Source organism: Olea europaea, chromosome 13 (genome assembly GCF_002742605.1).
Source record: "Olea europaea var. sylvestris chromosome 13, O_europaea_v1, whole genome shotgun sequence".
Lineage (NCBI taxonomy): Eukaryota > Viridiplantae > Streptophyta > Magnoliopsida > Lamiales > Oleaceae > Olea > Olea europaea.
This window is the reverse complement of record NC_036249.1, coordinates 12400800-12544978: the sequence shown is the minus strand read 5'-3', so window position 1 is coordinate 12544978 and position 144179 is coordinate 12400800. Positions and strand designations below refer to the sequence as shown.

The 144179-nt window shown below is 34.9% G+C and overlaps 8 protein-coding genes, 1 long non-coding RNA gene and 2 pseudogenes across 14 annotated transcripts in view; 4 read left to right on the top strand and 7 right to left on the bottom strand.

Annotated features, from left to right (window-relative positions):
• Nucleotides 1-3182, bottom strand: part of LOC111407641 — a 3788-nt gene extending 606 nt beyond the window's left edge. Inside the window, exons 1-2 of the long non-coding RNA XR_002705146.1 lie at nucleotides 3043-3182; nucleotides 1-1668 (exon numbers count right to left, since the gene is read on the bottom strand). The exon at nucleotides 1-1668 is cut by the window's left edge and continues 606 nt beyond it. This is a non-coding gene — a long non-coding RNA (uncharacterized LOC111407641). The remainder of the gene's footprint in view (nucleotides 1669-3042) is intronic.
• Nucleotides 3183-5983: 2801 nt separating this feature from the next.
• LOC111408219 lies at nucleotides 5984-17433 on the bottom strand (annotated as a pseudogene).
• A 6709-nt stretch (nucleotides 17434-24142) lies between these two features.
• Nucleotides 24143-26926, top strand: LOC111407640 (transcription factor MYB61-like). Of its 3 annotated transcripts, XM_023037255.1 has the most exons (5): nucleotides 24143-24532; nucleotides 24929-25058; nucleotides 25280-25327; nucleotides 25412-26101; nucleotides 26482-26926. In XM_023037255.1, the coding sequence occupies exons 1-4, from the start codon at nucleotides 24400-24402 to the stop codon at nucleotides 26058-26060; spliced, it is 960 nt and encodes a 319-aa protein (XP_022893023.1). In that variant the 5' UTR covers nucleotides 24143-24399; the 3' UTR covers nucleotides 26061-26101; nucleotides 26482-26926. The 3 variants fall into 3 exon arrangements, with proteins under 3 accessions (XP_022893023.1, XP_022893022.1, XP_022893024.1); XM_023037254.1 differs by lacking the exon at nucleotides 26482-26926 and having other exon boundaries at nucleotides 25412-26262; XM_023037256.1 differs by lacking the exons at nucleotides 25280-25327; nucleotides 26482-26926 and having other exon boundaries at nucleotides 25412-26262.
• Nucleotides 26927-41029: 14103 nt separating this feature from the next.
• LOC111408457 lies at nucleotides 41030-42841 on the bottom strand. The gene has a single exon (XM_023038212.1). It carries the CDS (start codon nucleotides 42839-42841, stop codon nucleotides 41030-41032), a length of 1812 nt encoding a protein of 603 aa, XP_022893980.1.
• Nucleotides 42842-44157: 1316 nt separating this feature from the next.
• Nucleotides 44158-67495, bottom strand: LOC111407639 (annotated as a pseudogene).
• A 14046-nt stretch (nucleotides 67496-81541) lies between these two features.
• LOC111407638 (60S ribosomal protein L27a-2-like) lies at nucleotides 81542-82261 on the bottom strand. Its single transcript, XM_023037253.1, has one exon. The coding sequence runs from the start codon at nucleotides 82155-82157 to the stop codon at nucleotides 81711-81713; it is 447 nt and encodes a 148-aa protein (XP_022893021.1). The 5' UTR covers nucleotides 82158-82261; the 3' UTR covers nucleotides 81542-81710.
• Nucleotides 82262-83079: 818 nt separating this feature from the next.
• Nucleotides 83080-89375, bottom strand: LOC111407637 (DEAD-box ATP-dependent RNA helicase 20). 2 transcript variants are annotated; one of them, XR_002705145.1, is made up of 10 exons: nucleotides 89180-89375; nucleotides 87945-88600; nucleotides 87544-87723; nucleotides 87278-87439; nucleotides 86982-87136; nucleotides 85123-85215; nucleotides 84918-85003; nucleotides 84213-84844; nucleotides 83646-83870; nucleotides 83080-83328 (listed from the first exon to the last, which is right to left on the bottom strand). XR_002705145.1 is itself a non-coding variant. In XM_023037252.1 (10 exons), exons 1-10 carry the CDS (start codon nucleotides 89236-89238, stop codon nucleotides 83207-83209), a joined length of 1965 nt encoding a protein of 654 aa, XP_022893020.1. In that variant the 5' UTR covers nucleotides 89239-89375; the 3' UTR covers nucleotides 83082-83206. The 2 variants fall into 2 exon arrangements, 1 of the variants encoding a protein (XP_022893020.1); XM_023037252.1 differs by having other exon boundaries at nucleotides 83082-83328; nucleotides 84618-84844.
• Nucleotides 89376-93910: 4535 nt separating this feature from the next.
• LOC111407635 lies at nucleotides 93911-96360 on the bottom strand. Of its 2 annotated transcripts, none has more exons than XM_023037251.1 (3): nucleotides 95775-96360; nucleotides 94350-94423; nucleotides 93911-94210 (listed from the first exon to the last, which is right to left on the bottom strand). In XM_023037251.1, the coding sequence occupies exons 1-3, from the start codon at nucleotides 96026-96028 to the stop codon at nucleotides 94155-94157; spliced, it is 384 nt and encodes a 127-aa protein (XP_022893019.1). In that variant the 5' UTR covers nucleotides 96029-96360; the 3' UTR covers nucleotides 93911-94154. The 2 variants fall into 2 exon arrangements, with proteins under 2 accessions (XP_022893019.1, XP_022893018.1); XM_023037250.1 differs by having other exon boundaries at nucleotides 93911-94222; nucleotides 95775-96332.
• Nucleotides 96361-99242: 2882 nt separating this feature from the next.
• On the top strand, nucleotides 99243-106023 carry LOC111407634 (ferric reduction oxidase 8, mitochondrial). Of its 2 annotated transcripts, none has more exons than XM_023037249.1 (8): nucleotides 99243-99659; nucleotides 103367-103460; nucleotides 103537-103722; nucleotides 103810-104047; nucleotides 104134-104461; nucleotides 104581-104839; nucleotides 104943-105613; nucleotides 105704-106023. In XM_023037249.1, exons 1-8 carry the CDS (start codon nucleotides 99506-99508, stop codon nucleotides 105856-105858), a joined length of 2085 nt encoding a protein of 694 aa, XP_022893017.1. In that variant the 5' UTR covers nucleotides 99243-99505; the 3' UTR covers nucleotides 105859-106023. The 2 variants fall into 2 exon arrangements, with proteins under 2 accessions (XP_022893017.1, XP_022893016.1); XM_023037248.1 differs by lacking the exon at nucleotides 99243-99659 and adding an exon at nucleotides 102309-102724.
• Nucleotides 106024-124152: 18129 nt separating this feature from the next.
• On the top strand, nucleotides 124153-125786 carry LOC111408456. Its single transcript, XM_023038211.1, has 3 exons — nucleotides 124153-124582; nucleotides 124750-124940; nucleotides 124983-125786. The coding sequence occupies exons 1-3, from the start codon at nucleotides 124153-124155 to the stop codon at nucleotides 125784-125786; spliced, it is 1425 nt and encodes a 474-aa protein (XP_022893979.1).
• A 15242-nt stretch (nucleotides 125787-141028) lies between these two features.
• LOC111407633 lies at nucleotides 141029-142037 on the top strand. The gene is made up of 2 exons (XM_023037247.1): nucleotides 141029-141348; nucleotides 141420-142037. The coding sequence occupies exons 1-2, from the start codon at nucleotides 141195-141197 to the stop codon at nucleotides 141770-141772; spliced, it is 507 nt and encodes a 168-aa protein (XP_022893015.1). The 5' UTR covers nucleotides 141029-141194; the 3' UTR covers nucleotides 141773-142037.
• The last annotated feature ends 2142 nt before the right edge of the window (nucleotides 142038-144179 follow it).

Sequence of the window (144179 nt, the reverse complement as noted above, 5' to 3'; positions counted from 1 at the left end):
GTAACATGCAAAATTGTGGTTGTGACCTTGTGGCATGTAGAAGGGTGATTTTCACCGGAAAACATGTAAAAAAAAGTATGAACTCATGAGCCCCAATATATACTTTCCTTGTTCTGAGAGAAGTTAAAATGGATAATAACTGTGAACAAGTTTTTAGAGAATGAATATGATGAGAGTGAAAAATCAATTTATCCTTTAATAACCACTAATTTAGGTAACATTCCTATGTAAATCAATTATTATCTATTTTTGTATAAAAAAAAATCTTGAATTATGACCTGAATTAAGATTCTCAAACTTTGATAATTCTAAAAAATGTAAGCATAAAGTATGGTAGTTAAAAAAATTTCCTTAAATTAACAAAATTTGACCTCATACAAAATAGAAATTAAATCCAAGGTGTTACATATTGAATCCAAAACAAAAACCCAACTAAAAATTATGAACAAAGTCATTATGTCTTTTTAGCTTTCTAAGCTAATTTCTGTTTATGGATTATAAGGGTTACAATGGATCGGACCAAGTCGAGTTGACCACCTAAGCTCTGCTCGTTGACCAAGGGGCAAGGCTTGGCCCATGGGCCTTTCTTGTGATGAGCCAAGTTGGTCCATCCTGGGAGCTTTTCGTTTTATTAAATAGAATTTAAAGAAAAATTAAATACGGGATAAAAGACAAAGAAATTTAATTAATTAAATAAAAAAAATAACATGGGCTCGTGATGTAATGAGCCAAGCCGCCCATGGACCAAGCTCTCACAAGCATACAAGCCAAGCAAGCAAGCAGTCTGGACCTATTTCCATCCCCAACCCCAAATGGATATGATCATATTCATTGATGTTAAACAAAAATCAGATCTCATATTATTTAGGTATATCCTTTAATAAGTTAACAAATTGAGCTGGCCAACACTTCAAATGCTTATTTGACTAAGAGCATCTCCAAGAGACTCTTTAAACATAATATGCTCTCCATTTTAAAGAGTCAAGCCAAATTCACTTTCTATAATTAAATGCATTCAAAGTATTTCAGTTTTCAATATAGGAAATAATAAAATAATCTAGAGAAAAATAATAAATATTTTTTTGGAGTACTAAAATTAAATATTAAATATAAAGAACTTGTTGGAATATTTCAAAATTTTAACTCTCTAAATTTAAAGATACTCTCAAAATGATAGAATGTACGCTTTAAAAATAGAGTATCTTGGAGATGCTCTAAATATTGAGATGGTCACCCCAGCCATGGATTATAGTTTCCAGGTGCCTTTGCCTTTCTTGTACAAGTTCAATGGTCTAACCCGTCCACGCCCTAGGATTCTCTCCGGGCATGAGGAAGAATGGGAGGGAAGATAGGAATTTACTAAAATACGTGTTAGCAAGGAAATTGGGGATGAAGGATAGGTTATAGAGCTAGTAGACTCGAATGTAATTTTGTACCTGGAGATAAATTTGACGAAAGTTTGAAGTGTTGAATCTTGATTTCATCATGACCTTCAAGAACGAAGGTTGTGGGTTTGGTAGAAGGAGAGCAAGGTGAGTGAGTAGGGTGGAGATGAATCTTTGTGCAGGAATCACCTAGTCTTGGTACTAGAATGCACGAAGCTGCCTCAGTCCATCCCAATCTGTACCCCATGCCTGTAACACCATCATTGACAAACAAAATATTGACCTGTAGGGATTCATGTTGCATAAGTCAAAATAAGCTGCAAATAAAAGAGCCAGAGATCAACGTTGCAAGCAATATATGGTTAAGATGGATATGCACATCCTGAAACAAAACCAAATAAAAGTAAATGCCAAGAAAAATGAAGTAAATGGAGAGAAATAGAAGTGAAACGAAAATTCCTCATTTTCTTCTATATTCTACAATGAATTGCTCAGTAAGGTGAATTGGACAATACAAAAAAGAAAAATTAAAATTTATTCACTATATAGTCTTAATATTGCATACAAAACATCCCATAAAACAAAGGATATTTACAATTTAAAGCTTTTTATGACAACCTGTGAATCCAGGCAATAAAAACCTGACTTACAGAATCAATGTCCTTGTACCAATGATAGTTGCCCTCTCAATTTCTTTTCTAAAGTGACGGAAACCTAGTCATCGATTCAAACTCAGAATGGTTACTGTACAGCTATGATGCATAAACGCTAAAACGTGTGTCCAATACAACATGTGTTGGATACGTCGACATGCAATTTTTCAAAGAGTACGGACACGACGAGTTAATTAAAATCTCTAAAATTATTTCTTTATATAGTATAAATTTAGTTTTTACTTGCTATTAGCGACATCCTTAAAAACATAATTATCCAGCATTTGTGCCCCATGTCATTTATTGTATTTAGCTTCAGGGAAGCTGCTTAATGGTAGAAAACTATGCAATATACAATCAAGTAGAAATATACCTAGAGGATCAAAAATGTCCTAACAGAATCACAACAATGTGAAAAAAAATCAACCAGAAGAAGGAAGCAGAGATCCAACACCAAGAAAACACATGCAGAAACTTCAGATTTTTTCTCACAAAAAGGGAAACATTCAAAATGATGCCAACATTACAAATTGACAGCCCCATATCCATGCATTCACACATACCATACTCATCTCCAAATAAAAGTAATTAGAACAAATTTTAACGCACAAACTCAAACAACATTTCAAGAGAGACGGGTTTTTATGGCATTATTTTACGCAGGGTAGCAAAGCTTTTTTTTAGAACAATCTGCACCATTCAACAGATGCCTCGAGAATCAAAATTACCGCACAAGTCCTACAGAACACAACCATATGGAAAACCAACAAGAACTTTATATATTAAAAATTATACTCCTAAATAAATCGATAAACTAAACAAAAGATGATGTGAAACTTGACCAGAGATAAACATAAAAATTTTCACAGCTTGTTACCCACTGAAAGCATGAATACTCCTCTCATGTAAAATGTAAACTTATTGAATACTCTACTTTATCCAGGACAGAAATCACGCAGGAAATTAATGGAGGGAGAAACATCAGCAAAGAGAGTACAAAGTACCTGGTCTTGTGGGATTTGATAAGAGAAGTTAAATCGCCACTTGACCGGAGACCCCAATTTATGAAGGGGAATTCGTCATTCATTAGCTTTATCTATCATATCGATTACTTGGGAGCGTAACTTTTGAAAACTTTGATGAATTTTTTTCAAGTGATGAATTTTGTGGATGTCGTAGATCGTTTAAAGATTTATATGGAATAAGTAAAAGTCTTTCGAAGACTTTTATGAATTTTTATTTTAAAATTTTATAGACTTTCGTGGAATTCGAATGATTTTTTAAGACTTTCATTTAAAATAGAATTCACATAGATCTTGTGTTAGATTCTCACATACGAGATGTTAGTTCCTATAATTCCTCTTTTCCTTCTCATTCTTCTTCCCATATAATAAAAAAAATTGAAAAAATAAAAATTTAAGACTATAATTAAATAATTAATAATCAAAATTATACATATATATAGGATTCAATATTATTAGTATAGTATACTTTTAAAAATAAATAAAAATTAATATATTTAAATTTAATTATAAAATTTCATAATTTAATAAAAAAAATAGGTATTTTTCACAAAAAATGAATGAAAAAGGGAAAAAAAAAAGTTATAAGAATCCAATTTAATTTTTTCATAGAAATAGTGATAAATAATAAGAGAGAGAAAGAAAAATAAATGGAATATAATAAATAGAAAAAAATAAATTTTAATTATACATGTCCATAGAAGATTAAACGAAAGAAAGATTGAATTTTTTTATTTTTTATTTTTTTGTAAAAGTCTCCCAAAATCTCGTGATTAATGAGAGACAAATTTTAAAATATTATATGAGTACTTTCTGCTTAAAAGTTAGAACGTCAGAGACTTTTATAAAACTCTCTAGAATTCTTTAAAATTTGAATACCCTAAAACTTATAAAAACTTCTAAAAAATTTTAATTGAATACACCGTAACTTTTCGAAACTTTTTAAAAATCTTAATTGAATACACTGTGACTTTTAGAGAGTATCAAAAAGTCTCAATTGAATGCCCCCTAAATTTTTTAAATCCCAAAAAGTTATTAAAAGTTTCAATTGAATACACCCCCTTAGACTTCATTTGAAATATCCCTAAGTCAAAAAATAATGATACTTCAACTTAGAGAAACGGAAATTATCATAATAACCGGATTGCATTTAAAGAATGTTTGGTTATGCTTAAGTAATTCAAACTTACTTTTAAGTAACTCATTTTGCCTGCTAACATTAATAAAAATGTAACTTTTAAGCACGTTGAAAATACTTGATGTTTCCGCCAGCACAATTTTTGCCGATGCAAAGAAATAAATAGCAATTATAAATCTCAATATAGACACACGTATTTAGGAATCCTCTATAGTGTGCGCATAGTGATTATGAACGCGCCCGACCAACATGACTATAGAAATGATTGTAGACGCATCCATTGGCATCTGTATCCAAACACTCCTATAATTTACAAACTATTTAACTTCACCATCTAACCGATGTCAAGGGATTTAAATGTTAAATGAAATAAGCTACAAAACTGTAACTCCAATTTCTCTAGCTACATTACGTAGTATATTACAAACCACCAATAATATAGCAAAAAGGGTTAAAATGCGGCCTCCAACAACAAGAGTCCTCCATTGTGTCTTATTGTCACATGAAGGAAAAAATTTGGCGGCTAATATGTCATCTATAAATGTAAGATGAATTTAGAAAGTAAACCCTGAGGGTAGTTCAGTGGTTAGGTCTTAGGTTTGTTCTTCAATAGTCACCAATTCGAGTCCCTGCAGAGTAGGACCCCGTGGGATTAGTTGAGGTACACGTAAACTAACTCGGACACTAACGATGATACCAAAAAAAAAAAAAAAAAAAAAAGATGAATAAAAAAAAAAAAAAAAAAAAAAAAAAAAAAAAAAAAGGATGAATTTAGAAAGTATATCTTAAGTGTTTAATTTGTGCAACATATATCTAAATAAATTTGAATACATGTTTTGTTGTGATTATATTAGATATCCTTTTACTAGAAGAAAGAAATAAAACGTACTAAAAGGTAAGTTTACATGTTCGACAACTTGTATCCAAAGTGTACAGATATCTAGCACGTAAACACAACCACCCCCATAAGTACCGTTTGGAAATAAATATCTATTATAAAAGGTAAGTTTGGAGAGTGAAACTTTCAAAATTTCCCAAATGTATATATATTTCCAAAAAATAATGTGAATGGGCTATTTCAACATATTTATTTTATGTATGAGACTCTTATAGAGAATTTGCCATTAATTAGTTAGTTGGTTTTTCTAGTTGCCAAAAAAAAAAAAAAAAACACTAAGAATTGTATCATTACGAGACTTAGTAGTATTGGTGTTCAGATGCAGCCCATGAAGTCCTTTGAAATTAACATATGATGATACAGCACAGTTAGATATTCCCGTATAGTTAACAAACAGAAAAAGAATTATTTTCTGAATAACTTTAGGCATTGTTGTCATAACAATTAAGTTTCTGAAAGTCAGTATTACCAATTTTTTATTTTGGAGGGATAATCCAATTGAAATTCCAAAACAATCTCCATATAGTTGCATAGTAATTAAGTTAAGCATGTTGGATAATAATCACCAGCTCATTCAAATTGACATACTTGAATTCAATATAGAGCATGTTAGGTAATTTTTTTTTAAAGAAAATAAAGTAAAATTACTTTTTTACTGAGTATTTGAAATAAAAATCTAAAAATAAAAAATAAATAAAAACTAAAAGGGTTCAAACATGTTTGCCAAAAGAACGAACTTAAAAGGTAACTTCTAAGCTTAGCAAATTATTGCAAATCTCCAAAGAAATCCCAAAGACTTTCAAGTCAAGGACACTCTTTAATCTTTCGAATAGAAGGCAACAATATATCTAATCTTCAATTAGTATGGCATCCTCATCACCGTCATACGCATATTCTTCACCATTCAAAATTCGAGATTTTTCTCTCCTTTCCATGTCTTCTCCTCCCTGGTAATTGAAAGATTTCTAGGGAGATTAGAATATGTTAAAGGAAACGAATGTAAAACATATCCAGAAACACACACCAGGGAGCTAATGGAAGCTACTTAACCCTTCGGGTACTCTTGTAGTTAGAGGCATTGTTTGAAGTGCAACACTTGGTACATGCTGTAGCTTAGAGAGTTGATCGAGCACCATATATCTGCAGTTATGACATTCATTAAAGAACATTCTACATATATTAAGCCTAAAATGGTGAAGACTAAATCCTAATATCAAAATTTTCATAGCTGAACAAAGATGTTAGATAGATGGCAGGAAAGAGCCTGGGGGCGTTTTGTTTATCAGGAATATTCTTGTCCAAATCACACATTCTAATTAGCTTAATTAGGATTTTGTATATAGAAATAATGTATTCTTACTATATTTAGAGGGACACAAATTGATGTAATTACCGACAAATCAGCCATGTATCCAGTCACGGCTCTCTATAAAGGAAAATCCTCCATTGAGGGGCAATTGAAATCAATTTGACATGGTATCAGAGCCTTCCATGATTTTTTTAGAATTATCTCTTGGTTTGATACTCTGGTTCTGGGTCGTCGTTCTCTGGTTCTGAGTTCGGTCGGCAATCTCGGGTGAGTAAAAGTGCAGTCGGTGTCTCTGGTGCACTCTTGGTATTTGGAGTTCTCCGCGGTTCGATTTTCGGTTGTCAGCGTGAAATTTCGGAGCCGTCTCCGCCTTCAGCTCATTTGCTCCAGGCATTGACAGAAATGGGCAATTCTTGGATTAGTTTGGTGCGAATCGCCAAGGCTATTAGTCGACAATTTAAGTTTGGGCTTCTATTGATTTGAGACAAGACTTGATTTGGTTGGGTTTTGGACAGAATTTAATTTTTTTGATTGGGTTTTCTGTTGTTGGACCACATTACTAGGATATTGGATTTTAATCTGTTGGGCTGCTATTATTAAATTCTTGAACTTTAATCCTTTGTTGGGCTATTCTATTGGACTTGGACTATTTTATTTGCATTGCTACTTTGTTTGATTTGAGTAGTAAATTAATTTTTTGCTTCATTATGTCAGGAAAAAATTCTATTATTCGTTTTAATAGAAAAAATTACTCGAGTTGGAAATTTCAATTCCGGATGTTTGTGAAAGGAAAAGAACTGTGGGGTCATTTGGATGGATCTTCTAAGGCAACGACTGATTCTAAAGAACTTAATTCCTGGGAAAGCAAAGATGCTAAGATTGCTTCATGGCTACTGAGTTCTATTGAACCACATATGGTCAATAATCTCCGCTCATTCACTACAGCCAAAGAAATGTGAGATTATCTCAAGCGTATTTACTATCAAGACAACAGTGCTCAAAAGTTTCAATTGGAGTTGGAAATTGCCAACTACAATCAGGGTAATCTTTCTATTGATCAATTTCATGCTGGATTCCTTAATCTGTGGAGTGAATACTCTGGGATAGTTCATTTCAAAGTCTCCAAAGAAGCTTTAGTGGCACTTCAAACTGTTCATGCCGAGAGTCAGAGAAATCAATTTCTGATGAAGCTGAGACCAGAATTTGAGATTGTGCGGGCTAATTTACTGAATCGTACTCCTGTTCCCTCTTTGGATGTATGCCTAGGAGAATTGCTACATAAGGAACAACGTCTTGCCACGCAATTTGGGATAATTTCAGAAACGACTACTGAGATGGTTAATGTAGCATACGCTGCTCAAGGGAAAAGAAAATTCAAGACACAGGTACAGTGCTAAAGTTGTAAAGAGTTTGGGCATATTGCAAAAAAATTGCACTAGGAAATTTTGCAATTACTACAAAAAGGAAGGGCATTTCATTAAAGACTATCGAGTGTTGCCTCAAATTAAACAACGGACGGCTTTTCACACTAATATTCAGCCTAACGCATCCGCTACACCTCCAACTGGTTCTTCCACTACTCTTACACCTAAGATGGTCCAACGGATTATTGTTTCTGCCTTTACTGCTCTTGGTTTTCAAGGTAAGAAAGATCTACTTACCTCTCCTTGGTTAGTTGATTGTGCAGCATCCAACCATATGACTGGTAGTACAAAGGCACTGCATGATATTCATAACTATGAGAGTGATCAACATATTCAAATAGCCAATGGCAATACTCTACCTATCAAAGCAATCAAAAATTTGGGATCTTCTTTTACCAATGTATTTGTGTCACCAGAATTATCTACGAATTTAATTTCTGTTGGACAGTTGGTAGATGATAATTGTGAAATTCGTTTTAATCGTTATAATTGTTGTGTACGGGATCAAGCATTGGGGAAAGTGATTGCGAAGGGGCCTAAAGTGGGACGTTTATTTCTTTTTCAGTTTTCCATTTCTGATTCATTTGCTTCTACTGCTATTACTACTGATCGTAATGTTTGGCATAAGAAATTGGGTCATCTCAATTCTAATGTCTTGACTCATCTAATAAACAATGGTTATTTGGGCAATAAAGATTCATTTTCTCATATGTTTTCCGATTGTAGTTCTTGTAAACTTGGTAAAAGCAAAACTCTACCTTTTCCGTCACATGCTAATTGAGCTTCCACATGTTTTGAGATTATTCATTCTGATGTATGGGGGTGTGAGTCCTATACCTTCTCATGCTCAATATAAGTATTTCGTAACATTCATTGACGACTATAGTCGTTTCACTTGGATATACTTTCTTCGCTCTAAAGCTAATGTGTTTGCCAGGTTTAAAAATTTTGTTGCATTCGTTGAGATCCAATTTTCTGTCTACTCATATTAAGATATTACGTTCTGATTCGGGAGGGGAATACATGTCCAATGAATTTCCAGAATATCTCAAAACAAAAAGAATTCTCTCTCAGCGTTCTTGCCCTTGCACTCCCTAACAGAATTGAGTTGCTGAGCGTAAGAATCGTCATCTTTTAGATATTGTTCGTACCTTGTTGATCGAATCTTCTGTGCCTCCTAGATTTTGGGTAGAGGCTTTATCCACAGCTGTTCATTTGATTAATTGGCTTCCCTCTCAAAATTTGCAATTTGATTCTCCATATTTTCGGTTGTTCGGTATTGTACCTACATATAATTCTCTTAATAACTTTGGCTGCGTTTGCTTTGTCCATTTACCTTCCACTGAACGTCACAAGCTGACTGCATAAGCTGTTCGATGTGCATTCCTTGAGTATAGTAATACACAAAAAGGGTTTGTATGTTATGATGCGGATGCTAACAAGCTACGTATCTCTCGAAATGTGGTTTTCTTTGAAAATATTTCTTCCAATCTCGTGTTGATTTTCCCTCTACTTTTATTCACCTACCTGAAATTGATGATTTGTCATGTACTATTGAATGCTTTAAGCCTGGATTTGTGTACCAAAGACGTCCTTCATTGTCTCCACTGTCCCCTTCTAACACTGAACCGATGCCTGATCCTATGATCACTGCACCTCGACGGTCTTCTCGAATTTCACGACTCCAAATAAGTATGGCTTCTCTCATACTACTCATCAGGCTACTCTTGATACTACTATTGTGCTTAAATCTTACTCTCCGGCTTCTACTCATGCATGTTGGCAACAAGCCATACAAGAACTTCAAGCTCCTCAAGACATACATGGGATATCGTTCCATGTCCTAAAGGAATAAAGTTTATTGGATGCAAAGAGGTATATGCCATCAAACGTCGATCTAATGGTTCTGTGGAAAGATATAAGGCTCGATTGGCGGCTCTTGGGAATCTTCAAGAATATAGCCTTGACTATGATGAAACATTTGCGCCTGTGGCAAAGATGACTACTGTAAGGACTATTTTGGCAATTGCCACATCTAAAGGATGGTCTCTCCGACAAATGGACGTAAATAATGCATTCTTACATGGGGACTTGAAGGAGGAAATTTATATGCGTCCGCCCCTAGCATGTTCACTCACTCTTCCACTGATCTGTTGAAGCGGTCTCTCTATGGATTAAAGCAGGCCCTGCGTGCATGGTTTGAAAAATTTTGCACTACTCTGCTTGATTTTCATTTTACTCAAAGTCAATTTGATTCATCTCTATTTTTTAAGAAAACTGTCACTAGCATTGTTGTGTTGTTAGTGTATGTGAATGATATTGTCATCACCGGGTCTGACACTCAGTTGATTGAGGAACTATAGCAGCATCTCAATACTACCTTTCATATGAAAGATCTTGGTTCTCTTAAGTATTTTCTTGGTCTTGAGGTACATCCTTGTCCAAATGGTCTCCTTCTACATCAGCACAAATATACTCAAGAGATTCTTACCTCTGCCCGTCTTTAGTCGGGAATTCTATTCTTACACCTCTAGAGGTCAATGTAAAGCTTAGTCAGGATGAAGAAGAGCTTTTATCTGGTCCATCTCTATATCTACGGATTGTAGGGAGTTTGAACTATTTGACAATTACTCGACCTGATATTTCATTTTCTGTGCAGCGGGTTAGTCAATTTATGCAGAGTCCTAGTCAGCGCACTTAGCAGCTGTATGACGAATTCTTCGTTGCCTCAAAGGTACCTCTGGCCGTGGATTGTTTTTCTCTACTGCCAACTCTTTCCAGTTAATGGGTTATAACGACGCTGATTAGGTTGGTTGTATGGATACTCGTCGTTCAGTTACTGGTTGGTGCATGTTTCTTGGAGATGCTCTATTTCTTGAAAAAGTAAGAAACATGATAGGGTCTCAAAGTCCTCAACTGAATCTGAGTACCGTGCCATGTCATCTGCTTGTTCAGATATTGTTTGGCTTCGCGGTTTGTTAGGTGAACTTGACATTTCCCAAATTACTACTAATCTTCTCCATGCTGATAATACTAGTGCTATTCAAATTGCTACAAATCTGATATTTCATGAACGCACCAAACTTATTGGAGTAGATTGTCATTATATTCGTGAAGCTCTTGATCAACAGGTGATTACACTTCCTCACATTTCCACCGAACATTAGACTGCTGATATTTTTACCAAAGCCTTGTCTCGCCACCGCCATTAAATGATGATTGACAAATTGATGCTTCTTGATCATCCAGCATCAATTTGAGGGAGGATGTTAAACAAGAATATTATTGTCCAAAACACACATTCTAATTAGCTTAATTAGGATTTTGTATATAGAAATAATGTATTCTTACTATATTTAGAGGGATACAAATTGATGTAATTACCAACAAATTAGCCATGTATCCAGTCACGGCTCTCTATATATTGAAAGGAAAATACTCCATTGAGGGGCAATTGAAATCAATTTGACACGTTTAACAAGATATTAGATTAGTAAAAATAAGAATGGAAAATTTATGGTTTTATGCTATATATTCAAGAAAGAGAAAATTTCACAATGTACAATAATAATATCTTTCCAGCAAGAGCTAACAATAAAAATGATCAAATGATTCAAAATATTGGAAAACCAAGACAAAACCGGGCAAGTTAAAGAACTAAAAGAGATTGGTCAAGGAACAAGAGTCAACAAAGCACCTAACTTGAAGTATGACACAACAAGCATGAACAGGGCATGCGAGATACAACGTTGGAGTTTTGTCTTTAGATTCCAAAGTACTGGACTAGTTACTTCCTATGCTCTTTTCCTTTCACTTGGTTGGAAATCAGGTTATATACTCCCTCTTAACTTTGTATAACTTTGTATTTCGTTTTATTTTTCTATTATTATTAATGAATACCCTATACCTCTGCCCTTGCGGTGGTTTGATTAAAAAAATTGCATTCAGCATACAGTGAAGGAAAGTTTTTGTAGTAATATTAGTATTGCAAATTGGACCTTGAAGATCAAATCTTCAATACAATACAACTAAAAATGGGATAGCAAAGAGACATTTTATCACTACTGATATTCAGAAGCGTCGAAGCTTCTGGCATGAATACAAATTAGATGGGCTCATTGCTATCCAACATATAACTTAGTTTCAAGTGATAAAAAGGTTGAAAAGAAAAGATAAATGAAGAATTTTAGAGAGCATCATTACCGAGTCAATTTAAGTTTTTTATATTATATGTATTCTTTGTGGTTCTTTCGGGGCTCAAATATCATAAGCCTTATCCAAATTTAAAATTGTGAACCAAGTGTAATGATTCCTGAATTAACATAAAATGAAAATGATGAAGGAAGAAGAGTAAAAAAAGTAGCTAATTTGAAGTTATTTTATTAATTTATAATTACATTTATTTAAACATATTAAGCCCCTGTTTGACAACCATTAAAAAGAATTTATTTTTGGAAAAATGAATTTTGAAATAGTGATTTTTTAGAGAATGTGTGATTAAAAAGTATGAAAAAGTTTTGGATTCATGTGCGAAATATTTTCTTGTGAGAATGTTTGGTTGAAAATGAATTTGAAAAAAAAAAAAAAAAAATTTGTTTCAAAGCTTGTCAAACAGGCCAAATATAGAGTGGAGTTTGACTGTATTAATGTATAATTTATTGGCACGGTTTTACATGCATTAAATCATTATCTATTTTTAATAATAAAATTAATGGAATATAAATTTTGCTTGTATTATTTAATCCTAGTTACTATCTATTTCCAATGATAGAAATATATTCGTCAACTATTAATACGATTTCACATGTATTAAAAGATTAAATAATATTTCGTATTTCCAATAAAAAGAGTAGTTGTTAATTAATATAAAACTCTAATTGAGTATTTTCAATGAATATTACTAATATTTAATAAGTTATTAAAATAATTAAAAAATACATATTGAATACGAATCGAAAATAATTTTAAAATATAAAATAATTAAAAATGCGTATTCTATACTTATAGAAAACTAAAAATATATAAAATAATTAAAAAAAGTGTACCCAGTATGAATCAGAGAGTATCCAAGCTTAGATACATATTGGATACAAGTACGTAATAAGTTTACAAGTATTCATGCTTCTTACTCTTGCCCATTGGAACATGAAGATCAAAACTTCAATAGAATAAAACTGAAACTGGCAGAAGAAAGACAGTTTACCTACGCTGATATGGAGAAGCACTGAGGCTTCTAGCACGAGTACAAATTAGATGGGCTCATTAATACCTACATAAAACTTAGTTATGGGTGAAGGCTGAACAGCAGGCATAGAGGAATTCAGAGAGCACCATTATCGAGTCAATTTAAGTTTCGGTGAGCATTCTTTATGTGAAGATTTCTACAGTTGACCCGAGTTCTAGGCAGGGATGGTGTCGATGGGGAAATAAATATCATATGCAAAATTGTCAAACAAGTGTAATGGTCACCTGATTTTCTCCAAGTCTCTGGCTGAATTCAGATTTTGTCTGGGCTTCGGTTTCACATGAAGAGTATAGTTTGGGCCAAAATACTCGTAATATTCATTGTGAGGCAAATTATTAACAAATTCCACACCAACAAATTCCACACCAACTGCAACTGCTCTCTGCAATATAGCAGGGAATTATACATCAGTGCATATCCCAAAACAACCCCGGATGATGGAACTTCAAACATTACATCTTAAGCATGGGAAAACGAAGAAACAAAATGCAAAAAGGCACGCATGCATAGATAAAGCGCATGAAAAGCACACGCAAGAGGGAGAGAGACCTCATAGCACCAGCAACGGGAAACATTCCTCATTGTATAGCCTCCACCACCCAAAACCATAAGGGGAACATTAAAAGATATCAAGAAAAGAAAGCAATCTGCATGACCTTTTACAGACAAGTTGAAGCTCCCTAACTTGTCACTGGCCAATGAATCCGCCCCACACCGAAGAACAAGAGCATGAAGCTGGTAGACATCCATGGCTGGATGGAATAAACTATGGAAACTCTTATCATCCACTCCATCACGTAAAGGGACATTGAGAAAATGGTATTTCTCATCACCTGCCCCATTGGTTTTTATGTGACCAGTTCCCGGAAAAGAGTTGTTCCCAAATTTATGGAAGGACACTGTCATTACTCAATCAGTAACGTAAAAAGCCTCCTCAACACTATCTCCTTGGTGAACATCAATGTCAATGTAAAGTACACGCTGCAGGTAAGAAACAAAGTATTACATAACAGTAAAAATCCACCAAAAACAAGATCAGAAGTATGATATGGTGTTCCTACTATCATGAAAAATAAAATAAAATCAAAATATAATTGAAGAAAAAAAGAAAGCAAAAAAAAAAAAAAAAAGAAAGAAAGAAAGAAAGATTTCTCCTGAAATTTAAGAGGGGAGAAAAGTTTGTTTGTTTGTCAAGGAAAATAACAGTAATAAGTGACGTCAACAACTTCCAATAGGAAAATAAGGCAACAATTATAATGTGCGAGCATAATTTGACTGCACTAAAGGAGTTACTAAGCTTCATATCATAAGAAGTCTAAGCAGTACAAGGGTTCCAATAACTGATCTTACAAAGAAAACTCAATTCATTTTAACAAACGCAGCATCTCAAGCTTTTGAAAGAATAAAAACAGGTTGACGTAACAACATAGTCTACAACTACTAGATTTATCACAAATAGTTGAAGTTGTGCGTGATGCATCTGTTGGAGCTGGACATGTTTTAAGTCAAAAGGACATCATATAGCCCTTTTACTTTAGAAGCTCAATAAATCGCGTCAAAGGTATTCAACCTTTATAAACAGCTGATAGCTCTATACAGTTGTCAAAGCTTTGCACTATTGGCATCATTATCTCCTCTCTAAGGAACTCGTGTTCATTTTTGGTTATGGGGGTATTAATGACAAACTTTAAAGTGATGTGATTGTGTTATGGTGTCAAACCTATCAAATTTTGAAAGGAAGAGAGAAAAATACACATTTGTACATGCCACTTCATGCGCCACATGAAACATGGCAAGACCTAAGCATGGATTGCAAAGAACCATTCCTGGAAACGATTGTATATATGCTGTAATATATCATTTTTCAAAGATGGAACATTTTCTACTATGTTCGAAGGCTTAAGATCCGTCCACATTGCTAAAGTCTTCTTCCAAGAAATAGTTCTTTTACATGGTTTATCCGAAACCATTATTTTGAATCGGGATATAAAGCTTATGAGCCACTTTTGGTGAACTTCATGGAAATATTGAATAGAAAACTGAGGTCTCGTAATTCTTTTCACAGTCAAAGTGATGGCTGGCAGAACAGAGGGTACTGATAGGTGTTTGGCTAACCTATTTCATTGTCTAGGTGTTGAAAACATAAAAACTTGGAATTAGATTCTTCCTATGACAGAACTTATTTATAATAGCTCAGTTAACAGGACAACTCAACACAACCCATTTCAAATTGTTATTGGTATGCTACCAAGAAAGCCAATCAATTTGGTTCCTTTACCGACCAAAGCTCGACCAAGTGCTGAAGCAGAAGATTTTGCTAAATATATACATGATATATACACAAAGATGTTCGAAGGAGAACTTCGACAAATGAAGATTACAAGGCATATGCAGATTTAAAATGAAGATTTGTCAAGTTTAGAGGTGATATGGATATGGTCCCATAACACCAGAAAGGCACCCTAAAGATGCATAAAGCTTCATTGAAGGAAGATTGGTCCTTGCAAAGTGATTAAGAAAATCAACTACGATGTTTATGTACTCAAATTAGTTGGTGTTATGGGCATTAGTAATGTCTTTAACATCAAAGACCTTACTCTGTATCATAATAATGCTACGTCTAGCAACACTCCAAGGGCTTATCTTCCACCACCTTCATATTTAAAAGAAGGAAGTGAACATGTTGCTAATCATCAAATTGCCTCAACTATAGAAAGTGGTGACCAAAATATTTAATCAAATGGAAAGGAGGAACACTTTCAAATTGTTCCCCAATTACATATAAAGAATTTAAACAGTTGAACCATAAACTCTAGGACAGTTCCATGCCTTCAATTACTTGTTGGGACCCAGTTTTCTCAAGCATGGGTGAGTTGATGAAAATCAGTTGTAGACCATTAATTATTTATCGAAGAAATAAAAAAAAGGTAATTGAATTCTAAGAACAAGAATATCAGTGTGTTTCACTCAATGTGCTTTCAGCTTACGATTCTATAAAAGTCCCAGAAGTCGTATAATATTCTTGTGAACTTTATTTCTGGGCAAAAAGAAAGAATCAGATTTCTTAGAATCAAAATTATCTATCAAGTTTGTAGAAACAAACCAGCCTTAGGCGGGATGCCTAAGGTCTCTATGATTCTTAAAATTAGCCAACCCGAAGACTTGAGACCAAGTCTCAAACTCTTTCACCTGCCAGGTGAATATATACAAGTGTGGCCTTGCACGTGAATGGTCATATTGAAGACAATGTTTATATGAGTAAATGTGTCACCTTCTTCATAATCTAAATAATGTGGTTTAACAAACCAGAATTACAGCCAAACAATTGATATCACATACCAACTAAAAGTGATACTACTCATGGAAAATACACAAAGAAATGGATGAAAGACTAGCACCAATCTTTTGCAAACATACATTTCTTAATCAAACATATTGGAAATTAGAAACCATTATCACATACCAATTAAATGTGATTTTAGTCATCGGAATGGAACAAACAAATGGATGAAAAAGACTGCAACCCATTATGGAAAAGACACAATTTTAAGCACCAAACAAATTGGATAGCCAAAATAACGAGGTAGAACTTGGCTTTCCAGCACCAGCAAACACGTGATACCACATATGCAAACATTCACAGACACTTCATGTAGAGAGATACCATCGCCTTGCTGGCAAAATAAGTTTTCTTAAGTTTAAAAAGCAAACATCAACCCGAAGAATTCTGCAATTTCAAAAATTAATGAACGACTAATTAAAACAATCCCATCTTGAATAACAAAATTATAAACCAAATATTTGTCTACTTACCCCATGAATTTTGAGTAGCTCCTAGATTCCAAGAACAATATCATTCACATAACAAAACCCCGAAGCCAAACTTTTCTTTGCATGGTGAAGTCCACCAGCCCAATTGATTGCGATATCCGAGTCCTTGTGGTTCAGTTTGGCAACCGCACCAATCGAACAACCAGCAGAAGCCTGGGAGAACTCGAATAGCCCCTCAAATACAGGACAATCATCACACACATTGAAGCGCTTTAATTTTTGAGGGTTGTTCTCGTTATTGACGGTACCTGGGGTGATCGAAGATAAAAAAATCTACGTACTCGGGAGTGTGAAACCTACTTATATCCACGGCTCCGGCCGAAAATAGGCGGATGATCTCCATTGAAGGTATAGATTGTAGCACACAATCAGGCTGTGAGCCATGCTAACGCGGTGAGGCTTCATCGGATGCCCATGGACGTAATAATAAACACCAACTGCAGGCTCGTAAAAATAGGACACTCGCCGCTTCTGAGCATCGGGGCCAGTAGAGGGCAAAGAAGCCCCTTCGCCGGAGCCAGAATCCATCGCCGGTGAATTAGGTTTAACGTAAAAAAAAAACGGAGATGATGATTCCTGTGTAAGACTGTTAAGACAGTAAGAGCATGAAAATGGTTCGTCTGACGTGGATTTTTGTTTTATAAACATTAAATGGGCCCCTATATGGGCCAAAAATCTTAGTAGATTGGGCTGTTTAGAAACTTAGAAATGTGAAAATTAGACAAAATCATATATTTAAACATCACAATTCAAAAATCGGGGTTGAAGTTTTATTATGCGAAAATCGGGTATTGATTTAATAATTTAAATATTAAATATTTCACCCAATTCTCAATTTCCAAACCCTAATTTTAACCATTCTCTCTCTACCATCTTTCTTATCTTTTTACTCTCTCCTCTCTATTTTTTTTTTTTTTTTATTGTCGAATCACGGTCGCGCGAGTGTTGTCTCCAAAGTCCACCAGCGACTTTTGTTGGTGATGCAGGTAGAGGTGTTGACTAGGGTGGCAATCGACGATGATGATGGTGGTGTAGTCAATCTAGGTAGGTTACAGGCAAAAATGGTGGTGGCTGCGGTGGTGGTGGTCTTCAGCCGTGAATTTGATTTTGTGGTGGTTGTGGAGTAGTTTTAGGATTTGTTTTGCTAGTGGTAGCGGTGTTGCCCGTGGGCGTGACGTTGCAGTGGTGATTGGAGGTGTTGACGGTGGTGGCGGCGGCTGACAATGGTGATGGTGAAGGTTAACTGTGGTGGTGGTGGTGTTGTGGTGGTGATGACTGTCGCAGGGAGATATTAGTCACAATTGTTGGTAGTGTTGGTGGCGGTGATACATGACCAATTACTTAATTGTGACCTAATAATTTGATACTATATGACTGAAAAAAATTTGTGATCAATTGATTTGAAAATTTGTGACCGACAAATGAATTGTGACCTATAATATTTTTTGATTTATGACCAATGAAATAAATTGTAGCTTATAAAATTTTAGATTTGTAACCTTGAAATAATCTATGACTAATTAATTCGATAATATGTGACTAATAAATTAATTGTGATATTTATTTATGTATATGTGACCATTAATTAATAAATATTTTAATTAGTTATATATATACCTGAATTTTGAATTTTTAAACTATCTACCTAAATTTTGAATTAGTATAAATAATACACCTAAAATATGATTTTTTTTTTCCCTCATTGATAACCACTTTGAAGACATGCTGGGCCAGAGCCCAATAGTTATTATTTTTTAATGGGAAATAAAGGCATTAGAGGACCCCCATTCTATAGTTGATATAACAAGTTGGTTTAAAACAATTTTTTTTTTCCCAACACGCATCTCCAACTTTTAATGATTGAGTTCGATTAACCTTTTAAAATATAGTTATAAAACCTAAATTGAATTGTCATGTTCGAGAAGAAAACACACAAACTTGACTAATATTCATTCCAATTGGTTCTTTGGATCAGATGACTAACTAACTAGTAAAAGTCCATTAAAATTAGTTCAAAATTCGATTGAACTATGCCAACTAGATCGATTATAATGGTTGAATCCCTTTTTATGAAAGCATATCGAATGAATCACATGCTTTTACAGCACGTTTAGTACACTAAGCTCAACATAACTTAGAGATAGAAATCACGAGAATTTTTATATTTTTCCTCAAAATTTTTTATTGAGAGTTAAAACGATTGTCCCTTTAAGAAATAAAGTTTTTGATTTGAATATGATTAAGATAGAAAGACCCGTTAACTATTAACAGGATAATAGAATGAATCACACTTTTACCATTAAACCATATCCACTATAACTAACAAATATTTTATATACTATTGTCGTTGTGCTAGATGTACATAATAATTTACCTAATGATTCTTATATAAATTATGTGGTGAAATATGATTAAATCAAAATTTCTTATTAAAAAACAAGAAAAAAAACCTCATTCACTCGCTTTTTTGATACATCATCTATATGTAAATTATCATATAACTCCTTATGTACAAGTAGCATTATTTTACTATTATATAGTGCGACTTACAAAACACGTTTCACAAATTATGCAGAGGAAAATGAAGTTAATGGCTAATAAATGCAAAGTATATGCACTATTTGACTTCTTTTTTCTAACATCTTTTTTTTTTATTTATTTTTAATCATACATTCTTCTAATATAATAATTTTGTGCGCGAATTTCTTACTTTTTTTTAATAATTTTTAATCATATATTCTTAAAAAGAACGATTTTTTATAAAATTTATTTTCAAAAAATCTCCCCAACATGGAACGTATTTTTCATATGAATCAGGTGCTACTGTGCTAGAAAGTACTGCGGCAAATTCCCATAAAAGGAATTGACCTTGACAAAAGGTCTCAATGACCAACAGAAACTGATATTTTTTTTCAATGTGATGATTATCATATAATAATGGCGTATAGGGAAAAATTATTTGGAACCCTTTATCTGATTTTACCTTTTCTTTTTCACCACCTAATGATTAAGTACTTTGACATTGGCCAATATTTTTGCTTGTCTCAAAGAACAAAGGGAAATCTTGGTCTTGAAAAATAAAGGATTTCATGGCCATATATCGAGTGTTATATTTACATGTTATTCGCTTATCAATGTGATTTAGTTTTCAAATTATAATACAAGATAGTCTATAATGTATCCATGTTGAATTCTATTGAAACGTCATGTCTGTTTGGTGAACATAATTTTGTCGAAACTTTTTAAGTTTTTCCATTGAAGTAGGATCAGATCTAGTTTTGTAGTTGCACAACAATATCGATAAGCTAGAGAAAAAAATGTCATTCCTTCTGATGGAATATTATAGAACTATATGGAAAAGCACTTCATCTAAGATTTTATGAGTTCAAATTTTGAGGTTACATGTTGATAAAAACATGCGCAAATTCTAGGCATTTGATTACAAAATAATCTAGCCTTGACGCAAAAAAATATGTTGTAATAACCTAAATTTAAATAGATAATATGTCACGTCTCTAGCGAGCTTAACTTTTAAACATCTCTCAACACATTGGTGGATGCCAAGCTAGTTGGCATGACTAGAGCATAATTATTGTATCCTTGAATCTCTTGAGTCAAGTAAGCATTGTAGAAGTATGCTAATACTTATAGAGCTCGACAGTGCGTGGGTTATGCTAGCATAGACCGTGCTAGCTGTCCAACTTTTAGCGCTTCAATATTAAACTGGTCTTTTCTATGCTTCATGACTTTGTTAGATATTTGGGTAGATCTTTTAATCCTTCCCTAGAGTTGGTTCGTTCATATGAGTCTGACTATAAGCGCTTTAATAATCATCTACCATAATAAAACATGAAATCTATTTGAGCATTTCTTTTTTGAAATTCATGCATCTATGAGTTATCATGGTTGGTTAGTGGGTTTCATCTTGTCAAATAATTGCCTTACTTAACTTCAAATAGAGGTTATTATCTTGATTAAAACTCTTCATATTTGGCTTAGAATTTTCAAGATCCTCTTGTCCTCTCATTTTATTGCTTTAATTTAAGTCAAAAGTTGCCATTAAATGCCTTAAGAAGAAATTTTTTTCCTGTCTAATCATGTCAGGTAATAACACTTATTAAAGTTTCCTATCTGAAATTGATGCCTAAATTTTGATAGATTTGACATAAATTAAGAGCTGCGTCAACAAATTGGCCCTAATCCCCCTCTTTTGGACTTTATTTTTATTCTTGGAATAGTAATTTGACATTATGATTCTGGGGAAGCTTCTTCATTAACATTTACATCTAATTCGTGTAAAAGAGTAATTTGATAGGTGAAAAATTTTAAATATAATTTTCTTAGCATGTCATTACAGGATGGACTGCTTTCCATCAATCACTCAAATTTTAATTTCGACCCCGACATTTTGCAATATATGATACTTTGACTAGAACTTGGAAGGCCTTGCTTAGTTTGCGTGGATTTACTTTACTTTTCGTTTATCCTCCAAATTTTGACGTATCCTTCTCAATAAAATATGAATTTTCGGTATCACCAGACTCGAATTTAATAATGAACACTTCAACTTCCTCATCAACCTAATCATACAATCAACTTTATCGCAAACATTTGAATAAGAATATGATTGCATGATAGCTCCAACTTCAATGCATGCCACTCCTTCATTTGCTTCGATAGGATAAACTCCTCATTCTCCATATTCTCTTCTTTTTTTAGTTGGTATTTTATTGGAAGGAAGACAGATCTATTATTTTGGACAATTTCACAAGGATGTTTTCATGGGAGTTTTCCTCTCATTGTGGTTGTTGGAAGCCCAATAGAGATGATTCTCATAATTCTCTCAAGAGCAACTCATGATTGCTAATGATTAGAAAAAACAATCTCATGGGTGAGTCATCTACATCAATTTTGCAAGCGCATCATGTTCCCTCATATTAAATCGTTGCACGAAGAAGAAATCTCCTTCAATCATGTCACCCTCATCAATCTCGACAAATGCGTCATATTCCCTCATATTAACAAGTTGTATGGTGAAAAAAAAAAAAAAAAAAACCCTTCCATAAGCTTGTCGCCTTCATCAATTTCTGCAAGTGCATCATATCTTGCAATATTAGCTCGTTGTTTGGTGAAGAATTCTCCCACAACAATGTCATTTCATTAATTTAGGCAAGTGCATCATATTCCGCAATATTATCTCGTTGCATGGCAAAAAAAAGCCCACAAGTGCATGTTGCCTTCATCAGTTTTGTGGGTATCTTTCTCATATTATTGCTGGCTTTTTGTTCCTCTTCATTACTAGCTAAAAATTAAACCAAGACAAACTAATAGATCAGTTGAAGAAAAAAATTAAAAATTTAAAAAAAAATTAATTAATATCGAATAAAAAATAGTCCCAACAACGGCACTAAAAAATTATAAGTGTACGATGTCAATTAAAAAAATAGTAAAGATGATCTAAAGATTCCGAAATAACGTTCGCATATAACTATCTATTTAATAATTCTAACTATTCCTACCTCCAATTTGAATATTCATGTCAGGGTTTTGATTATAACTAATGTTAACTAAGAAAGTAAACACGATTATAGAAAATATTTTCTTTTAATTGTGGATAAATTATTCAATCTGATAGTTAAAACGTTGAGACTCATGGTTTCACCATAATTATCACTTTAATCTCACGTCTCAAGTTCAATTCCTAAGATTGTACTCAATCGAATTCACTAATAAAACCAATTTATCTCTATCGGATTGAAATCAATCATATCTTGTTGATTTAACTCACAATATATCTATGTGAATCCAAATAAGCCAAAACTAAACGAATTAAATCACTTAGAAATTTATTATAGACAACAATAATAGTAAAAATGTATATTAACCTTTAATTAAATTGTCGAATATTACCTCATGATCTCAATTTATAACTAACTTTTCGCTTTGTTAAAATTCAAAAATCATGAATAAGTGATAAGCAATTCAAGCATTAAGAACAAGTAAAATCAATACATGAAAAATTAACTCGACAAATCTTGAGAATTGAAATTAGAGGTTTGAATCTAGCTTGTATCATTTGTCATAACTAATGATTTAGTTACACATTATATCAAAAGAAATTTACAAAAGAGTTTTAGATTATGTCATCGGGTTTAAAGGAAAAATAAATAAATAAATTTGAACACCAAGAATCCGCTCTTTTATTTTAACGTAAAGAAACATTATCTTTTCTTCTCTCTATCTGCTTGTGTGCTCTCTTTTTTCCTCTCTCCTATCCCCATATTTTGACCTAAAATAGGTCTAGATATAGTGATTGACCTTTTTTGAAAGTCATGCTTCTAAAAGGATCAAAATACCCTCAAGAATATAACGTCCACACTTCAAAAATCCACGATCAAGTCACACTCTATTTATCAAGAATTGAGCTACATGTAAAGTCTAGCTCGGACTGTATCTGTACAGCCTCCTTACATGTGGGGGGCTTGCGCTCAATAAAAAAATTGTAACCCCCCTCCCCACATGTGAGGGGGTAGTCATCCGAGCTGTGAGCTCGGAGGTACAAGCATTAATTCCCATTTATCAATGTTGAACCACGGCAAAATGGCCGTTAAGATTAGTTGAGGTCTAAGCCCTCCAACATTCTTCTTTCTTGCACTTTGATTCCTACTTTAAGTTTTTTATACGATTTTGGTCCTTTCTGTCCAAATATTTCAATATCCTTGCAACTTGCAAAAGCATCTAAGTTTGTCCCCTAACCTCAATGATCATAAAAAATTGGTCCTCTTATAATTATGTAAATCAGTCCACAAACTTTTAAAAAGTTGAATTTCACTTGTGAATTCCTCAAATTAAGCTCAAAACGTCCAAGTACCTCCAAAGTGTTGATTTTATGTGTGATGATAAATTTTAAATTAACTTAGGTAGACATTAATTCGATAAATTTTATAAGCATAAATAAATATGAAAAATACATTTATCAATAATCATATATGTACTCGTGATAAGACCATCCACTCAAATGATGACACATTGCACCCTGAACCACTCACACCACAAACCTTAGACACTAAGTCCATGAATTTCTCTCTCATTTGAGTTGTCGTGATTTGAGTGGTCTAGAGTAAAGTTTTTCTTGAATAGAATTTATAGACTAGTTCTAATTTTTAATTCCCCTTAATTTTAACCTTTTTATAGAAATACCCGCAAATTCAATACAATATGCAAAAGCATCAATAGATTTGCTTAGAAGCCACTTGATTGCCTCCCCCAACCACCCTCTCTCGCTCTCTTTTTATCTCTCTAATATATACATAAACAATGACTTGAGTTCTAAGTATAATTCCCTCTAAACCATCTTTAAATCATCCGAAACTTTGATACATATTTCTATTTATTGTCAAGTAATTGAGCAATCAAGCTCAGTACTGTCAGTCTATCACTGCTAAGTGTTAACCAGAAGTCAAAATCTCAGTGTCACCAAATAACAGAATCCAAATGGGGCGCCATTCTTGCACTGAAAAAGAGAAGCTAAGAAAAGGGTTATGGTCACCTGATGAAGATGAAAAATTGTCCAATTTTATCACAAGATTTGGTGTTGGCTGCTGGAGTTCTGTGCCCAAATTAGCAGGTTTTTTTTAATTAAATATCTTGTTACATACTTTCTCATAGTAATTCCAACTCTACCTTCACAACATTTTCTGCAGTACGATGATTGGGAACGAAGCCTTAGTCTAAGATCAACACTTATATAATAGACCGTTACCAAATGGAAATGGGCTAGATGGTGATGAATTGCATAGGTTTAAACTTCTGACTACTAACTTATTAACCTTCCTAGATTTCTAGGTGCATTTTTGCTACAAATAGTAATGAAACTGCGAGGTCCGATTTAAGAAATCTGAAAAGTAGTGATTTAATTCTATGAGAAAAAGGCCAAATTCTAAATTTTTTTTCCCTGTTATTTGTTGTAGAAAATTATGAACTGGGAATGAATAAAGTTAGGTTTTTTTTTTTTTTTTTCCAGGTTTGCAGAGGTGTGGAAAGAGTTGCAGGTTAAGATGGGTTAATTATTTGAGGCCTGATCTTAAGAGAGGAATGTTTTCACAAGAAGAAGAGGATTTGATCATTAGTCTTCATGAAGCACTGGGCAACAGGTTAAATTCATATTTCTTTTTTGGCCACTCGTTCGATTTTTTTGATGCGGTCAATAATTTGGGACACTGAACAAAATGTGTATCAAGATTCATTTTGACAACCCTCCTTCTTTACCTGGGCTCTCTATCGACTAAGAAAAACATAGGCGGGTTAAAATGATTATATGTTTCATATATTCATGTTTCTTTTTTCACTACTCAATTCAACTTATCCAATACAGAACTATTACTAATTTGGGAAGGCTAAAAAAATGTGTATTAAGATTCAGGTTGGTAACCTTCTTCTTTGCCCCGTCTCTATATCCACTATGAAAAACATACATGGAGTAAAATGATTATTTCTATTTTTACAGGTGGGCACAAATTGCAGCACAATTACCTGGAAGAACAGACAATGAGATAAAGAACTTTTGGAATTCATATCTGAAGAAGAAGATGATAAAGCAAGGCATTGATCCAACCACTCATAAACCGGTACCCAAAACGGGAGATCATATTCAACAGCCAAATGGGCTTCTAAATTTGGCAACCTCAGATGAAATGGGTCAAGAATTTTGTGTAAACAACATGATTTGTGGACAAAAAGAATATGATCCTCCGTTCTTGTCTGAATATGAAGATAGTTTTGATCCTAATGGACACCATTCAAATTTTGTGACTGAATATGATGATCCGAATAATCAGATTGAGGGAAATCCAAATTCGAATTCGAATTATGGGTTCAAGTTCAACTCTATGCCGGATTTAGCAAATATTGATCCAGGGAATTTTATGGATACAGATTTTTCTGATGGTTCAACTTCAAGAATATTTTCATATTTGAGTTCGAGTAACAGTTCAAATGTGAGCAGCCATACCGGAATTCAGACAAGCAATATGATGCCAAATTCTGAACAATATTTGTGGGATTTCGACAAGAAATTCGAATCAAGGTTTCAATTTCAGATAAAAAATGAAGAGAATTCAAATTCTTGGCAAGAAGGCCCCAGCAGATATATATAAAACAATTTTTCAGAAGATTTCAGTAAATAGCACTGAGTGAGGTAATTAAAACCTAGATGTTTTGAACATAAATAGACTGTAAATTTGTTTTTATTGCACTACAAAAATACACACAAATACAGAAAGATTTCAGGTAAAAATCTTTGGTTCTGGTTCATTTTTTTTGTTTTCAAGTAATATATGAAGTTATTGGATTTTTTTACTCATTGTATGGTTCTGATAGTTTTAAAAAAATAATGTTTTTTAGAGTATTGAAAGTATGAAATAGTTTATTCCATTGAGAATAGACAGCAGTGATCTCATGTAACTCAGTAAATGCAGTACTTAAAAACTTACCTTTTACTCTATAGTGTATCACACAAAATTGGGATCTTTCAAGGTGACATTCTGAATGATAGTATGCTCCCGTACATACATGTAGGGTGATAAGGGGCCAAGTCGCTCAGGGGCTCGACTCGTTTCAACTTGGCTCATGAATCGCTCGGGTTCGTATGCAGACAAGTCATGGATTGAACGGAGCTCAATTCTTTCGCAGGTTGGTCAGGACCCCAAACCAGCTCATCTTTAGCCTTTGGGCTAGGTCCTCTAGCCAGCTTGTGGCTAGTGGGCAACTAGACTAGACCGTTTTGCCCAATGGTTAGATTTTTAAGTTATTTATTTTTATAACTATCCTTTTTTCTATATAAACCCCCCAATTCATTTTTTTTCTTCACACAAGTCTATCTTTTCAATTTATAATTGCTATAAGCTCCATATTAACTCCTTTCTTGTGAAATCTAAAGTTTTATTGTTTCTAAAATTTACTTATTTGAGTTATTTCGGTGTAATTCTACTATAAATTCTATTATTTTACCTCTTTCTTTCATATATAATTTCAAGCGAACTACATCATATTGTTGAAAATTGGTGACTTCAACATGTAAGAATTATTGATAAATAGTAAATGCAATTTTTATCATAATCAACAATAAATGATTCTCGTGTTGTAACAGTGGAATACTTTAATACTCATGTGTTTGCAATGACTTTAATGATTTTGTGTAGTTTCTTGAATTATAGATTTTAAATCTTGACAAGTTAAATGTTCTATTATTGAGGAGTGTCATAATATAAGAAGCAATCACAATGTCAGCATAATTGACAATTGTAATTGTCTCTTTCATTATGAAACTCTTCAATAATAAAACTTTTATATAATCAAGACTCAAAAATCTACGACTCAAGGCACTGAACAAATTCGTTGAAGTCATTTTAAGCATCTTTTTGTATTTTTATATATATATAATACACTACAAATTATTATTAAATTTTTTTAAGACGTTCCAATTTTTTTATACAAGCATTTTCATTTCATTTCTTTCATAAATCTCTACCACATTAGCTCTTTGATTATGCAATCTAAAGTTTTATTGTCTTCAAATTTGTTTCCAATTTTACCATAAATTTGATCATTCTATCTCTTTCTTTTATATATTCTAAATGTGAGTTCAACCTCACCTCTAGAAATGAATTCATATCAAACGTTTCAGAACAATTTGGCTGCATTCATGGCATCCTGAAAAAGTTCTAAAACCATCCTTTATGACTTCATAGAATTAATATCCCCTCTTTCGCGTTACCACTTTTCAGTGATATCAGTACAACTATATGGCTCTTTGTAGAAATATATTGTAAGTGTTATGTTCTAGATCCAGTTGATTTTGGACATAAACATTAATATATAATTGATGCATTTTATTTATGGCAGATTTATTATTTAATTGATTAATATTTCAATAAATGAAATAATAGATTTCATAGATTCAAGTCTTAGTAACCTGTTAATAACAAGGAGCTGTGGTTGGGAGCTATAAATTACATATGATTGAATTTTAAATCATTCACGGTCTTAAATAATAACAAGACATGAATATCGTTATTACGGGATTGAAAACCTACTGAGTCACAAACAAAATGAGAATTAGAAGAATGATATTTATTAATTAATTGTCAAGCATTGGACAAATTATCAATTGGATTGCTTAAGCAATCGTAACACAAAATACAATTATAATTTTGATAGCACAAGAAAAGAAAAACTCTGATTCTCCCATTCTAGTTCTCTGTGTGGATTTTTATTGGAGACTGGACAATTGAAAAATTGTAAATTTCAATCGTAATTGTTTGTTTTCAAGATAAGCAAAGAAGTTTTTAGAATTCAATAAAGTTATAATTCCTATCCCAGTTATTATCCAAATACAAAGTAGTTCATTGGTGGAAATTGAAATTAATTTTATTTACCACTTTGCATGATTACGTAAATTCCAAACATGGATTGCATCTTGCATAGAGAGTTTACTATATTTCGAGAACTATGAAGATCGAAGAAGACATAGGACATCGTGTCCAGGATAAAGTGAACAGATTAATAGTTTAAGATTTTTAGAATCTAACATCATAATTTGTTCTTGTTGTTTATTTTTTAATTTTTTTTCTTCGAAAAAGAAGTGTATAATTAATATTTTATTTGTGTATAATTTTAAAATAGACAGTCCCAAGTTCGAAAAAGAAGGAGGGTCGTAATTTTTTAATTTAAAAAAAAAAGGAGCCGGCTCACGGAGGACTCATCCCTTGACGCCACAAACCAAAGAGCTGAGTCGAGCAAGATTTTTTGGACATAAGCTGTCGGGTTTCTAAGGGCGGCCCATTGCCACCCCCAGTACATGTCTTATTAAACATATATATTAGGACGGTTAATATTGATACGGGTGGATGCAATTTTTATGGAAAGCTTAGGATCAAAAATAAAAAATTGTTTGATATGGGTTTGAAGTGTTCAAATAAAGCATCCGAGTGTTTATATCCAAAATAAAAAAGTGTAACTTCGAGAAGAGTAAAATCTCGAACATGTTTGATAAATAATATTGAATATAAATAAAGATCATATAGTGAGTTATGAGACTTACTAATGTTTGATTAAAGAAGAGTAAAACAATAATTAAAACTTCTTTTTGTGCCTAATTCTGGTTCTATTTTTAGACATCACAGGCATCGCTCAAGTAAGCCATATTTTTAATGAATTTGTGGGAGGTGGCACGTAAGGTCTAAACATAGGAGCTATATTAGGCACAGAGATGTTTTTAGCATTGTTTTACTCATATCTAATCAAGAAATTATATAGTCAATGTCAAAGTCAAATAAGGACTGAAGTTGAATAAATAATTTTTATGATGTCTAATTTGTAATTGGTAATACTGACATGATATAAAAATAAATCTTGGGATTTAGTTTCTAATATGATATGATGATCCATTTTCATCGCATTTTGGAAAATAGAGAGAGAAAGAGAGGTTTATTAGCTAAACTTTCATTCTGTTGACATATAAAAATTCGGTCCAAATCGAACGACCCAACGAATGAAGCCCAATGGGAGGATCCCCAAATCAGATAGCCCAAAGAATGAAACCCAATCAGACAATTCAAAATGAAGGCCCAAATATGGAAGCCCAGGAACACGGTAACACCATCGCCCAAACTTGCAAATCGCCCAGGACTTGAGCGAATGGAGTGCCATGCAGTCGCCTAGAACTGCTACTCTATTCTCGCCCAAACTTTCGAGTCGCCCAAGGTCTTAGCAAACATGAAGTGCTATGGTTATCAAGAAACGCAGTTATCAAAGCAGTTATTAAGCAGCCCTATCACGTTCCACGATTCAATGAATTCAATCGAAAACGGTTGAACGACGAAGAGTAATGACAGCAGTTAAAAAAGGCAGGTCCATGACAATTTAGCCATTACGAGGAAAATGGGCAGTTATAGAACGATCAAGCAATTTTTAGGCGGTTGATCACAAAGAGATCATCCAGGGAGTATAAAAGGAAGAAAAGACATAGAGCAAAAGACCTCGAATCAAAAACTCTCGAACAGAAAACATAAAATTTTAAATTTCTTAATTTAGATTTAAACACTTCTTTCAGTAACTCGTGTGCTTGCGCCCCTTGGAGGCATTCTGTTTTTAGTTTCCGATTGTAAAGTCATAGCCAATAAAGAACACCCCTTTTTGGGACTTTGTCTCAAGAGGTTTGTCCCTTACACAATCGTCTGATCCCTTTTAATTGTTAGCGACGAACCCGCGCGAAACACGTTCCTTAATTCTCCTTATTTTCAAGAGGTAAATAAAAACTATGTTAATTGAATTTTAGGATTTATGGAAAATTGCTCATATTTGAAGTTTAGCAAGAATTAATGATTATTGATATTTAATTGAATTATTAAACAACAAGAGTGAAGTGCAAGACGTGTGAAAAGAGGTTGTAAATTAGAACTTGATTTATGATGTATTACATTGAGCTACGGAGTTGAGGTTGGATTTTGGTATTTTTAATCAATTTTCATGCAAATTTAATGTACAGATGCTAGTTTGAAATTCTTTCCAAAAAGTGCTATTTCTGTCGAAGGGGTTTGGAGACATTTTTCAATAAACGGACATTGGTGTCACTTTTCAATATACTGGAAAATACAGTGTTAATTTTGTCAATCATGTGATTTTCTTGGATAATTTGTTATGAAAACCAAATTAACTGTAAATATTAGGGATTAGGTTCTAAAATAATTTATATAAAAGAGCATATATTGTTAGTGACCCTAATTGGGATTGTGAGATTGAAAATAAAAGATATCAAGTTCCTATTGGTAAATTAAATGATTAATGCAACTTGATGTAGAGAGGTGATTTCTTGGGATGAGTCCGATGTGTCGTACTTAGTATTTGAGTGGGAGGTAACAAGAATATAAGTTAAAGTTGAATCTCTTGAAATTTGCATTTGGTGTCAATGCAGGAGATTTTCTTGGTTTCTTGATACACAAAAGAGGGATTGAACTTGATAAAAATAAAGCGAAGGCCATTTTAGAAGCCAAACCACCTAGCAACAAAAAAGAATTGCAAAGGTTTCTATGCCAAGTAAACTTTTTAAGACGCTTTATTTCTAACTGTGCAGGGTGAACTAAAGTCTTTTCGCCGCTCTTAAAACTGAAAAATTAGGACAAATTCATCTGAAAAGAAGAACATCAAAAGGTTTTTGAAAGCCTGAAGACATATTTATCAAGTCCACCAGTGTTGGTGTCACCAATCCAAGGACGGCCAATGAAAGTGTACGTATCGGCTGAAAAAGAATCAATAGCTGGAATGGTCGCACAGGAAGACCACTTTGGTGAAGAAATGACAATTTACTACTTAAGTAGACGGTTAACAAAATGTGAATGTAATTACTCTGCTATCGAAAAATTATGTCTTGCATTGTATTTCACATGTACAAAATTAAGGGCTTATTTACGGCCCGTAACCGTTTACTTGATTTCTAAAGTAAATTTAGTTAACTATATGTTCTCGCGCCCTATTTTACACCAAAGGGTAGGCCTTTGGACATTAGCTTTATCAGAATTTGAGATACAATATATACCTCAAAAAGCAGTCAAAAATCAGGTTTTTGCTAACTTTCTAGACGATCATCCATGCCTTGACATGCCCGAGGAAATTGAATTAGAAATCAATTCGTATGATCTATAACCTTGGGTGTTGTATTTCGATGGGTCAAAAACCTCTAAAGGTGCAGGAGTAAGAGTAGCATTGATTAATCCTTTAGGGATTTGCTACAAGTTCGCGTTCACTTTAGACAGGATGTGCACCAACAATCAGGCCGAATATGAAGTCTTAATCGTAGGCCTAGAACTAATGATAGAAATGGGAGTAAAAAATGTGATCGTTAGGGGCGATTCTCAATTGGTAATTCACCAATTGATTGGTGATTTTAAATGCCAAAGTGATTCCATTATAAGTCAGTATGAGATCGCCCAAGAATTGTTAGAAGAATTCGACCAAGTAGAACTTCAATACGTTAATAGGATATATAACGACGTGGCAAATGAGTTGGCCCAAATGGCCTCAAGGTACTCAAAGGTTTTGAATTGAAAGTCTACTTGTGAGTATGGAACTATATTGCCCGTGACTCAAAGAAGGGTAAGAAGGATTGAACTTCACTGCATACAAGATGGAGATACAATGGATTGGAAAATAGAGATTAAAAGGTTCCTTAAAAAACCTAATGGAGGGATTAGTAGGAAAATGAAGCTGTGTTTGCTGAACTATACACTAATAGATGAAGAGTTGTTTAAGAAATGCTCTGATGGTGTATTACTAAAGTGTGTAAGTTTGCAAGAAGCCAGGACGATCATAGCTGAAGTGCACGAAGGGATATGTGGAGCTCATCAAGCTGGCCAAAGGATGAGATGATTAATTATTAGGAGTGGATATTTTTGACCAAAGATGGAAGAATTATGCGTTCAATATGCAAAGAGTTGTTTAACAAGCCAAAAACATGGTCTAATACAAAGGGCGCCAGCACGAGATATGGCACCTATTATTAAACCTTGGTCATTCAAGGGTTGGGGGATAGACCTGATAGGAAAGATTTATCCCCCATCGTCCAAGCAACATACTTTTGTTATAGTTGCAACCGACTATTTCACCAAGTGGGTAGAGGCGGTACCTTTGAAAGAGATCACCCAAAAGAATGTCATAGAGTTTATCCGTGATCATATCATTTATAGGTTTGAAATTCCACAAACGTTGATGGTAAATCACGGAATATCTTTGAATGGGGATCAAGTGAACAAATTTTTGAACGAGTTTAGGGTTAAATTAGTAAACTCCACACCATATTACGCTCAATCCAACGGACAAGCAGAATCTTCTAATAAGAAAAAAATATCATCAGAAAGATGATAGATAAAAATGCCAGAAATTGGCACGAATGTCTGAATAAGGCCTTATGGGCTTATAGAACATCACCTCGGTCAAGTACCAAAATTACTCCTTTCCAACTTACTTATGGACAGAAGGCCGTTTTGCCTACGAAAATCAACGTGCAATCGATTAGAGTGTGCTTGCAATATAAGTTAAATGATGATGAGTATACCGAATCACTAGTTCAAAATTTATTGGGGTTGGATGAATTAAAGTTGGACGTCTTAGATAGATTGCAAGTTAAAAAACAAAGAATGGCTAAGTTTTATAATAAAAAAGTCATAGCCAAGTCGTTGAGTCTGGGTGAACTAGTTTGGAAGACGATACTCCCTTTGGATAGCAAGGATCTAAAGTACGAGAAGTGGTCGCCCAATTGGGAAGGACCATACAAATAAACAGTGTGTTGCCCAATGGAGCATATCATTTAGAAGATTTAGATGGCACCAAGCACGTGAGATTCATTAACGGCAAATATTTGAAAAAATATGTTCCTTTTTTATGGGAATGTGAACAGATAAAAGCGTAATCAAAACGTGTTGAACGATTAAAAGATAACAAGGTCAGAGCGAAGTACGTTCGAATAAAGTCCTTTATTATCAAACGTTCATTACAAAGTTGTAAGATACAAATAATAGATGCTCTACAAGCTACAATTAAAAGTAAGTTAATCTCCCGGTCGACCGTCGAGTAAGAGGTGGACTGGCCTCGCACCGCCTTCCTAAATGCATCGCTGCAAGGTGGGCAAAGAGGCTGAGAAGCACTCTCAGCAAGCAAGGTGACCCGCAAGCATTCCAAAAATTGCCTTCTATCATCGAACTCCTTGTAAAGGACAAAGAGATGATGGGAAAAACTTTGATGGGAAAAACTTTGCTGCTGGCCAAAAAATATTTCCTATACCTCCCATACCAAAGGTGACATCAAGGCAAATAGTAAAATGGGCGGACCAAACAATCCATTTTTATAGAAGACGAAGGTTTTGGATTGATTGTCAGAATGCCAAACAATGGCAGCAAATTGGTTTCGAAGAAGAAAATGAAAATGAAGATGGAAGATGGAAAGTGCGAAGCATACGTACATTTATAGGGGGTGGAGATGAAAAGACAGAATATGAGCAGCCACATTCTGCCTAGTAAATGGAATTAAGTAGCCCAAAGTCTTGGAAAAAGAGGTGGAAATATCAAGAGAAAATATGCAAAATTTTTAGCACAAAGCAGTTAAATGCTTGAAGAATTGGCGATTAAAAGACAAACGTCAAATAAATGCACAAGAAGTTAACATATATGTTCATTAATGATGAACAAGGTTACAAAGGGAAAGTCAAATGCGAAATTACAAAAAGAAAAAGTTAAGACGTCATATGTCTTAATTACAAACCACCCCATATCGAACGAATTCGTTCCCTAAGTTTTTCCCAATCCTCGTTTTGCCGAGAGGAAGTGATGTTCAATTCGGCCACGACATCATCATCAACTTCCAACTTCTTGTACTGCTCGACCAAAGACTTAGTTCGCTCATTTCCCTAGGAGGCGTTACACTTTTTAGCAGCCATTCTCGCTTTGCAGTCGTCCATTTTGGCTTGAAATTCCTTCATCTGAGCAGCCAAACTAACTATCAAAGAGTCTTCAATCATGACTTCGGAAAAGATTTCTTTCAACTCGTTCTCAGCCTTGTTGATCTCCAGACGCAAAGACTCTTTTTCAGATACGGCGTGAAGATATTGAGTACTTTTGGCCTTCAATTCAACATTCTTGGCCAGCAAGGAGAGGACCTCGGAATGGATAACTTTCAACGTCGCTTTAAAATCGGCAGAAAGATTGAGCGACGGAAGTGTCAGTGCTTGCTCCAACTTCGCATTCAAATGCTCAAGCTTATCCTTATGTCTGGCGGTACTAGCCTTACCAATGTCCATATCCATGAAGGACACGTACTCAAATATCGACTGCTTGAGGAACTTCATATCTTCCTCTAAAGAAGTAGCAGGACGAACAGCTGGAGCAGGGCGAGATGTCTTGACTTGCCCCTAGGAAGCGAACAAGTTTTGGATGGAACGCACAATCTTATCAGCATCCTACAAAGAAAATTGCTAATGTTGAAGATTCTCACTACCATGAACAAGATGAAATAGCAATAAAAGTGAAGCAAAGACTACCTCATCAATAATCTTGGAAGATGGCATATCCTCAGCCAAGTCTGCCACCTGTGGCTTCACCATTCGTGAGGACTTCCCCTTGTCTAAGCGAGAAGATGTTGCCACAACGGGCAGACTCATAGGAGCACCTGCAGAACTCAAAAGCAACAAATCAGAAATCAATAGCACAAGCAAAGGTTAAGCATCAAAAAACTGAATTACCTTCTGCTTCGATGTTTGGGGGGTTAACGCCCTGGGAAGAAGGTGGCTCATCCATTGGTTGTGATGAGGATTCTGGGACTGAAGATGTCTCTTTAAGCGTAGTCCCTTCATCAGTTGGTTTGGATGAAGCAGCCTCAGTGGAGGATGATGGAGCAGGAGCTACCGATACCAAAGCCTTTAAAGGAGAGGCTGAACTTTTCTGAGAAGTCCAAATAAATCATCAGCACACAGAAAAGTTTCAAGTATGGAAAAGTATGCTTGTGAGTAAATCAATTTAATTACCTTCCTCCTGATGATAAGAGGGGTATCATCATCATCATCATCATCATCATCATCATCCTCCAGAATGGGAGATGCTGAGACTGGCCGTTTGCGGCTCGGGGCACTTTTGGCTGCAGTAGGCTTGGCAAGGAGAGAAGAAGATGGACGAGCAGACCGTTTAGCGCGACGAGGAGAAGAAAGACTCCGGATGGACAAAGGAGTGACTAAAACAGGAGGAGGGGAAGAAATGCTCGGCTGGTCCAGTGAATGAAAGGCACGATTGGCATCAGTCGCAAACAATCTGCGCTTCACTGACGGGCAGAGCTGCTCAAAAAGGGGATGGATGGCATGGCTAGAATTGAAGGGAGCTAATGAAAAATGGCTCGTCAAAAGAAGATTGCGAGTATTCATAACCTCTGCCTCCGCCTTATTAATAATATGAAAGCGGTCTATCAAGTTCCTTGAATAGCAAGGAGGAACAGGCCAGGTTTGGCCGAAACCAAGTTGGCGAGCAAAAAATTGGGGAGCATATATTTCTACCCCTGCCTTGGCATTGGTCCCAGTCAAAATATCATGAAATAACTCTCTCCCGGTTAAAAACTGGATCCAAATGAGCAGAGAGTTGCTCGCGCTGTCTATAGTGGCGGGAGGATGCACATAGTCTGGAGTCAAAAAGGGAGAAAAAGGAAAAAAGGAAGGGATTGAATCCAAAGAATAAAATAATGAAAAAATGTCCATTCTAGACATATTTACAGGAGCCAGGGGCTCAATGGCTAGCCCATAGCAGCTAGCAGAAGGACGAGAAATTGATGGAGCACCAAGCAATGGAAAATAGGATCTCAACCACATTTAAGTGAACCAAAGAGGTCCACTGCCAGTGGGAAGTGCACCATTCTTCAATTGAGTTTGAAGAGAAGCCATGTCTCTATAGAGAGTAGCCAAAAAGAAAGAACATAAATTCAGAGGCCTGCTACGCGCCAATTCGTGCGCTATGGGTAAATAGCTCAGGGAGGGCTTTATGCTTGGTACACACAAAACATATTTACAAAGCCAAACTAGAAGAAAGGCCACTCGCTCAGTATGGGAAGGTTCAGCGCTCGAATGGTTATGAAGGGTTTGCAAGCTTGAATAAGACTCGGTGAGGGTTTTACCAAACTTTGGGACGCCACCAGAAACCAAGATACCAGGAAAAATGGTATCGCCCAAAGGTGGCAGATTCACTAGGGCCCCAACATCTCTTAAAGTAATAGACATGGGGCCAAAAGGGAAAACAAAGGTATTATATTCAGAAGACCAAAAACTTAAAGCGATCGAAAAAAGTGCTGAATCAAAAGTAGGGGGTTGAAGAGAGATTTCTAACAAATCAAAAGTCCTAGCATTATCAAAAACTGCCTTAGTAGGACCATGGTCCACAAGGCGAGCATGCCATCGACAGAAAACTACGTCAGATTTGGGCCAATTGCGAATACCTCTTTCGCGAAGTGGCCCCAGCGGCAGAGAGTTTAGAAATGGAGGGCCTTGAGTACAAGGAAACAGCTGGCCCACCGCCGCTTGTTCGACTGCCTCTGCATTGTTGAAGAAATGACCTAGGTAGAACTCATTGAGTTCGACATTAGCGGATGCGAGAAGGTCCAGAGTTATGTATGGACGATTAAGGAGTTTCTGAAAGTCATCAAAACTAAAGGAGTCGCCAGATTGAGATTGTGAAGTACCCATTAGGGACGAAACGGAGTTTTTCAGAGTTACGTAGTAGGGAAGCAAAGAGATGAACAGTAAATTGTGGGAGAGAAACGCGAAAAAGTGAGGCGTGATTTAATAGTGCAGTGAAATGATGTGTTTGGGGGTTATAAGGGTTTGCAAAACGTCGCGCCTTTTCAAAGCTATGGAAGAAAACAATGATTGAAATTCTTGGGAATTGTTGACACATAAAAATTCGACCCAAATCGAACGGCCTAAGGAATGAAGCCCAATGGGAGGATCCCCAAATCAGATAGCCCAAAGAATGAAGCTCAATCAGACAATTCAAGATGAAGGCCCAAATAGGGAAGCCCAGGAACGCGATAACACCATCGCCCAAGCTTGCAAATCGCCCAGGTCCTGAGCGAATAGAGTGCCATGCAGTCGCCCAGAACTGCTACTCTATTCTCGCCCAAACTTTCGAGTCGCCCAAGGTCTTAGCAAACATGAAGAGCTGTGGTTATCAAGAAACGCAGTTATCAAAGCAGTTATTAAGTAGCCCTATCACGTTCCACGATTCAAGGAATTCAATCGAAAACGGTTGAATGATGAAGAGTAATGGCAGCAGTTAAAAAAGGCAGTTCCATGACAATTTGGCCATTACGAGGAAAGTGGGCAGTTATAGAACGATCAAGCAGTTTTTAGGCGGTTGATCACAAAGAGATCATCCAGGGAGTATAAAAGGAAGAAAAGACATAGAGCAAAAGACCCCGAATAAAAAACTCTCGAACAGAGAACATGTAATTTTAAATTTCTTAGTTTAGATTTAAACACTTTTTTCAGTAACTCGTGTGTTTGCGCCCCTTGGAGGCATTCTGTTTTTAGTTTCCGATTGTAAAGTCATAGCCAATAAAGAACACTCATTTTTGGGACTTTGTCTCAAGAGATTTGTCCGTTACACAATCGTCTGATCCCTTTTAATTGTTAGCGACGAACCCGCGCGAAACACGTTCCTTAATTCTCCTTATTTTCAAGAGGTAAATAAAAACTATGTTAATTGAATTTTAGGGTTTATGGAAAATTGCTCATATTTGAAGTTTAGCAAGAATTAATGATTATTGATATTTAATTGAATTATTAAACAACAAGAGTGAAGTGCAAGACGTGTGAAAAGAGGTTGTAAATTAGAACTTGATTTATGATGTATTACATTGAGCTACGGAGTTGAGGTTGGATTTTGGCATTTTTAATCAATTTTCATGCAAATTTAATGTACAGATGCTAGTTTGAAATTCTGTCCAAAAAGTGCTATTTCTGTCGAAGGAGTTTGGAGACATTTTTCAATGAACGGACATTGGTGTCACTTTTCAATATACTGGAAAATACAGTGTTAATTTTGTCAATCATGTGATTTTCTTGGATAATTTGTTATGAAAACCAAATTAACTGTAAATATTAGAGATTAGGTTCTAAAATAATTTATATAAAAGAGTATATATTTTTAGTGACCCTAATTGGGATTGTGACATTGAAAATAAAAGATATCAAGTTCCTATTGGTAAATTAAATGATTAAGGCAACTTGATGTAGAGAGGTGATTTCTTGGGACGAGTCCGATGTGTCATACTTAGTATTTGAGCGGGGAGGTAACAAGAAGATCCGTGATCAGTCTATAACTTGGTCAGTGAAAAAAAAATTAAATATTTTCAAGTATTGATAAATTAATTATATTATTACATTACGTGCGATTATATGAATTATTTGTTCAATTACATTATTATTATGAAAATGTTGTTTCACTATGATATATGAAGATTTCAAAGATTGTATATAGATTATTTGTGGATTGAAATATGAGACGTGTGATATTAAAATCAATCAGAAAAGTACCAGTAATTATATACTTCTTCTAATTAATTGAGTGCTCTTGAAGTGTTCTATTCTTTACGGAGGGGTCTCGACCGTAGAGGAATGGGTCTTGATCGTATAGATATAGTTCATTGAGGGCCTTGGTCATGTTCTAAAATTGATTATGAGAGGTCATAGAAACCTACTTCCGTTCATTGAGGAGGCTTGAGGCCTGTGTCGGGAGTGCTTTGCCCAAGGGCAATCTACTCGCGTATAACCAGATTACATATGTTAGTCAGAGTATACTTTTTGTGGATTTTTTAGTACATTAGATGTGATAAGGTTATAGTATGGATATCAACTGCTATTTATATCATGAATATAAGATGGTATTTTACAGTGTTATGAGATTGTTTTACTTTTTGGCTAAAATTGTATGATGATGTCCTGTAAATTATTAAATGATATGAACTCGATTTCCAATAAATATGTATAGATGAGAAAGTATAACTATTTTCAGAATTTTGAATTCATTGAGTTATCAACTCGTATATTTTCCATGATTTTTCTTACAAGTAGCATTGGTTCTTGATAGCTCGAGGAACCTGATAATTTCAGAGTTATAACCACACGACATGTTGAGTTATATGATTCATTTTAGTAGAATACGAAATAATTTATTTGAGTCCATTGCATGATATTTTTCATAAGCAATTGATTTTGACAGATAATTACTAGTAACTCATAGTCAGTCTTGATGGTGGATATTACATCTAGTCAGTATTTACCATCGGCACACGTCATGTTTCGAGTCCATAGAGTGATTCGTGGACTGGTCGTGTAATGTTCCACATGTTACTCTTCTCAAAAACACATTATACAACTTGGATATGCATGCACCCATTACTTGTGGAAGTCTTCTTTCGTTTTATATGCCTTATTTCAACTGCATTGTCCATATTAATGTTCATAATGCCATGCAGAAAGCCGACCATCTGCCCCCATCCCATTGACAACAAACTCAGCCATAGTCCCAATAAAATTGAGGTCGGGTATCCGAATCACTTTTCAATGCATTGCTAGATCTACTTGAAGATACAAAAGTAAAAATAATAGTTAACTTTTTGACATTTCGGACATACATGCAACAATCAGAATATGTTTTCATCAAAATTGCAGAATATCCACAAGCATTATATACAATGAATTTCCTGGCCCCATCAAGGTGAGCCATTGCAGTGCCTAAGCCTTTGTAGGGGTATGAGCTCCACTCTGGTATAGAGTAAGCCGGTGTATTTTCACAAGTAAATGAAGTTGCTGGATTGTACTCATTATGTGTTCCTTGGAGAAAATAATGTTTGCACAGTTTTGAAAAAGTGAAATAGTTGAATCTGTGGCCAAAATTAGTGCATTTAGTATAGACAGCATGATCTCATGTAACTTCACTGATACATGACTTTGAAACTTTACTTCCACTCCATCGTGTATCACAAAAAACTGAGCATTCTAGGTGACATTCACAATGTCGGCATGTTGACATACGTGTATTACACACGTGTATTCGAACAGTTAGCATTGGCGTACCATGTGGTTGGATGCAGCTTTATAGGAAGCATGAGTTCAAACACAAACATTATATGATTTGCAGTCTTCGATAAAGCATGTGTGAATGAATGTCCAAATTGAAAGGTGTGACATTGATAAGGGCAACACGTTTTGGTAACTAACATCGAATACTAATAAGCATTATTTGTGTGCTATGAGACCCACTAATTTTCGAATGGATAAAACTTAATAGAAAATTAATGGTAATAATCATTCTTTGCATAATTCAAGATTTCTGTATTTAGAACTCAATAGTCGTGCTTAGTTCTATTTAGTATTACGCATGAAATGTATCTTCCAGACGGTAATCCTCTCCAAGTTACATCTTTCAATTTGAATATACGTGCACCTCAACTTATTGTACATCCGATCGGATGTGTCGACTATACGTTCGAATCCAAACTTACTATAGAATTTGCAAGGTGAGCCATTGCAGTGCCTAAGTCTTTATGTGAGTATGACTGTATGAGCTCCACTCTGGTATAGAGTAAGCTGGTGTATGGCCTTTGAAAATAATTCTCTCAACTCAGGATGCTGCAGTACAACATGTCGAGCCGCCTTTTCAAGCACACTCAATGCTCTTTCTTGTTCGAGAGACTTGTTATTACTGACATTTATTGCAAGGTTACATAGCAATATGAGCTCGTGCAAATGCAACTGGCCTCGATCACTTGTCCTCAACAAATTCATAAGTTTTGGTATCCCATTAAACTCGACAATCGCCTTAGAATGTTCCTTTCGATTGAAATTATCATCACGAACAAACTTTCCCAAAGCTTTAGCTGCTTCAGTAGCCACTTCAGGATTCCTATGACCAACAAGAGAAACCAAAGGCTCGATTATACGTGTTTCCTTAGCTGGAAACGTCCTCGCCAAACACCCTATTGCCTTAGTCGACGGGATCAGCAAAGACACACTACTCTCCTCATTTATCACCCTCAAAAGTTGATCCAAAACGGCTTTTCCAGCCGGAGAAGTTGGCTTAAAAGCCGTACGCTTAAGATCAGCATTAGACTCAGCAACTGCAGCCAATTCCATCACCACTAGTAAACAATTAATCTGCAATTCCCCTTTCTCTTTCTCAATAATCTTCGCCAAAACAAGCAAGGCCTTAGTCTCCGTAATCTTCTTACTATTCAATAAACTACTTCTAGCTAGTTTCCACAGTGCACTCGCGCAACTCACCTTAAGCTCCGACTTCACCTCCATCGACTCTCCCTCCCTTTCCTTCTCCTTCTTACCATTATTTTGTCGACTCCCATCCAAACTACCACCACTACTCAAACCGCTACCAACCATTCTCGAAATTTCTTTATTAATATGAACCAATGAATGCAAACTAGTAGCTGTCCTTCGCTGCCCCACATCCTTAAAATCCTCCAAATCCACATCCATACCCAAAAGGCTCACTAGCGGCCTAGATATATTCTCCCTCCCAAACTCCTCCTGCACTTTAAAATCCTTCTCCACCATCCTAGACACCAAATTAACCAACATCACCTGAACCCTCATAGGCGCTTCTGATAGCGCCTTTGCAATGATCTGAATCCCAAGAGCATCAGCTATAACTTCAATGCGCTTTTGATCATCCGCCAAATTATAAAGTGCATTTGCTGCTGCGTTTTGGGCATCAGAATTCGAATTTTCTTTCAACAGCTTCAGTAATGGAGGAATCCCATTTTCCTCTACTATAAATTTTTTGTTTCTATCATTATCCCGTGCTAATGTGGCCAGCCCCTGAGCAGCCTCGGGGCGGGCCATTTGCACGGAAGCTATATAAGACCACACCCAAGCTAAAATCGGATCATTACTAGCGATTGGAGGTAAAGATAAATTTATAGTCCCATTTTCAGAATCGGGTTTAAATATTGAGAGAAGCCAATGAACATCAGCTGAAGAAGAATCTAGAAGATTACCCACTTTTTTAAAGTCAGTGGCGGTGGTGATCGAAAGAACGTGCCGGAGAACATTAGTCTTTTTGTTTTTACACTTGCGGCAGAGGGCGAGAGCACGGTCGAGGGATTTTGTGAGGTCGGCGGCGACACGACGGATAGGGCGTTCGTAGATGTTGGAGGAGGCCGTGGTGAGGCGGGCGACGGCTCGGAGGTGCTGGGCTAGTTGGGCTACTTGGGCGGCGAGGTCGTTGTTTTCAGGCTTGAAAGATTCAGCTTCTTTAGCTGATTTTATTACTCTTTCTGCGAGGAGAATTGGAAGAGAAAGCTCTTCTTGAATGGATTTTTCAACTTCTGCCATTACCATGGATTCAAGCTTTTCCTGGCGGAGGGAAAGTGGAAGACGCCGTGTATGATGGCTGTGGAGGTTAGTTGTGGAGGCTTGAAGAGCAATAATAATATTATTAATGATAATGAGAGAGAGGTTTTATGGTTAGGATAGAAAGTTGAATATATAACAATAAAATAAAAAAGTATATGACAAATGAAAACTAACTTTATAAAAGTCTTGTCTTAAATTCTTTCACACAAATAAAATATTTTATAAGTAAATTTAAAATTTTCCTCAATTTTTTAACAACACATTTTTCAAAAAATTACTGTTCAAAATATTATTTTTCTCAAATAATAATTGTCGAACAGTGGCTAAATGTCCATGCAAGGCACATAAATGATATCTAAGTAAAAGAGTAAATTATTTTAAAATATTTTCTTATTTAAAACAAAATGATGATTATTCAAATTAAATGATAATTTCACTCTTTCATTAGACATCATGTGCATGTCACATGGTCATATAATAAATACATAAACATTTTTTTTCACATAAGATACCACTGGCACAATTTTAAAAGAATGGAGACATGACCATTCTACATTTGAAAAGTTGAAAACCTTATAGGATTTACCCTTTTATTTAATGTGAGAAAAGTAAGGGAAGGGAACAAGAAATTGCTTGGAGTCTTACCGAAGCAATTTTTCCACATTGAATTAAAAGAAGAAGAAGAAAATGACTTTTATAGTGGGAAAATCACGTGAAAGATCAAGCAATGACCTATTAAAGTTATGGTAAACATTTGGGTCAAAGTCAATGGTTCAATAAGTTTCAACACTTTCAAGTACTGTGGGACAGCGTAAACTCCGAAATAAAATCCATACGTTGACTTAAGCAAGTCAAGAATGAAATAATTAATTAAATTTTACTATAGATAATATTATGAAAGAGAAATACCAAACAAGATTAAGCCCCTGTCTGAGCTATTTTTCTCAAAACTCATTTTCAATTGTATATTCTCTCATAGAATAATTTACACGTAAATCAAAAAAAAATTTCTTATTTTTTAACCGTCCAAACTACAAAAATCACTATTACAAAACTAATTTTCCTCAACACATGGATCTCAATATGGTCTAAGAGCGTGTTTAATAAAGTTTGAATTTTAATTTTTCCTGATCGTTCGTATTTTTATTCACAATTATCGTAGAACCCACTACTTACAAACACTACAAAATACTGCTTTGTTTGGCTAAACTTTAAGTGGGTTATAATGAAATGAAATTAAAAAGTAGGTAAAAATGGTGAGTAGTTAAAAAAAGATGATTGCCCTGCTTATACTCTTTAAAAATCTTTCCCCAAACATGCTTTAAAATATTTATAAGACTTTCTAGCCAATCCAGCATATTTAAGCGAATACTAGATTTAACAAAGCAAATAAACGAGCAGAGTTCATTAAAATCTGAAATACAAGACTGTTTCACGAGAGAATTTCTCACGAAAAGAGTAAATCCATGGCTATCCCTTCAAAGCTTTGCTATTACACCAGATGGCAAAGGCCTTTCTTTCACGTCATTCTCCTTGGCATCCGTCTCACATGCGTTAGGCGGGACGTCCACTGCCGGTGAGCAGTTGAAGAATCCATGTGGCTGAATGCACCCACAACCATCAATACTAATATGATAAGGAATGGTGAAAAGGAAAAATAGAAGAAGAAGACAATTATTTAGACTTGGACTTCAATTTATTTCAGCCTCATCAACAGATTCAAAATAGAAAAATAAAAAAGGTTCATAATGGGACATTACCACTCATATAACTCACCTGAAGCATAAAACCAATAAGCTCGACTGGCATAACCGGCCAGTCTTCCAACCGAGGAACATGTGCGATACCGAAAACATACCTGCATTTAACACAATCAATGGATTTCAAACATTTCGACCATATGCTGCTGCCATTGAGATAAAGTCATCGTGTTGTCTCAAAGAGAGACTATTTTTTGTATTTAGATTCTATTATTAGAAGAAACCATTACATAATTCAGAAAGTCGATGAAACTAACCACAGAACAATATCAGCTTCTTCCAGAGACCGATTTTGCTTCACTTAAGAAGTCAGTCCCTCTCCAACGCGAGGATTCTGATTAGGAAACTCTCCTCCAGGAAAGTCCTCCCCCCTCGTATACTGAGTAACCCACAGATTATGGTTCAAAAAAGCAGCTCTTCTCATGAATTTGGCCTCTGGACCAGCCAGAGGGAGACAGTTAGACCCCGGTACTAGTCTACAGCCTGTCAGCTGCCTGTTCCTATTTACAGTTCGTGTTTCAAATCTGCAATATGGAATATTACAAGGGAATTCGTTGTCGAGATGATTGGCTTATAATTCAAAATTTGAGAGGGCAGTGGAATATTAAGTAAATCTTTCTGAATAAAACATGGGTACAATGCAGTAACTGAGTTGTTACTTGTTAGTAACATAGAGCCCAAAAGTCAATCTTGTTATATCAGCTATGCATAATACACGGTGGTACTTCACTGCATTTTATGAGAAGCCGAAGATAAAAAAGGAGAAAATATTCATTCATATTGAATTCATTCTAAACAAAAGGCAAATACAAGTAAGCAATTACTTAATAGACATGCAATCAGGTCACAATGCTTACAATCCAATGGCGAGCCAAGAAAGGATCACAATCTCGCATGGCTTCTAATTCACTTCTGAGCAAAGTTTCCTCAGCATAAAATGCATTGTTGTGAACATTATCCTTTCCCGGTTCTTCAACTTTGACATTCACTTCAACAACCTGAAGATAATGGAAAGAATAAAATAAATGGATAAAATAAATAATATAATCATGGCAGGGTTGCATCTCAATCTAAATTACTTATCATGGAGCAGTCAAAGAAGGTCGTAAGCAGAATTTTGAATGCAAAATAGGCTAGTGTCAAGTTCAAGTGAATTAACACCAAAGCGATGAGAAAACTGCCATTAGTTAATATGACTTAGTGCAACTGGAAATTAATGAGACAAGGTTACTGACTCAAGACCACATACCTGATTGTGTGCTTCTCCGGGCTTGCGGTCAACTGCCATATACATACGAGCAACAAAGAAGTGTCGATGAACTGGGGCATATAGTCCTGGGGCAATCATTGTGCCATATTTTCGAGATACTTCTTGTTGCAGTGCTCCTCAACTGAGAATTCCGGTAAGTTTAACATCTGCTTCAATTTTCCCATCCTGCATCCATTGATATGAAAGATCATCTCAAGTTGCAGAATTATAGAATGGTAGTTCATTTGCTGTTACCTTACAAAAAATAAAAATTAAAATTGTGTTCTGTTTAGAAATGCACCAAGTCCTACCTCCAATGATATTGATAGGGACCTGAACTGGGGAATTAAATTGTTCAAATAGGAAAAGAAAAGAATCGGAAATTAAACTGTGATTTCACTAAGTTGAATATAGAGAAAAAAAAGACACAGGATATCCCAAAGCATTCGAGAGGCACTGGACTCTCCCAACAGACCCTTGATACTTCCATGAAGAAAATGACTACCCCGCCCCCCCCCTCCCCACATTTATTGACAGTTCCTAACAGACTCCCTACCCCTTCCCGAACAAACTACTAACAGAATAAAAAAATGAATATATACTTTCTGTTACTTAGCTGAATTGGCTCCTTAGCTGACTTGGCTTATTCCTTCGTGCATACGTGAAAATCACCGGGAGCCTATCAGATATCTTGTGCAATACATGACTACCTTAGATATGAAGCTAGAAATATATTGTTTTCAATAGAAGTACTAGTAATAAGGTAATTAATAGATATGTTTACAGGGATTTACTTCTTGAAGTTACTTAAATGATTAATGTGATACATGATACGAGAACAGAGAAGATTCTGTAAAAGACATTCTAAAATCATTTCTATAATTTTGTATTTGACAAAGAAACAATAGTTACTCAATCCATAGAAACTTTTATTTTTGCATCAACTCTAGCAACCTACACCTCCAATCCCAAAAAATGAAAATTACAAGAAAAAAGAGAACACAGAGAGAGCGGAGAGATATCAGATAAGTGAACAAGGATGTTTAAGAATTCTTTTTTCCAATTTTGTTCTCTATTCAGCAAGAATAAGTAAAAGTTTAGGTCAAATGTGAACAAGTAGGTTAGATCCAAACACTTGAACAGCATATAAACTTAAAACTGACTTTTTTTCTCTATCTTCAGTCAAATGCATTCTTCTTGCCTGATAGAAGTGCCAGTAAAATCCATATTCATAATTAGCAACAGTGCAAATAAAGGAAACAGTAAGCCTTCTTGATCTACGAACTTATGTCAATCCAGTTCTCTAATCTTGATGCTTCCAGAGGATTCCATGATCTTCTTCATGCAAACATACACAGTTTTTGGTAGTTTCAACCCCTCCAGTAAAATTTGTAAAATGAGCATCAAAGTACTTTATATATCCCAAACAATCACATCCCTGAAATGTTAACTTGCGTTAGACAAAGATTCCAAATTGACAGATTAATATGCACAATATTTAAACTTAAAAGACTGAACACCATTATGAAAGACAACAGACCTTCTTAAGAGAGTGAGCATTCTTCCCAAGGCCATCTTCCCCAGCATCAAATGCATTCTTCCTATGATGTGGATCATTGGGATCCCCATAGGGAACAACCATCTCCACAAAACTCAACCTATGAGCTATAGGTCTCTGACCTCGACTACCATCAACATAGGCAACTGAGTGGATAACCAAATCCTCTCTTGGAGTGAAACCAACCCTAAAATTCCACTGCCAACCAACAATTCAATATTTACATTCTCAAACCACGAAATAATAGAGCAAATATAAAATGAGAAAAAATGACCTTCTGCCACTCTACATAATGTCCATTAACTCAAAAGCTGGGACCCTCTGGTTGAATGATTTGCAGGGGTTTCACGTCACTTCTATCAACTCCTCCTCTTGTTTCACCAGGAGTGTAATTCCTCAATGGATCAGCTGGAGGTAAGGGGACAAGTCTACGATCATCAAACTCAATCACTACCATATTTTTCATATCCACAAGTACATGAATTCCTTCAACTGGTCGTGCATAGCCATTTTCCAAAGGACAGTCACTCTCAGTTCTGCAAAATATAAGTGGTTTTGCAAGTCGGCGACTAGGAGCATCAGCCTCACGGTGATAACCGACACACCTGTACAGCAGGTTATTTAATCCAAGTGTGAGAGTTACAAAACCGATATTTTTAGTAGGGCAAGTCCAACAAACATTTTATGTGCTCTCAACTGACCAAGGATCAACCATGACTAGATCCATATCATCAATGCCCCTCTTCTTCATTACCTCTATAAATGGTGGGTAATCTCTGACAACAGCTTCACATTCAGCATACTCCACAGCATCCTACACCAGGGGAAAAGGAAAAGAAAGTTAAGAACATAATAGCGTATTGCATCACAAAACACATAAAAAAAAATAATAATAATAAATAAATAAATAATAAAAAGGGAAAGAAAGAAAGAAAGAAAGAAAAAAACAGATACGTAATCAAAAAATTATCCAACTATACGGGTACGAATTCACATCTCTGTCCATGCCTAAAGTTAAGTAAAAACTTTCCATATCAACCAATGAACAAAAGAAAAAACCTAATGAACCTCGATGTCAAATTACTAGAGTTCCTTTAGGTTTCCTTCTGTGAGTGTGTGCAAGTATAAATGATAAAAAAAAATTCCATAGCAGTTGAACTGTTGATCGCAAAGACGAGACAATTATAAAAAACAAGTTCTTTAATCATATCTAAGTGATTGATTTGACTGGGTGGACAAGTACCATTACTTAAATAAGAATATAGGATATTATTTTAGATTTAGCAAACATGTGACGTCTTACAATCTTGGCAAGGGCGGGATAAGCTAGCTCTAATTATCTGAATGTCTACTGATACAATTTGCTGCACCTTACTGGTAATGCAGGTTTTATTGCTAAATTTGTTCGTATTGTGTATACATATATGTAATGACACAGATTTCAAAAAATATATATATTTAATGGCTCAATATCCCAACAGTCCAAAACTAGAAAAAAAATATCGCTTGGCACAAGTCACTAACTTATTCATATACTCCCTTCTTCACATAATGGGTGTTACTATTTAAACCTTTTCAATCCCAATTGAGTAAGAAAATCCCTCATCAATTAAGAGACCATGACCACATTCAAACAATAGCAATTTCGAATTATCTTCTTTCCCACTCTACTCTTCCATTGATTCACAGGGCACTGATGACAACCTCCCTTGATCATTCCCAATTCAAAGTAACTATTGCCCATGAAGAACATACCCTTATGTGCCGATGTAGATTATGTGGATGGATACACCGAATGGTAACTATTAAAATTCATTGAATGAAAAACATTGAATTATAAACTCCATGAAAGGAGAACAAATACACTCCATGAAGGAGGACAAACAACCCCATAAAGGAAGAAATGAAAACACTCCATAAGGAGGAGAAACTCCATAGAAGGAGAAAGTGAAACCTCTATAGGAGGGATTGGAATTCCACATTCCAATCAGTTACAATACACATACGGTGCTTTATTCATAGAGAAAAATGTAGACTAATTAACTAACTAATTATCTAATAAAACTAAACAACTAAACATGTTGGAAGAATATTCTAATACTAACTAAACAACTAAATGAAATATTCTGGATCTGCTGAGCTGGAAGCTATTAGTAGACTAATATTGGAGGAAACTGGTTACACACGTGAAAGACTTGAAGGCTGGAATTTGCTGGTCTTTGTGCACGTGTATTCCAACACACCCCACTCAAGATGGACTTGGAGATCAACAATAGCCCATCTTGACGATTAAGGAATTTTGGCTCTGCTTCACCTGGAGATGATGCCTCCAGTTCTCAAATTCTACATGAAAATGAATCATTTAACATCGACTATCTATCTTTGAGTATTCCTTCTGACCAGTTGAGAATGATTAAGAACATTAACACACTAATTGCTGATTTGGCGTTGGAGAAAGATTAGACGACACAAGCTAATTTTCTGAACCAGAATTGTTAATATGTTGAAATGACCACTGTGAAACCATCGTTGCTAACTCTTCCTTACCAGCCATATGCCACCATGGTTCAACATTCTCAAATCCAATCCAATGTGAATCCAAATCAAGCTGGAAGGAATATTCTAACACTCCTTTATCACTAGCAACATAAGCAAGTAGATCCAGAAACAATGTTAAAGTCAGAGATCACTTCTTCACAAATGCAAACAAGGTCAAAGATCAGTGTAGTTCTCTGTGGTATAATTCTTTGTTGGCATACACGTGCACAAAGACCAGCAAATTTCAGCCTTCAAGTCCTTCACGTGTGCAACCAGTTTCCTCCCAAATTAGTCTTCCAATAGCTTCCAACTCAGCAGATCCAGAATATTCCATTTAGTTGTTTAGTTAGTATTAGAATATTCTTCCAGCATGTTTAGTTGTTGCTTTATTTATAGAGAAAAATGTAGACTAATTAACTAACTAATTATCTAATAAAACTAAACAACTAAACATGCTAGAAGGAATATTCTAACACTCCTTTATCACCAGCAACATAAGCAGGTAGATCCAGAGACAATGCTAAAGTCAGAGATCATTTCTTCACAAATGTTATCTGCAGAAGAGTTGTTGGACATTTTTCAAACACCTTGTGTGCACACCGTTTGGATCTTCCAACAGCTTCCAACTCAGCAGATCCATAACATTCTATTTAATTGTTTAGTTAGTATTATAATATTCTTCGAGCATGTTTAATTGTTTAGTTTTATTAGATAATTAGTCTACATTTTTCTCTATAAATAAAGCACCGTATGTGCATTGTAACTGATTGGAATGTGGAATTCCAATCCCTCCTATGGAGGTTTCACTTTCTCCTTCTATGGAGTTTCTCCTCCTTATGGAGTGTTTTCATTTCCTCCTTTATGGAGTTGTTCGTCCTCTTTCATGGAGTGTATTTGTTCTCCTTTCATGGAGTTTATAATTCAATATTTTTCATTCAATGAATATTAGAGGTAAGAGAAAAATCTAGAAAAATGACATTTCTTATTAACGTGCTCAAAAGTGAACTGTACAACCATATTAAATAGAAAAAAGAAAAGGCGGGAAAATTAGTTACAATGACAGCTGGCCAACTAACACTAAACGAATAACAATATTTTAGCGCCAAAATAATCCCATTGATACTGATACTCCCCCTCAAGATGGACTGTGTAAATTAATGACAGCCATCTTGGATAGTAAAGGGAACAACGTAGCAACTGGTAATGGTTTTGTGAAAATGTCAGCAAGTTGATGAGTTGTGCGAACCGACAGCAGCTTGATGATCCCTTCATTGATTCTATCTCTTACAAAATGGCAATCTATCTCTATATGCTTGGTCCTTTCATGGAAAATGGGATTGGTGACAATGTGCGCGGCAGCTTGATTGTCACAAAAGATCAATGCTGGAGCCTTAGACGTTATGTGGAAATTAAGAAGTAGTAGTTGTATCCATACAAGCTCAAAGCCCGGTATTCAGCTTCAGTTGAAGACCGTGAACTGTGCTCTGCTTTTTGGCCTTCCAAGATACCATAGACTCCCCAAGACATACACAAAATCCAGTAATAGACTTTCTGGAATCTAAGCATGATCCCTAATTTGCATTAGCAAAGGCACGCAACTGTAGGGATGATTCAACAGAAAATAAGAGGCCCTGACTTGGAGTAGCTTTGACATATTGAAGTAGATGATGAACAACTGTTAAATGAGGTTTTCACGGTTGAGATACAAATTGGCTGAGTTTATGGACCACAAACATAATATCTGGCCTTGAAATTGTTAGGTAGAGTGATCGCCTAATGAGTCTCCTGTACATGGAACTATCTTCTAGTAGTTCCCCCTCAAAGGAGTTCAAACGAACTTTGGGATCCATAGGCAAACCAGCAGGCTTGCAAGCCAGAAATCCTGTATCTTCAAGCAATTGAAGAGCATAATGTCTTTGAGACAAAACAATGCCTCGCTGTGATCTAGCAATTTCCAAATCGAGAAAATATTTAAGCTTTCCAAGATCTTTAAGCTTAAGTTGACTGTGGAGAAATGATTTTAATGAATCAAGAATCGGAACCAGTGATAACTATGTCATCAACATACACTAGTAAAGCAACAAAATTACTTCCAGACCCCTTCGTGAATAATGAGTAATCAGATTTTGACTGATGAAATCCATGCAATAATAAAGCATGAGAGAATTTTGAGAACCATTGGCGTGAGACCCGCTTTAAGCCATATATGGATTTATGCAACTTATAAACCAGACGCTCCCCCTGCTTCCCAGCTGGAATGGGCGGAGTATAACCCAATGGTAAGTCTATGTAAATGTCTTCAAAGAGATCTCCATGGAGGAAAGCATTATTGACGTCCAATTGGATGATATGCCATTGATTAATAGTTGCTATGGCCAAAAGAAGCTTCACTGTCACCAATTTTGCAACGGGAGAGAAGGTTTCTATGAAGTCTAATCCTTCTTGCTGGGTGTACCCTTTAGCTACCAAGCGTGCTTTGTATTGCTCAACACTTCCATCAGATTTATACTTTATTTTGTACACCCATTTGCAGCCTATAGCATGCTTTCCTTTCAGCAGGCTGGTAACAGACCAAGTTTTATTTAAATCCATTGCAGCCAACTCATTATCTATAGCCTCCTTCCAATGATTGTGTTTCACAGCTTGATGATAAAATTGGGGCTCGAAATTTGAGGATATATTGAATAGAAGAGTGTTATGAGAGGGGGATATTTTGTTATATGCAAGATAATCCTTTAAAGGATAAGAAGAGGATGAGTTATGACTCAGGGCAGGAGACGTAGGTGTAAGAGTACAATGAAAATCTTGTAAATATGAGGGGTGTTTGCTGGTTCTAAGTGACCTCCTGAGAGGTGGATTGGGGGTGATAGATTGGATGGCAACTTGGTCTGAGTTCTGAAAGAAACCAGGAACAGGAGCATTAGCCAAATCAGGAGTAGGTATATCAGATGCGGGTTTAGGCAGAACAAGAGTTGGAAAATTGTCAATTATGTCTTGATTATGTGGGATGGAATGAAAAGGAAAGATGTCCTTATGGAAAGTTACATCTCTGGAGATGAAAATATTTTTGGAAACAATATCATATAACTTGTACCCTTTGATACCAGGATGGTAGCCAAGAAACACACAAGCCTTTGCTCGAGGTTGGAACTTTAGGCAATGAGAGGTAAGGGTTGAAGCAAAACACAGACAACCAAAGATCTTAAGAAAATGATAATCTACTGGGTTATTGTAGAGCAAAGTAAATGGTATCTGATTATGCAAGATTGGTGATGCAGTTCACTATATTATAAGTAGAATTACAGATAGATTCTCGAACATTACAATCCTTCAATGTACCAAGTGCTGTGTTAATGATATAAAGACAATCAACTCTCTTACCCCTCCCAATCATCTTCAAGATGTGTAAGTCCTGGATATCACAGTAGTCAGTGAAAAATCTGATGCTTACAGAAGAATTTCTGGTCAAAGCACTAATGGATAAGAGATTAAACTTGAACTCTGGTACAAATAGCACGTCTTCAAGTATTAAGTCATCTGTGAGTTTAACTCTTCCAGCAAAATGTACAGAAATTCTGGTATGATTAGAAAGTGTAATATAGGCATTATGCACTTTCCACAAAGTCTGAAAACATGAATGTCTTAAACAAACATGACTAGTTGTTCCCGAATCCAACACCCAAAGTTTAGGAGAACTCAACATCGAATTAAGAGAGATTGATAGGCATGTAACAGACACATGGCCTGACTTAGTTCCTTCATCTTCTATCTTAGTAGCTGTGAGATGTGTGCTAAGCATACTCATTAAATACTGGTACTGCTGATTCAATGTTTGCACAAAATCTCCAACATTGCCTTGGGTTTGATCTGGAATAGAACCAGAAATTTGATTAGCAACAGCATTATTTTGATGAGAACTATAACCTGTTTGATTGCTTGAACTAGGTCCAGAATGAGAGTTCAAATTAATTTTCTGCTTTGTTTTGTATCCCGACAAATATTCATGGAATTTATAACATTTATCAATAGCATGTCCTCCATAGCCACAATATGTACAGATTGGTTTGTCCTTTTTCTGATTCTTACTATGGGATTGTCCCATATTTGTTTTCTTTGCATCATTTCTGGCATAAAATGCCAATGAATCGATTGCTCCAGAATTCATGTTAACGGATCTTTGATGATCTTCTTAAGAAATGAGTGAGAAAACTTTATTTATTGGTGGAATTGGATCCATAAGTAACAGTTGTCCTCTCACTTGAGCATAAGAATCATTCACTCCCATTAGAAAAGTGATAAACCCCAAATACGGTTTACATATTCTAGAAGACTCAAGGGGGGAGGTGGACAGTAGAAACAGAATTCTGTTAGGCAGCAAATGGCAAAGGGTGAAGTAGTTAGGAGTGGGCTATAAATAAGAACGTAAGGAAGCATAATAGGCAGGCAATTACTGAGTGAGAAAAGGAGTCCCATAATCATTTTTCATATCTGTAATTTTTGTTCTTTTCAGTTCAATCAATCATCTATTTCAAGTTTAGTTTCGTTTTCCATTTAGAGTCTTATCAAATTGGTATTAGAGCACGTTCGTTCCTATGGCTCAAAAAAAAACTGAGGGTAGGATTGATTCAATGGAGAAGGAGGTGGAGGATATCAAAACGGAATTGCAACGCCTACTGGGGTTAGAAAAATCAGTGGAACAGTTTACCCAGCACATGACCAAAATGATGTTAGCAGTAGAGGAGACTAGGAAGTCAGTGGCGGTCCTCTCTATCTCAAAGGGGGCACTAAACAGTAACAATGAGAGAGGTGGTATCATCACGGAAGGACCAATCCCAATCCATGACCATCAAAGAACGGAGAACACCCAACACACGTTGAGCAAGGAAAAATGGCCGGAAGGACTAGGAGAGGCCAGCGTGGGGAGAGTAACCATGTTACACGACCTGAATGAAGAAGGAGGTAATTGGCGGCAGGTGAGGAAATTGGAGATGCCCATTTTCAGTGGAGATAACCCAGACGGGTGGCTTTTCCGAGCGGAAAGATATTTTGAGGTAAATGAATTAACGGAGAAGGAGAAGATGAGGGTGATAGGGGTTAGTCTGGATGGAGATGCGTTGTTGTGGCTGAGGTGGGCCGAAACGAGGGAACCATTTCGGAGTTGGCAGCAATTTCGACAGCAACTCCTACTGCGCTTTCGGCCGACACAAGAAAGTAGCCTGTGCGAAAAAATTTTGGCCATCAACCAAGGAGGAACGGTGGCAGATTACCGGCGAGAGTTCGAATTGTTAGCTGCTCCTCTGGCTGGAATACCGGATGAAGTAATGGAGAGTACATTCTTAAATGGACTCAAACCGGATATCAAAGCAGAGGTTAGATTATTGGGTCCAAAGGGGTTGGGCCAAATCATGGAGACAGCCCAAAAGGTGGAAGACAGGAATGCTATTCTCCACAGGTTTAAAGAAACAACAGCCCGGAGGGGTTTTAAAACTCATTCCAACCTAGCTAAACTGGAGACCTTCCCGACCAAGACTATCACAGTAGCTGAGAAAGGATCGATCCAGCGAAGAGAAGGTCCGATCAAGAGGATGTCCGACGCGGAGTGAAAATTGAGAAGAGATAAAGGCTTGTGCTTCTGCTTCTGCTTCTGCTATGAAGAACGATACACGGTGGGCCACCAATGTAAGAACAAAGAATTGCGGGTATTACTGGTCCAGGAAGGCGATGGGGTCGGGCGGAGGAAATTCCACTGGAAATGGGTGAGAAAATCGAATTATCCCTTAACTCAGAGGTTAGGCTGACTACTCCCAGAACCATAAAGCCCAAGGGGACAGTTAGGCCCACTGACGTGGTTGTGCTCATCGACTATGGGGCAACCCACAATTTTATCTCGTAGGAGGTGGTACGGAGGTTAAGTTTGCCGACTACGGCTACAAACCACTACGGGGTCATCATGGGGATATGGGAATCGGTTACTGGACGGGGAATTTGCAAGGGAATAGTGTTGAAATTGCAAGGGCTAACCATTGTGGAAGATTTCTTGCCCTTAGAGTTAGGCAGCACCGACGCAGTATTGGGAATGCAGTGGCTTGGGAGTTTGGGTTTCATGGAGGTGAATTGGAAATTGCTAACCATGAAGTTTCGGATGGGGGAAACTTGGATGACACTGAGAGGAGACCAAGGATTGAATAAATCTGCCGTGTCCCTGAGAGCAATGGTAAAGGCCCTATTGAACGAGGGTTAAGGACTGTGGGTAGAAATGGAGCAACCTGCAGAATGTGGAGCTTTAATGGGCAAAGAGGAAGAAATACCTGAAGGGGTGTTCAAATTAATACGACTACATAAGCAGGTGTTCACAGAAACAAGAAGGCTACCTCCTGCCCGGGGCTTGGACCATGCTATTACTTTGAAGGCTGGGACCGATCCAATCAGTGTAAGGCCTTTCAGACACCCACACTTCCAGAAGAACGAGATCGAGAGGTTGGTCAAGGAGATGCTGGCTGCAAGGATAATTCAACCTAGCATCAGCCCATTTTCAAGCCCTGTGTTACTAGTAAAAAAGAAAGACGGTAGCTGGCGTTTTTGTGTGGACTACCGGGCTCTGAACAAAGCAACAATACCGGATAGGTTTCCCATTCCAGTGATCGATGAGTTACTAGACGAGCTTCATGGGGCAACGGTATTCTCAAAATTGGACCTAAAGTCTGGGTTTCATCATATCGGAGTAAGGAAAGAGGATGTGCCAAAAACTACATTCAGGACCCACGAAGGTCATTACGAGTTCTTAGTAATGCCGTTCGGCCTTACTAATGCCCCCGGCAACTTTTCAATCATTGATGAATCAGGTATTCCGAAATTTCTTAAGGAAGTTTGTACTTGTGTTTTTTGACGACATTTTGGTGTACAGTAAAGACCTACCGGCACATGAACGACACCTGGACCTTGTCTTCTCAACCTTGGGAAAAAACAAACTATATGCCAATGAAAGGAAATGCCTCTTTGCCCAACAACAAATAGAGTATCTGGGGCACCTTGTTTCAGCAGAAGGTGTGAAAGCCGACCCAGACAAAATTGCAGAAATGAGTAATTGGCCTGTTCCTCGTAATCTCCGGGAATTACGAGGTTTTTTAGGATTGACTGGCTACTATAGGAGGTTTGTGGCAGGATATGGAACCATTGCACGACCCCTCACTGATCAGTTGAAGAAGGACGCCTTTGGGTGGAATAATGAGGCAGAGGCAGCTTTCCTGAATCTAAAAAGGGCCATGACTACAGTCCCAGTCTTAGCCCTTCCGGATTTCTCACAGCCGTTCGTTATTGAGACCGATGCTTCGGGGTATGGACTGGGGGTGGTTCTTATGCAGAATCGACGACCCATTGCATTTTTTAGCCAGGTTCTATCCAGTCGATCCCAACAGAAATCCATTTACGAGAAGGAATTAATGGCAATTGTACTGTCTATACAGAAGTGGAGGCACTATGTTCTGGGAAGGAAATTTATCGTCCGCACTAATCAACGTAGCCTCAAATATCTCCTTGAGCAAAGGACAGTACCTGGGGAGTTCTAATGCTGGATAACCAAGCTGATGGGATATGAATTCGAAATTCAATATCGCCCTAGGATTGAGAACACGGCAGCAGATGCATTGTCCCGAATTTCCGGCACAGTTGAGTTAAAAGCTCTCACCTTTCCACAAACATTGGATGTACAGATGATTGAGGCGCACGTCGAAGGTGACCCACTGTTGTCTAAAATTAAGAAAGAGCTGCAGGACAACCCGGAAGCACACCCCCGGTATTCTGTTGAACAAGGAAAATTGTTGTATAAAGGGAGATTGGTACTTCCCCACACATCACCATTAATTCCTAAGATACTACTGGAGTTCCACAATAGTGCTGTAGGGGGACACTCAGGATTCTTAAGGACTTACAAGAGGCTGACTAGCGATCTATATTGGACAGGGATGGGGAAGGATGTCCGGAAGTTTGTGGAAGAATGCCCTGTGTGCTAGCAAAATAAGACTAGGGCGCTCTCTCCAGCCGGGCTCTTGCAGCCTCTTCCCATCCCCAATCTGATATGGGAGGATATTTCCATGGACTTTGTGGAGGGACTTCCTAAGTCAAATGGGTTTAACTCCATCCTGGTGATTGTTGACCGCTTAAGTAAATATGCGCACTTCTTACCACTGAGACATCCATTCACAACATTTAGTGTTGCAGCAGTTTTCGTCAAGGAGGTAGTGCGACTCCATGGAATTCCCTGCTCTATCCTATCTGATCGGGACAAAATATTCTTATGTCAATTTTGGACGGAACTATTCAAACTGCAGGGGACTTACCTCAGGCGAAGTACGACTTACCACCCCCAAACCAACGAGCAAACCGAAGTGGTGAATAGATGCGTGGAGGCCTATCTGAGATGTTTCTCATATGATAAGCCCAAAACCTGGTCCACTTGGCTACCTTGGGCGGAATATTGGTATAATACCACTTTCCACGCATCCACCAACACTACCCCGTTCAAGGCGGTCTATGGGAGAGAACCACCACCGTTGATCCGCTATGGCAGCAGGAAGACAACAGTGGATTCTGTGGAGCAGCAACTAAGGGACCGGGACAGCATGCTAGACGAACTTAAAGCACATCTCCCAAAAGCTCAGAACAAAATGAAAACAAAGGCTGACAAACATCGAAGGGACTTACATTTTGAAGTAGGGGATTTGGTGTATGTTAAGCTACGACCGTACCGCCTCCGTTCATTGGCGAGAAAGCAGAACGAAAAGCTGGGGCCTAAGTACTTTGGACCGTTTGAGATTATAAAGCGAGTGGGGCCGGTCGCCTATCATTTACAACTACCCCCTGCTGCAACCATACATCCTGTCTTCCTTATATCTCAGCTGAAGAAAGCACTGGGGTCAAACGAAGTAAGTTAACTACTTCCTCCTCACCTAACCGAGCACCTGGAGTGGATGGTTGAACCTAAACAAGTCGTGGGGGTTAGGAGTTCAACAGCAGGGCAGGGTCTAAGCAAGGAAGTACTTATACAATGGAAAGATTTGCCTCCATCAGAAGCTACCTGGGAGTCAGCAGAAATAATACGCCAACAATTTCTTAACTTCCACCTTGAGGACAAGGTGTCTTTGGACCCTGGGGTATTAATAAACCCCAAATACGGTTTACATATTCTAGAAGACTCAAGGGGGGAGGTGGGCAGTAGAAATAGAATTCTGTTAGGCAGCAAATGGCAAAGGGTGAAGTAGTTAGGAGTGGGCTATAAATAAGAACGTAAGGAAGCATAATAGGCAGGCAATTACTGAGTGAGAAAAGGAGTCCCGTAATCATTTTTCATATCTGTAATTTTTGTTCTTTTCAGTTCAATCAATCATCTATTTCAAGTTCAGTTTCGTTTTCCATTTAGAGTCTTATCAAAAAGACATGACATACTCCTTATGATAATGCTCAGCCAGCTTCTTGTTGCCTCCCCAAGTACACTTTCCACAGGAACACGATGGCCTATAATTGCTCAACTCCTCCCAAATAGTTTTCAGTTTAGTGAAATAGGCACCAACAGATAGTTGCCCTTGACTGTGATTCATCATATCACGCCTTAGTTGGAAGATTCTAGGACCATTCCTCTGTTGAAATCTCTCCTTAAGATCCATCCAAATCTCATGAGTCGATTCCAAGTATATTATACTAGCTGAAATCTCCTTTGATACAGAGTTAAGGATCCAAGAAATAACAATATTGTTGTTACGGATCCAGAAATTGAGAAGATCGGGTTATCTTCAGGTTGAGTGATTGAACCATCAATAAACCCCAATTTATTCTTCACAGATAACGCTATAGTCATGGCACAGTTCCATGAGGCATAATTTTCACCTATTAGCTGCTACGAAACAAGAACAAGACCAGGGCTATCCGAATGATGAAGATAGTACGGGCTGGAAATATCATAAATGGCGGAATGACTCACTGATGAAGATGAACTCTGATCTGATTGATTCAGATTTGAATTGTCTGCCATGGCTAAACAAATGAAAGCTGGAGTTAATTGCGAAGCAGAAGAGGATTCAACTCTGATACCATATTAGAGGTAAGGGAAGAAACTGGAAAAATGATATTTCTTATTAACGTGCTCGAAAGTGAACTGTACAATCATATTAAAAATAGAAAAGAAAAGAAAAGGCGGGAAAATTAGTTATAATGACAGTTGGCCAACTAACACTAAACAAACAACAATATTTTAGCGCCAAAATAATCCCATTGATTCTGATAATTTCTTGTCTTCTGTGGTATAATTTCTTCATTTTTTTTTGGCATAATTCTGGAAATTGTCATTCCTGTACGTGTTCACTTTCAATCATCAGAAAATAAGTTCAGGCTGCTTTGATGACTAGAATTTTCATCTCTCTGTGGTTCTCTCTCTTTTGAAATTGATAATAGAAATTCAGCTTTGAGATTCAGTCCCCTGGATTTCGATTCAATTCGAAAAGGTTTTCTTAAAGACCTTGAAGAACAGTGATTTGCTCGAACAAGTGCGTTCGGTGCTGGAGGTTGGGACTGGTAATGATTTGGTTAGAGAATGTGTAGCTCAGGATGCTGATTTGTTTGGAAGTATTGCCGCAAAAATTATTGGTGCAGGTGATATCTTCTATTGAAATGCTTTCTCTTTGATTCACATGAACGGGAGTTTTTAGTGCTGTGGAAGATCCAAATGGTGTGCACACAAGGTGTTTGAAAAATGTCCAACAACTCTTCTATAGATAACATTTGTGAAGAAGTGATCTCTGACTTTAACATTGTCTTTGGATCTACTTGCTTATGTTGCTGGTGATAAAGGAGTGTTAGAATATTCCTTTCAGCTTGATTTGGATTCACATTGGATTGGATTTGAGAATGTTGAACCATGGTGGCATATGGCTGGTAAGGAAGAGTTAGCAGCGATGGTTTCACAGTGGTCATTCCAACATATTAACAATTTTGATGTTCAGAAAATTGGCTTGTGTCATTTGATCTTTCTCCAACGCTAAATCAGTAATTAGTATGTTAATGTTCTTAATCATTCTCAACTGGTCAGAAGGAATACTGAAAGATAGATAGTCGATGTTAAATGATCCATTTTTATGTAGAAATTGAGAACTGGAGGCATCATCTCCAAGTGAAGCAGAGCCAAAATTCCTTAATCTTCAAGATGGACTATTGTTGAGTGGGGTGTGTTGGAATACACGTGCACAAAGACCAGCAAACTCCAACCTCTAAGTCTTTCACGTGTCCAACCAGTTTCCTCCCAAATAAGTCTTCCAACAGCTTTCATTACCAAGCCTGTATGGTAGCTTGTTCAATCGGGCTGCTTATTTCGGGATATGCACCGGTTGATGTGGAGTTCCATCATACCAACGACAATCTCTTTCTTATGCTAGCGATTGTGGCAGTGTTTACTACCAGTTGCTGGTTCTATTCAGTTACAAATTAGTTGACACTTAGCCTCTCAATGCCAATGCAACTCAGAGATTGAAACCAACCTACATTTATTCCTAGGCAATTATATATCCGATCATGTAAGGCGTCACTTTGCTAACATATTTCAAATCACTTTAGTCTGTTGAGTGAGTGTCATTGTTTCCCGAGATGGAGATCTCAAGCCAGCTTGTCTAATGTAGTCATATTCTCATTATCATTGCTCTATTGATCTTTTGATTTATTTAGATGCGACGAATGATGGGAAGCATAGGAATATTGCTATGGAGTATAGACGTATCGTTTGGAGGGTTTACCACACTATCTTAGAGATGGTAAAAAAACTTGTTCAACCTAATACTCGCCCCACCTGCCTAATCGAGTAAACAAGGCGGGGGCTGCTGTCCGAAGTGGCTATGAGATGGGTATGGAAAACATGGTTCCTGCCACTACCCATCCCGTTTGAAGTTAATTTCAAATTTAGCCCCCGTTTGGCCCCGATTAAATTAACTATCAATTTTCTCTCTCCTATTTTCAATCACAAAATTTTCCATAAAATAATATTTCACGTAAACTGAAAACTTTTTCTTCTTTTTCAACCACTCGTTTTTTTTAAAAAAAAAATACTATTCCACCAATTTTAATTTGGAAAAATGGGGGCCAAACGGTGGCTTAAGTTTTTTATCAAACAAAAAAAGAAAAAGACTTGTCATCATTTTTAAAGGGAATATGAGTTGTTCTTAAAAAATTAAAAAAATAATGATAATATTCACTAACTAAAGATATAAAATAAATAAAATTGAAAAATAAACCGGGCGATAAACGTGAGTAGAGGACCCACCCTGCCCCTATCTCGACCTATCCCACTTTAATTAGGTACGAAGACGAGGTAAGGTAACAAAAATACCTGACGAGACGGGAATGGGATAAGGTAAAATATCCCATACCCATGTCGTTGCCATCCCTACACTCTCTTCAGTCCATACAAGTCGTTTATTTCAATTTATCTATGGACGAAGGGATCTAGACATCGAGCCAGTGTTTGGTATTTGCTGACTCCTCCTCCATCATTTTCTATCTTGATTTGTTGGTGCACTCTTTCGATGGGTCTCACAAGATCAACACTAATGGTTATGCCAAGAATGGATTTTCCAGCGATGGGGTATTATTTGAGACTAGGTTGGATAGTGCTAGACGATGCATCCCAACTTTCTTATCTTCTCATGGTGATTACCTATTCTTCAAGGCTAAGCTATGGGCTATTTTGGATGGATTCTTCTGGTTCAAGGACTTGGACTATCAGACTTGTGGATAGAGATATATTCCTCTTTAGCTATACATTGCATCATTAGCGGGGGTGGGCCATGGTCTATCCAGAGCAATCTCAGATACAGCAAACATCACTTCTCACTTGATCGAGAAAAGATTTTCCACATATATAGTGAAGGGAAATATGGGCTAGGACCAGCATCGCTACCAAGAGTATGGTCCCCTTCATCTTCCTCAACGACTAAGCTCCTTAGTGTAGTGTAGATCAATATGGAACCCCTAGTGTTAAAGGTCTTTAGTCTACTTTTGCAACTTTATCTTTGTATGAGGAGGTACTACCTTGTGTACTATTTTCTTTACATTTGTTACTTGTTGGAAGTTAGATTTATGCACCTTCCTTATATTCTTGGGAGTTCTATAAATGTTATGGTAGGAGCACCCAAACTTTCATTATCCTTCTTTGGTGAAGCCTACAAAAGCACTGATGCTATGATCGTGATTTGCAAAAATAAACATAAAAGGCAAAAAAATAAAAAATAAATAAAGATGATTTTAATCTCATGGATCAACTATTGTGATGAGCCTGAAATACCAAATATAAACAAGTGCAAAATACAAACTGGTTTTTAAGGGCGCATGTTCACCCCCAAAAATAGCTATTTTCTTCAAGGCTAAGCTATGGGCTATTTTGGATGGATTCTTCTGGTTCAAGGACTTGGACTATCAGACTTGTGGATAGAGATATATTCCTCTTTAGCTATACATTGCATCATTAGCGGGGGTGGGCCATGGTCTATCCAGAGCAATCTCAGATACAGCAAACATCACTTCTCACTTGATCGAGAAAAGATTTTCCACATATATAGTGAAGGGAAATATGGGCTAGGACCAGCATCGCTACCAAGAGTATGGTCCCCTTCATCTTCCTCAACGACTAAGCTCCTTAGTGTAGTGTAGATCAATATGGAACCCCTAGTGTTAAAGGTCTTTAGTCTACTTTTGCAACTTTATCTTTGTATGAGGAGGTACTACCTTGTGTACTATTTTCTTTACATTTGTTACTTGTTGGAAGTTAGATTTATGCACCTTCCTTATATTCTTGGGAGTTCTATAAATGTTATGGTAGGAGCACCCAAACTTTCATTATCCTTCTTTGGTGAAGCCTACAAAAGCACTGATGCTATGATCGTGATTTGCAAAAATAAACATAAAAGGCAAAAAAATAAAAAATAAATAAAGATGATTTTAATCTCATGGATCAACTATTGTGATGAGCCTGAAATACCAAATATAAACAAGTGCAAAATACAAACTGGTTTTTAAGGGCGCATGTTCACCCCCAAAAATAGCTATTATTTAACAAGATGCACAGCACCTACATAATTGAAATGCAAATATAATATTAAAATGATCTAAGAGAGCATTAACTCTTTGTAAGCAATGCACAAGAAAAAAAACATATATTTATCGTATATTTTAGTTCTCTAGGATGCAAATTAACATCATTTATAAACGTTAAGAGTATGAATTCCAAACTAATGAGGTGCTCAAGGAACAGAAATATCAATGTGATATAAGAGTATATACCATAGGAGGCTGAACATCCAGAACAACTGTGGATGAGATGACTTTTCCCCTGTGATGTCCTCCTCGAGTTGTTGCATGTACTTCAGTTAGTTCAACAATCCATATGCTTGTCTCATTTGATTTTTTATTGTAGACAACCAGTCTGGCCCGCCTTGGAGGAAGCTTAGTAGGAATTGCCAGTCCTCCTTTGGTTCTAGGCAACAAAGATGGTTGAAAAGGAGGAAAGGAATAAGCATCTGCCAGTGCAACCACATGTTTTTCTGGTTCCAATAGAACCACTTCGATAAAACGCATGCCATTTCTCATGATGAGGACATCTATGTTGGACTTTTATTTGGGCTTATATTATGTTTTGTGTATTGGTCCAGGCCTTTTTATTTTCTTTGGGCTTGTATAGTGTTTTGGGCCAGCCCAAGCCCAATCTTTTGTTTGTATATTATATTGAGGCATGCAGCCTTTGTTTGTATATTTATTGAGGCATGCAGGCTGTTGCATGTAGATTTGATGGCTGAATGAATGAATTGAGTGTTGCAGGTTTCTTCCCCTTTTCCACCGCCCCTTCCCTTCTCTTCTCTTCTCTTCTCTTCTCTTCTCTTCTCTTCTTCCTCTAGCTTTTATGTATGGTGCTTCTTTATGTATTCTGCTTCTTCTGCTGGTTTCATCAACTTTCACAGGTTTTAAAATTCTCAACCTATGCTACATCATCTCACCTAAAAATGAGAGAAAATGTTCAGTAATTGAGGCAAAACACAGCAATTGTATGATCACTCAATAAATATCTCAACAGATGCCTCATCCTGAGATGGAAAACTGAAGAGTGAACCTCAGGGGAGGCACCAGCTGCCCTGACAGTTGCCACAGCCACAGATATTTCAGCTGCAGATAAAGGATCCAAAGGATGTACTGTTTGAGCCCTAGGTATGACCTGGATCCCTGAACAATCAAGGCATTAACTAACCGACTGCAAATTTGGCTTAGAGGATGACTTAACCAATATTCAGAATTTCCCGATCTAATGTTCAGTCCAAAGACAAGCACAAAGAAAAAGTGTCATGCTTCAAGTACGTAAATATCCAAGCTTTTCCACAGACGCAAACATTTAAAATAATGCTATTGTATAGAGTGGGTGCAAATGGAATGTGGCATGCACATGTTATGCGCAAACTACAAATGCTCTCACACTCGTATTTGCAAATTATACCATTCCAGAATGATATACTAAAACGAATCCATCACCAGGTTCCCAACAGAAACATCCCCATCCTATTAGCTAACAAATTCTTCATGGTACAACATTTCAATGTGTTTTCAGTAGTTAAAAAGTTAGTTAACTGTTATGATACCACTGCATCCACACAACAAAGCCAATTATAGTGTATAAATCCTAAAAGATTGTAATCTATTTTCTGTACCATATTTAGAACTTTACCATCGCTCGTAGATTGTAATTAGGATAATTGTTCTCTCCTAATTTATGAGATTCATTTCCTTTCTCCCTCACCCCGATTGTATGATAAATTGAGCTGTACTCTGGTTATGTAATGATCAAGAAATACAGAAATCATCTTTCTGCTTTCATATAGAATCTAACTGTGCCTTCCATGTATTTAACAATGTAAACAGAAACAAGAAGATTTCAAGCACCACCACCCCTCCCCAAACAAAAAGCAAAAGGAAAAAAGAACTAACCAAAGCTCAAGATATATTATCAAAATTCATATAAGTAAATTATATTAGATTTACTATTAAGCATAAAATTCATTGCTTCATGTAATCTCGAAAGGTAAACACTAGTTGGATGGTAATCCAACTGATAAGAGGACAAATCTTTTGAAACACTTTATTTCCAAACAAGCATTTCAAGAATGGTATAGTATCCACAACATAAATGTATATATTTTCTTATTCAATTATCAAAACTTTTTTAAGCAGAAGAGTAAACAATTGTCTATAGTCTGATGGAGTTGAAGCATTAAAATAACTAACCAATATCATACTTCAGAGTGGACTTCAAGCACTGCCAACTATTACTCGAAGCATTATTAGACAGCTGACGAACTCCGATTTCAATCAACCAATCATATGTAACACTCACTGTTCCCACATTTTTTTTTATCATTACTTATATTCACATTCTAAGGATAAGAACTCTCAATATCCCAGTATTTTCTTTTAAATAATGTCAACTTTCTTGTCCTTTCGTCTTTTTTCTCCTGAATTTGACATAATGTGTAAAGGGCAGGCAATTTACGCATATTCTGGGGACAGAAATTGACAGACCGACTAGCTAATAAATAATAAATTATCTATTTAATACATTTCACTTCTATTCAAAGACACGTGCTATAAAATTTAATAATTCATCAGCAAACACAGGAACAAGATAAAAATAAAACGTTCATGAATAATATGAGACATATAGAAGATGAGAGACAGAGAGAAGAAGCATTTGAACTGGACCATCATCAACATATCAAGAATTCAAGATGTAAGATCAAATGAACGGCTCATGCATACACATATATTGTGTGCGGACGCACACACAAACCACCTTCATATATGAAAAGTAAAATAAATATTTAACGCAACAAAAAATGAAAGAATATACAAATTTATTCATACAAAACATAGTTTTATACCTGTATTCAAACAATGGTGATAACGAGAAAGTGATACCTTTAAAGGTGGCGTTAGATGAAAGCTCGGGCCGGATCGCAGACTTCATAGCAGCAGCTTTCTTGTCCTGTGGATCTTCGGCAGTTGTAGACGGAACACTCCAATCAACGGCAGAAGCAGAAGCCGCCTCACGGCGAACATCTGCGGCCATGGCAGCCGCCGATTTTCCACCATCGGCAGTACAACAAACACTAACAGGCGTCGCCTTTTTCGCAGTTGTGGCCATTATAACTGATTCGCAAGCTCGCCGAATCCACCGCAATACGAATCGCAATCTACTGACATGCAGCAAGTAGTGGACTCTTCACACTACCACAGCCGCCGCCGCAACTACCAAAACCACCGCAACAACCTATATATAAAGATTCACGTATATATACAGAAAATTTAACCCACTATAAAATTATTCCGAACTTGAAACTGAAATCTAGGGCTTTCCTTTGATCAACAATGCGCCTGTATCTATATGCATCTGTGATTCGTAAATGCGTAGAGAGAGAGAGAGAGAGAAATTAGATAGAGGGGGTATATTAGTAATGAAAATGCTACATGTGTCACCGGATGTCCGGATCACAACCACACACGAGTGAAAAGCCCACGAATGAAAAGGAAAAGTCTAAATGTACATAATTATTACAAATAATATTGTCGATAATGTGATATGATAATTATTCGATTGTTGATGTGAAAATATGAGATTTGAATTAAATGTTAGATCTAGTGCTACGTGTAATTATGGACATCATTATGTAGACAATTATATACATGTAGCACTTCCCTAAAAAAATCATAGATCTACGAGGACTTTGTCAATCGGAATTGTCTAACTCATTTGTACAATTAGAAAAATCCTATGAGTGATAGGGAGACACACGTGATAGCGTTAAAGAGCTCAACTCTACTCATGAGCAATTTAGAATAGTCTCGAGATGAGTTATGATTCAAATCGGACTTCCTTTTTCTTTAGTTGAGTGGAGCACGATTCATTCTTTTGACTTATTTTAGCCCCTGTTTGTCATTCATTATTTGAAAATTTTAAAAATTTTCAATAGTATTTTTTGGAGAATGTGATATGTGATTAAAAAATAAGAGTAATTCTACTCAAACAGGGGCCTAGCCCCTGTCACAATAGCGCCCCCAAAAATAAAGAAATTTTATTGATTTATGTGTAAAAAAAATTTTATCATGTGAATGTGTGGTGAAAAATGGTACTGTAACATATAATTTAAAATTTTAAAGGGTGACAGTTGAGAAACATCGCTTTATTAATTTCGTTGAAAAATGAGTTAAATCTTGAACACGTGGATGGATCAACCTGACACGTAAGGCCCACTACTCAAGTAGCCGAATCAAGCATTATTTGTGGACACGAGCCGATCTCATATGTCTAAGCTCAATTGTATTCATTGGCATTAAACAAATGAGCTGGATATGAACTCATGGGTGGTTTGACTCGATTCGACGCATGAGACCATGAATCCAAGAGTCAACTCTAGTCTTGTTTGTGGACATGAGGTAAGGCCATGTCTCTAAGGTCAGTTCGGCTCATTGCACCCCTAATTAGGGCTCACAAAGTACCTATGACAATCTCCCATCCTAGATTCGATTTGGATTCGCCCCAGATTTTATATTTTATTTTTTTAATATGCATTTTATTTAAAATTTAAAGACTATTTTAAATGATAAAAATAGTGATATTTTAGTCCTTGTCTTTCTAATTGAGAAAGGTTGTCTCAATTTCACTCCCTATTCATTAGTTGGTGACCACCACATGTAGTAATACATAGGATCACTGCGTGTCATAGCAGTGAAGATGGAGTTGTGTGCCGATTGTCGCTACTTGAAGCAGCGGCACATCGGTGATGTCGACGCAGGCATCGTGTGCAATGGTGATAACACTATGCGAAGCAAATCTATGAGATCTGTGCAAATCGTTAATGGCCGTCACGTTGAAAATGGCAGTTTGTTGATGAGACCATGGTGTTTTGCAGGGCGGACCCAGACCGTTCGAAGTGTGGGGTCAAAAAAAATTTTTTTCGAACAACATATTATGAACAAAAAAGAAAAATCGGTTGTTTGTTGTTTATGTTTGATATTTGTACTTTAGGAAGAAATCGGTGGATTATATGATATATTTATGGACTAAATAATGGATATGGACCATGTAATATGAATATAGATTTAGGATTTGGACTTTTTGGGGCAAAAAATTAAGTTTTCAACAAAAATAAAAAAATCCAGAAAACTGTGGGGTCATTTGACCCCACATGACCCCATGTGGGTCCGCCCCTGGTGTTTTGCATATGGCTTCTGTGTGGTTTGTTGAGACCTTGATAGCTTCTTGATGACAAGTCCTATGTATGATGTTGGTTGAAAATTGTGGTTGAGGTTGCTGTTGAAAATGGTGGTGGTGACCTTGGATGAAGTGGTGAAGTAATGGTTCTGATGATGTTGTGATGGTGGTCGTGGCACAAATGGCTTGATAGTGATGTAGTGTTGGTACGAGTGTTGGCAGCGGCAATAGTAGTAATGATCACAAATTATTTTGTTGATTGTGATCAATAAATTGGTTAACGTGTGATCAATAAATAATGTGTAATCAATAAAATAGATAATTTGTGATTAACAAATAAAGTGTGACCTAAAAAATTGTTTAAGTTGTGATAAAAAAATATTATGGCTAATTAATTAGATATTTTATTACCATAAAATAAAATTTGACTTGTAAAATTTGTAATTTGGGACTAATGAATAAAATGTGACTTATTAATTTGATAAATTTGTGATCAATGAATAATTTGTAACCTATAAAATTTTTCATTTGTGATTGTGAAATAATCTGTCATAAAATTTATTATTGTGATCAATAAATAATTTATGACTAATTAATTCAATAATTTGTGACAAAATTGTATAGAATTGTGTCGTTAATATATTTGATTAGTAAAATATATATTTAATTAATTTTTTAATAAAAAAATTAATAAAATGTGATTTTTAAAATTTATTTCTTAACTTTGAAACGTGTAATACTTAATTTTTTATATATGAACCTTCCCTTTTTCGAAGATATGCTTATCGGATCCAATTAGTTAAGTGAAGGGGTGTAAGATTGAAAGGTGCAATTTCTTCGTTGATAATATTTAGATACTTTGCATGATAAGGCCAAGGCTTTTAGATATGTACGATTTTGTCACTTTCAATGTAACTATTTTGGACCATTTGAGAACCAGACGCGATGATAACAAATTAATTCTCTTTTCAATAAATTTAAAATTACATACATGAATTATTTTATAGAGAAAATTACCTAGAACCCTATCTTTAAAGATTAATTTTCCAAAAACAAGGAAATAATTTTTATTTCACAAATAAGGTAATAATTAATTTTTAATAACTCTAATTAAGAAAAATTTAATTATACCTAATCTACATATTCATACAACCCCCACTCCACTCCCAATTCATCCCCAACTTGTTTTCTTCCTCTTATCTATGTGCAACTACACAATACCCACCACCACCTGCCTGTGATCGAAACTAAGTTATAGTCGCCACCACCACGACATAAGCAGTCCTCTGATGATGGTGTCACACAAACACTGCGTGCGACAACGATGAGTTTTAAACTTGGTTGTGGTAAAATGTTGTTGCTACGACCAGCAGCGATTTGCTTCACCAAATGTCGTAGCAGTAACAAGCGGCTCTTTGTGATGGTGCCGCTTGCTTCACTATCAGGGCTAACAAAAATTTTTGCTATCTCCCCAAACAGATCGATCTCTTGTCCAACCAAAAGGTGTCAAATGTAAATTCAGGCGATGGGGACAATGGAGTGATGGATGGACGGGTGGTAATAGGGAGATTATTAGAGGTAACAGAGACCGCTTTGGTTGTGGTGGAGGTGATTTCACGGGTGGTAACGTGAATATTGATAGCAGTGGTAAGCTTACAGGTGGTGGCGGTGAGTGATTGGGTGGTGGAGATGAGCTCACGAGTGGTGGTGGAGAGAAAATTGGTTTTGGTGTTGGATTTGATGATGAAGGAGATGGAACCAGCATAATTTTATCAAATTTTAAGCGATGGGTGGTTTTTTTTATCAGATTTTTTGTTTAATTAGAGTTTTTGGGATGGTTGTTCGTGTTTTGCAGTGTAGATGATTTTCTGATCTGTGGTGATTCTATTGTTGGTGGTTGTGTAGGTTGGTTTTGTGATTGGTTGTGACTTGAGATTAACCTGGTCACAAACATTCACATTGAATACAATTTTGGTCACAGCTAGTCACACTGAAGATAAAGTTGGTCATGGTTAACCACAGGTCTGCAGTGCGCGCAGATTTGTTTGTGGTGATCCTATGCAATCAAGTATGTTTTATGACTATTTGTGATCAATTGTATTGATTGTAATCGATTGTAACTTGAGATCGACCAGGTTACAGGCAGTCACATTCAATACAAATTTGGTTACAATTAGTCACATTGAAGATAGTTGGTCACAAGAGTCGGAGTGGTCATTGGAGCAATTTGTCGGAGGGATCGTCTAACAGCCGCCGGAGCGAGCCTTGAAGTGATTACGGGAACAGTCATCGGAACGACCGTCGAAGTGACCGCTGGAATGACCATCGAAGCGATCGTTGGAGCCGATGGCCATCTCCAATAAAGAGGTGGAAGGAAGGTGGTGTATTGGGGTGATAGGATAGGGGGATGAGATGACATCGATGGAAATAATTAATGTATATTATATTATATTATTTAATAAATTTATTTACCACCTGATTTTTGAAATATTTTAATGAGTTTGTTATTTATGAAATGTGATCTTTAAAATTAGAAATTATGTTAAGATCCCTATTTTATATTACTTTAGCCAGGGTGGGGGACTGGTGGACCAAAAATAATTGCTCAGAGTCCAATTAGTTTGAATCTTTATACAAATATTGCAATAAATTGAACTGTGTAATATAATATAATTCAGTAACAATTTAATTTTTTTTTAGAAATATACTTAATTTGTAGTTATGGACACTCTCTAGCATTTTATGTGCCAAGTACCAACCATGGTTCAAAAATCTATAGAAAAAAAAAATGTATGGTGAAACTCTTGGCCTTATCATACAATGTTTAGGGGCTGGGCATTTTTATTCGAAACCAAATGGTTCAGTCAGCTTTCAGTGAAAATTGATTCGGTTGTGGGTCTTTAAATTAAAAACTGTATGATTTTAGTCGTGTCTCAGTTATGCCTTCACCACCAAATTGGGATTTGGTTCCAAAAATTTTAGGATAATTCTACATGTATATTATGGTATCCATATGAGTGTCCATAATGTACATGTGGACTTCTATGATTGGAGAGTTGAAAAAACCTATTTTTCAACTCTTCAATGCTGTTATGTCATTTGTACATTATTGACACTCTTATGAACACCAAATGTACATGTATCATAACCCAAAATTTTATTAACCTCTTAACTAAATAGTAATTTATATAAAAGTTTACTTAAATTAATATGTATTCCAAATAGTCGATAGTCCTATCGTTTATTCCAAATTCAATGAGAATTGATTCACTCTAGTTATCAAGAAATTCCGGTTGAATTACCTAATGTCCATATCTACTAATATGAGTTTAGTGAAAATTATGTCACTCTTGTGAGCAAATTTTATTTTATTTTATTTTATTTTTTTTATTAATGCAAGATGGGTCTTAGGTCGTTTTTGTATAATTTAATTATCACTAGTATAGGTAAAAATATAAGTGGAATTTACCTTTCCTCATACACTTGGTATTAGATTTAGATCTCGTTTTGTATAAAGAAAAGAAAAATGCTATTGATATGCAGTGCCTATGATAGACAATTTATGTAGCTCAAAAAGTCTAGTTAACATTTTTACGTTATATTAAAATGAATTTACAGGCACTGCCTAACATATTTTCTTGTTTTTATAATTTCTATTTATAATTTCTTGTACAGTACTCATTGTAAACTCGATATTTTTCAAAGTTCAACATTTATGTTAGTGAGTAACGTACGACATTTTTCAAAGGTCAGTAGCCAAAACTCAACATTTTAAACTTCGATAAGCAATCGAAGACATGAACCTAAATTCAGTGATCATTGTAACAATTAACTCTTATCCAAAACTATCAAAAAGATCCGACGTATTCTTGATTCCACACTAATAATTGAACTTGGTACTGATCAAGTGTCTCTGTGTCTGCCATCTTTGTCCAAATCATATATTTAATTTCACAATGGTATTAGAAAAAAAAAAAAGAAGAAGAAGCTTATATTATTTAAAATTTGAATTAATTCGAACCATTATATATTGGTTAATATTTTTATCCCTATTTGACAAGGGATTATTTTTGTAATATGCCCTGCAAGGTTGTTGCTCCATTTGGTCACACCTATCTTCAAGTTCAAATGCTCGTTTAAATTTTAAATGAATTGAATTGTCATGAGCTTAATGAACAAGATTTTGCTATTTGTACAAAAAAAATCTTTCAAAAGTAGTGACCGAAAATGATTGGGGGGGGGGGGGGGAATTGGAAAAAAAAAGCTGATTGTATTTTAAATTGACAAATGATAGATTATCATGTGACATTATGTAAATCCCGATGTACATGTAGCATCTCCCTAATGGACATTGACTCCATATTGAAATTTGGTGATTCATCTTAAAATATCAATCTTATTATGAGTAATTCAAATTCTTATATGTTAATTATATTTTTCAACTATTCTCTATTGTTAACAAGTGGAACACTATTTTTCGCATATACATAACCAAATTATCAATAGAGTATGTTCAAGACAAAGAGAATAGACCAAACTAATACGACTTGTGACTCCAAATAATCAATTTTATGGGCTTCTTATAGATAACTAGTAATGAATGTAAAAATAATTGTAAATTATAGTTTAACTTATTAGTTATATTAGTAAGTTTGATTTATCAACAAGTCAAGATAGTGTTATGCATGAAATAGAAATTTGGCACTTGTAAATCGTTGGTTGCCTACGTTTTTCTTTCTTTTCTTAAAGTCATTTTTCATTTGATGATTCATGTGAGAACTCTGATAATTAATTACGTGGACTCTCATCAGCCATTAGCATAATTTACGGCTTATAAATTTTCAAATTTTCCTTATAACTTGTTTTATCCAATACTTTAGGAAGTTCAATGACATGATTTACAAGTAACGCAGGGAACAATAGTAGCCGTATGATCATTGAGACTTGAGGGTCGATTCATATCTTGGCAAGACTTAGTTTCAGTCCAAAACGATCATTTTCAAACTTTAAACTTGGTCAAACAGTCGAAATGCAGAATAATCCAACAAGTAAAAGAAGTATGTTATGTTTATTGTTAGATTTTAACATAACCATAATTTGCAGAGTAAAATTTTTATAATAAATCGTGACAAGGAGTCGAACCCACAAAACCCAACTCATTAGTCATTATAACCATCATCGAGTTGAGTCCAAAAACGAGCACTAAAATGATAAGATCAATAGGTAGATGATCTTATCACTAGTTGGGGATTCACTTATAGTTCCATAATAAGTCATTACATAGAAAGGGATAACACACGACTTTCCAAAGGTGAAAAGACATCAATTTACATATTGAAACGACATCCACATATATTTTTCTAATTTTTTTCAAACTTAAAATGAAAAATGGATTTCACTTTGGATGTTGAAATAAAGAAGACATCCACCATCTCCATCTACCTCCACTATAAATTTAGCCAGACTGTGCTTTTTTCTTTCCCTTGAGAACAACTTTTTGGAGCCAATGGAAAGAAGTCAACCACCCTGGCACTAAAGGATATCAATAATATTTCTATTGGAAGACTAAATACCGTAAAAAATTGATCTTAAGATAACGAAATTCTATATCGGGTAAATTTTGACATGCACAATCTATGATTTTTTCAATTGTATATGGCAGTGAAGTGGCCTAATGGTATGTGGAGATCGAGCTGGATAAGGAGTTTGTTTCATGACGTAAGAAGATATGAAATCGTGATAGTAATATTCAACTAAAAATGTCAAATAAGGGGTAGGGCTGTAAGCAAAAATCGCAAAATCGGAAAATCGAATCGAAACCGTATTTTAGAAACCGTTGGGACCCGGTCAACGAAATGATTTTGACTCAAACCAAACCGGTCAAAATGGTTTGGTTTTGACCAGTTTGGTTTAGGTTTGAGAATTTAAATTGCAGTTTAAAACCAAACCGGATCGGCGAAAAAATATATAAAAAAAAAATGAAAAAATGAAATTTTTTGAAAATTCATTCAACTATGTAAAATTCAATAGTTTTGTCATTTGTGAGTATTTTTGTCAATTCTAATTTTCTAATACATATATTATAATCCTAATATATATTTAATAATTTCAAGACTAACATGATCTATCAAAAACATTTTTTCTCTTCAAAATTTAGATGAATTTCAGTCGACACCCAATACAGTTTTGAGCCACCGGCACCACACACTTCTTTTTCAGATTTTTCACACCTCTTCAAAGTTGAATTGAAGTCCATTATACCAAATCGGAGACAAAGAGATCCTAAACTTTCGGTGATAATATTTGCTACAAATAAAGTTTCAGATCAATAATTTTTTGGAGCAAATTAAGGTAAGAATATGAAATTAAATGTGTTTCGTAATATCATACAAACGTAAATTTGTGTAATTGTTCTGTTTAGATATTATAAACAATTGCTTTATTATTGTCGTTGGTTATTATCTTTGTTTAATCAGTATTCTTTTTTCAGATATGATGATCACGAAGTATTGTTGGACATAATTATATTTTTTTTGATCTTATATCTAGTTTAGTAAACTTGTATTGTAACGTTATTGTATCATTATTAGCTAAAAAGGTGAAAAAAATGAAAAAAAATTATGTTTTAATTTATTGTGATTTCACTTTGATTTAGTTGATATTTAAATTTATAGTAAATATATTTAGCCCCTGTTTGAGCCATATTTTTCATATTATCATAATGAGAAAATTTACTATTGGAGAGGAGGCTGGGTCCCACACATGAAATAACAGGTAACAAAGGCGACTGGACTTGTGGAATAACGGTCCAAATTTTCATTTTTTTATCCCAAAAATTTGGTTCAAATAGGGGCTTAGTTTGTTTTAAATTTATTACTAGTGAGATATAAATATATATTAAATTCAATAAATTAATAACATAAAAGTAGACGGACAAAAAAATATATGGCGAAACCGGCGGTTTAAAATCGGACTAAACCGTTAGGTTTATGTTTGAGTTTTTTTCAAATCGTTCAAAATGGTTTGGTTTAGATTTGAGTTTTTCTCAAACCGTTTTAAACGGTTTGATTTGAAAATTTGTCAAAAATCGATAAAATTGAAACGCTTACACCCCTAATAAGGGGTATAGAATTTGATTCATCCATTTGGCGAAAGGTTAAGAGAATATATTCTTGTAAATTTGAGCTCGTCCGAAATATCTATGACATCAAAAACGCATATAAACAGTGTCAATTTTGTCTTCTTCAATTGTCACTCTCCATGGATGGTCTTGTCAATCTCTTTAGTAGACGGGACCTTCAAACTTTATGGATATCAATGAGCCCATTCGAGTTGGGAAACAAATGGACAGACCACTAAAAGGTACCTTCTTCCCTCTTGTTACCACCAAGCCCTATTTTGTGGGATCGAGATTAAATTTTGATAACAATTGAAGAAATGTATAGTTGAAAAATTATGAATTTAACAGTGTATAGTTAAAATTAATTATTGAATTTGACTTAAATTAATATCTAAATTTTAATTCCTATCAAACTTGCACTAAATGTTTTCTTTGTCTAAGCAAATGATTTTTTTTTTATTTAATACAATTGTAAGATAATTTTTGAACTAGTTGATAACCATTCTTCTCGTATTAAAATTTACAAAACAAAACTCGTATGTTTTTCCTGATACTCTTCCTATTGTATTTTCAAGCTGTCCGGATTCTTTCTGCAAGCTTTGTTATACCAAAACCAAAATCTGAAGTCAACAATACTTCAAAAGAGCCACCTCTTCCCGTCACTTCTGTCAACAACACGATCAAATGATAAGGGTGCGTTTGGTTTGCGTTTCCATTTTCCATTTTTAGTTTTGAATTCACTTATAGTTTTCTATTTTGAAAAACTATTTTTGAATTACAGAAAACGTATTTTGTTTGTCATTTTGAAAAACAATTTCTCAAAATAGAAAGCTTGATAATGCGTTTGGTTTAAAATTTTTAGAAATTATTTGATGACATTTATTCAATTAATTTGATTATTTAGTAAAATATAATAATTTTATGCTAATATATTACCATATAATATATATTTTAAACTTGGTGAATTTATTACTTTTTCTTGCTACAAAAATAAAATAATAAATAATAAATTTTCAAAAATTATTTTATGACATTTATTCAATTAATTTCTTGCTACAAAAATAAAATAATAAATAATAAATTTTTAAACCAAAATAGGAATCGTTGTAAAGAAAACATTTAGTCTACCCTTCATCCTTTTGGATGTATTTTGTTGTCACTTGAACAGTAAAAATGATATAATAGTTATTTCAAACTTTGATCAACGAAAAAATAATAATAATAGAAATTGAAAAATGTTGTTGATTTTAAAATTATTATGCTTCAATAAATTCTATCAGATTACAACATTTTATTTTAAAAATACCGCTGAGCATTCTCTGAGTAAGAAAAAAAAAAAAAAAAAAGAGGAAAACAGCATGTTTTGAGTGCTTTCCGCATTTTGAGTCTTTTTAATTCAAAACATTCAAAATGGAGAAAAATCGTTTTGAGTTTTCAGTTATAAATTTTTCCTTATTTTCGGAAATCACAAACCAAACACGTTTTTGGCATTTTTGAAAACTAAAAACAGTTAACGGCTTGAAAATGTAAAACCAAACGCGCTCTAAGTTTCCACTTCAAAGATTCGTCCCCATTTACGCGTATTCATTCCTAAGAACACAAGTACTCCCCCATCCTCCCGTCCTCTCCCCTTTCTACCAAGTCATCTTGACCGGTCATTCCTCTTCTCGTGGCATCAGACATCAGAGTCTTTACATGGGCATCTTGGTGCAGCTTGTTTGTCGGCAAATCAATGGGCATGATCGGCTTTAAGCGAGGAGCGATGTTCCAATTCGAAACACCACCATGTCTACGATACATGATCTAGGTGAAATCAGGCTCAAATGGGTTGGTTCGATAGTGAATACAGACCTTGATCCAACTAATAATTTTCGAATTGGGTCTCCATAGGCCCAGACCCAACAATACCAATAATGTTCTAATTGGGTACAATATTACATGGCATTTAACACCCCACAGGCACACAAAGTACTGCCATGAACAGAACTCAAAAGAGTTTTTTTAAACAGTAACAAAAATGAATCGAACCAAGGCAAAAAGAAATTTCACGTAGCAAAAAATCAAACTAAAAAACAAATTTGTGGACATATACTGATGTTAAAGAAACCATAAGAATCAACAAAACCAACACGGGCATGGCAAATCCAAAGAAATACAAACACAGCCCTCAGCCAATAGTAACTTCACATTAGCAGCAATAGCATCGTTTGAGCAGAAAATTCCCACAAAAAAAACTAGCAACAAGAAACAGAACTCCAACAATTTCATTAACTCATTGGATTATCTCCATAGAAACACCCTCAATGTTGCTAACATCTAGATATCATCAACCCATCTTCACTCAAGAAACAAGTCCTATAGTGCCAAGACTCACATCATAGATCTAATGTGACATTCATGAAAAAATGGTATTTCCAATAGTAACACAGATTATACACGCTGATCAATGAGTTGCATGCACTAAAAATGTAACAATCCTTAATATTAGTGCAGAAATGCACACATTATTGATCATCATATAAGTTCTAACCCAATAAAAATTACAAACGAGGCTGAATGTCACATCACATAACATATGTAAGATGTAAATAATATCAATCTTTGAGTGTTATTTTCAAGAGAAATGAACACACTAATACTCCAATGGTCAAGAGACAGTATCTAAACCACAAATATTAGCTACAACAATTTTGTGGGCTGATCCAGCTGAAGCTTTTTGAGTCCACAATGCTTAAAACCTCCCAAGCAAGTACAACACTAGACATACATAAATATAAAGAAAACTCCTCGCAACAAGAAAAAATCATCAGTGAAAAACATAAAACCATGTGATTCCTAATATCTACCACAGCACCATACTAATACTCCAAATTTCAAACAGAGTTTTCACGGGCAAATATTTGTTGGTTAATCAAAGCTTATATTCATTTCTTAGGCGCACTCTATATTTGCAGAAACTATCAAATCAAAATCAAAGAAGTAACAATAATAACTATAAGAACAAGGAAGAACCGCCATTTTATTTTATTTTTTCTAATTCCTATAAATCAATTGGTGCATATTGGCAGTAACAAAAATTCTTTGTGATTCCGATTGCGACTAAATCAGGCAGATCATTGCTTCAAGGGAAAGTCGCACCTGAACGTTGAAACTTTTAGGTCCTTATTATGAGGTAATATGAAACAGATCATTTATACTTCATATCAAATCACCATTAAATGTACGCTCATCGATTCATACATTTAGATTTTAACCATTTCATATCTAATGAGCAACAAAGTAGATACAAAACCACTTAAAACATATAATAACTCATGGACATTGATAATATGCATTGTAACAATGTAAGGGTAATAGAACAAAACTCATTGTTCAGAGTCAACATTAATAAAAATTTAAAAAGTAATTAATTCCAAATGAAAATGTCAAACCAAACGCGCTCTAATTTTCCACTTCAAAGATTCATCCCCATTTTCGCGCATTCATTCCTAAGAACACAAGTACTCCCCCATCCTCCCGTCCTCTCCCCTTTCTACCAAGTCATCTTGACCGGTCATTCCTCTTCTCGTGGCATCAGACATCAGAGTCTTTACATGGGCATCTTGGTGCAGCTTGTTTGTCGGCAAATCAATGGGCATGATCGGCTTTAAGCGAGGAGCGATGTTCCAATTCGAAACACCACCATGTCTACGATACATGATCTAGGTGAAATCAGGCTCAAATGGGTTGGTTCGATAGTGAATACAGACCTTGATCCAACTAATAATTTTCGAATTGGGTCTCCATAGGCCCAGACCCAACAATACCAATAATGTTCTAATTGGGTACAATATTACATGGCATTTAACACCCCACAGGCACACAAAGTACTGCCATGAACAGAACTCAAAAGAGTTTTTTTAAACAGTAACAAAAATGAATCGAACCAAGGCAAAAAGAAATTTCACGTAGCAAAAAATCAAACTAAAAAACAAATTTGTGGACATATACTGATGTTAAAGAAACCATAAGAATCAACAAAACCAACACGGGCATGGCAAATCCAAAGAAATACAAACACAGCCCTCAGCCAATAGTAACTTCACATTAGCAGCAATAGCATCGTTTGAGCAGAAAATTCCCACAAAAAAAACTAGCAACAAGAAACAGAACTCCAACAATTTCATTAACTCATTGGATTATCTCCATAGAAACACCCTCAATGTTGCTAACATCTAGATATCATCAACCCATCTTCACTCAAGAAACAAGTCCTATAGTGCCAAGACTCACATCATAGATCTAATGTGACATTCATGAAAAAATGGTATTTCCAATAGTAACACAGATTATACACGCTGATCAATGAGTTGCATGCACTAAAAATGTAACAATCCTTAATATTAGTGCAGAAATGCACACATTATTGATCATCATATAAGTTCTAACCCAATAAAAATTACAAACGAGGCTGAATGTCACATCACATAACATATGTAAGATGTAAATAATATCAATCTTTGAGTGTTATTTTCAAGAGAAATGAACACACTAATACTCCAATGGTCAAGAGACAGTATCTAAACCACAAATATTAGCTACAACAATTTTGTGGGCTGATCCAGCTGAAGCTTTTTGAGTCCACAATGCTTAAAACCTCCCAAGCAAGTACAACACTAGACATACATAAATATAAAGAAAACTCCTCGCAACAAGAAAAAATCATCAGTGAAAAACATAAAACCATGTGATTCCTAATATCTACCACAGCACCATACTAATACTCCAAATTTCAAACAGAGTTTTCACGGGCAAATATTTGTTGGTTAATCAAAGCTTATATTCATTTCTTAGGCGCACTCTATATTTGCAGAAACTATCAAATCAAAATCAAAGAAGTAACAATAATAACTATAAGAACAAGGAAGAACCGCCATTTTATTTTATTTTTTCTAATTCCTACAAATCAATTGGTGCATATTGGCAGTAACAAAAATTCTTTGTGATTCCGATTGCGACTAAATCAGGCAGATCATTGCTTCAAGGGAAAGTCGCACCTGAACGTTGAAACTTTTAGGTCCTTATTATGAGGTAATATGAAACAGATCATTTATACTTCATATCAAATCACCATTAAATGTACGCTCATCGATTCATACATTTAGATTTTAACCATTTCATATCTAATGAGCAACAAAGTAGATACAAAACCACTTAAAACATATAATAACTCATGGACATTGATAATATGCATTGTAACAATGTAAGGGTAATAGAACAAAACTCATTGTTCGGAGTCAACATTAATAAAAATTTAAAAAGTAATTAATTCCAAAACCCTAATCAAGAGAACAAAATCAAACCCTAATTAAGCAGTGAGGACGACGGCTCCACCAGCTTCCTTGATCTTCTTCTCGGCAATCTTCGATACGAGCTTGGCTTTCACCACAACGGGTTGACTCGGGGGAAGAACACCCTTACCCAGAACCTTAAAGTACCCAAACTGAGTCACATCAATCACAGGGGCAGAACTATTGCTCTTCTCGGCCTGTTCCTTCACTTCGGGAGGGACAAGTGACCAGATTTTGTCGATATTGACGGTGGGGCAGAAGAACTTGTTGCGGAGCTTGTGGAAGTACCGCATACCAACTTTACCGAAGTAGCCGGGATGGTACTTGTCGAAGAGAATACGGTGGTGATGCATTCCTCCGGCGTTACCGCGACCTGCGGGATGTTTGCGGTGTTTTCCAATACGGCCATGACCGGCGCTCACGTGGCCGCGCTTCTTCCTGTGCTTCTTCAAGTGGGTCGTCATTTTGTTGAAGTGGGAGCAGCTGCGTGTACGGAGGAAATGAGGATTAGCCTGTTAGGATTAGGGTTTCTGAGGGATTTATACATTATACAGATCGAAATGGTTTGAGGCGAAGGGTTTGTGAAATGAAGATTAGGGTTTTGTTGAAATGACGGCATAGCCCTTATTCGAATGCAGCAAATTACGAAGTTGACCCTACCTTCTTATTTTTTTAATTAAAAATTCGTTTTCGTTTTTTCCTTTTATGAAATTTTGGCTTTGGTAGTAATTTTGAAAATTAATTTTTTGATCATTAAAGAAAAAAGTGAATCCTATTCGTGAGAAAAGAAGTAAAAAAATGATGGTTAAAATTGTAAAATAACGATTAAAAAATTAATTTTTTGAATAGAAAAATCAATATCAAACATGTACTAATTAGAGAAAAGATTGAATCTCTCGTTTGTATGAATATTGAAAATTTTGAAATAAAGAATTAAGCCTCAAAAACATGTAACGATCTAATTATACTACATCGATCGCGAAAAGTCGCCTTCAAATTGATTTTGAAGTTGAAATCTATTCAATGTCATTGTTACACCGCGTAAGAAAATGACATGTAAAAAAATACAATAAGAAATCCAATAGAAAAACAAGAGAAATTTGTAACAAGTAGCGATTGTTATTTCTAATATAACATAAAATTATTGCAGACCTTTAAGAAGGTAGCAGAGAACATAATCCGACATTAGCTTTTCTCCTGCTTTCTTTTCGATGATCACATTTATTTTCATGTAATATAATATTTATTATTTATATTAAGAATGAAAATTGAAATTACTTAATAATAAGCTAAATAAAATTTTAACGTCTTTTATTCATTAAATCCAATCTACCTTACTTTGACCAGATCAAAATATTGTAAAAAGGAAAAAATAAACATAAGAAGAATAACATAACATCATAGATAGTAAATATTTTGAATAAAATTAGAATACATTAAAGATCCCACATCCATTGTGTATTTTGCAGACTAGTGTACACTCATTTATTCATTTGACAAGAATTGGCTAAAACTACCAAGGCCTCCTTGTACCACCAAGAGGGATCGTGTTCGACCCCGATATCCCATGGTTGCCAAATCTTCCTCGACCACCAAAACCTCCTCGACCTCTGGAACGGAAGTTGCTTCCGGAAGCTGCCAGAAATGAAATGAGAACACATCAAGATCAAATAAGGCCAACAAGTTTGTATGGCATCTCTGAAGATCCTGAGGTCAAAGCCATGTTACATGGACTCTTCCACAACATAGGATGCCATACACTCTGACAATAAGATGGGTAATGTGTTCGATGATTTGTATAAATCCTATGTAGTATTAGCTAGGACGATATTACAATAAACAAAAGTTTGGCGGTCCCCTGATGTGTGTTCAAACATGGTGCATGCCAATTTGAAGCAAGTATAATTCCCTCGGTTTTTGGTTCATAATTCTTAGAACTCAACAATACTAACCTCCTCCGCTGGATCGGGCCATTGCAGCCAACTCAGGAGGAACAGCTTGTCCTGCTTGTTGCAGGATCTTAATAAGTTCTCTTGCGTACTTGGCATTTCCGTGGGTAAAAAATGTGACAGCAGTTCCTTTGGCTCCTGCACGACCAGTTCGCCCAATCCTGTGGACATAATCCTCGAGACTTGATGGGAAGTCGAAATTGATGACACATTTTATGTCCTTCACATCTAAATTAAGTAAAGACAGAATACAATACAATTAGTAAAACATTAGTGACACTCTTTCCAAAAAAAAAAAAAATAGCATAGAGCAGGCTTGGCTAAGCTTAAAAGTAGTGTAATTTTAAGCAACTTTTTGCCTCCAAATATGTTACTCTTTCTAAAGTAATACCTTACTATCAAAATAATATTTTTTGTAGCTATGACTAATAAAGTATTCTCATTTTGAAACTTATTCTTATAAACTAACTATTTAAGCTTCGCCAAACAATTCAAAGCCACCTTATCCCTGCACTCCTAAGATCCAAGGAATCATATGCAAGATAAAACACATTTGTTAAATGTGACTACCTAATCTTGCAGGGATAAGGACCAGCCAACCGCTGTAAATTTCAAAATCAACCCATCCAATCAATGAACAATCTCGTGTGAGTCAACCGGCTGTCACTAGTACCAGCTCCATAACTGTGGATGGGCAGCGTCAACATTGTGTTACTCAACATAGGAGGAGCCACATTCTGTCGGGAAAAAGCTAGTAGCACCAAACCCTCAAAGTCAGCATCCTATGTTTACAAGATCCTCAATTCTGCGCATCAGAAAAGAACATCACACACGACAGCATAATAACACCGTCTTGTGCACCCAAACCACAATATTCTCGGGAAGATGGAGAACAGCCGGAGACTCAACTATGTTTAGAGTTGGAAGGTCCAAAATGAGAGACTAAAAGTTCCTAAGCCATAACACTTATCCTACCAAGACCACGAGCAGCAACATCAGTGGCAATCATTATAGGACTTCTGCCACTCTTAAACTCAGCAAGGACTCGATCCCTTTCATCCTGGCTTTTATCACCATGAATGGATAATGCTGGCCATCCATCCATTCTCAGCTGTCTTGTAACTTGATCACACCCTTTCTTTGTTTCCACAAAAATTAAAATTTTACTTCCATCCATCACGTCTTTCAGCAATCTGATCAACCTGCAAGAGGGATGTATGGTGAGAGACCATAATCATAAAGGCCAAGGATCAACACCCATATTCCAAATGTCACCTGTTATATTTCTCCAAATCTGTCATAATTTCAACAACTTGCTGTATAGATAGATTTGCTTTCAGGTCTGAAGACCCAATGATAACCTGAAAAGTTTTAGGTACAAAAAACAGCAACAATTGAGAATATATGGATACAAATTATCCATCGGAGATCTTTACATTCAAAGCATAATTATGATGGGGAAAAAGAATGTAAGAGAAACCTTATAAGCATTGCGTAGAAATTGCCTTGCTAGAGTTTCCACCTCCCTTGGCCACGTGGCACTCCAATACAAGGTTTGCCTATCTGGGCGAATCTGCACCAGGAAAAATTTAAAAAAAAAAAAAAAAAAAAAATTTAAATTTTAAAAAAAATCGATAAAAGATAATTTCTGCTTATGAATTAAGACTAGTAAGAACGAAATTTCATGAATGCATAGAAATAGTGAGTGGGTGAAGCTTGCTTCAGTTAGGAGTTGTCATCCAGATGGCAGGCAGGGAATATAAGCAGGGTGCTTGAACTGCTTAGAATTTAGTACCCATGAAGGAAGCAGAATGCATCTGGCATCCATTTGGGTTTACATGCAAACTATTTTGTGTGGATGTGTAGTTGAAAATGAGTTTGAGATAAAACGAGTTTTCATTTAATAGAAGAAAAACATGGGCTAATTTTGGTCTACCACTCTCTTTCTGGAACATGTTTTACTTTAAAAGGATCGTATCTTCTTGTGAATGGGAGATTCTTTGGCATACAAAAGACATGTCACAACCACCTAACTTGCCTTTTCTGATATTTTATCCATGGTGCTAAATTAGTCGTTCTTTATCCTCATTTATAATTTTATCCATTCTCCCCATGCGGTCTTCAGTTTTTCCACCTAGAGAGAATTTTTTAATTTCCCAGAGATGAAAAAATTGGCATTACATTAATTTTTGCATTTCTTTCAGCAATCATTGATAGAAAGGGTAGATCCTATTTTCCACAGCAGATGATTTTGATTGACTCACACTGGGCAAACAGCAGTTAGGTAGTTATTATCTGATGAGAAATTATCATCAAATGATCTCCTATTTTAAATCACTGGTTTTGGCACTTTGAAAGAAACAGATAAGGGAGATCAGATTAGGTGAGTATTACGAAATGAAGAAAAAGTTTATCTTTATAATATCATTGCGGAGGACTAAGAATTAAAAGTGCAAGAATGAAATCGTTAAGAAGAAGGTTGAAACCATGAACTAAATCAGCATCTTTTATTTGATGGTTTCAAAGAAAAATAAAAGAATCAGGACAAAGGGATCTGCACTTTCATGTCCTATTTCGATATAATGATGATTACATTCTATCCAGCATGAGGAACTTACTCTATTGAAGTTCTGCATTGACTAAAGGCTACAACATAAACTCCGCATTGGAAAATCCCATCACTAACTATATAATGAACCCAAAAACATACTAGTTGGCACAATGATGTAGTAGTTGGACATTTCTGTGAGATCTCCAGGATATTGACATAACAAATTTTAGGTACTCTTACACACTTCCTAGTATTAAAATCAACTGAAACCCAGAAATTAAATGGTTCATGTAAGCACTGATTTTGTATTGGTTCCTGATTAAGTCAAGTCACCAGTTTTCACTTGAAGACTCGCTTATTTATTTCACCTTAGCTGCCAGCTAATAGCAAACTGTAACATGGTGGTCCAGTTCCCAACTAATCTAACATTCCAATACTTGGATTTGGTCATAAGCTCCCAATCTCTCGAAGTTAATTACATGTGCTATAAAAGTGGCAGACATGATTAACCTCAAAACAAAGTTAAAATTATAAAGATAATTCAGCTAGTGGATTTGCACTATTAAGAAACTGGGAGAAGCATAATGACTTTCTAACAGAGGTAGCACATTTCGACACACTAACTTAACTTGTCCAGATAGCTTCCATATTAAATGAAGTTTGACAACTACTTTGCATTAGCAATCTATAGTAATTAACTCAAAAGGCCTGTAACATCCAAAAATTAAACTAAAATTTCATAACGTTTCCTGAGAAAATGATCACTCAAGATAACTAAGTCTGCTCACCTGGGAAACAATTTTCCTGATTTGGGGTTCAAATCCCATATCCAGCATGCGATCAGCCTCGTCCAACACAAGGTAAGTCACCCTTCTCAAGTTTGTATGTTGAGATTCCAGCATATCTATCAATCTTCCAGGAGTAGCAATCACAATTTCAACCCCTGTATAAAGAAGAGGGGGGGGGGGGGGGGGGGGGGAAGAATAAAGCAAAAAAATAATAAATAAATAATCTTTACAATAGTTCCCATCAAATATCAGTAATTACAGATTTTTGAAAAGAACTAGGTAAAAAGAAATAATACCTCTTCTAAGATCACGAATTTGTGGACCTTTTGGGGCACCGCCATAAATACATGTGCTCCGTACATTTGCACGTGATCCAAATTTTAAAGCTTCTTGTTGAATCTGAACAGCCAATTCTCTGGTAGGAGCTAATATTACTACAATTGGACCTTCATTTTGCACTGGTATTTATGAATTTTTGTCACCATAAAATGTAATAATTAGAAATTATATTCATACGAAAGGTGGAAAAAATCATCACAAAAAATAGTAGAGAGGGACTTACTCAGCCGGGGCTGAGCACTAACATGAACCAAAGCAGGTAGCAAATAGGCCAAGGTCTTTCCTGAACCAGTCTCAGCAATGCCAATCAAATCTCTACCCTTTAAAGCCATTGGCCATCCTTGTGATTGAATCGGAGTTGGTTCAGTAAACCCCAATCTAGCAATAACCTCGAGGCAATAACCTACAAATCCAAACAAATCCAACAGCTTAATATTATTACAGAAGTTATTTCTAAAAGATACAATATAATTTGCCAGCCATGAGTGTGATTTATGCATGAGAGATGGTTGGCCCTCTGTGTGGGCCCCACAAAGCGAGAACACACATACACATCTGGAACCAGGCAATCATGGCATTCTTTATTCTTAAAGTTGGAAGGTTATTCTAAAGACATAGTAATACCAGGAAAACTTGCTTCTTGAAATGTTCGGATTGGCTTGGGTATATCATTGCCTTGAACAGTAATATCCCGCCTGGCACGATACATTGCAACCTCTTGTTCGGTCATTGCTCTCACAGATGGGCTCTCTACATAGAAGTCCTTTCTAAAAGGAACCAAGTTATCAAAATCTTGCCTGGGAAGAGCAATGTTATCTAAGTCATCTCTAGGCCTACTCCCTCTCCAATCACTGCCACCAGGACCTCCATGAAAACTGCTCCTACCTCCACTAAGCCTACCACTAAAATTTCCACCTCTACCACTTCTACCTCTGCCACGACCTAAATCAAAACCCCTCCCGGATACACCACCTCCTCTCCCACCATCATGGCTTCTTCCATCACTCCTGTCTCCAATCGCCCCATTGCTAAATCCTCCACCACGGCTTCCTATACTGTTAACACGGGTAACATCAAACCCTCTTCCAACACCATGCTCAAAAGAAGAATTCCTACCAAAAGTACCAGCACCACCTCCTCCAATTCTCTCACCACCCCTCATAGAAGGAGGTGCCACTGGAACACCTCTATATGGAGCTGGTACTCCACGGCCATAGCTTGGTGCATCACCACTTGGACCAGGTGGTGGAATTGAAAATGGTGGCTGTCCCATCAAATCACTACAATCAAACAGAATATTGCACAGCTATTACGTACATATTCACACATTTATATACATAAATGCTCATGAACGAAATCATTAACCAACAGAAAATATTTAACTAATAAAAAAAAAGCACATATAATAACAAAATCGATTTAAAAAGATTAAAACTTTAGAACATAAGCACAGTTGCTATATACACACTCCATCATATAAACATAAATCCACATGTATAGACTCAAGTGTACAAATAATACAAAAGTACAATAGAAAACAAGAAAAAAACCCGTCAGAAAGGATTGAACACTTCGTATAAATACACTCATTAAACACTATAAACAGAAATGCACATGTATAGGTCCATTTGTACAAATAATACAAATATACAAAACAAAACACGAAAACTCAGTAGAATCGATTGAACCCTTCCATATAAATACTTATATACATCCGTTATACACCATAATTAAAACCAATTTAGAAAGATTAAAACTTTGGTACACAATTATTACCCATTGTAATCTATAGAATTGCGATACACAGACATATAAACACAAATTAAAAATGAACAAATTCTATAAAACAATTGAAGAACCTTCTTCGCTGACGGTAGGAGCCGGCATCGTGGAGCCTGGAATCATAGTTATTAAACATGGTCTATGTGGATATGGAGTCAGGGCTAGGGCTAGGGCTAGGGCTAGGGCTTGGGTTTGAGTTTGCAGAATTGAGAAAAAAGGGGAGGTCAAGGAAATTGAATTTTCTTCCCCTTTGGTTTTTATTGTGTCCTCCAGTTTTGCAGAACGAAAGATATATATATATATATTTTTTTTTTTTTTAAATGACAATGAAAATGAGAAATTTTAAGCGCATAAATTTTTAATAAAAGTTGATGAAATATGTGATTAAAATATTATGAATTTCATAAAATAAGTAATTAAAATTAATTATTTACTTTAACTTATATTAAAATATGAATTTTAATTTCTACCAACAAGGACTAAATATAATTTCTATAAAAAAATTATTAAGGAAAGAAATACCTTTCGTGATACCTATTAATCATGGACTCATTTATAATCGAGACATGTTTGATTCAGAAATTTAGGCCCTGTTTGAGTCCTTTTTTTACCTCATTAAAATAAAAAATATGATCGTTATCTATCACATCAAACCATCATTTTTGAATTTTTAGATTTTGTGTGGGGTCCATAATGACTCTATTTTTCATTCTCATTCTACAAATAATGTGGCTCAAATGGGCTATATTAATAGATGGACTAATGAATGGAATAAAATTAGAATTTTTGTTTCATTATCTAATATACTATAATGTTGTGTACTGAATAGCTTTTAATATAAAGATAATAATTTATAAAAAAATATTTGAAAAAAGCAAGTAATTGCACTAATTTTTTTTCTTTTTTAAATAAATGTTTAACATGTTTCATTGAAAAAGTTACTTAAAAATAACTTTTTTCTCTCGTCAAGTCTAAAAGTAACCATCTTTTTTCCAGTGTTTTAAAAAGCGTAATGTATAGCAATGCATTGACCCTAAGCTAAGGGGTAAGCGAGATTAGGCGAGGCAAATGTATAAAAAAGTGTAAAAAGCATTTTGCTTATTTTAATATTATTTTAAATTTTTAATCAAAAAATTTATATAATAATTATTAATTATACATACTAAACATTATATTTATCAAGGGTGCCAAATTCGTGAATCAATTCAAAACTATAATTATCACAAATATACTAACAAATTCACGACACTTTTAAGTTTTATCCACCTACCAACCCCATTTGATATGAAAAAAGAATTGGTAAAATTGATAGTGCACATTGCACTAGAGAAAATGAAAAACCCTATTGTAAACTCCACTGTGAATTAACCAATGTCTCTTTCATTAGCCACAAGGCCATAACTCCATTAACTCACTAGAAAAAACCTTACTGTCTCTTTCATTTTCAGTTTTCTGTACTTTTATAAATCCCGACTATCGAAACAATAAAGTATAAACCCACTGTCAAAAAGGCAAAAAGAAAAAAATAACAATTGGAAGAGTGTTGAAGACGACTAAGCAAGCAAGCAACAATTAAATCCACTAATTCTTCAACAAGCAATGATTTCCCATTTTCCACCTGACGTGCCGACATATAGAAACTGTAAATTGTTTGTTGAAGACAATTGAGCAGTGAGAGCTTCAAGAGGTTGTCTTCACTCTTCAATTAGGGCACTAAAAAATGAAAATTGAGCTTTAATTTTTAGTTTAAAACTTAAAAGAAGCGTGATTTAAAAAAAAAAAAAAAAGGGGTAATGCGTGTCCAAGCATGAATTAGTGGTCAATGGTTCGGTCAACGCAAACCGTTGACCGCTAAATTACCCGCCTACCCCCTTTGCTTGGCGTTTTCAATATGAGTTACGCTTAGACGTGCCTTTTAGAACACTGCGTTTTTCAAGCTTATCTAGGCTTAGGTGGAAGCGTGATCCAGGGTAGTTCGGTTCTCTTTAACATTGAACCAAATTGAGTACCAATTAGTGTTTTGTAAATAGAATTATTGGTTCCATCTCCAATGGAACTAAACCAAAATCATACCTTCCGACTCTAATTCAATTTGGTTCCTTGTGTTAAGTTCTCAAATTCAAAAACCTAAGCAAATCAAGTATCTAGATGTATAAGTTCCTAAGTTATAATTGTTTAATATCTAAGTATTTCATAATCTTTTCCAGCACATTATATATTGATTCTAATGAGTTGCATTTTTTTAAGTTTAACTAAACAAGATAATTTACATCAAAATGCTTGAGTATTGGCTTGAATGAATTTTTTAAAAACATGTTCCAATATCATTTATACTTTATACTTTGAGGGACCGTAAATGTTAATGGATCATTATTAATCTAGGTTTATAAACAATACCATAATAAATTGACTATGAGTATGATATATTATGGTGACATTCAAAAGAAAAATGTAAAATGGTTGGTGTATTGCACTAGTCATTTAAAAAAAAAAAATGTAACAATTTCAAGTTAAATCAATATTTTTTTTTTAATTCTTGGTATCAGAATTGAGAATTAGATTGAAATCGGCCAATTCTTGATTTTAATACCAAGAACATATTAGAACTTGAGTAGATTCAAATCGATCCGTTGTTCTCGATCCGATTTTGGTTCAATCCAATGAATCTAATTGCTTTTGCCAACGTCTAGCCAAGCATGTCATTCAATTATTAACCTATTGCCACAAATTTTTCTTTGTGAAAGTGCACTCAAAACCACAAATATTAGGATAATATTAGACTTTAATCAATGGCTTGTTACATGAGACTATATTGATAAAATATGAGGGATGGATGACAAGTATTTTAATAAGATGAATAAAGGATTCTCAAGATAGCAACGTATACTAATGATTTGAAGTGATATCATTTAAGGTACGTTTGATTGTCAATATTTTTCATGAAAAATGTGTTTTTTCCATATAAAAAATATTTTCCTATTTTTGGTCACGTAATCATATTTTTCTCAAAATTAAGAAAAATATTTTTTTTTTTATGGAGAGTAAGATTTTATTTTTCAGGGAATTCACTCTCTCTTTCTCGCATATCCATTCTCTTTCATCTACCCACCAATAAAAAATCGGACAAATATAATATTTTATAAGTTGAAAATTAAATTAATCAAACACATTTAATTGACAATTTTCTTTCAAATAAGTTTTAGGCAATTGAATTACTTAGAATGTTTTTTTCCATACCTGCAATCAAACGCACCTTTAGAATAAATTAAGGGAACGTTGATTTAGATAGTGAAGACATGTTTGGAAGGACCTAAAATGTCACTTAATCATAAGAGTGATAGTGTATGAATAAAGTCAAACTGATGCCAGAGAGACAAAAATTATTCAAGAAGCTATATGGTGCCTATCTTTATGTAGATTTACATATTTTTAAAAAAATACAACAAAAAATAAGGACAAAATGAAAAAGGTTAGATTTCATTTGAATTTGCTTGTAAAGCATACATATTCAAAGAAATTCCTTTCAGAGTGGCTGTTGATTTTTGGCCTTGATGAAATATTGGATGGGACAATGTCCTTTGCCTTGTTGCATTTGAAGGCTGTTGCAGAAGTTTTCTTCAAAGATCTTCAAATCGATAATTTTCGAGCTCAATTTAACGTACCTTTCTCTGCTAACAACCAATCCAATCAGCTTTAAACCACAACAAATATAATTCACCTCGATTATTATTCAATTTTACTCACATAGAACAAGAAAATATGATGATTTGTGACCACAAAGGTTAGGAGAATACACCACAACATTATACTATGAAGAAACCACCAATTACACAAAGTAAACAAGCGTTGGACACTTCTAGAGGCCTTTTTTTCACACACAAAGGGGGCAGCCGAGATTCCTTTATTTTTCTCACAAAACCACACAGAACATCACTAGAAAGTGGCTAAGGTTATAGTCATATATATACTCTAGGGTTAGGCTTTAAGTTGGACCTTTAAAAGGCTTAAAAGGGTTAAGATTCAAGCCATCCAAGAGGGAATACAATTGGGCCGAGTGTAACTCATGGACTTGATTGTTGAACTTATTTCATTCATCGGCCTATGTCTATAAAATAATATTAACCTACGTTAACATCATAACCTGAAATTTATTGGGTATCAAAAACCCAACAAAGGCCATTGGTCGTTTTTCCATCATATACCAGATAACCTAGAATAAAATAGAATGAGTTGATAAGACTGAAAATGATAAAGACAAAGTCACTAACGTTAACTCATAAACTTTGATATGCATATCTAAGTTAGTTTAGCTCAATTGATTTTTATAGTGATAGTGTAAACCACTATAATTCGTGAGTTTTTTTGTTTTTATTTCGTTTATTATAGTTTAATACCTAAGACTCGATGTTCAAAGAAAGATACCATGTTCATATGTCACATTAGGGTGAACCACTATAACTCTTATGTAATTATTTTTTGCTTATTAATTAGTACTCCCGATGTTCGATTAGGGTTCCCTAAGACTAAGTTAAAAGAAAGGTATCAAGTTCATATCTCGCATGGTGTAAAACACAATAACTTTGTGTTCTATTTTTGTTTTGTTTATCATTCCTCTCGTTATTGGAAAAGTGTTCGTGTCTGACATTAGGGCAAAAATCATCATAAATCTACATTATTGCTCTTGAAATTGGAATTCGGGCTTATCCTCTAAGACGTTAAACGAAAAATATGACATGAAAGAAGGGCTTATCTTGTGAAAGGTGATTGTTTGGTTCCTATAACAAGATTAGTAATGTTAACAACATGAATCAGATCAATAATTGCTTTGGCTGCTGCATTTCTCTCCACAAGCATTGTTTCTACTGTTACCAGTGAACAAAATATTGAAAAACTCATTCTTTTTGCGTTTGAATGCTCCGAATTGAATACTTTAAATTGGAATTTGTCGAAAAAACTACTCGAATTTCACATGGAATAGTTTCTATACACACTTTTGTGTCGTTGCATGGACGAATATATCTTCCTAAGAGATTCCTTCTCCTGTTACTTTCCTTATTGATAAACCTGCACTTGCTCTTTGCTTAATTGGCTCTTTGATAGCCTTCCTACTGCACATGAAACTGTTGGAAAATTTACACCGATTATGTGGAAATTATATTCATAAAAACCTATCGTCGATTTGCATGAAATCGAAACATAATTTCGACTTATCGAAATTGGATTTAATAAGGAGAAATGATAATTTACCGATTCCAAACGCAAGAATATGGATTCTTCTCTTTCGATTCTTGAATGATTGAACTTTGTCCTTTGAATTGAACCTCGCAACATAAACACGTAAATTAGATTAATCATTTTCTGAAATCAAAGTATAATTAACAGAACTCAGAAAATAAAGTGAGAAGATAGATTTTTGACCGAGGCAAGTATTGAACACTTTGTCGTTAAGATGAATTTGTCCCACATCGATGCTAACGGTTCTTCAACAATCATCTCCCAAGATACAACGACCACGTCGAGTCATAGGAGCACTCCAAATGACTTCAACCAGCGAACTCGAACGGAATTCCCTCTCTACCATGACCATGACTTTGATGCAAATTTAAATCACTTCTAAAAGTGTTTTATGCAAACTAAAGTGTAAGCATGGAATGGAATGATATGATCTATCTATTGACTTTCATGAATTTCTTGAATGATAAAATTCAAACACATGGGATCTATATATAGTAGTTGGAAAGGTATGTCAAAAGACACAAACATACCAAGAGTCACATCTCTTGGAATTCATAATTATTGGAAAATAATTATGCCAAAGGTTATGACCACAACCATACCAAGAGTCACGTCTCTTGAAATTCATAATTATTGGAAAATAATTATGCCAAAGGTTATGACCGTTCACATGACAATACATATTTTCATCCAACCATTTTCTAGAATATTCTACAATATTCTATACAATTTTTCAACAATTTTCAATATTAAACTGCTTACATTTGGCTTAATTTCTCATTCACCAAATTAAGAATTCCGCCTAAATAATCATGTAAAATTGGTCACAACCAATTTCCGATACAAAATTCCAACAGAAACTTCAGGCAATAAAATGTTTCACCCAGCCATTTTAACAAACAGTTCAAGTGCAATGGATACCGAAAAGTAAGATATTAGTGCTCGCGTGTGTAGACTTGTAAGTGCCTAAAAGTATTAGATCCAAAGGAATGTGTAATTAAAACTGATGTTTGTCCAATTTTTAAGCACTTTTATCTAGTCGACCCCAATTTGTAGGAAAATCTATTGTAAAGATATGACTTTTGGTAAGTTAGACTGTATGTAAAGAAAATGTTTTAAAGTTTTTGTTCATTAAACTGTCTAATTATATCGAATATTGCATGCCAAGGACCATATATTCCACAAATCAATTTTTATAGACTCCAAGCTAAACATCTGTTTTTTGTTGGAGAATGATCAGGTCAAACAGGAAATAAGATCATCGACTCATGATCTGGTTCATAGTCATACTGTGTGTCTGCTGTATACACTGTTAGATAGGACTAGACAATAAAATAAATAAGATTTTAGCTCTTTTTCCAATCTTAATACCGTCTGGCTATTCAATCCTCCTTACTAAATATGTCTTTTCAAGAAAATAGAAGAGCAGTAGGTTACCTGGAGCAGGGATGTAAGTAATAGGATGGAAAACATGCACAAGGAAAACACAATTTTTCGCTGGAGACAGCATGATCAAGTGCCCATTTAACAGCATGCAAATCATTTTTCCCAACAGCAACATAAACATCATTAAAACCTCCATCCATGCTTGTGCTTTCCTCTCCAATCTCGACTATCTCGGGTGAACCGACTTGCCAATTATGATGATACGACCCCTCTTCTGTGGTCATTGGAATTCGTCCTAATTCCATCAGAAGAGAACATGATCAAATTTGATACAAAAGAAGTAAAAAAAAAAAAAAAAAAAAGAAAAAATGAAAGGAAGGTAGTTTTTTCCAATGCCACTAAATAAAAGAAAATGAAGAAGTTGGATTCTATTTTGTCAATATTTGCAGGCCTTTTTGGACATGTCATTTAATGTGATAGGCTATGTTCTTGATATAACAGAAGAATTCATTTTTCTTTCCCTTTTCTCCATAACCAAATGTTAATCCCCATTGAATAAAGCCAGTCATACATGCTAAAAAAAGAGAATTAGAGGACAGACTGATTTGACAGAAATTGGTTGGCCCTTTTTTCTTTTTAATTTTTCAAGGTGTCCAATAATATTTCAACACGTGTCCACCTTATTTTTGAGCCTGTCTCTATAGCATTATTGATCCCCATTAGCCCTCTTTTGGATTGACTTTACACTTTACTAGAAGATAAGGCCATTTTGTAAGCGTGTTCTTCCACTCATCTAAATGGTTGTTAATCCATGATTTTCGACCACATTTGTGCGTTATCCGATACGTAGTACAATATAGGATTTAATTGTACCGTATAGATTTTAGATTCTTTTCTTTTTTCTTTTTTTGAATTTTTCGATACTATATAATCTATCTTACCAAACGAGCCATGAAAGTTTTAGCTAAAAGCCCACCTCAAAAATGGATTTTTAGCTAAAAGTTGCATGATCTCATTAACCCATGATAAATGGCTTAAGATTTGTCTCATTTCCGTTCAAAGTAATTGTTTAATTGAAGAAGTTTGAAATGAATTAAATTAAAATTTCTGGATTTTGAAAATTTATGAACAACAAGGCTAGCTTGTCTTGTTGGTGACTTGGTGTATTATTCTTCTGAGCCAACTACTACACATTAATTTGTCATGGATTTAGTCTGATTGATGATAAATTTGTGCATAGTCTGTGTGTTTGAAACCCGAAAAGAAAAAGGCAGAAATAAACTCAAATTGTCTACTTGAAATATATCTTTCGTTACGAATGAGTTTCTTAATTGTTTCTAGGAGACCTGTTCTTCAAATGTTGTCTTCAACCACTTGGTACTATATGCTTTTTCCCTAAAATATTTTTGCAGGCAGCCTTTGTCAAGATTATGGCATGGGCAAAAGGTTGCAACAATTTTTAGATGGATATTTTAAGTGCGAACAAAGTAATATGTTGTAATATTTCCTATATGAAGAAGAAAAAAGTAAAAATCTTTTATATATGTAAAAAGTTAAGAACTAATGCACGATTAGTGGATCATGATGGAGAAAAACCGAGCCAAGAACGCCTAGATCATAAATGAAAAAAAATCACATGTTATGGATTGCCTCTCTATTCTTGGATTGGGCCAAATCTAATTGTCTTTGAAGTAGGGTTTTATCCTTCAAGTAAAACGCATTATTGGAAACGCAACTTTCTCTTAAAATTGTGAGATGAATTTTTGGCCCTAAATTTGGCGTTATTGTGACCGTTGGATCTAGATATTTGGTTGGACTATTTATAGCCTTCCATGACCCTTCGTGGCATTGTGCAGTCACTTTCTAGGGTTTTCTTTCATCTTCTCTGAGAGTTTTCATCTTCTTCGTGGTTTCTAATCTTCAATCTCTGTAAAATCTTAGTGATGTTTAGATTGTATTTTATATACGATTTGAGAGATTATGAGAAGAGCAATTTTCTGTAAAAGGAGGTGAAAAGAAAACTTAAGTGAATAATACATTCTTGTATCGATTCTTTGTGATTTTTAGTGGATTTGAGCCTAATTTACTTGGTAGATGCTCAACGGGTGAGTTGGCTTCCGCTGAACATCCGAGTCCTAAGAGGCGAAAATTCTTGGTGTTTTTTACTTTTTGTAATTTTACTTGTTTTCTGAAAATTCTTTTTATATAAATATCGATCTTGAGACCAACAATATATAATTACAATGTGAAAAGTTCGTGTCTGAGGTAAAGAATGCTGAGTATAATAATCTCATAAAAGAATGAATAAGTAAAATGAAAGTGCTTAATATGCGCGTAGGATAGTTTTAGCTTACAGAACAGGTTACCAATCATATGCAATATACATTGTGCTATCTGAAATCATCAATAATTGTGTGGATTAATCAATAAATAGTGTCGAACACTAATTTATGAGGACAAGATTCCTCTCAATGCTAACATGGGGCACAACTTTGCTTTTATCAATCCCATCTGAATCCAGAAAGAATTCATTCTAAACACATAATATATATCTAAAACTTCCGCAACTCAATCATAGACGATGAAATTATTAAAAAAATTCTGATTAACCTTCAGATTAATCGAATCCAGAAGAAGTTGTATATAGAGCCATAATGCAAACTAAAACTGTCCATTGTTACATCATGAACCTGTGTACTTTACACAAGAAAATGAACGTTTCCACTAGTTATGTAAAGGTATTTTCTCTATCAATGGTATCCTAACAGCATTATGTGGTGCAAAAAAAGGGATAGTGGCTTAGTGGGTGGTGGACCATAAAAGCACAACAAAAATGTTGGACAACTTATCCCGCGCAATATTGATTATGATACCGTTTGGTAGGGTTTGTTTTTGTTTCTTGTAGAAGAGTTTCCTAAGATATTTATTTTGAAATCAACTTTCTCTAAAAGTTCTTTTAACAAGGCAACGTTTTCGGAAAATCATTTAAAGATGTTCAGAAGTAGCTTTTTAGTTTCAACGTTTGTTTGACACGGCTTATTTTAAGATCATTTCCTCAAATTGATTTTTAACCACACATTTTCTTGATAAAATAATTTTGCAAGCAGACCTTTTTTGACACACACAGTCTCCAAAAATCAATTTTTTTACTTCAAACAAACACTTAGAAGCAACTTTTAACTTTTGAAAAGTCCTCTCATATAGGGTTTATGATATAAATCAAAAGTGGCACTAGAATGTAAAAAAAGGGATAACAAAAAAATAGTATATACTGTCACATATGCGTGATAACGTGCAATATTAGATAAATAATGTTACTTGTACGTAATGGAGTTACATAATGATTTACATATAAACGAGGTGCTAATAAGAGGGTGGGAAGGTTTTTCTTTTTAATAATTTGATTGAAGAAATTCTGACTCGATGATATCTCACTACATTGTGTGTATATAAACCATTATACTCATGTTTGGGTTCGTTCTTATCCATTATCAATAGTCTCATAAAAAACATAGTCCAAATGCCTATAATGTAGGAAACGAATTCATCAAGTATTTAAATGAAGAAATCACAGGTAACTTTAAACATTAGTTCAGACAGAATGGTGGGGATGCCCAACGATGAAGTGATCTTAATGGAACTAGTGGTTCTAAAATTTCACCCAAGTACTATATAAAGGAACCCTCTTTATGCATAGCTCAGAGTATTCATGTAACAAGATCTTTTCTAAGTCATACAAAGATTTTTGAGGTCCAGTCTTGAGGCAAAAATTTAGGTCGAGAATGGTGAAAGTGTTTCTTGTCATACCAAAACTGCTGCTGATTCTAATATCTGCCAGTTGGATATCTCTTTGGCTTCTTAAGCCAACAGAACTCTGGACAAGAAAATGGAAGGGAGCAGAAGAGAAAGCCACAGCTACCATTTTTGGCTATAATGGTAACCCACTCTATCAAAGATCTTTACTTCTCTATACACTGTAAACTCCAGCCAAAATTCTCCTTTTCTCATTCACATAAAATAGTCGAGGAGATTAAATCCAGCACACTGTCTTCATAAATCATCATATAATTGATTTGAAGTTCCAACGGTTCATAAAATATATATAAATAAAGAGAAACTAAGCACCATTTCTTAGCTTATGTTAAACAACACATGGCAAATCAATTAATTGGTATATAAGTTTATGGTAAGTTTTGGGAATTAAATCAGATTTGTTGAATTTATATGTCATGTCACTGTTGCTTATTACAAGTCAAGTAATGGTGTTTGATGGATCATTTCTCTATCTACAAACCTCCACCTATCTAATAAATCTAATCTTTAGGTGAGGTGTTTTAGCAGGATATGCAAAGGCCTCGAGTGGTTGAAGTNATGAGTTTCTTAATTGTTTCTAGGAGACCTGTTCTTCAAATGTTGTCTTCAACCACTTGGTACTATATGCTTTTTCCCTAAAAGATTTTTGCAGGCAGCCTTTGTCAAGATTATGGCATGGGCAAAAGGTTACAACAATTTTCAGATGGATATTTTAAGTGCGAACAAAGTAATATGTTGTAATATTTCCTATATGAAGAAGAAAAAAGTAAAAATATTTTATATATGTAAAAAGTTAAGAACTAATGCACGATTAGTGGATCATGATGGAGAAAAATCGAGCCAAGAACGCCTAGATCATAAATGAAAAAAAAATCACATGTTATGAATTGCCTCTCTATTCTTGGATTGGGCCAAATCTAATTGTCTTTGGGCTATTTGGACCATTGGGTTTTATCCTTTAAGTAAAACGCATTGTTGGAAACGCAACTTTCTCTTAAAATTGTGAGATGAATTTTTGGCCCTAAATTTGGCGTTATTGTGACCGTTGGATCTAGATATTTGGTTGGACTATATATAGCCTTCCATGACCCTTCGTGGCAGTGTGCAGTCACTTTCTAGGGTTTTCTTTCATCTTCTCTGAGAGTTTTCATCTTCTTCGTGGTTTCTAATCTTCAATCTCTATAAAATCTTAGTGATGTTTAGATTGTATTTTGTATACGATTTGAGAGATTATGAGGAGAGCAATTTTCTGTAAAGGGAGGTGAAAAGAAAACTTAAGTGAAGAATACATTCTTGTATCGATTCTTTGTGATTTTTAGTGGATTTGAACCTAATTTACTTGGTATATGCTCAACGGGTGAGTTGGATTCGGCTGAACATCCGGGTTCTAAGGGGCAAAAATTCTTGGTGTTTTTTACTTTCTGCAATTTTAACTGTTCTCTGAAAATTATTTTTATATAAATATCGATCTTGAGACCAACAATATATAATTACAATATGAAAAGTTCGTGTCTGAGGTAAAGAATGCTGAGTATAATAATCTCATAAAAGAATGAATAAGTAAAATGAAAGTGCTTAATATGCGCGTAGGATAGTTTTAGCTTTCAGACCAGGTTACCAATCATATGCAATATACATTGTGCTATCTGAAATCATCAATAATTGTGTGGATTAATCAATCAATAGTGTCAAACACTAATTTATGAGGACAATATTCCTCTCAATGCTAACATGGGGCACAACTTTGCTTTTATCAATCCCATCTGAATCCAGAAAGAATTCATTCTAAACACATAATATATATCTAAAAGTTCGGCAACTCAATCATAGACGATGAAATTATTAAAAAAATTCTGATTAACCTTCAGATTAATCGAATCCAGAAGAAGTTGTATATAGAGCCATAATGCAAACTAAAACTGTCCATTGTTACATCATGAACCTGTGTACTTTACACAAGAAAATGAACGTTTCCACTAGTTATGTAAAGGTATTTGCTCTATCAATGGTATCCTAACAGCATTATGTGGTGCAAAAAAAGGGATAGTGGCTTAGTGGGTGGTGGACCATAAAAGCACAACAAAAATGTTGGACAACTTATCCCGCGCAATATTGATTATGACACCGTTTGGTAGGGTTTGTTTTTGTTTCTTGTAGAAGAGTTTCCTAAGATATTTATTTTGAAATCAACTTTCTCTAAAAGTTCTTTTAACAAGGCAACGTTTTCGGAAAATCATTTAAAGATGTTCAGAAGTAGCTTTTTAGTTTCAACGTTTGTTTGACACGGCTTATTTTAAGATCATTTCCTCAAATTGATTTTTAACCACACATTTTCTTGATAAAATAATTTTGCAAGCAGACCTTTTTTGACACACACAGTCTCCAAAAATCAATTTTTTTACTTCAAACAAACACTTAGAAGCAACTTTTAACTTTTGAAAAGTCCTCTCATATAGGGTTTATGATATAAATCAAAAGTGGCACTAGAATGTAAAAAAAGGGATAACCAAAAAATAGTATATACTGTCACATATGCGTGATAACGTGCAATATTAGATAAATAATGTTACTTGTACGTAATGAAGTTACATAATGATTTACATATAAACGAGGTGCTAATAAGAGGGTGGGAAGGTTTTTCTTTTTAATAATTTGATTGAAGAAATTTTGACCCGATGATATCTCACTACATTGTGTGTATATAAACCATTATACTCATGTTTGGGTTCGTTCTTATCCATTATCAATAGTCTCATAAAAAACATAGTCCAAATGCCTATAATGTAGGAAACGAATTCATCAAGTATTTAAATGAAGAAATCACAGGTAACTTTAAACATTAGTTCAGACAGAATGGTGGGGATGCCCAACGATGAAGTGATCTTAATGGAACTAGTGGTTCTAAAATTTCACCCAAGTACTATATAAAGGAACCCTCTTTATGCATAGCTCAGAGTATTCATGTAACAAGATCTTTTCTAAGTCATACAAAGATTTTTGAGGTCCAGTCTTGAGGCAAAAATTTAGGTCGAGAATGGTGAAAGTGTTTCTTGTCATACCAAAACTGCTGCTGATTCTAATATCTGCCAGTTGGATATCTCTTTGGCTTCTTAAGCCAACAGAACTCTGGACAAGAAAATGGAAGGGAGCAGAAGAGAAAGCCACAGCTACCATTTTTGGCTATAATGGTAACCCACTCTATCAAAGATCTTTACTTCTCTATACACTGTAAACTCCAGCCAAAATTCTCCTTTTCTCATTCACATAAAATAGTCGAGGAGATTAAATCCACCACACTGTCTTCATAAATCATCATATAATTGATTTGAAGTTCCAACGGTTCATAAAATATATATAAATAAAGAGAAACTAAGCACCATTTCTTAGCTTATGTTAAACAACACATGGCAAATCAACTAATTGGTATATAAGTTTATGGTAAGTTTTGGGAATTAAATTAGATTTGTTGAATTTATATGTCATGTCACTGTTGCTTATTACAAGTCAAGTAACGGTGTTTGATGGATCATTTCTCTATTTACAAACCTCCACCTATCTAATAAATCTAATCTTTAGGTGAGGTGTTTTAGCAGGATATGCAAAGGCCTCGAGTGGTTGAAGTCTAATTGCCACCCGTTTATTTAAATTCCACAAGTCAGATCTTTGTGAAGAAAATGAATGCAACATGCATGTTATGAGGCTTGTTGAACATAATAAAATAAATAAATTCGTTTTTCTGTCTAACATTAAGATGATACGACACCAAACAACAGCTAGAAGGAAAAAAAAAATGGTTTTTGCTGTGAAATATTAATATTGCTTTGGTACAGGTCTTGACTTTGCTGTCTACACATTTCCTATAGTTGCTTTGGCTATAATTGGTTTCATTTACTTGGAACTTAAACCAAAGGAACCAAATATGAGGTACAAAACTGTTTCCATTCCATAGAACACAACTTTTGTTTACTTGATGCTGATGCATATGTATATTTGGACACAGGCCAGGAAGAAGTTTAATCACTGCTCTCTCCAATCCCCTTATTATCAATCGTTACCTAGGAATCTTATCTGCAATCGAGATCCTTGCTTCTTCTCTGTTTATTATCTTTCTAATTTGGACCTTCTACGCCCGCATTTCAAATGATTTCAGAAAGATGATACCAGTCAAATCATTCAAATTGATTCCGTAAGTTAATTTCAAATCAACGATGACTCCAAACTTCGAAAAGAAGTATTAACATATGTACAATCAACTTCTTTACCTGCATTTCAGATGGCAGTACAAATTGTTCAGGATGGCTACCCGGTGTGGTTTGCTGGCAGAAGCTTGCCTAGCACTGATTCTTCTGCCCATATTGAGGGGAATGTCTATATTTCGGCTACTTGGCATCCAGTTCGAAGCATCAGTGAGATACCACATTTGCTTAGGCACGGCCATGATATTTTTTGCAACTTTACATGGGGCAGGCACCCTTTTTATCTGGGGAGTTAAACATAGAATTCAAGATGAGGTAATCTCTACAAAACTTCTTTAATTCTCAGAATCTGCTTCAATATAACAACATATTTACCTCAAGTCCTTAATGTCCTAAACCAGATGTGGAAATGGCAGAAGACAGGCCGCATATACCTTGCTGGTGAGATAACCCTTATCACAGGTTTAGTCATTTCGATCACAGCATTGCCACAGATAAGAAGGAAGTGGTTTCAGGCCTTTTACTACTCACACCATCTTTATATAGTCTTCATAGTATTCTTTTTGTTCCATGGTGGAGACCGACATTTTTACATGGTTTTTCCTGGTGTTTTTCTCTTTGCCCTGGATAAGCTGCTCCGAATCATACAGTCGAGGCCAGAGACGTGCATTCTTTCTGCTCGAGTCTTCCCAAGCAACGCCATTGAACTTACTTTGCCGAAAGACCCAAGTATATATACCATTATATCGTCTTTGACCCCAACCCAAGTATTTGAAGTATATCCTATTTTATTAGAACGATTTATCGAATCTTAGAAGTAACTCGTAACTTTATACCTATGATTTCAGGATTGAAGTACACACCAACAAGCGTGATTTTCTTGAAGATACCAAGTATTTCCAAGTCCCAATGGCATCCTTTTAGCATAACTTCTAGCTCCAGTGTCGATAAAAACTCTATCTCAATAATTATCAAATGTGAGGGACAATGGACAAGTTCCCTCTATAATCAAATTCATGCTGAAAAAGAATCAGAATCTGATTTAAGGAAGTGTATTCCAATTGCAACAGAAGGTCCTTATGGACCTGCCTCACTGGATTTCCTAAGGTATCGATATGATTTACAGAACATTTTGGAATTGTTGTCAGTTTATCTGCATATAAATGCAGCAACCTCATCACTTTTTTTGGATCACTGAAAATTAATGCAGGTATGACAATCTGCTTCTAGTCGCTGGAGGAATTGGGCTAACACCATTTCTTAGCATTTTGCAAGAAATTGGCTCCAAACTAAACAACAGCAGAAATAAATATCCCTCTCGAATACAATTCATCTACACCGTAAAAAATTCTCATGAAATTTGCTTGTTAGAACCAATTCTAGATCAGCTCCTAGACGTTGAACAATTTCATATAAAACTTAAAGTATTTGTGACTAGGGAAAACCAGCCTAGTACAACACTAAGAGAAGTACTTAAAGACTTACCTGACATGCAAACAACAAATTTTAGCACCACACATTCAAGCTATGCAACATGTGGACCTGAGAGTTTAACTTGGATGGCAACCATAGCAATGTTTTCTTCCATCATATTTCTACTCTTGCTTAGTTTTTTCAACCATTTCGTTGTGTCCCCTGCCAAGAAGCCCTCTCAAGAGAAAAATTCCACTTCACAGATGGATCTCCTTCTCATATGCTCTTTTTTCATAGCAGTTGTATTTAGTGGCTTGGTGGTTATTATTATAAGATGGAAAAGGCTAAGAAAGGGATTTCTATCATTTTCCAATGAAAAAAGACAACCCATGAAACAAAGTTCCCTTGAAGTCGACAAAGCTCTTGACGAACATGGAATCCATTTTGGAAGAAGGCCAAACTTTCAAGGTAGCATTTTGCTTTTCTTTACTACCAAAAATTTCTTATCCTGCAGATACTAATCTGACTCATGCATCAAATGTGCTGGGAATCTAACAGATATATTCTCCAATTTCACAAAAGAATGCGGGGGATCAGAGATAGGCGTCTTGGTTTGTGGACCAGAAACAATGAAACAGAACCTGGCTTCAGCATGCAAGCTAAATACTTGGAAAACAAATTTCTGTTTTCACTCCCTCAACTTCACACTCTGATTAAATTATACAAGGCACAAAGGTTTACAGCTTAAGATGTTACTGAGAGTACTATAATTTAATTTTGTTTATGAATCATGCCAGCATATGTATATATTATCGTAAGAAATCGAACGCATATAGTTGGTTCTTTCCTATTATAAGGATCCTTATCGTTTAGATTAACGTACTTTCTTGAAAGATATCATCAAGTCCCTTTTAGAAGATTAGGTGGCAAAGATCGTTGTCTAATATCATAAATTCAATAAAGAATAATACATTTCTTTAGACATTTCATAAATCCACATTATAGAACACAAAAATAGCAAGATGTATTGCTCCAAATGGTCTTCCATGAGTTTGAAAAGCATAGAATCAGTTCAAATATTACCAAAAACACTAAATACGTATTTAGTTTGTCGAACTAAACAAGACAATAGAGTGCAAGTCACCACGGCCTTTCACTTTTACTTATTTCATATTTGGACATTCGAACAATATGGTCCAAGGATGTCGAAGGATGGAAACAAGATGGGGCACAATTCCTACTACGCAGGGGATTTTAGGGAGGCCGAGCGGGGATTAAAATATCCCTATTTACCATCCAGTTTAATTAATTATTTAGTTATTAAATATGATCTCAATTGATAAAACATAAAAATTAAAATTATTCACATCCATATACATAGCCACACATAGAAGCGTACAATTTAGTCTAATTATATACCCTTTTTCTTAGTAATGAGTAAATAATGCTCGTTGATCTCTTAACTTGAAAAGTGTTTTTTTAAGTTGGGAGCTTAATATTAGAAATCATTGAATGAAAAACAATTTATTTTACTCCATTAAAGGAGAAGGGGAATTACAATGGAACACTCCATTAAAGGAGGAAATACACTCCATAATTGAAGGAAGAAAACACTCCATGAAGGAGAAGAGAATCCTCCATCAAAGGAGGGATTGGAAGATACTACAATCCAATGATCTAAAAATGCCTACACAGTGCTGTATTTATAGAGTAAAATGGCTAGAGTAATTTGTTAAGATTTGGAGTCCATCTTAATAAGGTCAACCTTATTAAGTGGAATGGCTTAAGATCTATTTAAGTTGGTCAATATTTTGGTATTTAACCGATGTGAGATTTATTCTCTTTACATGCCCCGCAAGATGGTGACTCTTTTTTAGCAGATCAATTTTGAAATTCGTGTGCTCATTTTTGAGACTTAATCGGATCGAATAACTCGTTGGAGCTTACTGAGCTCTGGTACCATGTTGAGATTTGGGGTCCATCTTAATAAGGTCAACCTTATTACCTTATTAAGAGGAATGACCCAAGATTTATTTAAGTTGATCAATATTTCGGTATTTAACCGATGTGGGATTTATTCCCTTAACATGCCCCCACAAGATGGTGGCTCTCTTTGAGCAGACCAATCTTGAAATCCGTGTACTCATTTTTGAAACTTAATCGGATTGAATAGCTCGTTGGAGCTTACTGTGCTCTGGTACCATGTTAAGATTTGGGGTCCATCTTAATAAGGTCAACCTTGTTAAGAGGAGTGACACAAGATATATTTAAGTTGGTCAATATTTCGGTATTTAACCGATGTGGAATTTATTCCCTTCACATAATTAACTAACTAATTGACTGATTAACAAGCTAATCATCTAACTAAGTAACAACTTAACAACTATACATGCTGGAAGGATCTAGAATCTGCAGAGCTGGAGATGGAATATTCTGGTGCACACGTGATGCTGGAAGGTTGAATCTGCTGATATTTGGTGCATGTGTATTCCAACACTTAAGGTTTTATATTTTTTGTGTTACATTGAAAAAGTGCGCTACAACAAGTGTATCTTTTTCACTGCATAATTTAAATGATAACGATAATGGATTTTCGAATGGCGTATTTTCTTCTAGGCATGGAAGCATTTTTATTAGTTTATTACCAACATAGACAAGCTAAAATTGAAATAAAAATAAAACTTGTGTGGTTCATCCAAATCACAATGTTATTTTCTTGTTCCTAAATGAGTCTTTTTCATCTTTTTAGGTTTATGCTCTACATCGGGGATTCCTTCTTAAGCTGCTGGTTGGATTACTCCCTATAGAAAAGCACGCATCGAGAAAGACAGTACCATACGAGATAGCATAGATCGGTAAAGTAAGAGGATTTGAACAAAAGAAGTTCATAATCAAAGTAAATCAATGCTTAAGTTAAGTGAATAACATTATTTATAACACAAAAAAAAAAAAATTAACAACGCAAGCTGCTGGATTGGAGAAGAAAAGAGAATTCGACCAAATTACAAAACCCTTTTCACAAGGAAACCAAAAATAGAAAAAAAAAAGCTCTTTTATTAATTAAGGAATAAATAAATATAATATATCAAACATTAATTATGTAAGATTCCATGATCTATATAAAAATCTATTTTATTAATTAACAATAAATCATTCAATATTCACAAATGTTGAAATCTCAATAATGAATGAAGCCATGTTTGGTCGTACTTAAAAGTAATCTTTTAATCCTTTAATTGAAAACATCCATTTAGCTACTTTTATCGGCCGTAGGAGTATGCCTAGACTACAAACATCGTTCTTCTTCTATGCAACCAAACATGACCTTGCATTAATTTCAAAATCGTAGAAAGCAAATATCGAATTTAGTACAAGATAAGTCGTATAAATTCAAATCATGTTCTCTTGGTTTCTTGAATGTGCAAAGTGTAGGAATTGGTTCAAATAATTAACCAAAAATTGGAAAATGAAAAAGTGTGTAAAAGTAAAAAATGAAAAGGTGTAACTACGTGTCAATTTTGACCAAATATTCGGACTTGATCCGATGGTCAAATTAAAAAAGTAAATAGACCAACTTATTCTACTCGTCGAGTAGATCGTTGTGGTATATTTGGAATCTCGAAACCAATTTCGGATGAATGAGAAATTGTGGACCAAAGTTGGAAGAAATGAAGTATTGCAACTTTTCGAAATGATGCAGGTTTTGGCCAAGTATTACAACTTTTTGAAAAAATACATGTTTTGACCCACACTACTTCATTTGCACTCTTCCTACATTTATAAATAGAACCATATGAACATGGTTTTGGGTACACCAATTGCATTGATCATTCATTCTCCTCTTGTAATTCTCTCATTTCTAATTCCATAGCATTTTCATGCATTTCCTTTATAGAGGGGAAATTCTATCAAAAGTTCGTTGATTTCTTGTGGTTTGAAGTGCTACTACCACAAGTTGTGAATCCATTGTATCTTGGAAGACAAATACCATTCAATGTAAGCACCATAGCGGGGCATTTTGTCTTAAGCAAAAGGATAACGTCTCGCCTTGGATTATTCTCTATTTCCACTCCTTCTTAATCTTTTTTTTTTTGCGTAATCGTTATACTGAAACTCTGTCCAAATTTTCATTCATATATATTGTGTTTTGATCACGCTCTTACGGGTTAAAACTGGTCAAACAAATATATCAAAAACTAACCCTTACATAGCCATTTTTATAAGTCGTCTCCAACAAAATTAAGACAGATTTTTGTGTCTTTGCGGTTGGTTGTGGACAACCATTACTTTGTTTGAATAGTGCTTTGTGTACTATTCTTCCACCGATATTATCATCATTTTGTTGAACTTCTGTTTGTATAACAGAAATGACTACCATCGAAACTTCGTCAAGTCAAAATGGTTCCTATAATGTGGTACTACTCGTGGCCGTACCATTGCATAATACTATTATCCCACATGGGGAAAAGCCGAAAAAATTTGCAGGAGTAGATTTCAAGATGTGGCAACAAAAGATGTTGTTTTATCCCATCACTCTTAATTTGGCTAAATTTCTAAAGGAAACTGCACCGGCTGTACAAGAAGGGGAAAATAATCGTGAATCAATTATTGCTTTGGATGCATGGAAACACTGGGACTTCTTATGCAAGAACTATATCCTATACGGATTGGATAATACACTATATGAGGTGTATAGTTCAAAGGAATCAGCCAATGAACTATGGGATTCTTTGGAGACAAATTACAAGACCGAGGATGTCGGAACAAAGAAGTTCATTGTTGGCAAATTTTTGGACTATAAGATGGTGGATTCCAAAATCGTAATTAGCCAAATGCAAGAGATTCAAGTCTTGTTGCACGACATCCATGCTGAGAAAATGGAATTGAGTGAATCATTCCAAGTGGCTGCCATTATTGAAAAACTCCCTTCTATGTGGAGAGATTTCAAAAATTACCTCAAGCACAAATATAAGGAAATGAATTTGGAAGAATTGATAGTGCGCTTGACGATTGAAGAGGACAATCGAAAAATCGAACGAAGACCGGTTGATCAAGATGGTGCAAATTTTGTTGAAATGGAACCAAAGGTAGCAAACAAGAAACGAAAAGCTACTAATTATGCACCGCAAAGAGACAATTCTAAGAAGGCTAAGAAGTTTAAAGGGAATTGTTACAACTGTGGCAAGGTTGGACATCGTTCAAGTGAATGTCGAAAGCCAAAGAAAAATGCTCAAACCCGCATGGTTGCAAATAACACTCTATCCGATGGACTGCAAGAAATGAGTTTATCTGTAGTAGTGTCCGAATGCAACATGATTGAAAATACTAGAGAATAGTGGATTGACACCAGCGCTACCCGCCATGTGTGTGCGGACAAGGGGATGTTCTCCAACTATCAAGAATTGAATGGGGAACAATTATACATGGAAAATTCTGCAAGTTCCAAAGTTGAGGGACAAGGCAAAATTACTTTGAAAATGACATCCGGGAAAGTACTCGTCCTCAACAATGTCCTACATGTGCCGGATATACGAAAGAATTTAGTGTCCGGGTCTCTACTTAGCAAGAATGGTTTTGAACTTGTATTTGTATCCGATAAATTTGTGTTGTCTAAGAATGAGATTTATGTAGGGAAATGATACATGTGTGATGGAATGTTCAAGTTGAACGTTCTTACAATTGTACCGAAGTAAGTCGTTATGAATAAAAATATAAATTCCGTTTACTTGCTTGAGCCTTCATGTTTGTGGCATAATCGATTAGGACATGTGAATTACAAATCGTTGAGCAAACTAATGAATCAAAATTTAATTCCGGCGCATAAAATTGAGCATAATCATAAATGTGAAATATGTGTTGAAGCAAAATTGGCTAAAACATTGTTCCATTCAATACAAAGAAACACAACCCCTCTAGAATTGATCCATAGCGATATATGCGATCTAAAATTTGTACAAGCTCAAGGTGGTAAGAAATACTTTGGGACATTTATTGATATTTGTACAAAGTTTTGCTATGTCTTTCTTTTGAGAAGTAAAGACGAAACTTTAGTTGCATTCAAAACCTATAAGGCTAAAGTTGAAACACAACTTGAAAAATGAATAAAGAATAATCATAGTGATAGAGGAGATGAATATGGGGCACTGTTTGAAGACTTTTGTTCTGAACATGGAATTGTTCATCAAACAACGGCATCTTACTCTCCTCAATCAAATGGTGTTGCAGAATGCAAAAATCGAACACTTAAAGAAATGATGAATGTCATGTTAATAAATTCGGATTTACCACAGAATATGTGGGGGGAGACTATTTTAACGGCAAATAGTCTTCTTAATAAAATACATCTTAAGAAAAAAGAAGAGACATCATATGAACTATGGAAAGGACATCCTCCATCCTACCAATATTTGAAAGTGTGAGAGTGTTTGACTAAGGTTGAGGTACCTAAGCCTAAACAAGTGAAAATCAGTCCTAAAACGATAGATTGCATATTTATTGAATAAGCTAATAATAGTAGTGCATATCAATTTCTTGTACACAAATCTGAAAAACAAAACGTACACGAAGAGACCATAATTGAACCAAGGAATGTGACATTCTTTGAAAATATTTTTCTTTGCAAAGATAAGAAAAATACGAGTTCTAACAAGAGAACATATGAAACTACCAATGAAACTTCAAATGAGGAAGAACCAAGGCGTAGTAAAAGGGTTAGGGCTTCCAAGACGTTTGGCCCGGATTTTCTAACCTATATGGTAGAGGATAATCCAAAGACTTTCGATGAAGCAATGTCTATATCGGAAGCACCGCATTGGAAAGAAGCTAACAATAATGAGATAGATTCTATAATACAAAACCATACATGGGAGCTGGTTGATTTACCTCCCGGTAACAAGCCTTTAGAATGCAAATGGATATTCAAAAAGAAATTGAAACATGACGGATCCATTGCTAAATATAAGGCTAGATTGGTTGCTAAAGGATATAGGCAAAAAGAAGGACTTGACTTCTTTGATACCTACTCACCCATGACTAGAATTACGTCGATAAGGTTGTTAATTGCAATTGCGACAATACACAATCTTGAGATTCATCAAATGGATGTAAAAACAGCATTCCTAAACGGTGAGTTAGAAGAGGAGATTTACATGGAGCAACCTGAAGGTTTGTTTCTCCTAACCAAAAACACAAAGTATGTAAACTTATTAAGTCCTTGTATGGATTAAAACAGGCAACTAAACAATGGCACCAAAAGTTTGACAAAACAATGTTGTCAGATGGATTCAAAATCAACGAATGTGACAAATGTGTATATATTAAACATACACCGAATACCTATATAGTTGTATATCTATACGTGGACGATATGTTAATAATGGACAATAGTCACGAAATGTTGCTTAACACCAAAAAGATGCTAACAAAGCATTTCGATATGAAAGATATAGGTGTGACAGATGTAATCCTAGGGATTAAAATCTCTAGAACGCAGGATAGAATTGTATTTTCACAATCTCACTACATAGAAAATGTACTTAAGAAGTTTGACGTGTTTGAGTAAAGTCTTGCAGAACTCCTCTTGATTCGAGTATGACTTGGTGAAGAATATGGGAGAAAGCATATCACAACTAAGGTATTTACAAATAATTGGAAGTCTTATATATATTACAAACTGCACTCGACCGGATATTGCTTTTGCGGTGAATAAACTTAGTAGATTTACAAGTAATCCAAATCGTGATCATTGGAAGGCTTTGACGAGGGTTCTAAGGTACTTGAAGTATACCTTAACCTATGGATTACACTTCACAAAATATCCAGTGGTACTAGAAAGATATTGTGATGCGAATTAGATATCTGATATGAAGGATTCCAAGTCCACTAGTAGTTATGTATTCACCATTGGTGGAGCTGCTGTATCATGAAAATAAAAAAAGCAAACGTGCATAACTCGATCAACGATGGAATCTGAGTTTATTGCTTTAGACAAAGCTAGAGAAGAAGTAGAATGGCTTCAAAATTTCTTAGAAGATGTTCTACGTTGGCCCAAGCCAGTAGTTGCGATAAGTATACATTTTGATAGTCAATCAGCAATTGGAAGGGCTCGAAGCAGCATGTATAATGGTAAGTCTAGACATATTCGTCGTAGACACAACACCATTAAGCAACTTATCTCAAATGGCGTTATCTTCATAGATTATGTGAAATCAAAGGAGAATATTGCGGATCCACTTACGAAAAGTTTGCCTAGAGATCAAGTGTGTTGCCTATCGAGAGGAATGTGATTAAAGCCTACTACGTAAGAGTTTTTGCAATGGTAACCCTACCTTGTTGACTGGAGATCCCAACATCTTGGTTCAAAGGGACAACTAAGTTGTGAAAATTCTATGAAGCACTTAGGAAATTAATAGGAGGTCACCTATATAAGTGTGAAGTGGGGCTGTTTCGATAAGAATTGTTTAAGGTTTGAATTATCTAAACACTTATGAAACCAAGAAGGGTTCAGGGCTAAAATGAACCAAGTCATGAGAACTAAGTACAAAATAGGGAAGATATTTGTGTGAGTACTGTTGTCTTGACTTACACCAAAGGTTGAGTGGTTCAAGACCTATGGTTCACCAATTAGTCGAGTAAGCCCGATTGTATTTCACAAAGGGAGGTTCAAGGCCAGAAGCCACCATCTCTGATGCAATATTTTTTTGCACCCTCTCTACATTGCATCATATCATCTCATTTGCATGTACCCGAATTTCCATTCATGTGGGGGATTGTAGGAATTGGTGATAAGTGTGTTTTTGCACACTTATTTAGGTCACAAATGTGACTTAAATACGAGCAAAATGATTGAATTGTGACTTAATCTTGTACAATTGTGAATTGTAGGAAACAACGATGAACATGGTGAAATTCAGGAGAAAAGACGCGAAAAAGGACTAAAGTGACACAAAGTGAAAATTCAGGGACCAAAAGTGCAAATATCCAAAAGTTGATCCGATGAACAAATCGAGAAATCGATTAGGCCAATTACTAATTGACGATATCGTGGGGTGATGAAATGAAAAGAATGAAGAAAAGATGTTAAGGAGTGAAAGATGCAAGTGGGTGGACCAAAACGCAATTCTATCATAGTTGATAGTACGATGCGACCGCATAGTATTATCTTCTATGCGGTCACATAGTATCATACCGAAATCAAAGAGGGTTGAAAATTTTCTTCTATGCGACCGCATAGAATTGCTCTATGCAGTCGCATAGAACAAAAATTTGGAAAAAAAATAGTTTCCTTTTTCTTCCAAAACTCTTATGGAAACAAGAATTTTAGGGTCCTATAAATACAAAAACTCGACTAGAACGAAGGGGACCCCGTTTTTACATATTTTTGGGAGATTTTGAAGAAGAAACAAGGGAGAGAACAAGAGAACAACATCGGGCCAATTGAAGATCGGATTGAATATTGTTTCAGGTGATGCCGTTTCTTCAAATACTTTTAAGTTTTATTCTTTTTAGCATGTTAGGCTAGATTTATCAGTACTAGGAGATCGATGAACCTTGTAATACTACGTTTAATTGTTGTTTTGGATTTTTGACATATGTGAACACAAATCCGGAATTGATTGATTTATTTCATTTTTATTTTCATATAATTATTGTGCACGTGATTATATGATTGTGGTGACTTGTTTTATGCATTCGAAAGAAGGAAAATAGGTTCGACATATTATAAATCGTCATAGGGTCCGATAGAGGATAGAAATATACCTCTATGCCTTGTGTGAATCATTGGATATTCGTGAATTATAATGCATGTCGGTATATTAGTATTCATCATAGGAATATAGTCGAATCATATATTGAGATAGGTTTGACATTGCTCGAGAGAGATTGCTAAATTAAAATAGGAATATCGATTCATCTTTTGTGAAATTGTGTGTCAAATTTGCATAAATGACTATTGAACGGGTATTGCTTGGGGATTCGTGATCCTAGTGTGTTAGCACATCCATCAATTCTATAAAATTCTAGTTAAATTGCATCCAATTTATTTTGAACTTAGTTTAATTCTTAGTCCATAATTGCATTAGCGATTACATTTTGTTAGTTAAAGTAAAAAATTGCCATTTGGTTGCTGTGTTTCGGTTAAGGTCATATTAGATTAATTCGGACTAATTCAATCCTCGTGGGACCGATACTTGGACTTATACTCCATTTTACTACTTATTAACGAACCGTACACTTGCGGTGGATTTAAAATCGGAATAAATAATTTTTCACGAACAATTGGTTCAAATAATTAACCAAAAATTGGAAAATGAAAAGGTGTGTAAAAGAAGAAAATGAAAAGGTGTGACCATGTGTCAACTTCAACCAAATATTCGGACTTGATCCATTAGTCAAATTATAAAAGTAAATAGACCAACTTATTCTACTCGTCGAGTAAATTGTCGTGGTATATTTAGAATCTCGAAACCAATTCCGGATGAATGAGAAATTGTGAACCAAAGTTGGAATAAATGAAGTGTTGCAACTTTTCGAAAGGATGCAGGTTTTGGTCAAGTGTTGCAACTTTTTGAAAGGATGTATGTTTTGGGCCACACTATTTCATTTGCACCCTTTCTATATCTATAAATAGAACCATATGGACATGATTTTGGGTACACCAATTGCATTGAGCATTCATTCTCCTCATGCAATTCTCTCCTTTCTAATTCCATAACATTTTCATGCATTTCCTTTGTAGAGGGGAAATTCTGTCAAAAGTTCATCGGTTTCTTGTGGTTTGAAGTGTTGCTACCACAAGTTGTGAATCCATTATATTTTGGAATACAAGTGTCATTCACCGTGAGAACTATAGCGGGCAATTTGTCTTAAGGAAAGAGATAACGTCTCGACTCGGATTATTCTCTATTTCTGCTCCTTCTTAATCATTGTTTTGCGTAATTGTTATACCAAAACTCTGTCCAAATTTTCATTCATATATATTGTGTTTTGATCATGCTCTTGCAGGTTAAAAGTAGTCAAACAAATATATCAAAAACCAACCCTTACATAGCCTTTTTTATAAGTCGTCTCCAACACAAAGTCTCGTAAAATTTCCTCCACCATGAATAAATCCTCAACTTTGGATAGTAAAAACACCAATCGTATCAAATTCTATTATAGTTTTGGAGGAAAAATCGCTTCCAGACATGGCCAAAAACTGATCTAAAAAGTTGGTCATAACAAAATCCTCACAGTCGATCGATCCATTTCATTCACAGGTCAGTTGCTTTTTATTTTATATTTAATTTTTTATATTTTGGTTTTCAATTTTGCTAAACTGAGGTAATTTTGGATTTTATACAGAGTTGATGGAGCGATTTAGACAGGAATGTTTACATTCTGTGCATCTGAAATGTGTATTACCTGGGAACGATTTGGATAAACTGGTTACGGTTAAATCTAATGAAGAGCTTCAGAATGTGATTGAAGAGTACGATAGAAATTTGTCAGGAGCGAAAATCAGAGCTGTGATGTTTCCGGTCTATGATGTAAAAACAAAAACTCCCTCCTCCATCTTCTCCAATGTCTTGTCCGATTTTCCCTCTGCGCCAAAAATGGTGCTTCTAAGATGCTTTTAAGTTCAACTCAACAAGGTTGCATATAACTAACGGCTATCAACGAGTTTAACCATTTGAGGCTTATCTAGTATAGTTGCATTGTACGTACATCACAACACATCACAACTGAAAGATTAGTTTACCAACGGATGATGTGGCGAGATTTAATTGGGTTAAAATTTCATCAACCAAATAAAATAAAAAGAAGCTCTCCATTTTGTTTTTGACACCTTATCAATCTTTGAAAAAATATGTAATTGGAAATATACAATGAGCATTATACACAAGGCATGTTACGGTGACACGACTTACAAGGTGTAATTTTTTTCAGATGGGGACAAGAAACATTTTCTATTTTCTAGATAATTTAATATTAGGATGCGTTTGATTGTAAGCATCGAATTTATATTGAAAGAAAATAAATTATTTACATGAGAATTGTTAATTAAATGTACTTGATTTTCAATTTAGAAAATGTTATATTTATCGATTTTTTATTCATGAGTAGATGAGAGGGAGAAGGGGAGAGAGGGGGGTACATGAGAGAAGAAGAGAGAGAATTAACTTAAAAATAAAAACCTACGCACCTAAAAGAAAATATTTTCCTCGTTTTCAAGGAAAATAAAGTCATATGACTAAAAGTAGTAAAATATTTTTTATGGGGAAAAATATCAATCAATTAATACAGAAGTAGGAATTCGGGTGAAAAATGACATTTTCCACGAAAAAAATTTGGCAAGCACCCTTAATGTTTAATTACAATCAATGTTAATTATTTATGTGAATAGTTTATCATAATGTTTTATGTTTGGTTATAAATATTATCAACAATTTATGTCCAACGGTTACGTTTTTTCTTTTTCTTTTTTGCCAGCATAGATGCAATAATCCTTTCCAGTAGCCGTAGGAAATTGAAGTATTTGAAATTAAAAGCAAATTCAAGATTATTAATCTTAATTTATTTGGATGTTAAAATATGGTTACTTTGAATTTGATGCAAAAATATATTATTTGACTTTTGTATTTTTCAATATTTGAATTTTTTTTTTTAAAAAAAGAAGTTAATTTGACTGAATCACAATTACGCTTATTACCTTCTTTCTATTTTTTAAATTTTCTTATATTTTAAATTCTTATAGTTAATTCTCATTCTCATTAATTGCCTGCAATGTTTATTCTTTCTTTATTTTTATTTATTTATTTTTTGTTGGCTGCTTGAGATATTTTTCTTTTTTTCCCATTTATAATATTATTGACAGAAAAATTATTATTGTAACTTTTATTTTTTTCCGTATTATTCTCGGTGGTAATTATTTAATTTTAGTGTTTCTAATACTTTGTTTATTAACGAAAACTTAGTAAATTAAATTGATTAAAAAAAAATCTTTCAATTATCGGTGGGGAAAGTGGACTTCAGGATTTCGTTGGTAAAACTATTTTGGACCTGCAATTATGCTATTTGTACAATCGTAGATGACAATCTTTATTGCTATCATCACATCCATCCATTTTTAAAATTGAATAATGTAATTTGTAGTCGCTCACCACGGTAGTCGTCCTACGTGACATCTACATGACAGATGATTATTTGATACATTAATATGGTAATTTTTTATTAACTCATACATCAAATAACCACATGTCATATAAATGCCACGTAAGACGACTGTCGTAGTAAGCAACTACGAATTATATTATTTTTTTAAATTATCAAAAACTGTTTTTTAAATCATTAGTTTGGATTTCGCCACCTCCAACATTGTCAACAATGTTTGTCAACTAGCATTGTACAAATAGTTTAATTCTTTAGACCTATAATTCCTAAAGTTTCGGGCTTACCTAATTGTGGTATCTTAATTAACCATCTTATGTGACTCCAATATTGATATTAGTTGAGATGGGCATTGTGTTGGGAATTAAGAGAAATTCCTGATTTGCGTACACAATCTTTATTTAGACAAATATTAAGAACCAAGATATAAATAGAAAATATGGAGAGAAACAACGCAAGAAATTTTGAATAAATATTCAAGGCATGAATTTCAAGGGTTCATATAATAAATTCATACTCTAATAATAAGTTTATTTTCGGGTTTAAAGTACATACAAATATCTAATTATCTCAATAGGAAAGATCAATTTTACCGTAATCTCAAAACCAACACTGCATTATTCTAAAGTCTACCTCAAAGTATCTTTTATTAATTGTTAATATTAAATCTATTTTACAATTTAAAACATTGACTAGGCATCATACAATTATATACTTCAAATTCTCTTTTAATAATTAATTAATGGGTTAATTTCACAAATGGTCACTGAACTTATGCAAAAATTACAAAATGGTCACTGAAGTTTAAAACTTTCAGAAATGATCACTTAGATTTCGGGCGGTTTCACTAATGGTCACTGAAGTTTTTAAAACTTGTACAAATGATCACTGAAGGTACCAAATGATTCTAATTCAAACTTAAGGACCAAAACACGTGAACATACAAAATTTTGAGGACCTCAGGTGCAAACTTCCGACTAGTGGAGCAAAGGCAGTGAATTTGGAGGATTTTGAGCCGCCACCTATAAACCACCACAACTCCAACCTCCGACCACCTTGCCGCCAAACCAACATACCACCTTGAAACCCTCACTTCACTCTTTCCAACTCACCTAACCAATGGCCGAAACTCCATTAGATCTGCCTGAAATTTTTGGTCAAAGACGGCTTCCCATGCAACCAAAAAGGGCCAAAAATTGCGACATCAAATTCGGACCATTCAGCCCAATTTTTGGCGCCGACAACGCTACCCATGGTAGCGGACCACCACCCCTATTTTCGCCTCTTCATGGGTCATCCAATGAACATATGGGTCACTGCCGATTTCGAACCAAACAAATCAAAAAATAAAGATCTCCAGCAATTTTTTTTTCACAGCAAACTCAGACCATTCAGCCCCAATTTTCAACGTCGGCGACGCTACCCACGGTCGTAGACCACCACTCCTAGGACCGCCTCTTCTTGTCACTTCCAATAAACCTATGGGTCAACGCCAATTTTGAACCAACAAGGTTGAATCGAACTAACTAGTCCTGCGTATCGAATGGAATGAGAAATCAAATCTGCATCCTTCAATTCCTCCTTCCCCACATCATTGAATCACAAAATTGGTCCCAATCGAGTCTCCAGTAGCATCATACGACCATGAATAATAATTCAATTGCACCAATTAATCTAGAAATGACCCCAATCATCAAATGAAGCCAATTTTTGGGGGCTTTTAAAGGTAGCCAAAAGTTTGCACCTGAGGTCCTCAAAAATTTGTATGGTCACGTGTTTCGGTCCTTAAGTTTGAATTAGAATCATTTTGGTACCTTCAGTGACCATTTGTGCAAGTTATAAAAACTTCAATGATAATAAGTGAAATCGTCCAAAACTTAAGTGACCGTTTCTGAAAGTGATAAGTGTATTTTATACACTTATTTGATATCTAAAATAATGATATTTGATAATTCTTTTGACAAATTATATCCTAAATTTTTGTATTTTATGTTTAATAGGTAAATTTTAGCATGAAAAGGGAATTGAAGGAAAGAAGCACAAACTAGCAAAAAATGGCAAAATTCAAAGTACAAGGACCAACTTTCATTACTTGAAAAATATAAATCTTCGAAGAAAATACTACATTAATTGGGCAGCATTTGAACTTTGGAATAAAAGTCACAAGTCAATTGGACCTTTACTGGATTAGAATTAAATTCAAGGTAAAAATTCATATGTCAGGTGTATTCTTTACACCATTTCAAAACCCAGGTAAAATGTTTGAAAATTCAAAATTTAGGTATGAATTTAATTAATTAAAAATATTTATTAAATAAATATAATAAAGTCACAGTTTAACAATTTTTGATCACAAATTCATAATTATAGGTCACAAATTGATTTATTGGTCACATATCATCAAATTAATTGGTCATAAATTTTTTCGAGGTCACAGATAAAAAACATTTTAGGTCACAGATTATTTTTTAGTCACATATCATCAAAATTTAAGATCACAAACCAAATTATTGAGGTCACAGATTATTTTTTAATAACAGATTATCAAATTTTAAGGTCATGGACCAAATTTTAAGGTCACAGACAATCGCCAACAGAAAAAACACACCGGCAATCAACACCAACCACCAAGCACCCCACCTCGATCCCGATCCACCGCCACCTCTATCAAATCTCCAACCACCAACCACCACCTCGACCATCATCAGAAACCACCAAGACCGTCACCACCAATCACACAAACCCCCCAACCCACAACCTCACCAACATAACTACGTCTCCTAACACAACCACGACCAGAAACTCCAAACAATACACCCCCGGCACCTCTTAACCTCTATATCACCACCCAAATCATGACACCGCCAACACCACTGTACTCACGGTACCACCACAAACCAGATTCGAAGCCACCAACCTACCGCACCACATCTGAACCACTGGAAATTGATCAACAGACCACTGCACACCGACGTGCCACCACCACCGCATCCTCACCCACCATCACCGTAACCAGCCACACCACTATCTCACAGCATTGATCTGAGACTGAATGTCACTGCGGGGACTAGGATCTGAGCGCGAGCACAGTTCGCAGCAGTGACGCTCATATCCAAGCGTCACCACAACATATCGTCGGGTAAATATGGTAGACTGACCAACGATTGATGGAATCGATGACGAATGATACACGACGGCGATGAAGATGAATCGAAATGGGTGGAGAGAATATAAATGGGTACAGGGAAAGAGGGTTACGAGAGAGAGACGAGGATATGAATTTATTTAGGGTTTGGTTGGGTAGGGTGGGTATAAATATATAATACCTGATTTCTGATTAAAAAAGCTTCCAACCTGAATTTTGTATTGTCATCTTTAAATACCTGGATTTTTTTAATTTCCACTAAATTCAATCCTAGACTAATTGTAATGGGAATGGAATTCAAATGGGCTTTGAATTATGAAAGGATACAAATTTTATTTGGACCACACACAGGTGACGGAATTGGAGTTGAATTTGGTGGCAACTAGGTTTGAGTTATATATATATATATATATATATATACACACACACACACACACACACACATGTCCATTACACAGAAAAGGTGGGGCGGCTGGGAGAAGAATTGGATTTCAATTTGGAGTCAATTTTTGCTGCTGCTGGGAGGAGGAGAGAGCTGCCACATTATCAATTAATATATCTCATACGTGGAAATAGACGGCAGAACACGTACAGGAGAAAAGAACACATTGCAGTTGGCTGGAGAGAAAATACATTCACAAGAGAAGTCGGCAGTTGATTTCTTTTTGGGGAGTCTCTCTTCTAATTTAAAAAGTTGACAACTGGTTGGGGATTTTTGGCAAAAACACGGAGGAGGAAACACGCACTGAAGACAAGAGGAGGCTGCCGGTTGCTGGAATTAAATAGATAAACATACAATTGGCAGCAGCTTGGAGAAAAAATAAAGGGCTGATTCTTATTGAAATCAACCACATACATAAACAGGAACAAAAATACAGAAAGTCAGCAGCTTTGGGCAAATGTAGGCTGACTTCTTCAATTAATAAATTCAGTGGTTGCAAGAAACATGTACACGCACAGGAATAAGAAATTGAATAATAAGAGAAAACAAGCTGCTTGTTGGAAATTAAATGCCTGCTGGAATTTATATACATGAAAGACAGAAGACGTCGGCCAATTTGTTGGTCTTCAAATTCAACAATTGCAACATATTGTGAAAATAAAACGAGCTGCCTACTAGAATTTTATACGCACCAGAAATCGTTAAAATTTTTGGTGATGTCTTTTAACTCTTCCATGTTTAATTTCGACATTATGCGTGGCTAGATTTTTATATTGCTAGAATGTGATGAACCCTTATTATGAATTTTTGGTTTGAATAATTAGATTGACATTAAATTTGTTTGAAGTCTTGGATGTTTATTATGATTTAAATTACTTTTCAATTATCTGGCCATTAATTGAATTGTTTGTGAATTTTATTATCATCGAGAGAGGTAATAAGATCGTTAGCACATAGTAATAAATATTGTGAGGTTCGATAGAAGATAGAGATATAACTCTATGCTTCATATGATTTTCATAAAATGTTCTAACTTATTTAATACATTTATCATGTTCGCATCTTTCATCGAGGGATATGAAGGTCACATGAGGGGAATAGATTTGATAATTATCGAGAGAGGTTTTCAATTAAAATAGGAACATTGACCAACAAGTATGATTTCAAATTGTCAATTTAAATTGTCGAACAAAAAACGGATTAGCAAGGGGGATTCCACATCTTAGCAATACATCTCGCGAATTTGATAAATTCTTACTTTGCTTTCAATTTAGTTGCCAGATTTATTATTGTTTAGTCCCAACTTGATTTCGCTATTCGATTAAAGGTATTATTAATTTTAATTGGAATAAACACATAGTCATCGTGGGTTCGACACTCTACACACTACTATATTACTTGTTCACGATCTCGTTCACTTGCGGATAATCAAACAATCAAGTTTTTAGCGCCGTTGCCGGGGACTATTGTTTTTGACTAGTTTTAGTTAATTTTACCTTTAATCTAAATTTTTTTTTTATTTTTAGTTTTGTTCATTAATTTAGAAAATTTTTACAGTGTTTCTTGCTTTCTTTTTCAAGACTTTGTATGCGAAGTTCGAGAACTGGTGATATTGCTCAATTTTACCCAGAAATCGAACGAACATTCAACTTTCAAAGAAGACAACAGCTTGAAACATACCAAAAACAAAAAGAGGAAGACATGGCAAATGAAAATCCGAATCGACTAGCCATCGAGGCTAATTTGGGAGTAGCACAACTGAATATCGTTGCAGTGAATGAAAATGCAAGGCATGAGGGAGAGTATATGGTTTCACTGGTAATGGAAAGCCAGTCCAGTATCGTATATTCGGCGTTTTGTCAGGCAAACTTCCACCTGAGAACAGATGTCATCAACATGTTTCAAAATGCGCTACAATTTTTTGGGAAAGCTACAGAGAATCCCAACGCTCATATTTCAAGATTCCTAGACATGTGTGCAACAATTGAGTATCCGGGGGTTTCAAGCGAAGCAATTAGATTAAGGCTCTTCCCATACACATTGAGAGACTCCGCAAGGGGATGGTTAGACACTTGCCGACCACAGAGAATGACAACATGAAACCAATTGAGTAAAAAATTTCTTAGCAAATATTTCCCACCAAAAAGGATTGAAAAGCTAAGGGACGAGATCACTACTTTTCAGCAAATGGACTCAGAATGCAAGGCTTAGGAACGATACAAGGGTTTACTTCGCCGTTGCCTTCAACACGGATTGCAAAAGTGGCTTCAAATGCAATACTTCTATATTGGACTAAATCCGAAAAGCAGGGCTAATGTTGACTCCGCATGTGATGGTTCCATCACAAAGAGAACAACAGATCAAGTATATCAAATCATGGAGGATTTAGCATTTACTAGTGCACTGTGGCCTACTGAAAGAACAAGTGTAAAGAAATTAGCTGGGATACATGAGGTGGATCCATTAACTGCAATCTCAGCACAGCTGGCAGCTTTAGCTAAAAAGGTCTATAAGATGAATGTCATTCAAACAGTCGGACAAAAATGTAAGCACTGTGGAGGAAATCATGAAAGTGTTAATTGTACCGTTGGTAGTCCTTTTGCTCAATCACTAAAGGATATAAATTATGCTCAAAATTTTCAAAGACAACAACATAATAAGAATCCTAATACCTACTACCCAGGCTGGAGAAATCACCCAGGTTTTTAATGGAGCAACAATCAGGGAGCTCAGATTGCACCATAGCAGACTACACCGCTAAGTTTTGAGCAGGCTGAAAATTAGTCTTCATTGGAAGATCTTATTACTAAATTGGCGGAGATCTCTACTCAGCACATGCAAAGAACAGATAAGACTTTACAAGTTCAGGAAGCTGCTATCAAGAATTTAGAAAATCAGATGGGATAAATAGCAAAAGCACTCTCAGAAAGACATCAAGCAACACGGAAACAAATCCTAAACAGCAGGTAATGACAGTAAAAGTTATGGAGAGTGAGAAGATTGAAGCAATCACTACACACAGTGGGGTTAAACTTCCAGAAATTATAGTTGAGAGACGGGTGACAGAAAATAAAAAGTCACCTTTTACAGATGAGGAGTAGGTGGATAAATCTAAACATCTAGACAAAGTAGTTCCATCTCAAGAGCTAGAAAATCTACAGGTCAAGGTAACCGCTCTTATCAAACCTTATGTGCCTCCGGTCCCATTTCCTCATAGATTACAAAAGAAGAAGTTGGAAGAACAATTTGCAAAGTTCTTGGATATCTTCAGGAAACTTCATGTTAATATCCCATTGATTGAAACTTTATCTCAAATACTAAACTATGCAAAATTTCTGAAGGAGATCTTAGCAAAAAAGAGAATGCTTACAGATTTTGAGACCATCAAGTTAAATGAAGAATGTAGTGCCATCTTGCAGAATAAATTACCTCCTAAATTACAAGATCCAGGGAGTCTCAAAATACCTTGGTCAATAGAAAAAGATTTAAATTTTAATTGCTTATGTGATTCTGGAGCAAGTATTAACCTAATGCCTTCTTCTGTATACAGAAACTTAGGTTTGGAAGAGCTGAAAGACACATCCATCTCCCTTCAATTGGCGGACAAATCCATCAAATACCGAAGTGGAGTAGTTCAGAACGTGTTCATTAAAGTGGGCAAATTCATATTCCTAGTTGATTTCGTTATCCTAGATATAGAGGAGCCATGGAATGTAGCATTACTTATCTTCGGCAGATCTTTTCTATCAACAGGCCGAGCTATTATGGACTTTGAAAGTGGCGAACTAACATTGAGGGTAGAAGATAAGCAAGAAAAGTTCAAGATCTACAACACTATCGAGAATCCATTACAAGAAGAGTTCAGCAAAAAGGTTAAGGAGGAGTGCAATTATATTGCTGCATAGGTGCAACAACGCTCAAAGGAGACAAAGCCTAAAAACTTAGGAAGCCTGGGACGAGAAAGGAATGGAGGGTTCAAGGTTTGGAAGGCAAAACGAGGATGCAAAGTCGGAAATTGCAAGGAGTGCAAAAACTCAAGATATATGTTTAAACCACCCCGATCAATTCCTTCGTACAATCTCGCTAAAGACTATAAATTAAGCGCTTATTGGGAGGCAACCCAATCTTCTAACTCTTTTAGTTATTTTTCTTTCTGCATCGCATAGCACATAGATTTGATTTGATTACTCGGTTGCATTAGATTTAAGCACGTTTTAATTTGTAGGGTATCACCATCCTTAATACTCCCCTTAGGCTATTTAATTTATTGTTGATATTTTGATTGTTTGGGCCAAGTAACACATGTTTTAGGTTATTTGAACTTTAATATTTGATTTGAATTACTATATGCAGGAACATGATGTCGTGGAACACTCAAACCAACATAAACCAAGGAAAAAACATAATGGAAAATTTTCCTAGTCGTCACACATAAAGCCTCACACATTCAAAAAAAAATTTTGGGGAGTTTTTTAAACTTCAGTGACTATTTTGTAATTTTCGCGTAAATTTAGTGACCGTTTGTGAAATTAACCCATTAAAGAATAAATCATTCAACATTTTTTACTTTAATCTTTGAGTGTTTAACTTGATAATCTGAACTCTAAAAAATTAAAAAATCTTAGTATGGGCCAAAAGAAAGCAATCATGTTACAGTGATAGACTCAATGACAAGTTAATAAATAGAGTGACATGTGTCGATACATGATTGGACAATTTGAAAAATAAAATGGCAGCACTGTCAAAAGCCCTTGTTCAAGGAGAATTATTCAAAGAAAGATACCGTGCTTGGCTATAATTAGAAGCTAGTATTTTTAACTGATTTATTGACAGCCAAACATCATCGCTCGTCCATACATCCAAACATGACCTTGCATTTATTTCAAGATCCTAGAAGTGAATATCCGTATAATCAAGTTAAAACTATCACAATCCTTCTCTCGGGTTGAATTTTAAAATGCATATATTGAGTACAAAGTCGTATAAATTTTGGGTTCTTTACGGTGAAAAAGTGAAGAAAATCCTTCTTTTTTGTAAGTGTCATGCCCTAAATCCAATCGATTTAGGCTGTAAACACTTTTAATATATTTAATGCATTTATTTTTGGCAAGATCTATTATTTATTTAAATTGATAATCTGATAAATAATATTAAATAATAGGGTCCAAAAATTCAAGTTTAAGTGATTTGCTAATCACAATGAGTTGTGATTGTGAGATACAAATTACGTATGATTGGATCTTGAATAATTTGTGGTCGTAAGTAATAACGAGATACGGATTCGTTATTACAGATAGGCCATCATGTATGTCCTTTCTTACTTGTGAAGTAAATAGCTGATCTCACAAGCTAAAGTGTTGTAACACTTAAATGAACACGTGGATGTTCTGTTATAGAACGAAACATTGGAGACCCGCTAAGAGATTCCACATGGATAATTATCTGAGTTTCAGTGGTTAATCTCTAACGTTTGGTAGTGGAATTGGTCCTTTGACTTGAGATCATCATAGTGCCTTGTACGAGGACAGTCATGCTTTGATGGTATTGGATGTTGCTCTACTAAGGGCCGCTAATACGGCATCGTTCGGGTATGTCAAGAACCATATGAAGGTTGTGAATGATCAATAGAGGATTTGTCACTCTTAGATAGTAAGAGATTGTGATCTGCATTTCGTTCAATTAAGTCAATAACGAAATCCTTGACCAAGGTATACACATACGTCGAAAAGGAGTTTTTGACTCATATTGACTTAATAGTAGAATGAAAGATATGACCGATAATCGAGATTGACACACTTTCATATCTCGTAATTGATCGGATCACATTGACGAAGGAATTATAGTTTTATGGTAAACGAACAAGTTTGAATTTGTCATATCATATGACATTTCCTGTCACATGTGTTTCCCTAATACATTGCTAGATGTCAATCTGGGACAGCGAGTGTGAATTGGTGATAGATTAAAAGAGTATTTTAATTTATCAATTTTGATTAGATCAAAATAATATTTCACGTCGTTAGGCATCGTGATCGAGAACTTGATGGGTCGAACACAAAAGAGAATTGGAAGATTGCAATTTGTCAATTAATTAATTTAACAATCGTTGGATAAATTAATTAATTGGGTTGGTTATTTATGAGTCCGAATTAATTAATTGGATTAATTAATTCACGGACTGGATTTAATTAAATATTGGATCGGACCAGGCCAAATCGGTTTGAGCTTATATAAATACATGACTAGGATTTTCAATCTGTAGAGAATCTCATAATTCTTGCTAGCACAAGAGGTGAAAACCCTGATGGCTGTAATATGTTCTCTGTGTGGAATTCATTGGAGGCTGGACAATTGGACAGCTGTGGGAGGCAAATCCAAGTTTTTGGAACAAAAATAACGCAAATCAGTTTGCAGATCTAAGAAAATGTATAACTTTTATCACAATTCCTATCTAAATGCAAAGATGGGTCCTGGTGGGAGTTGAAAATGTTTTATTTCTGCAATGCATGTTTAAGTAAATCCACAACAATGGTATCAGAGCCAACTTTATATTTGTTAGGAATTGATTTACATGTTGATTAAATTAAAAGTTGATTTAATCATGTTTATTCCTGAATCTAGCAATTGTAGTGTTTAATTTTATTTTTTCAAATTTTTTTTTGAAAAACAAAATAAAAATAAAATAGATCGAAGGCGGGCAGTGGCGCCGCACAGTAGCACGCTGCTGGGCTGTAGGCGTTGAGCGCTGCTGGGTAGCAGGGCCTTCGCACTGCTAATTTGGGCAACAAGACCCGCCACCATTGCCTTCCGGGGGGCCGATGCCACTAGAGAAATAAATAAATAAATTCATCTAGGGTTTCTGTAGAAAGAGATTGGGGATGGGGGCCTCTTCCGAAATTTATGAAATTTCGGAGTGGCTCCTGCAATTATGAAAATGGGGTTAAATTTGCAATTTTAAACATGGACTTGTTCTGCAATTTGTTGAATTAGAAGGGCCGGCTTTTAATTTTAATTTTGGGCCAATGTGTAAATTTCAAAAATGTGTTTTGAATTTAAATTTTAAATTGGGATTTAAACTTGTATTATTAATTGGGTTTGACCCGTATTTTAAATTGGCCCAAAGTTAAAATTATATTTAAAATTAATGTTTTTATATTTTGTTAAAATTAGATTTTAACTTAAATATTTAATTTAATTCCATATTATTAGAGTCGGACTCTAATCTTATGTTAATTAAAATTTGATTTTAGTTAATATTACCTCCCTAATATATATTGCAATTAGAGTAGGACTCTAATTCAATAATTAATTAAAATTTGATTTTAATTAAATTATCACACCCTAATTTTTATAGAATTAGAGTTGGACTCTAATCCGGAATTTGATTAAAATTTGATTTTAATTAAATAACTTCGCCCAGTAATTATGAAATTAGAGTTGGAATCTAATTCGGGATTTAATTAAAATGTGATTTTAATTAAATATGCCCACCAATTAAGTTAATTAATTAATATGATTAATTAATTATTTAATTATTTCGATCCCTTTTTTTTTTAAAGTAAGTTTTGACGACTATAATTGCTAGATTCTTGAGACATTGTATATGATATTAGATATTATACATAGGAAACATTTATGTGATGAATGTTTATTTATAGATGATTATGGACTCGACCATGTGGATGTGTTGAATGATTAATTTAATTCTTGTCGTTTTATTGGCCTGCGAGCCCTTAATTGTTTTGGACCTACAAGTCCATTATTATTATTATTGTTGTTGTGGGCCTACGAGCTTTTTATTATTTTGGACCTGCGAGTCAGTTGTCGTTATTATTATCATGGGCTCGTGAGTCCAATTTCATTTAAGCCTGCGTGCCAACTAGTATAGGATACATGTTGCAGCTGGACTAATTGAATGCGTGAGAAAAGGAGGAAACCATGGAGATGGTGCATTGATATTAATTCAATGTTGTACCCCCTAAGAATTGACCAACTAATCTTCCCTTTGGTTCGGGAAAACTAGATAGAATAAGTTCATAATTATCCATACTATTATTTGTATATTTATTCGCAGAGTTGATACATGATTATATATATATATATATATATTAAGTTAAGTCCCTCGTTAAAATATTAAGTCAGTATTATTTGCCTTTTCCATCATTATAGTGAAAAACGAGAATCCTAAATCGACCTCAGCTTGTTGAGTACACTCAAGGCTGGTATATTTGGGATATGCTTGACACTATGAAATATTTGATATTTCTGAATGATGGGTTTGACTTAACTAAAATTTACCTTTTGTTGAGTACACTCAAGGAGATAAGTTTTAGAGGAATGTTAATCTAACACATAAAATGAGAGTTGTCAGCTTAATGATCTGGGAGTTGTATGGAGATACAATTGATAATAATATCTACCTAGATGTTTTATTAAGATTTGTTGAGTACACTATAAATCTTGATATAACAAATGGGATCCCAGTCCACTGGGAATCAAATGTGGATTCTAATAATTTATGTATGAGGGTCATGAATTTATTTTTAAACAGTGGGAGCATGTTTAATTAAAGTCCATATTGAATTTGTGCAAATGCATTATAATACATATTGATTCTATATTTTTCGTCATTTACAACTTTTGAATCATGAGTAATCATATGAATTTCGGAGGCATACTGGATGCCAACAAATTGACCGGACCAAATTTTCTCAATTGGCACTGCAATTTGAGAATCGTTCTCAAGCATGAGAAAATTGGGTATGTCCTTGAGCAGCCCCTTGCAGAGGTACCTACTGAAAATTCCACCGAGGAAGAGGTGACTGCTTATAACAAACACAGTGATGACGATAACACTGCAGCATGTGTGATGCTTGCAGCTATGTCACCTGAGTTGCAGAAGCAGCATGAGAGTATGGATGCTTACACTATGATTTTTAATCTCAAGGAGTTGTATGATGAACAATCTCGTGTGGAGAGGTATGAGATCTCCAAACAACTGTACCGGTGCAAAATGGCAGAAGGATCTTCAGTTAGTGCTCATGTACTAAAGATGATTGGTTTCATTGAGAAATTGGCTCAATTGGGTTTTATCATGGATCACGAACTAAGTATTGACTTGGTTCTACAATCTCTGTCAGCTAGTTATTCGTAGTTCATTATGAACTTCAATATGAATAAGATTGAATGCACACTCCCTGAGTTGCTTAATATGCTTAAAACTATGAAGCTCAATGTCAAGGTTCTACTTCAGGTACTTTTGTTATCGAGGTTAATATGTCTACTTCATTAGCTTCTTGGGTATTAGATACCGAATGTGGATCTCATATTTGTATAAATATGCAAGGATTAAAGAGAAGTAGACCACGATAAAAAAGAGAAGTTGACCTGCACGTGGGGAATGGAGCAAGAGTTGCTGCATTAGCTGTAGGAACATACTTCTTACCATTGCCTTCGGGCTTAGTATTAAAATTAGAAAATTGCTATTTTGTTCCTGCTATTACTAAAAACATTATTTCTATTTTGTGTTTGGACATGAATGGTTTTTCAATTAATGTTAACAACAATCGTTGTTCGTTTTATAAAGATGAGATCTTTTATGGTTGTGGTGTGTTACAAAATAGAATTTATATTCTTGATACTGGGTAATCTATCATGAGAATAGAAAATAAAAGGTATAAAAGTGATAATCTAAATAATACATATCTCTAGCATTGCAGACTGGGTCATATTAATGACAAACACATTTCCAAGTTACATAAAGATGGATACTTAGGGTCAACTGATTTTGAATCATTTGACAAATGCGAGTCGTGCCTATTAGGCAAAATGAGCAAATTCCATTTTACTGAAAAAAGGAGAAAGAGCTGCAAAACTACTGGAACTAATACATACTGATGTATGTAGACCCATGTCAATCACCGCTAGAGGTGGTTTCTCTTACTTCATCACATTTACTGATGATTATTCTAGATATTGTTATTTATATCTCATGAAATTCAAGCATGAAGCACTTGAAAAGTTCAAGAAATTCAAACTTAAAGCAGAGAAACAAACCGATAAAAATATTCTCACGCTAAGATCAGATCGAGGCGGAGAATATTTAAAGAGAGAATTTTTAGATTATCTAAAAGAGAATGATATTCTCTCGTAGTGGACTCCGCCATATACACCGCAACATAATGATGTATCTGAATGGAGGAATCGTACATTGTTAGACATGATGCGATCGATGATGAGCCATGCAAACATCCCAAAATCATTCTGAGGTCATGCACCAATTGCTACGTGCTACACGCTTAATCGCGTCCCATCTAAAGATCGGTCGATAAAACTCCATACGAGCTATGGAGAGGAAAAAGACCAAACTTATCTCACATGAAAGTTTGGGGTTGTGACGCTTATGTAAAGCGAAATGAATCAGATAAGCTTGAGGCTAAATCTGATAAATGCATATTTGTGGGATATTCAAAAGAGAATTGGATATCAGTTTTATAATCCCATTGAGAAGAAAGTGTTCATATGAAGACATGCCATATTCCTAGAGAAAGATTTTATTCTAGGAGAGGGTAGTGGGAGCAAGATAGAACTTGAAGAAGTTCAAGAATCCACAGATACTGTTGACCAATTAGATGAACCTGAATCTGATCCCATACTTGCTGATGGACAGACTCTTGATCAGGATGTAGAGACTCCTGAGGACACTCCAACTCAGCATAAATCAAGTAGGATCATTCGACCTCCCAGAAGGTACGAATTCATGATTACTAATCAAATATTATTAGTCGAGGATGATGAACCTACAAATTACGCAGAAGCGAAGTCAAGCGTTGACTCGAAGAGATGGCAAGAAGCCATGGAATCCGAAATGAACTCAATGTATGAGAATAAGGTTTGGACCTTGGTCGACCTTTCAGGTACAAAAAAAAGGTCGACGTGGATGACAACGTCCATACAGACAAAGTAAGGCTAGTAGCGAAAGGTTACACAAAAAGACAAGGCATTGACTTTGATGAAACATTTTCACCTGTAGTCATGCTGAAGTCCATTCAAATTTTGCTTGCAATTGTTGCATACCATGACTATGAGATATGACAAATGGATATCAAAACTGCTTTCCTTAATGGAAACTTGCAAAAGGAGGTGTACATGAACAGCCTGAAGGTTTTGAATCCAAAGAAGCCAACAAAGTATGTAAGCTAAATCGATCTATTTATGGATTAAAGTAAGTCTCTAAGAGCTGGAATCTTCATTTTGATGAGACAATCAAAAGATTTGATTTTATAAAAAATGAAGATGAATCGTGTGTTTACAAGAAGACAAGTGGGAACGCGGTCGTATTCCTAATATTATATGTCGATGATATATTATTAATGGGAAACGACATCCCAATACTTCAATCGGTAAAATTATGGTTGTCAAAAAATTTCTCCATGAAAGATATGGGAGAAGTAGAGTATGTCTTGGGAACCAATATCTATAGAGATAGATCTAAAAGATTACTGGGCTTATCCCAATCTTCGTACATAGACAAAATCTTGAGAAGATTTAATATGGAAGAGTCTAAGAGAGGTTTGTATCCTATGTTACATGGGATTTACCTCTCAATAGATATGTGTCCTAAAACACATGATGAAAGGAATCGCATTGATAAGATTTCCTATGTTTCGACGATAGGATCTGTCATGTATGTGATGCTATGTACGAGATCAGATGTTTCATACGCTCTAAGTGTTATAAGCAGGTTTCAAGCAAACTCTGATGAGAAACACTGGATAGCAGTTAAAAACATTCTTAAGTACTTGAAAATGACTAAAGATGTGTTCTTGATCTATGGAGGAAATGAACTAAAGATTCATAGGTATACTGATACCAGCTTTCAATCTAACAAAGATGATAGCAAGTCTCAATCAGGATATATGTTTACTCTAAAAAATGGAGCGATTAGTTGGAAAAGTTCCAAATAGGAGACAACCGTTGATTCAACAACAGAAGTCGAGTACATTGTTGCTTCTGAAGCAACGAAGGAAGCTGTCTGGATCAAAAAATTCATTAATGAATTGGGAGTCGTTCCTAACATTGTTGATCACATACCTTTGTAATGTGATAACAATAAAGCCATCATACAAGTGAAGGAATCAAGGTCTCATCAACGATCCAAACATGTGCTAAGGCGATATCATCTCATCAGAGAGATTATTCAAAGAAATGACGTAAAGATACAGCGAGTTCCCACGAATGACAATATTGCAGATCCATTGACAAAGCCGTTGTCACAACAGAAACATGATCGTCATGTGGAAGCTTATGGTATTAGATACATGAGTGATTGGATCTCGTGCAAGTGGGAGTTTGTAAGTGTTATGCCCTAAACCCAATCGATTTAGGTTGTAAACACTTTTAATATGTTTAATGCATTTATTTTTGGCAAGATCTATTATTTATTTAAATTGATATTTTGATAAATAATATTAAATAATAGAGTCCGAAAATTCAAGTTTAAGCGATTTGTTAATCACAAAGAGTTGTAATTGTGAGATACAAATTACGTATGATTGGATCTAGAATAATTCGTGGTCGTAAGTAATAACGAGATATGGATATCGTTATTACAGAGAGACCATCACGTGTGTCATTTTCTACTTGTGAAGTAAGTAGTTGATCTCCCAAGTTAAAATATAGTGACACTTAAATGAATACGTAGATGTTTTGTTCTAGAACGAAACATTGGAGACTCGCTAAGAGATTTCACATGGATAACTATCTGAGAGTCAGTGGTTAATCTCTAAGGTTCGGTAGTGAAATTAGTCATTTGAATCGAGGTCATCATAGTGCCCTGTATGAGGACAGTCATGCTTTGACGGTGTTGGATGTTGTTCTACTAAGGGCCGCTAATACGGCATCGTTTGGGTATGTCAAAAACCATATAAAGGTTGTGAATGACCAATAGAGAATTCATCACTGTTAGATAGTAAGAGATTGTGATCTGCATTTCATTCAATTAAGTCAATAACGAAATTCTTGGCCAAGGTATACACATAAGTCGAAAAGGAGTTTTTGACTCATATTGACTTAATAGTAGAATGAAAAATATGATCGATAATTGAGATTGACACACTTCCATATCTCGTAATTGATCGGATAATATTGATGAAGGGATTATAGTTTCATGGTAAACAAACAAGTTTGGTTTTGTTATACCACATGACATTTCCTGTCACATGTGTTTCCTTGATACATTACTAGATGTCAATTTGGGACGGCGAATGTGAATTTGTGATAAATTAAAAGAATATTTTAATTTATCAATTTTGATTAGATCAAAATAATATTTCACATCGTTAGGCGTCGTAATCGGGAACTTGATGAGTCGCACACAAAAGAGAATTGGAATATTGCAATTTATCAATTAATTAATTTAACAATCATTGGATAAATTAATTAATTGGGTTGGTTATTTATGAGCCCGAATTAATTAATTAATTCACGGACCGGGTTTAATTAAATAGATTAATTAAATATTGGACCGAACCAGGCCAAGCCCATTTGGGCTTATATAAATACATGGCTAGGGTTTTCAATCTGTAGAGAATCTCATAATTCTTGCTAGCACAAGAGGAGAAAACCCTAGTGGCTGCAATCTGTTCTCTGTGTGGAATTCATTGGAGGCTGTACAATTGGACAGTTGTGGGAGGTAGATCCAAGTTGCTGGAACAAAGATAACGCAAAAGAATTTGCAGATCTAAGAAAATGTATAACTTTTATCACAATTTCTATCTAAATATAAAGATGAGTCCTGGTAGAAATTGAAAATGTTTTATTTCCGCTGTGCATGTTTAAGTAAATCTCCAACACTTTTCTCCCTCTACAAGCTTTCATTTCTTTACTTCTTATCTCTCTCTAAATTTCCCTATGATGAGTCAGGCTTCGAGTTCCGATAGTGATAGTATCGACGATAGCAACATAACAACACCAACCTTGTCACATTCCTCTATAGTTATGACTGCAGAACAATTTTCGAAACCCTCATCGTCTTTTGCTCCAAAACATACACAGGTTAGTTACTTTTAGTTTTTAGACTTTCTTTGTCCCATAAGATAAAGTTGCTTTTCTTTTTCGTTTGTCCCAAATTATGTGTCATTTTCCTTATTAAGAGTATAGTTAATTTTTTAATTTTCTAATATTTCACTTGCCATATTATCAACAAATATGAACCAATTTTATAACATTATTTGAAAATGTAAGAAAATTTTATATTTCCAAATTCCAACTATAATAATTACATTTTTTAAATTTATGTGAAAATGGAAAGAAGCCTATCTTTACATGACGAAAGAAGTATTTAATTTTGGTTTTTAGTTTTCAACTTAGATAAATTTGAGGTAGTTTTGTATTTTATATAGAGCTAATGGAGAAACTTGAAGATATATGTGCCGATTCTGTGATTCTAATATGTAAACTACTAGTAAATTATTTGAATAAGTTTAGCACAATCGAATCTGACAATGAGCTTAAATAGTTGATCCAAATGTATGATAGATATTCACCAAAGGAAGAAATCAAATCCGTTGTTTCCCGCCGTTATTGTAAACAAACTCTCTCATTAGTCCTTTGTTGATAGCCATTATCGTTGGCAGGGGCGGAGCCAGAAATTTTTATCAGTGCGGGCATAAATTTTTTATTAAGACAAACATTTTTTCCAGTTTTCCTCCCAAAGTACAGATTTTCCAATTTTTATGGCCAATATGCATGGATATCCAACATAGAGTAGATCCAACTTGCATGGCCAACTTTTCTTCTCCCAAAGTTGAGTGCAGGCCACCATACATGGCTCCGCCCCTGATCGTTGGTTGCCTCGATTGTGCTTCATATTGTCTGTTACGAGGATGTATATCCACGAGATCTTGCGACATACAGTTCAAAGAAGTTCTTAAAAGCAATTTATAAACATATAGTCCAACACACTTGTGGTTACATATCGTCTTGTTTATATGTGCGCCACATGTGACAAGGAGACATGACGTAAGATGTGTAAATTCCATTTTTGGATAGTTTATTATCAACGTTTAATTACTATTATTGTTAATTATTGATGTGAATAGTTTATAAAAATCTTTAGCTAAGATTATTATAAATAATTTGTATGTCTACTGATTCATCGTTCGTTTTGTTTTCCATTGTAGCTAGGGCAATGAAGTATTTTTGAAATTAGGGAGTAAAGAGCAACTAAGTGGGTGTATTTATTTGGGACTTTTAAAAACTTTCGGGAATTTAAAAAGTTTAGATTATTTTATTCAATTGAGATTTTTAAAAAGCATATAAAAATTTAGGTTTATTCAATTAGAACTTCTATAGACTTTTAAAAAGTCTCTAGAGATCCCAAGATATTCAAATAAACAGTGAGTTTTGAAGAATTCTATACTTACTAGACTTCTAGAAACTTTTTGGTAAAAAAATATACTCTAAGATTTGTGAAGATTTCAGAGCAAAAATAAAAAGGGTCTTTTTTTTTTCTTTTCTTTTTTTTTTCAATTATAGGATTTTCTCATATCTCTTCAATTCATTTGCTATAATCAATTTATGATCATTCTATTTATTCATAATTACTTTTGAATTAAAATTATATGCAACTATTTCAAAATGTAGAATTTCGTGTAATCGATCTATTTTTTTATTATTTTTATTTTTTGGGTTAAGAACAATTTATTTTCTTGGAAATTATGTTAATTTCGTGAAAAAAGAAATTGGTTATGTTCTTCGAAATTGATGTAAAAACTGGACAGACTGTGACTAGTGATTTTAAACAAAATTATGGTGGGTTGGTTTAGACATAATTTGAAATCTCAAACCGTTGGTTAACTGAACCTACCAAACCCACTTACATGTTTACATTTTTCTTTTTAAGAAAAATAAAATCAAAAGACAAGCCCTATCTCATAACTATGACTTGATTATTTCTAATCTATGACGTTGCTAGTAAGTAATAGCATTGATGATTTCTTTTCACAAGCTCATTATATTATATTTTCCATTTTTTCATACTCAGACAGTCAGATTACATAATGCACAAAAAGTAACAAAATCTTAGATTTTATGTTGATTTGTGTCTATTGATCTAATTTTATTTGTTAGTCAATAGTTCTTATAATATAAAGTTATTTTAATTTTTGTAATATTAGTGAGCCTAAAATCTAGACAATTTTTTAAAAAAAATTCAATTTGAACGGAATGTCCAAACCGACTAATAGAACCAAATCAAATCAAACCAATTTTGTTTGGTTCGATTCGGTTTAAGAGTTAGAGTTGGTTGGTTTGGGTTGAAATTCACCCAAATCAATTAATTTGATTTTAATTTTGGGTTAGAGTAGAAATCGATTCAAATCAAACCGTGCCCATTCTTGGATTTCACCAAACCCAGTGTAGACTACTCAAGACCCTTCAGCCTAGTGGTAAGAGCTGTAACAATTAGGGTATGTTTGATTACATTTATTTTCCATGAAAAATATCAATTTTCCATCCAAATTCCTACTTTAGGTGTTTGATTGTTATTTTTTTTCCATTGAAAATATTTTCCAACATTTGAAAATATGCCTAATTTTCCTTATTTTCAAGGAAAATATTTTCTTTGGGGGAGGTGGTTTTTGTTTTCCTCAAAATAAAAAAAATATTTTCTTTTCTAAATAATATTTTCTCTAAGTAATATTTTCAATGTTAATAAAAAACACTCTTAGAGTGATACTCATCATTGTAGTGTCAAAAGGATTGGAATATGAGACAACTAGACGAACAATGGCTTTTTGAATGACACTCTGAGTGAGGATGTTTACATGTAACAATCAGAAAATCTTCACTGACAAAGAAAGAGTCCTTGATCATGTTTGAAAGTTGCAGAATGCTTAGTAAGGACTAAAACATGCTCCTGAGGGCTTTAGCACATGCATCTTGTGTGATTTTGAGTGAAAAATTAAAACTCAAGTATGTTCCATCACGTGATCAAGTCAAGACTATCTTATGAAGGCACTGTCACCTTCAAGGTTTAACTTCTTCAGAGACAAGCTTGACGTGGTTCAATGACCACTGCCCACTTGCTTGAGGGGGATGTGAAAGATAATACTAAAGTAGCGTATTCGTTTTTGTACTTTACTTCACACATTAGGCCTTAGTATGTACTAAGCTATATCTTCAAGGATCCAACTATAATTATGTAAGTGTGAATTGTATTTAAAAAAGTAATGATATTCATAGTGAAAATTATTGAGAGTCGTATGCATTAAATAACAAATTGTCATCTGTATGTCTCATACAGCGTCTACTGATAAGCTTTGTTTTAAATAGCATTATTCTATTTAAAATTCTTGAATTGGAAGAACCCTTAAAGCTTGTCTCATATTTTTCCTCCAATTAAGGATGGATTTATAAGGAAATCATCACCTTATGATATGAATACTGTAAATGACTTCGTTCATACGCAAGTTGACATGTCCAAAAAGCAAGAGGCAACCAAATACTTTTGCACAAAGGATTTATTCCATCGAATATATTTAGCAATTACGTAAATACACTTAACTAACGATATGGCAAATCTATTAAAGGAATCATAATATGCCATATTCTCAAGAAACAAAAATTCATTTTCAAGAGTCAAATGCATGAATGAAAATGAAAATGAATATATACGAGGAATAAATTAGAATGTTAAAAAAAAAAAATCGTTATCAATATAAGTTTTTAATCATCATTGACAAAAAGATTTTAGATAACTATCTCACTTATCTAGAGGTTGCGTCAAATTTGATGTTGATAATTAGTAGTTGAAAAGGATTTCGACACTAGTTGTGGGGCTTTCGAGATATGTAACCTAATTAAATTAACTTAATAATAATAATAAAAGCAAAAAATTGATTATTTTTGAAAGTTATTGGCCATGTAGAACCCTTTCAAGAGTAAACCAAAAATAGAAAAGAAAAGTTAATAAACAAAACAAAAAAGTAAAGGAAAAACCCAAATTGTTGAAAATAGAAAAAGGACAAAAATGCCAAATTTAGTGGGTCCCAATCAAGAGAAGCGGTTATGTGTTTCAGACGAGGGCTAAACGGGTTTGAAGTTTGAACATAACAAACAAAAAGACATTTATGGGCGGGTCAAACCGAAATTCAACGTGGCAGTTAACCCATTTGCCACGAGTCTTACCCAGTTACCGACTCCGATTCGGCATTGCCACTAATCCCAACTCCAATGGACCACATAGCTCCTGTACTTTTCCCACTTTCTTTATGTTAGGTCACGTTTGGCACACCAAAATAGTAAGTAAATATTATAATTGTTTGAAATAAGTTTTTTAACAAGTTCTTGAAAATGATCCTAAAAAATTGTCAAATTAATCATAATTTTTTTTTTTTTTTTTGGTTTTGATAAGGCATTTTGAAGCAAGTTGAGCCTTAAGAGAGAGATTTTCTCATAACATTCTACAAAAGCATAAATAAGCACCTACTGCGAGGCATATTAGACTTGTGGATTAGTTTTATTTATTCATTTAGTTGATATTTCGATTATGTATTTATTTTAAGTGGTGGCATTTTAAGCATTATCAGGCATAAAATTATGGAATTTTGTATATATTTTTCCTCACTATTTTAATCTTCCTCAAATAATTTATTTCAATTTTAGGACATTTTGATTCAATAATTTAACCTCGATAAATGATTTTTTTTTTAATTTCATTAAATGATTCATCTTTTATGAATAATGTTATTTGCAGTCGCTCACTACGGTAGTCGTCCTACATGGCATAAACATGACAGGTGGTTATTTGATGTATTAATGAATAAAAAAACTATCACATTAATATATCAAATAATCACCTACCATGTGTATGTCATGTAGGGCGACTATCGCAGTGAACGACTACGAATAGCATTACTCATCTTTGATCATGTTTGGCTTTATTTAAAAGTAATTGTTTTAACTATTTTATTGAGAATACGCAAAGAAGAAAAAAAAAATTACTTTTGAGCACAATCTTGCTTTTTTCCTCTTTTCTTTTCTTCTTATGTACAGCCAAACATGGTCATACATTATTCCAAAATCCTATGGAAATGAAAAGGCAAATGTAAGAAATTTATCAAAATGGAACAATCACAATACATCCTCAGTATTGAAATATAATCTTTGGGTACTAAATAAGTTCTATAAAAGCGCGTCATATCTTTCCCCTTGGATTCTTGAAGCTGCAAATTGAAGCAAATTTTCAGCCTCTTCTTCCGCTAAAGAAGTTTTTATTTCTTCTCACTATTTCTCTCTTACTGAATTCTATCATGAATCAAGCTTCGACCTCGGATACTATCAAATTCCTGTACAGTTACGGAGGTCGAATTGTTCCCCGATCGACCAAAGGGCGTGACGGCATGGTACGCTACGACGGTGGTCATACTAGAGTCCTCGCTGTCGATCGGTCCATTTCATTTGCAGGTCAGTTGCTTTTTGTTTTTACATTTGCTTTTCGTTTTGGTTAAATCGAAATAATTTTGAAATTTATACAGAATTGATGGTGAAATTTGGAGACTCGTGTGGATATTTGGTGGATCTAAATTGTAAATTACCGAACCATGATTTGGATGAGTTGGTTTCAATCAAATCTGACCAAGAGCTTAAGGCTTTGATAGAAGAGTACGATGGAGCTTCACCGGGAGAGAAAATCAGAGCCGTTTTGTTTCCTATATCCGTAAAGAAAATATCTCCACCGTCTTCTCCTATGTCATGTTTCGATTTTCCCTCTGGACTCCCCGTGATTCAATATTCTGCGGTCGGAAAATCGAAATACCGATGCTATGAAGGATGGAGTCCTCGACATTTGCACTTTATGACTCGATCGAATTATCCCCAGTTTCATTAGTAGAGGGGAAAAAGAAGAAGATGGCAGCAGTATTTTATGTCTGCAAGTATAGTTAGTTATATAGAGGTTTTTTCTTTTTTTTCTTTTTTAATACAAATTGAACTATAAACTTGTGTTGTGATTGGATAGAATAAAGTTTCATTCAGTTTTGATGCTGAGATTTGTTATCAATGGAGTAGGCAGAATTCCAATATGCAATTATCAGGCATTTGCTGTTTCATACTAGGAGGCAGGAATAAACTATTTTCATTTCGTGTTCTATTTACTTATATTTTATTTCTTAAATAAAAATAAGAGTTGGGTCTACTAATTCTTGGACGATGTAGGGCAGGGACCCTATTTCTGATGCCGACTGCTGTTAGCGAGTGTCCCAAATGAATTAAGCCATTGATTAAAAAGATACATATTTTAGGGTATACACTTGGATTGATGTTATACGTACACTAGGGTATTTATAACGGTATCCACTCTCATCACGTAAAGGGGTCAATTTCTAATAAATAATTTATTTGAAGTGGGTCTTCTAAGAGGATGAACATCGTTATGGACGCCAGATTATGTATGGGTAACATATTTTATACACTTGAGTTCATAAAAAGTTCACAACAAACTCTTTAGTATCGTGAATTGCCCGTCATCCTAACGACTCTATCGAGCATTTTTCGAAAGTAATGGTCATTTGACTAATATTGATCCTAAATGGCTTTGTTTAGACTTTAGATGCGCATTGACGACATGTCCAAATAGCAAGAGGCGGCTGCATACTTTTGCACAAGGATTCATTCCCTCGAATATAATTGGCATTTAAGTAAAGTAAAACCTATTTATGGATTTCACACATATTTGAAAGGCATCAAAACATGTCATATTTTTATAAGGTTGTATTTGGTATGACTTTTGAGATCCAAAAATTATTATTGAACTCGTTTTATTAATTTTATAAAAGGTGAGTCTTTTATTTAAAAGAGTATTAAGAGCAATTTGATCCAATGAAACTCTGTAAAAGCTCTTTCAAATACCAATTAAGGCAACTTTCTCATAAAATTAAGGTAAAATTGTAGCAGCAGTCCCTACACTATTCAATTCTTTCAGATTTTATCCTAACCTACAGTTAGTTGATTAAAAAATTTGATTCTGACGAAATTTTGTCAGGGTAAGATGGTAACTTAGTTAGTTCCATATTATAAAAAATAAAACAAAATTAGCAAAAAAAATCAAAAAATCAAAAAAAATAAAAAAAAAATAAAAAACACCCCACCCCCCAATCAAAACCACCTATCTTCTTCTTATTCTCCGACAAGCATTACCAAAAACAGTCACTACGCCACCTTCGACCCACACTACCACCACCCACTACCAGTTATGGCACCCTCCATCGCCACCATATTTGCCACTGTACATTTGAGGTTATACCATTGTTCTGATTATAAAATGTACGGGATCATATAGTTTCTTGATTCTCACTTGTTACTTGTGAATTTGGGTTACTTTCAACAAGAGATATATTGTACCCGAAATTTTGATTTCATTCGGTAGTCCAAATAATTCCGAACAATGATGTGTCCAAAATATTCGAAATTAGCGAACTAAAAAGCTTGTACTAACCATTGAACTAATTGCATCCCAATGCGTATTAAGTATTGTTGTTTTTAATTTTAGTTCTTTTATGTTTATTTTAACATATGAGATATATGTTAAAATATCTATTGAACTCTGAATTGTATTTATAATAGTTTTAATCTATTGAAGAATGTGTAGTTAAAAAGAATAGAAAGAAAAATATATTTTAAAAATAACTGAGATCAAATAGTGGTTAACATTCTTGAAATGGAAAAACCTTCAAATCTTGTCTCATACTTTTCCCTCCAATATGGACGGAATTCCATAGGGATTTCATTACCTTATAACATGAAGGGAAAGTCTTGGTGTACAGCATTCCTTCACAGCACTATTTACAGCATTTCAAAATTGTTGAACTGGCCAATTAATAAACTTAAAAAAAAAAAAGACGAGAAAAGCGGGAAAGTCTTTGGTGCCAATTTTTCACCCTAACCAAACCCATTATTCAGTCATTTCCCCAAACCATTTTCACCCGTTTTTACCAGAGGCGAGAAATCCGTGATCGACAACCGCTGAACTACCTCCGGCTGTACTGGGTCCCTACCACCAACGTGAAAATCCCCCCGTTGACAATAGACGACCACCGAACTGCTTCCTTCCTATTGGGTAAGTAAAAAGAAGGCAAAATATGCGAAATTTTATTTTATTTATTTGTTATTTTATGAATGAATTTTATGGTTTTTATTTTTAGGAACCCTTCGACAAATTATGTGTGAGAGAATTGCTTCTTTTTTGGCTTTATATGTTGAGTTCACATGGGTGAAGACCTGCAATTCTTCGTGTCCAG

Excerpts from the sequence above, each read along its gene's own strand:
- LOC111407640 (XM_023037255.1), top strand. The coding sequence starts at position 24,400 with ATGGGGCGCCATTCTTGCACTGAAAAAGAGAAGCTAAGAAAAGGGTTA. Across the intron at positions 25,059-25,279 it reads CATGAAGCACTGGGCAACAG|AACTATTACTAATTTGGGAA; the intron begins GTTAAATTCATA and ends TATCCAATACAG. Across the intron at positions 25,328-25,411 it reads AAATGTGTATTAAGATTCAG|GTGGGCACAAATTGCAGCAC; the intron begins GTTGGTAACCTT and ends CTATTTTTACAG.
- LOC111408457 (XM_023038212.1), bottom strand. The coding sequence starts at position 42,841 with ATGGTAATGGCAGAAGTTGAAAAATCCATTCAAGAAGAGCTTTCTCTT.
- LOC111407638 (XM_023037253.1), bottom strand. The coding sequence starts at position 82,157 with ATGACGACCCACTTGAAGAAGCACAGGAAGAAGCGCGGCCACGTGAGC.
- LOC111407637 (XM_023037252.1), bottom strand. The coding sequence starts at position 89,238 with ATGTTTAATAACTATGATTCCAGGCTCCACGATGCCGGCTCCTACCGT. Across the intron at positions 88,601-89,179 it reads TCCTACCGTCAGCGAAGAAG|TGATTTGATGGGACAGCCAC; the intron begins GTTCTTCAATTG and ends GTTTGATTGTAG. Across the intron at positions 87,137-87,277 it reads AATTCGTGATCTTAGAAGAG|GGGTTGAAATTGTGATTGCT; the intron begins GTATTATTTCTT and ends TTCTTTATACAG.
- LOC111407635 (XM_023037250.1), bottom strand. The coding sequence starts at position 96,028 with ATGGAATTAGGACGAATTCCAATGACCACAGAAGAGGGGTCGTATCAT. Across the intron at positions 94,424-95,774 it reads TACTTACATCCCTGCTCCAG|GTTCAATTCAAAGGACAAAG; the intron begins GTAACCTACTGC and ends TTATGTTGCGAG. Across the intron at positions 94,223-94,349 it reads TATTCTTGCGTTTGGAATCG|TTTCATGTGCAGTAGGAAGG; the intron begins GTAAATTATCAT and ends ATTTTCCAACAG.
- LOC111407634 (XM_023037249.1), top strand. The coding sequence starts at position 99,506 with ATGGTGAAAGTGTTTCTTGTCATACCAAAACTGCTGCTGATTCTAATA. Across the intron at positions 99,660-103,366 it reads TACCATTTTTGGCTATAATG|GTCTTGACTTTGCTGTCTAC; the intron begins GTAACCCACTCT and ends GCTTTGGTACAG. Across the intron at positions 104,840-104,942 it reads GCCTCACTGGATTTCCTAAG|GTATGACAATCTGCTTCTAG; the intron begins GTATCGATATGA and ends AAATTAATGCAG.
- LOC111408456 (XM_023038211.1), top strand. The coding sequence starts at position 124,153 with ATGCAATACTTCTATATTGGACTAAATCCGAAAAGCAGGGCTAATGTT. Across the intron at positions 124,583-124,749 it reads AGGCTGGAGAAATCACCCAG|GAAGCTGCTATCAAGAATTT; the intron begins GTTTTTAATGGA and ends TTACAAGTTCAG. Across the intron at positions 124,941-124,982 it reads AAATTATAGTTGAGAGACGG|GTGGATAAATCTAAACATCT; the intron begins GTGACAGAAAAT and ends GATGAGGAGTAG.
- LOC111407633 (XM_023037247.1), top strand. The coding sequence starts at position 141,195 with ATGAATCAAGCTTCGACCTCGGATACTATCAAATTCCTGTACAGTTAC. Across the intron at positions 141,349-141,419 it reads TCGGTCCATTTCATTTGCAG|AATTGATGGTGAAATTTGGA; the intron begins GTCAGTTGCTTT and ends AAATTTATACAG.